General features: G+C 33.7%; 11 protein-coding genes and 1 pseudogene across 20 annotated transcripts; 6 read left to right on the top strand and 6 right to left on the bottom strand.

The window, feature by feature from the left end:
* The first annotated feature begins 1,264 nt into the window (after positions 1-1,264).
* On the top strand, positions 1,265-5,971 carry LOC129306329 (transcription factor GTE8-like). The gene is made up of 10 exons (XM_054946862.1): positions 1,265-3,250; positions 3,363-3,411; positions 3,568-3,699; positions 4,116-4,180; positions 4,314-4,386; positions 4,745-4,825; positions 4,904-5,013; positions 5,116-5,182; positions 5,285-5,415; positions 5,507-5,971. Exons 1-10 carry the CDS (start codon positions 2,006-2,008, stop codon positions 5,777-5,779), a joined length of 2,226 nt encoding a protein of 741 aa, XP_054802837.1. The 5' UTR covers positions 1,265-2,005; the 3' UTR covers positions 5,780-5,971.
* Positions 5,972-8,032: 2,061 nt separating this feature from the next.
* On the bottom strand, positions 8,033-10,959 carry LOC129306158 (glyceraldehyde-3-phosphate dehydrogenase, cytosolic). The gene is made up of 10 exons (XM_054946563.1): positions 10,778-10,959; positions 10,539-10,639; positions 10,166-10,281; positions 9,892-9,991; positions 9,423-9,569; positions 9,256-9,316; positions 9,071-9,168; positions 8,772-8,914; positions 8,467-8,640; positions 8,033-8,378 (listed from the first exon to the last, which is right to left on the bottom strand). Exons 1-10 carry the CDS (start codon positions 10,806-10,808, stop codon positions 8,336-8,338), a joined length of 1,014 nt encoding a protein of 337 aa, XP_054802538.1. The 5' UTR covers positions 10,809-10,959; the 3' UTR covers positions 8,033-8,335.
* A 4,590-nt stretch (positions 10,960-15,549) lies between these two features.
* LOC129306595 (probable carboxylesterase 11) lies at positions 15,550-19,349 on the bottom strand. The gene is made up of 2 exons (XM_054947271.1): positions 18,135-19,349; positions 15,550-16,433 (listed from the first exon to the last, which is right to left on the bottom strand). Exons 1-2 carry the CDS (start codon positions 19,004-19,006, stop codon positions 15,896-15,898), a joined length of 1,410 nt encoding a protein of 469 aa, XP_054803246.1. The 5' UTR covers positions 19,007-19,349; the 3' UTR covers positions 15,550-15,895.
* Positions 19,350-57,412: 38,063 nt separating this feature from the next.
* Positions 57,413-65,899, bottom strand: LOC129306327 (AUGMIN subunit 6-like). 4 transcript variants are annotated; one of them, XM_054946857.1, is made up of 13 exons: positions 65,464-65,899; positions 65,254-65,310; positions 65,014-65,108; positions 64,445-64,595; positions 64,025-64,150; positions 63,736-63,892; positions 62,809-62,869; positions 62,456-62,723; positions 61,477-61,602; positions 60,702-60,890; positions 58,600-58,876; positions 58,041-58,511; positions 57,413-57,652 (listed from the first exon to the last, which is right to left on the bottom strand). In XM_054946857.1, exons 1-13 carry the CDS (start codon positions 65,677-65,679, stop codon positions 57,600-57,602), a joined length of 2,247 nt encoding a protein of 748 aa, XP_054802832.1. In that variant the 5' UTR covers positions 65,680-65,899; the 3' UTR covers positions 57,413-57,599. The 4 variants fall into 4 exon arrangements, with proteins under 4 accessions (XP_054802832.1, XP_054802834.1, XP_054802833.1 ...); XM_054946859.1 differs by having other exon boundaries at positions 58,630-58,876; positions 65,464-65,898; XM_054946858.1 differs by having other exon boundaries at positions 60,732-60,890; positions 65,464-65,898.
* Positions 65,900-66,202: 303 nt separating this feature from the next.
* Positions 66,203-70,299, top strand: LOC129306328 (U4/U6 small nuclear ribonucleoprotein Prp31 homolog). The gene is made up of 8 exons (XM_054946861.1): positions 66,203-66,426; positions 66,584-66,649; positions 66,728-66,865; positions 67,165-68,057; positions 68,183-68,253; positions 68,394-68,496; positions 68,694-68,769; positions 69,970-70,299. Exons 1-8 carry the CDS (start codon positions 66,424-66,426, stop codon positions 70,075-70,077), a joined length of 1,458 nt encoding a protein of 485 aa, XP_054802836.1. The 5' UTR covers positions 66,203-66,423; the 3' UTR covers positions 70,078-70,299.
* Positions 70,300-73,051: 2,752 nt separating this feature from the next.
* LOC129305694 (glucose-6-phosphate 1-dehydrogenase, cytoplasmic isoform-like) lies at positions 73,052-80,146 on the top strand (annotated as a pseudogene).
* A 12,569-nt stretch (positions 80,147-92,715) lies between these two features.
* LOC129305762 (uncharacterized) lies at positions 92,716-105,434 on the top strand. 6 transcript variants are annotated; one of them, XM_054945820.1, is made up of 20 exons: positions 92,716-93,017; positions 93,468-93,904; positions 94,597-94,845; positions 95,549-95,736; positions 95,818-95,989; positions 96,497-96,634; positions 96,714-96,900; positions 97,305-97,450; positions 98,014-98,190; positions 98,356-98,466; positions 98,566-98,685; positions 99,122-99,278; positions 99,930-100,093; positions 100,285-100,371; positions 101,212-101,540; positions 102,949-103,030; positions 103,299-103,438; positions 103,768-104,038; positions 104,371-104,423; positions 104,683-104,822. In XM_054945820.1, exons 2-19 carry the CDS (start codon positions 93,614-93,616, stop codon positions 104,419-104,421), a joined length of 3,060 nt encoding a protein of 1,019 aa, XP_054801795.1. In that variant the 5' UTR covers positions 92,716-93,017; positions 93,468-93,613; the 3' UTR covers positions 104,422-104,423; positions 104,683-104,822. The 6 variants fall into 6 exon arrangements, with proteins under 6 accessions (XP_054801795.1, XP_054801791.1, XP_054801793.1 ...); XM_054945816.1 differs by lacking the exon at positions 104,371-104,423 and adding an exon at positions 93,121-93,175 and having other exon boundaries at positions 92,726-93,017; positions 104,683-105,434; XM_054945818.1 differs by lacking the exon at positions 104,371-104,423 and adding an exon at positions 93,121-93,410 and having other exon boundaries at positions 92,726-93,017; positions 93,521-93,904; positions 104,683-105,434.
* Positions 105,435-107,329: 1,895 nt separating this feature from the next.
* LOC129306555 (protein WVD2-like 7) lies at positions 107,330-110,425 on the top strand. Of its 2 annotated transcripts, none has more exons than XM_054947220.1 (9): positions 107,330-107,794; positions 108,074-108,571; positions 108,670-109,035; positions 109,116-109,174; positions 109,299-109,373; positions 109,465-109,540; positions 109,659-109,721; positions 109,791-109,898; positions 110,014-110,425. In XM_054947220.1, the coding sequence occupies exons 1-9, from the start codon at positions 107,726-107,728 to the stop codon at positions 110,191-110,193; spliced, it is 1,494 nt and encodes a 497-aa protein (XP_054803195.1). In that variant the 5' UTR covers positions 107,330-107,725; the 3' UTR covers positions 110,194-110,425. The 2 variants fall into 2 exon arrangements, with proteins under 2 accessions (XP_054803195.1, XP_054803194.1); XM_054947219.1 differs by having other exon boundaries at positions 107,333-107,794; positions 108,667-109,035; positions 110,014-110,424.
* A 107-nt stretch (positions 110,426-110,532) lies between these two features.
* On the bottom strand, positions 110,533-113,831 carry LOC129306556 (cystinosin homolog). The gene is made up of 8 exons (XM_054947221.1): positions 113,396-113,831; positions 113,139-113,271; positions 112,838-112,927; positions 112,628-112,752; positions 111,324-111,366; positions 111,080-111,197; positions 110,958-111,007; positions 110,533-110,884 (listed from the first exon to the last, which is right to left on the bottom strand). The coding sequence occupies exons 1-8, from the start codon at positions 113,512-113,514 to the stop codon at positions 110,750-110,752; spliced, it is 813 nt and encodes a 270-aa protein (XP_054803196.1). The 5' UTR covers positions 113,515-113,831; the 3' UTR covers positions 110,533-110,749.
* A 14,713-nt stretch (positions 113,832-128,544) lies between these two features.
* LOC129305963 (uncharacterized) lies at positions 128,545-129,558 on the bottom strand. The gene has a single exon (XM_054946204.1). It carries the CDS (start codon positions 129,511-129,513, stop codon positions 128,896-128,898), a length of 618 nt encoding a protein of 205 aa, XP_054802179.1. The 5' UTR covers positions 129,514-129,558; the 3' UTR covers positions 128,545-128,895.
* Positions 129,559-130,341: 783 nt separating this feature from the next.
* On the bottom strand, positions 130,342-133,561 carry LOC129305962 (cystinosin homolog). Its single transcript, XM_054946203.1, has 8 exons — positions 133,197-133,561; positions 132,972-133,104; positions 132,010-132,099; positions 131,804-131,928; positions 131,572-131,614; positions 131,357-131,474; positions 131,206-131,255; positions 130,342-131,102 (listed from the first exon to the last, which is right to left on the bottom strand). The coding sequence occupies exons 1-8, from the start codon at positions 133,313-133,315 to the stop codon at positions 130,944-130,946; spliced, it is 837 nt and encodes a 278-aa protein (XP_054802178.1). The 5' UTR covers positions 133,316-133,561; the 3' UTR covers positions 130,342-130,943.
* An 8,969-nt stretch (positions 133,562-142,530) lies between these two features.
* LOC129305553 (uncharacterized) lies at positions 142,531-143,145 on the top strand. The gene has a single exon (XM_054945553.1). It carries the CDS (start codon positions 142,531-142,533, stop codon positions 143,143-143,145), a length of 615 nt encoding a protein of 204 aa, XP_054801528.1.
* Positions 143,146-144,179: the final 1,034 nt, after the last annotated feature.

Raw genomic sequence — 144,179 nt, 5'->3', positions numbered from 1 at the left:
TTATAAAAAAATGCATTAAATATAAATTACATTATAGCCACTAATTTTTTTTTCCTAACCTTAGTTGAATTCTTATTTCAGCTATAAATTTTTTAATCTAAACACAGTTTTCATGGCTTTATTTAAATAGGCTTCAGTTTGTAATAAAAATTTAAGGCTTAAACTTAAACCTAAGTTTGATGAACCCCTTTTAAGGGCTTTCAAAAATTTAACAAATGAGTTTTAAAGAGTTCTCACTATAGTTTAAACTTACTTAAATGATCAACCAGATGTAATGATTTAATTAGAAGCATATAAATAAACATATAATAATATAAATTAAATGTATTTAATATACACATAAAATAAAAAAATATACTCTCTCCATTAAAAAATATAAAGTTTTTTTAAAGAGTTGAATATTAAAAAATGTAAAGTATTTTTAATCTTTAAAGATGTAATTATTGTTTTTTTAAAGTACTCCTATTATAAATTATTTTATATTTGTGATAAGATATTTAATAAAATAAATATAAAAATATAAAGTTAATTTAAAAATAAATAATTACTTTATTAAATATAAAATTTAATTAAAAATATTTTATATTTTTAAATGAAAATAGTGTAAATAAAATAAATGCCTAATAAATAAAAAGTTTTGAAAAAATAGATATGATCTATTTAACCAAACAAGCTCCGGCTGAAGGGACTAACCCAAACAATGTAGGCCTTAGCCTGATAGTAGCATGACCTGTTTCAACTCCTAACGCTGTCAACATTCAATTCAAAGAGCACAATGCGACACCTGTTTTGTGAATCTTTGTTTGGTTCCAGGCTTATTACCACCTTCCCATTCCCAAGAATGCCCTCTCATTTTAGGTCATGTTTGGTACATTAAAATTAAATTTAAGAGAAATGGAATTGAAATTGAAATCATGCTTTCAATTGTTTGATATGCATGAATTCAATTTCTTATGAATTTCAATTCTATTAAAATACCTAAAATTCAATTCCATCTCTATCATGATGAAATTGTCATAATTTCATGGAATTGTCATAAGTGTCTCACATACACACTCCATCATGATGACTAAGTTTTTTATTTTTCTTATAAGGGCATTTTGGTCTTTACTTATTTTAAATACATATATTTATTAATATTATATTTAAATTTCATCTTCATACCAAACATACATTTATAACTCAATTTTATTTTAATTTTAATTTTAATTCTGATTTTAATTTTATAAAAAACTCTTTCACCATACGAGCCTTCCTTGTTAAACATTTCTGCCCTCTGCACACTCCTTGTCCCGCGATCCCTTTTCTGGTCAGACAACTCTCCCCTCTTTGCAATCCCCGCCGCACCGCCCACCTCTCCCTCCTCTCCGCCATCCGCCTCTCCCTTCATCTCCTCTGTCACCCTCTCCCATCATTCCGCCTTCTTCGAACTCACCGGCGGCGGCCTTCTCCTTCATCGAACTCGCCTGTGGCTCCCTTCATCTTCGAACTCACCGGCGACGATCTTCTTCTTCTTCTTCGAACTCACCGGCGGCGGCCTTCTTCTTTGAAATCACCAACGTCGGCTTTCTTCTTCTTCGAATTCACTAGCGACAGCCCTCTTCTTCGAACTCACCAGCAGCGTCATCCTTCTCCATTCTAACTCACCATTCGAACTTACCTTTTCTTCTCTTTTGCCATTTCCAGATCAATTGTCCATCTTTTCATTGTTCCATTTTCAGATCTGATCATGTTGTTGTGTGATTTTTTTGGTTGATGTTGCTGTCTGAATATTCACGGTTGATTTGTGTATGGTTGCCGGCTAACAAACAGGATGGATTAGAAGTTTTTTTGGTTTTTGGGCGATCAAGGCTAAAAGAGTCCTTTGATAATCTATGCGGTATTGATTATCAGAACATACCCAATAGGCCCTTGCTAATTAATATTGCACTGCACTGCATTGCATTACATTGCCATATAGGTCAGGAATTGAACCAAAGGGGTTACAGTTGTTAGATCTCTAAATATGATGATGGCTAAGAGTAATAGGTTCTCTGGAGGTTATTATGGCAATGCAGTCGAGACGGCTGGTGAATCAGAGGGGTCTGGTAGCTCAGGACCAATAGATACTGAGATAACGGTTTCAGAGAATTCTAGTGTCCCCGCGAGGAGATGTATTAGTCTAAATTCAAGTCACTGTGACAATTTTGGTGTTCCCATGCAAGTTCTTCGGTTGTCAGATATTTCACCCCTTGAAAGAAAGGATTTGGTGCTGAGGTTGAGATCAGAGCTTGAACAGATTCGGCTACTTCAGAAGAAAGTTGAATTTCAAAGAACAAATGGTGTGACGTTGTCATCATCCAGTGATATTCTTAGCTGTAGTAATGGACACAATAGGTCTCAATTAGAGAAGTCCAGAAAATCATTGGTCCCTAGTTCTACATCGGGGAAAAAATTGAATCCAACAAGTCAGAAACCTTGTGGATTGAACCGGGGTTCTTCTGGGAAGTTTGAGCCTGCTCCACAGACACAGACCTGTTCACCAATAGCTGCAAATACCTTGTTGATGAAACAGTGTGAGGCACTTTTAAAGCGATTGATGAACCACCAATATGGTTGGGTTTTCAACTCACCTGTTGATGTGGTGAAGTTGAATCTTCCAGATTATTTCACTATTATCAAGCATCCTATGGATTTAGGAACAATAAAAAGCAAGATAGCTTCAGGTGCATGCTCAGGTCCTTTGGAATTTTGTGAGGATGTAAAGCTTACATTTTCAAATGCAATGACCTACAATCCACCTGGTAACGATGTCCATGTCATGGCTGCTACCCTGAATAAATATTTTGAAGTGAGGTGGAAAGCGATTGAGAAGAAAATTCCAAAAACCAATGCTCATCCAGTGCCAGCAAAATCTTGCGCCCGTGAAGATGTGGAAGCAGCTAGACCAGTGCCTCCTTCAAAAAAGAGGAAAATCGCAACAATTCCCCATTGCACTGAAGTTATACCTCCTGCTAAGCAAGTTATGACCGATGAGGAGAAGCACAATCTCGGCATGGAATTGGAGTCTTTGTTGGGAGAACTGCCTGGGCATATTGTTGACTTCTTAAAAGAACACAGTTCAAATGGTAGAGAATGTGGAGAGGACGAGATTGAGATTGATATTGATGATCTCAGTGATGATGCACTCTCCAGTCTACGGAAGCTTTTGGATGAATATTTGCAAGTGAAGCAGAAGAGCAATGAAAAGTCTGAACTGTGTGAAATGGAGGTATTATCCTGCAGTTCCTGTTTCCTTCTCTTCCATAGTTAAGCTAGTTTAATATTTCTTTTGAGCTTACTTTATTCTTCCTCTGACCTCTTCTCATTTATATATGTTGTAGTTGTTGAATGATTCTGGACCAAGCAACTTATCATTGCAACCGTTTAAAGGTTATACTCAGTGAGTGGGTGCGTGTGTGTGCATGTGTGGGTGTACTTTATTTGATACAACAACAACAACAACAAGCTTTTATCCCACTAGGTGGGATCGGCTACATGGAAGGTGTACTTTATTTGATATTTTATCTAAATATGTTCCGACCTTAGGTGATGACCTTGGTGATGAAGATGTGGACATTGGTGTAAATGAACCCCCTGTCACAAGTTGTCCTCCTTTGGAAATTGAGAAGGATGCAACTTACAGAATTAATAAATGTTCGGGCGCAGGAAGCTCCAGTGGTATGTGAGTTTTGGACACTTCTATACCTTTTGACTTTGAATGTAGGGATATTATGTTATACATCTGGGAACTGATGTGGGACAAAGATCCTATTTTAATCTATATGGGGTTTCAACCTACCGGCACCTCTTTTTGATTGGGAATTGATCAAATCCTGTATATCAGTATCTGCTAACTTCATGTTGAATTCTTATAAAAATAATGAATTTGTGCTGAGATTCTGATGCATGATAATATCATGAGGATGGCATGAGTTTGTTGTTTCTGATTCTTAACCAAGATTTTTTAAGGATGGGGTTATAATACTTTTCTTTAAGGACTGGGTCAATTGTCTAAATTTTCATTTGTAACATTTAAATATGAAGCTTTTGTGCGGTTGTGAGTCCCAATATCTAATGTGTGCATTTAAATGCAGATTCTAGAGGCTCTTCTGACTCTGAATCTAAGGATGCTGAAGCAGGTCCAGTAATAACGTCAAAGGTATTTGTTGGATTCTTAAGATATTTTGTTATCTCTTGTCATTGCATTTGAAAAGAACCGTCTTTTAATTGCTGATGCTGTTTTCTGTTGGACTTTACCTGAACTCCAATTATCCATCTTGGTTTTTCTTTAGGTAGCAGAAAGTTTGGGTCATGGAGCTCAGTTGGATGAAAAGACTTGGGTCATGAATACTCTAGAAAAGAATCGTGAGTAATGATTCGCTGTTCTGCTTGTCTGTCATCTCGTGATTGATTTCTTTATGCTAGTTACAGTGATTATGATCTGCCATTTAATATGGAGTATGTATGACTTGTATACATGCAAAAGTTATACCCAGGTTCCCTTCCATTGTCTACTTGTGGTTGTATTCTTTACTCTCCTCACGGCTTCTTGCTATTATTGTTAGTCTAGCAGGCTTCTGTTGATGTTAATCTTGATCATCCGTATTTGTAATTTCAAATTAGCTTCTTGTTTTTTTTTTGGATGCTGTTCTTTAAGTGTTCACTTTAAAATCTCTCTGTTGTCACTATAAGTGACTTGGATTCTTGCCTTGACGTCATGCAGAACCTGTTGTTGGGTTGGACCAAGTTGATGATAATATTGGGCAGAAGCCAAATTCTTTTGACTCAGACCAGTGTCGAGATGGTAAGAGGCTAGGAGTAGAAATTATACGAGATATATGTTGTCCGTTAACATTGGATACCTACTAAGGGGTTGTTGTAGGGGATAGTGTTCCAAGACAGGTTTCTCCCGACAAACTCTATAGGGCTGCATTATTGAAGAATCGGTTTGCTGATACTATCTTGAAAGCTCGAGAGAAGACACTAACTCAGGTTTATAAAAAATTTGAGCCTGGAATGTGCTCTGCTTGTAAATCTGTTTTCCGCTCATTTCTTCAATCTCATGTGATACCCTTTTGACGTGGCTGAGATCAGGGTCAGATGGGAGATCTTGAGAAATTGAATAGGGAGAGGGAAAAACTGGAGATGGAGCGAAGGAAAGGTGATTTGACGACATTACTATTTGCTGTTTATAAAGTGTGCTTTGCCATAGTGGCTGTTAAACCTCTTTTATTACATCCGCTATATATTACTTTGTGATCAGAAAAAGCAAGGCTACAGGCAGAAGCAAAGGCTGCTGAAGATGCTCGAAAGCGGGCAGAAGCAGAAGCTGCTGCAGAAGCTCGACGAAAGAGGGAGCTTGAGAGAGAAGCTGCGCGGCAAGCTTTGATAGAGGTAAATGAGGAGAATATATGTTTGACCATGTTTGTTCATTAGCCTGTTTTGCTACGGATTTTATTGGAGCTTGTTCTGGAACTTTATGCAGGTTGAAAAGTCTGTTGAAGTTGATGAGAGTTCTCGGGTTCTGGAAGACTTGGAAATGCTTAGAGCTGCTCCTGCTGAACAGCAACCAAGCTCTGTGGATGAGACGAGTCCTGATCACTCACAAGATGGCTTGGGTAGCTTCAAGTTTGGGAGCAGTAATCCCTTGGAACAACTAGGATTGTACATGAAAGTGGACGATGAAGAGGAATTTGCAGAGCCACCCTCTACTCCTCCACAGACCGTAAACGATGTAGAAGAGGGAGAAATTGACTAAGCGTTGCTCATTTTGTGATCCTGATTGAATTGTGGAGCATAGTACTAAGTTAATAATCACATCGATTCCGACGAAATTCTTTGATTCTTTCAGTTCCCATAATGTAGTAATCCATCACGAAAGGGTCCGACTGAGCACAGTTTCTAACTTTCTTGTGAGCTCGGACGCAGTATTATTACCTTAGTTTTGCCTTGTCTTGGCATCTGCATTGATTTTTTTTTTTTTGAAAAAAAACTGAATATCATTCAAAAACTGAAAAAAGAAAACATTACAGGGAAAAACAAAATAAAAGCCCAAATAAGCAATCAATCATCATCCTCTGCCTAGTCTAATGAAAGGTAGGGAATGATCAAAGATACAAAAAAGGTTCTCCAGCAAATTCTCTTCTTTAGCAAGGTTGTGGGCATGGGTAATGACATTAAAAAAAAAAAAAGAAATGGATCAATTCTTAAGAAGTAAATTACAGGTAGTTTGAACAATTTTATGGTAGGAGCGATCTTCATGATGTCCTCTTGTCAAAAGATTTATAGCTTTAACACTATCTGTGTACACCTCAATGCTAGTAAATCTTTTAAACCAACAAAGTTGTGAGCCTTCATATATACCCAGCAATTTATGGTCAATGGGTAGGTACCAAGTTTCCAACAAAAACCCACTATCCACCCCCAACTGTCATTAGTTATGCAACCTCCACAAGTGGCTATTTCCTTGAGTCTAGATAATCCATCTACCACTAGTCTAACAGCCCCTTGTGAAGGCTTAGCATCTGCATTGATTTAAAAAAAGCCGAGCATCACGCTTTTCAGATGCCAGCTGGGATGCATCAATATAGTGTTTCATTATACAGGTACGAGTGATAGTTCTTTATCTATACAAGTGTTGAATAGCTTGCATTTGCCCATCGTTGTTGACAAAGACTAGGCAACACGTTTCTTAGGAACAAACTGAAACGTTATTACAAAATTAAAAGCAATAAGACCACAATTAAAAGGTGACGTCCTTTTGCAAGTGAACTTTAGTAACTACTTAATAACTGGTTGTTCCCAATATTGGCCAGTAAAATTGCCACACATGAACATTAATTTATCTTGTTTTTTCAATTAAAAATGTCATGCATTATGTCTAAAAAAACATCACTAATGGGTGAGCCACGCAGTGATTGATTCACTGAAACCACAATTTATTTTAGTTTCTACGTGTGTCATTATTTATTGGGGCTGCATTCTTTTTATAATTTCAAGTCTCCCCCACTCTCTCTGCCCCTCTTCGGTTTTATGTTTGTCCAACGGACAAGCCCACTTCTAGTTGTGATGTTGATTGCGCGAGTTTCAGCATATGGAAAAACAGCTTCATTCTTTATCAAAAAAAAAAAAAAAAACAGCTTCGTTTATTGTATATTCATCTTCCGTGAGACACTACCAAAGGGGGAACCGAGAGAAGAGAATTTTTCAATCTGGTGGCCACATAACTTTCTTCTACCCTAAAGGCGACGCATGTATATGAAAAAAATTGTTCCCTTCTCAGTTTTTTATTTTTTGGGTCTTTTTTTTTTTTCTAAAGAATTAATTATTCGCTGGTTATCTCACTGTAAACTGTGGGGCAATGACATCAAATTCAAATATCAAATGGGGCTCATATCATACGATAGTGCCTGTTTGGGGAAAAAAATATATTAGAAGGCTAACCATGGTTTTGAAGTTCAAAGCATATTTTGCCAGCAGTTATCAAACTACAATTTTCAAAACCATAGCTGAAACCGAACAAAACATTTTGTTTTCCCCACACTATGTTTAAGCCCAAAACAGTAGTTAGAAAAGAAGTAACGTTTACTTGCTTTTGGCCAACCTCAACCAAATCATAGTTTTAACAATACTGCAAAACAAAATATGCTCAAAATCTTTATCGAATTGTGTTTTATCAAATGGGTTTGCCTTTGAAATTTGACTTTTCTCGGACAATATTCTTTCCATCAAAACTGGTCAGAGATGAGAGCGGACTTATGACTACAAATTGATCTTTATACCCTTCTTTGTACAAGTGATCTTTATACCTTCCATTTAGGACGAATGGCCGAGTTAAAGGCTTGGAGCAATATGCTGACTTGATTAAATTACTTTAAGGTAGCTTGGATGTCTTTTTGAGAGCTGTTTTAATGGACAACAGCTAGTAAAGCAACATGCAACTTTCTAAGAAAATATTAGTTTATTTTGTGCAGAAATATATCATTATGAATAAGAGTACTGCTTCATAATATTGATAATAAAGAGATCACAAGGATTTAATTGATCACAAGGACTCTTCCATAAGAATAACCAAAAAATTATCTCACAAGACTTTATGTCCATAAAGAAAGCGGCAATGGGGCCATTAACAATTTTCCTAGTCGAGAAGCAATCTGGAGAAAAATAAGTTATCTGAAGCACTTTATCCAGAAAGACCGCATTATTATGAAAGAATAGAAGAAAAAAACAAAACTAGTTTTATAAAGCCGGAGGTGCAGCAAGTTGAATGCTGATCCAAAAGATGAGATTTGAGCCAAACTCAATGCAGATTACCTTAGACAGAAGCCATGTGTCGAATCAAGTCAACCACACGTGAGCTGCCACAAAAATAAAAACCAGACGTTCATAAGGAATTGAAAGAAGTGTACACCATTTTAGAAAGAAAGGTTTGGAAGTCCACGTTACCTGTAACCCCATTCATTGTCATACCAAGAGACAAGCTTCACAAAATTGTTACTCAAAGAAATTCCAGCCTTTGCGTCAAAAATGCTTGATCTGCAGTCACCTACGAAATCTGTGGACACCACATCATCCTCTGTGTAACCAAGGATTCCCTTCATGCTTCCCTCAGATGCCTCCCTGCAAGGAATTTGTAGAAACTGGAAGATGAGAACTTGCCCTTCACAATAGCGAAATCATAACTTCATCTAGATTAACAATAAAGAGCATCACTTTATATCTTTGTCTCAAGAAGAAAAACCTATTCTTACTTGACAGCAGCTTTAACCTCATCATAACTGGCCCCCTTTTCAAGTCTAACAGTGAGGTCAACCACCGAAACATCAACAGTTGGAACGCGGAAAGCCATTCCTGTCAACTTTCCGTTCAGTGAGGGCAGTACCTTACCCACAGCCTGAAAGGGGCAACATTCATAAGATTTGAATTCAAAATTAGGTTAGACATGGCTGTCTGAGCCAAGGACAACTATGGCTGAAGGGAGAAACCTATACTTAAAATTTAATGAATATAGGGAGGGGATACACATTGATCCATATGGCAAGACAAATACCTTAGCAGCTCCTGTGCTGCTAGGAATGATGTTGAAGGAAGCAGCTCTGCCTCCTCTCCAGTCCTTCATTGATGGTCCATCAACGGTCTTTTGGGTGGCTGTGAGACAAAGAAAGACAAGTTAATGGACAACTAAATCCTTTTCAACTTAGAGAAATTAGTAATATATAACCCTTGGATACTTGCCAGTGATAGAATGGACAGTGGTCATAAGACCTTCGACAATTCCAAATTTGTCATGAATAACCTGACAACATTTCAAGGATATAATGTCAACTATTGAAGCATATCTTTTTCAAAGCATTAAAAGAATTAGTCTTCCACAGTTTTAAAAAAATCAAGTTTCCAACTACCTTTGCGAGTGGAGCAAGACAGTTGGTTGTGCAGCTAGCATTGGAGACAATATTAATGTCTGACTTGTATTCTTTCTCATTGACGCCAACAACGAACATTGGAGCATCCTTGCTGGGGGCTGAAATAATTACCTTCTTTGCACCACCCTAAGCATCAAAACAGTATGATCAGTCACACAAATAAGAGGATAGGTCAAAGATGAGGATAGACAGACCAAGTTAGGGAGAAAGGATTATTTCAGCGGAAGAAGAGGTTTCAAGACATCAAATATAAAAAATGAAAGATGATCAGCAAGAGTCTTCCAACATATTTTTTATAGGCAAGCATGCCTCTGTTGTTATTCCATTCAATTATTTTAAAACTTTCCAGAACAGAAGAATTTTAAGGGGAAATCCAACAATTTAAGATAGTGGCAATCAGTGTAATAAACAATTCGATACACCAGATGAGTGCTTAATATTGACAGACCTTCAGGTGAGCAGCTGCCTTGTCTTTATCAGTGAAAACACCAGTGGATTCTACAACATAATCAGCTCCTGCCTCACCCCATGGAATTTCCTCTGGGTTCCTGATCAGATAAATCATGGGTATATCAGCATATATAAATATATAATCAACAAGAAACGACACTATTTATAAACCATGAATAATATGATTCATGGTTGGCCTAATATCTTTTTAGGCATGAAACACGTCCCATCCAATTACCAAGTATAGGGAATCAGGCATTAGAGAACCATACTTTGTACCAAAAACAGCAACCGGCTTGTCACCAAAGAGAAGGGTCTTTGAGTCCTTAACCTTAATGTCATGGTGCTTCCATTGGCCATGAACACTATCGTACTTGAACATGTAGGTCTGCAGGCAAAACTCCAACGTTATATACGCAAATGCAAGACTCGGTAACATGTGGCTCAGACTCATTTGAAACAACTTAATGCAGACAGGCGGAAATGATCAAGGCAGTTAAAAATATGATGACATAATCCTATACCCTTTTTCATTAACACCTTTGGCAACGAAGTATTATGATCAACATTGGAAGAAATCAATCCACCCAGAATGTCCCACATTTGTGATCATAAAACACTCGAAGGTTAAATAGCGAAGCTTACCATGTAATCAATCGAAATGAAAGGATCGTTGACGGCGACGAGATCAATGTCATCTCTCTGCAAAGCCACTCTGGCGACCAGACGGCCAATCCTTCCAAATCCTTCACAATCATAAAATCGAACAAAGACAAAATCCACACAGTCAATATCAGAAGATCATCAACAAATTAAACAAATTTTAACTTTTCAACAGAAATAAAACAGTAGAAATGATCAGCATTTCTCTATAATGTATATACCATTGATCCCAATCTTGATCTTGGCACCCATAACTCTGTTTAGAGAAACCTGAAACGAAAGAAGAGACTCGGAGGGTAACGAAGTCGAAAGGCGAACGTGAGAAATGGAGTGAGGAGTGGACTAGGGAGCGATGAATGTGGCAGTGAGCGAAGCAGTTCAAGGTTGATGACTGTATATATACTGCATGCATCCGAAGATTTCGAGTGAAAGGTTCAAAACAAATCGCAATAATAAGCACCAATCCTTCACCACATTACTTGCTTTTATTTCTCTGGAATAGGTAAACATTAGACTTCTTAGAAAATAAAAATAGAAACCTATTCCTTTTTCTGGTCAATTATTCGAAATAATTGTTATTTTTTTCCAATAAAACACATAAATTGTACACCTTTCATTTTTTTAAAATTTTTTTAACACGCCATGAAACAATGGTTTTAACCAAGACTTATTGATAGCTATTTACACCCACTGTGTTCTTACGGCTACTAATTATATGTCTTTTTTAAAGTGGAAGTTTGAATCTTCTACCACTATCTAAATGCGACTCATTCTTATATTTGAGTCAGCCATAGAATATTTTTATTAATAATTTTTTAATTATTAATCAAAATATGCAAGTACGATATTTTAATAAAGCATGATTTTAATAGTTTGATTAATTTTTAAAATAATTTAAAATTTTTTATTACGAAGATGTCAAAAAAACAAACTCACAAGAAATTAGCGCAATACTTCACATTTTCATACCGTTCAGCTTTTTTTTTTAATTCGTACGATACGAGTGTCCTAAGACCAACTTGTCCTTCACAAAGTTGTTTGGGTTTGATGAGATTGGGGAGGTGAGAATAACAAGACAAAGAGAGAAAAGTACCAGGAGAGATATTCCACTTGAATGCTGGCTCGTAAGGAAAAATAAGAGGGAAAGAAAATGAGAGAGGGTAAAAAAAAAAAAAACAAGAAGAAAGTATAGAGATATAATATTTTCTCGTGCTTGGCTAAGGAAGGAAAAATAAAAAAGAAATTGTTAATTTTACATGAAAATAATAACCTTATTATTTAAAAAAATATTTATATATAATAAAATTTAATATTTTAACATATTATATATATAATAATTTCTATTATGTATTATTGATTGAATAAAAGCATAATCACAAATTATTTTATCTAATACTGATCCAAAATTATTTTATCAAATTTATAATTTTATTTATTAAATTATTAAATATATATAATAATCTTAAAATTTTGAAACTATAACCAAATATAAAGAACTTAACTGAAAATTTAGAATTAGCATTTTTTTAATTAATTTAAAAATTAAATATACTGCTTCTTTAACAAAAGTCCATGATCAAAATGTAATTACACTATAAATATAAAATTTAAAAATTGGTGGATAAATTTGGTAGCAGAAATTTCTCTCCAAAATCTCTTTATATTTGAAATAAAAATGTGGTCTTACATAATATTTTTTTTCCTCACTTTTATCTCCCCTCTGCTTTTCTCTCCATAAGTATATAATCAAGTAGAAAAAAATATTATTTTTCCTCCACTTTTTTCTCTCCCTCACTTTCAAATGCTTTAAAAGAAAACTACACTTCCTGGTCCCAAAAAAAATAAAAGAAAGAAAACGATGCTTCTTGGTCCAAAAATAGAAAGAAAGAAAGAAAGAAAAGAAAATAATGTTTCCAGTTCATTCACTTATATACGCGAAGCCACAGGCCACAGCAGCCAAGGCATTTTGAGCAAAAAAAACCCCCCGGGGGGGGGGGTGTCAAACATTTTGTTTCCTAACAATTTTTTTATTTTGGGATTAGGAAAGGCTAAAGCTGCCTAGCCACGGTACTGACCCTGTTTTGGTCCTGTAAAATAAGATTAATATAACATTTAGGAATGTCATGAAGAAGCTTCAAGTGGTTTGGTCCCTCATGGGCCAGCTTGGCAAGAAAATCTGCACACATGTTACCCTCATGATGAATGTGTTGCAATTCCAAATTCTGGCGTTCACACACAAGTTGTTGAAGTTCCACAATATCGTTATAAAACGAATGATTCCTGGCTATTCCTTGATATATTAAACCTATAGCCTCCATTGAGTCTAAAGTTACATATACTTTCCCTGCATGAACAAGATTGTAGACCTCAATCCCATATTTGATTGCCTTGGCTTCAACAATTGTTGTTGGCATGTGCCCCAATTTGCATGTGAAACCTATAATCCTCTTTCCTTTTGAGTCCCTGAATAATCCTCCATAGGCTACACTATTATTTTGATTTAAAGATGCATCCACATCAAAAGCGCAATGTGCCATCAGTTGGAGCGACCCAAATGAAATCTTATGCCTCTGTTTTGAGTATTGTCCAATAAGTTGAGGTGCTGCACACCTCTTTCTTCCATCAGCTTCGACGTACATGCGCTAATAATGTTCTCAGCATTGTGTTGAGTTCCTTTAATAATGGTTCCAGAAATCTTCGTCCAGTGCCAAGTTTGAAAGATTCGGCCTCCTAAATTTTGGCTTGTGTTCCATTGAAACCATTCCTGCAAGCTGCATGGGAAAAGTCTGTTAAGAAAAACATTATTAATAATTTTCTCCCATGTTTCTTTCACTCTTTTACAATCTCTCAAAATGTGTATGACACTCTCATCACACCCATACTCAAAACGGCAAAAAGCATCTTGAGTAATTCCTCTCTTTGCTCTAATAAGGTTGCTTAGGAGATGCTCATGCAGGACCTGCCAAAGGAAGTATTTGATTTTCTCCAGTAAAGGCCACTCCCATAAACGAGACCAAATCTAGGATAAACCATTAGATGTACCACTTTCAAGGAAAGAGCAAGCAAATTTGACCAAGAACCCTCCATCACTAGCTAGTCTCCACTAGAAACTATCATTCTCCTGACTAGTTGGAGGAGGGAAGGCCAAAATTTTCTCAACAATAGCAGTAGGAAAATAATTTTGGAGAGCACAAATATCCTGCCCGCTTGAGCTAGAATAAAAATCACAAAACCTTAGCACGAGCATCAAAAAGGGATAGATCTATTGGAAACATACTCAATTAAGGGTCTTTCTAGGGGTTTGCTTGAAAAAAAGGGTCTTTCTAGGGGAGCTCAATGATCCCACCAAAAGCTAGTGGTTCTATCATTGTTAACTTTCATGCTCACCCCTTGGAGAAAATTGTCCTAAACTTTAACAACGCTGTTCCAAGTATGAGAGATAGACCTCTTTTTAACAACTATCAGAGTGACACCTTGCACCACATCTATATTTAGACCTCAAGCATTTGAACCAAAGGGCATTAGAGTAGTTAAGAAGAACCCAACACAATTTCATTAGAAAAAGCCTGATTTTGGGTTTGCAAGTTCTTTATATCTAAACCCCCTGTCTTTTTGCATTCTCTAATGGTATTCCAAGAAATAAGATGCATTTTCTTTTGATCCTCCCAATGTCTAGAAAAAATTGCAACTGTATTTATCTATTTCCTTTAAGATACCTATAGGAATATGCATAGTTTGCATAAAATAAGAGAGGGGTGTATGAAAGACTTTATATGCACTAATCTACCAGCCAAATTCAAAAAGGAGCTTTTGCAAGAAGAGGCCCTTGACTGAACCTTCTGAATAATAGGCAAGAACATACCTTCAGTGACTTTTTTTGTGAAGCAAAGGAACTCTTAAATATTTGTCCAAGTTCAGGGTGAGTCCCACTCTAAGGTGTTGATTGATATAAGAAGAAAGCTGACAACTGACTTTTTTAGAGCAAAATAGCTTGGTTTTTCCTAAATTCATTTTATGTCCTGAGACCATATAGAAATCTGACATAACTTTCTTGATCAAAGTAGATTGCTCCGAAGATGCCTCAAAGAACAAAACAAGGTCATCTGTAAAAAAATAAGTGTGAGATAAGAGGTCCAAAGGCAGAGATTTTTAGAGGTTTTCATATCTTTTTCCTACAAAGTTCTTGAATCATCATACCCAATCTTTCCATGCAAAGGACAAAAATATATGGGTTTAAAGAATTTTCTTATTTTATTCCTTTTGAAGGTTGGAACTCTATAGACTCTTTCCCATTTCAAAGAACCTTCATAGAAGCTCTAGTTATGCAGGTCCTTATTTCTTAAAAGGATCTCTGGACAAAAATATATGAGCTTAAAGGGTCTCCTTATTTTCTTAAATTATATGCAAGGAAAGCCATCTTGGCCCAAAAACAAAAGGTAAATGAAGAGACTTTCAGGGACCAAAATTTGTTAGTGTTATCTTTCATTATTAATTCTCTTCAGTATTATAAATCTCCTTTAGTTGTTTGTTTAATAATAGCTGGAAAAGAAAGAAATCTCCTTTAGTCCTTAATATAATATATATCTTTAAAATTATTTTAAATAGTATGCAATTTTTTTAATTCTACCCTTTTTTCCTATTAAGAAACATAATAAACTATTGCTTAATAATTCAAACCATAAAAAATAAACAAGCATAAAATGGAAAAAATATGTTAATTACTCTAACTTTACCTTATATTAGAAATTAAAAAAAATTTTCAGGAAAAAAGGATAAAAAAACTTTTAAAGTTTGTCTCATCATAAAGATCGGAAAGGGTATAATTTAATATCGTCAATTAAAAAAAAAAAAAAAAACAAAAGTCCAAATGCGAGATAAACTTAATTTTGATTTTAGAGAAGAAATTTCATTACCACCGCGAGCTGCAGCCTGCAAGGCATCATGTATTGGAGAGTTGAAATCCAGATTATAGGAATGCCAAAACACACGCAAGTTGAGAGCAGTTCATTCAATTGGTATCTTTTCATGAGAGAGAGTGTATCGCAATACATGCAGCAAACAAAAGGATCTCAACATTACAAGAACGTCCAACGGTGCTGTTGTGATATGAGATGAATGCATCTCCCAGGCTCAACTAATCCTACTTTTAGACAACTCTATATCTTACAAAAAGAACTGACAAGTGGAGCAAACTTGGCTTTTATCAAGCATGAGAAGAGAAAAAAAAAATGAAGGAATACGACGCCACCACCAATCACTGTTAGTGGTAGAATGCGCCATCTGGAGTTAATTTCATAAGTAAAATATTTTCCACGTACTCTAGAACTGTTATCTCCACCTCAATACGAGAATTCATGACCTCGATGAGAAATATATTTCTTGACCCAAATGGAGATGTCCTCAGCACAGACCTGGGCCTGAGGGCTTTTCATGAGTATGTCAAGCGTTGCAAATTCATGTACTGCATCCTTGTACTCCAGAACAGGAGCGTCAACATTTACCTTCCGGAGCTCCTCTGAGTAAGCAATGGCACGATCCCTCATCCAATCAAGTTCTGCCACCACAGTCAATGTTGGAGGCATCAGCTTTAACGGAGGCCCTCGGCCTGGGACTAGAGGATTAGCGGCTGGATGATCCAGGTTAAAATCTTTCTCGGGTAGAAATAGTTTCCATGCAAGCATACACATAGCCTTATCATAAAAGTAAGAGTTTGCCAACTTTATTTCCGAATGAGTGGGAACACTCCCAACAAAGAATGGATACATCAAGACCTGTGCCACCACCTTGACGGGGTCCATAAGCCTGCCTGCCTCCACAGCTTTTCGAGCTACATAGTCAGCAATATTTGCACCACAACTCACGCCAAGAAGGACACACCTGTTTCAAATTTTTGAGGAAAAATAAATAAGGTCAGACAGTGAACCAGCACAATACATAACTCCACAATGACTAGCATACAAAAGGAGCTAAAGGAAGCATGACACAGAAAACAAAGGTGACACACAATAGTTTACCACAAAAATGTTGGCGTGCAACATAAGCTGTCAGCATAGTTTCTGTACTTTCAAATTTCAAACAAGGCCCCTTTTTGAGAGGCATAGCATAACACTATATAAACAACGCTGCCCGAAGTGGGAACAGAAAAAGTCTCCGCCAAATCATAGATGATACTATAATCAATCAAAAACAATTATCTTTCAGTCGGGAAAAAATCATCCTCTAAACTTCACTCAGATCACTTTAACGCAAACTACGCGCTCTTTTAAGGAGTAATTCACCATTTGAAAAGCATTAGTGTCCAGCAAATTGTAAGTACTTAGTCAAAGAGATTACCTAGAAAACACAGGAAAGAAAACACAAGCTAATAAAATAAACAAATGGAAATAAAAAGGGGAAACTCTCAAATTTCTACTGACAACTTATAGAGAAACCATCATCATACAACAAACAAGAATGTCAGTCATAAAGGAGAAAAAGATTCAGAGACTAGTAAAGCAGAAGTTTTTCCCTTCATTAAAAACCCTTCAATTTTCTTATTAAATAGTAGAGGATGGCCTGAGTTAGTTGTTGAGTAGTCCCCATTGGAAGAATATCTTGCAACCCGTAATCACTTCACCATCACTTTCTCAAACCCTCTCACTTTGTTATATTATCTTTCTATTTTGTTAACTAAAACCTTAAGGGCTAGGTGAAAAACACATTCAAAAAGTCAATGAACTAATATAACGACCCGAGGAAACAAGGCAGTAGAAAGAAAATGCGACGCAAACAATAATAGAAACATCAATGCTCAGTTTAGCAACAATGATTTCCATAACTCCAGGTCTACATATAGTGATGCAAAATTGTTATTGCTATTCAACTAAGATTATAGGGAGCTTGGAGAAAGAGCAACAATAAACAAGTAAGAAATTCAATTCAATACAGACTGATAGGTTTATCAAGAGAAGAGAGGACTCCATAAAATTTGACTGCATTTTGAGTCCTTAGTTTCAAAATAAGCAATATCAAATTTCTCTTGATAACATCTGAGAATCCCAAATCAATCACATGAACCAGATATACATGTTTGCCACGGGAAAAAGTACCAATACGTGAGCTTCTGGCAGTGCTAGCATTGACAACAACTAGAAAAGAATTAAGCACACAGGATCATATAAGCCTACTGATAACTCCCCCTATTTACTTGACCACATTTGTAAGTCAGTCGATTCATTGTAAATTTGTAGTTGACATCAAACCAGAACTCCCCTTTTAACTTTTTTTGTCCTTTAAATTCAACTGACGACTAACACTAGTCCACCACTTTTGAGTGCAAAATCTCCAACACGGTTAGTTACCTCCTCCCCAATTCTGAGATCCCTTGATCAAGTAAGCAGTAAAACTATGAAGGAAGGGAATCTTTGATCATCAGTCCAACCTATATTTTAAAGTGACAGAGTATGCCAAAATAGAAAATTAAAGCACCCAGTACTAATAAAGCAACACTTATCACAACCTGTGATGCTTAATTAAATTAGTCTAGCATGATAGACTGGAACAAATTTCTTAGAATAACCAAGGGATAAAAAGTGTAACCTTGAGGGATCAGCATGAGCCGCCAACCATGGCTCTACCACTGAAGCTCCAAACGAGTCAACAATATGCCTGTGAGCATCTGGTTTCTTAAACTCAGTCCCACTTCCCCTCTGTAACCCGAGCGACTTACTACATTCAGCTAAGTTCGCCTGTTTTGTCAACCAGTTCAGCACCTTCAATCCATCATCAAAAGCTGCTGGATATCGACTTTCAGGCGCGAGCCTGTAACCAACAGCAAGAACAATCACATCGCAAAGTTTGGCAATTCGCCGACAGAAAAAGTCGTTGGCAACAGAATCGTTGCTCCCACTAACCCAACCACCACCGTGAAATTGCAACATTACCGGCAATTTACGGCGGTTATCTAACTCGGGCGAGTAACCTCTATACACTGCGCCGGTTGTCATTAAATTCAACCCTTCTACGTCATTGCTCCCTCCATAACCATTCCTTCTGGGCTCTTCTCTGCTTGGCGTACCAGAAGGACCAAAACTATAACGCCGAGCAGGCAAACCGTTTGCAAGGCGATTCGCCGAATCGACCTGTGCAGATCCAGATTCGAGATCAAGTCTTTTATTCCTAGGTTTAGGCTTAGCCTTGAGAGAAATTTTAGCATCGGGTTCGGGTGGGGTAAGTGCAGAATCGGGGAGGAAGATTCTGATTGAAAGAGATGTAGAAGTGTCGATATGAATGTCCTTGGTGGCAATACCATCGGCGAAGGAAGGATTAGCCGCAGTAGCAGATTCCTCGGGGCGGGACGTGATTCCAAATGGATTGGCTTCTTCCAATGGCGTTTGAATCCGACTCTGCAAACGGTGCTTCAAGAGAATCTTGAAGAATACGCTATAGAGCTTCACAGCTACGCTTGGCATTTCTCCTCCTCCTCCTCCTCCCTCCCTCCCTCCAGGACTCGTTCCACTAAGAACCCCCTTCTCTCTCTCAAATTGTGCTGGCAGAAAGGAGAAATGCAGATTCAAATTACAATAAGTTCATACCTAAAACAGCGATCTTTACGCATAAGGATAGATTAAATCACACGAGTTTAGGGTTTTATATTCCAGAATTGCTTGAATCTAATGCTTCAATCCAATAACGTGATATGGTGAAAGACTAGAGAGAGAGAGAGAGAGAGAGAGAGAGAGACAAAGAAAGACAGGGAAAGCTTTGGTGCGTGATGGACAAACATGCAACTTTACGCTGGATTTTTCTTTCCTCAATTATGTGTTGTTATCATTATCGTCTGCTTCTTATTTATTTTGGCATTTATCATCTTCGGTGGTTTCCCTTTCTTTTTCTATTTTCTTACTCTAGGGGTTGCGTTGTAGCCTGTCGTAGATCTCTTGTGGGGCGAAGATACGGTAGGGGCGTCCCCAGGGGGCTAGAAATTTGAAATTATACTTTATATTTTGTACGTTTGCAGGGGCCTTGTGTTGTGACTTACGTTGTGGCAACCGTAGCCAAATAAAAAAGAAACCCTGCCAATTCGTATAAGAAAAATCGTTTACGTCGTTTTTTAGCAAAAATATTTGCTCTAGAGTGAAAAACTCCACCTCCTTTTCAGCTTTTGAGAGAGAAGGTTCATCTTTTGCTTCTTCTGCCTTGCATTTCTTCTGTTGATTTTCATGAATCTCAATCAAAGTTTTGGTCCAAATTTCATCTTCTCTGCGTTTTCCTAAGAGGAAATCATGAGTCCTCCTGCTTTCAAAGAAGAAATTGATTTGTTCAACAAGAATATTTCCAAGCTTGATGATGAAATGATAGACAAAGGCTCAGAAAACCATCAACTATCAACAATGCAAATTCAACAATGTAGCTTAAACCAACTTGATAAATCAAACAATCAACAACAAGAACAACCAATGGACGTTCAATTAGATGAAGGCCTAGAAAATCATGTTCAACAAGACAAATCAACAGCATTGATTCAAGGAGTCAAAATACACATCTCTTATAAAGAATTATTGATAGGCTATAATGGTTGCTATGGAATCCATTCAGGAAGAGAAATTAAGCATATAAATGAATCTCTTGCTAAAGAATTAGAGCAAGAGTTGACACCATCTGAAAGAACAATGAAATTAATGGATCAATACCCTGCTCTATAGATCTCCAATGAAGAATGGAAGAAAATATGTATGCCTTGGATGGATACTATAGTTATCAACACGTTGAGACTACAACTCAATCCTAGATAGCTCAAACCTAGGTTAGTAAAAATATGACAACTTAAAGATTTTGAATTGATTGATTTGGTTAATAGCTACTATATAGTTAGAACTAAAGACCACTTTGCTTATGACAAAATATTCAATGGTGACCCCTGGACAATATTTGATCATTGCATTTTAGTTCAAAGGTGGTCTCCTAGTTTCAATCCTAACTCAAACATATTAGGCAAAATTGCTCTATGGGTTAGATTAACAAATTTCCCTATTCAATGCTATGATAAAGAAATCCTTTAGAGGATAGGCAACTACATGGGCAAAACACTAAAGGTGGGCTCGAACTCTTTATCAAAAGCAAACTTTACAGACAAGAATGGCAAAACTAAATGAGGAAAATTTGCGAGAATAAGTGTGGAAGTGGATCTACAAATGAAACTTGTTCCTAGAATCCTAATAAGAGATGAACTTTAAAATGTGAAGTATGAGAGCCTAAATTTAATTTGCTTCGATTATAGGTGCTATGGGCATAACAAAAGCAATTGTCCCTAAAATCTAAAGAATCAAACCCAGAGCAAGTAAAAAAGAATGATGGTAACATTTCAAACACGAATCATGATCGTAATCTAGTAGCTTTAAAGAACCACGAGAGAGAAAAGGGGAATCAGATTCAAAATACAGGTGGTCCGTTGGACGTTAATGGAAACTTACTAGAAGAGGAGTTTAGAGACTTCATGAGATTTAGATGAGATGCAAGACGCTTTAGAAGCGCACGAAATCTAAGAAATCAAGTTGATAGTTGATCAACATGTCACGATCAAGGACTTAAGCCTACATCTGGGACACTATTCAACATACTCGCAAATCTTGAGCAAGAAACTGACATATGAGGGAGAGATGATGCAAGAATAAGCAACAGTCGACCTGAACAATTGGCATTTATGAAAAAATAAAGGAAGAAGGAAGTAGCAGGTATGAAAAGATTTAGACCGACTGGCTAGGAGGTTAAGGCCATGGCTGAATGTACTAAGGGAAAGGAAAAACTGAATGGAGCTAAAAAGGACACAAAAGCACGTGTTTTGGGCCTAGCTTTTCATGGAATAGGCCAAATGTTGTTAACCTTGAAAAATTTGCCCAAACCAAGATTCAGCCCAAAAACGTGACTACTAGATCCACTAAAAGAATACAAAATGTTGTGAAAGGAAATAAAAGATATTAGATGAGTGCAGAAAGGCCCAATACCGAGAATATTACAAAGAGCAACTCTGATAAAGAAATGAAAAATAGAGTGACAATGACCAATTTTATTCCCTTGATTTAATTATTTGGAGAAATGCTCAGCCTGGAATATTTGATCAAAATTCTCCAACCCCTTTTAACCATCAACTTGACTAGAGAGAACCTCATGATCCCATAGATAGTTAAACCATTATACTCGAAACCCAGTTAAATGAAGCTATTGCTATGGAGCCAAACAACTAATTTCCAAGATTGGATAATGTAGATAACATCATTCTTGAAAACTATGGGGATGACATTTTGGATGATGACCTCTTGGATGAGGATTACCTAAATCACACTCAAAATGAAGACTTGGAAGATGAGGAATTTAGTGATGATGAAATCAAAGACACAGATGTCTAGTTTTTATCCAGGTTTACCTAATCCTTTTATTTATTTTATGGATATTATTTGTTGAAATTGTAGGGGCACTTGTGCTAAAAGTTTTCTTAAGCACATTAAAGAAATAACTGCAACTTATAATACACAAATTCTTATCCTTTTAGAAACTAGAGCTAGTGGCATTAGAGCTTATAATATTGTTAAAAAACTGAGCTTTTCTGATTGGATTCATATTGAAGCAACAAGTTATGCTGGAGGTATTTGGCTTTTATGGAATAATGATATTATTAATATTGATTATGTTTATTTTAATGTCCAACTTCTCTATTGCAGGGTCAATATTACTGCTACTAATAACTATTATTTGCTTTCTTAACCGCAATCTTCTTTGGGATTCTATTAATTCTATTGCTCAGAATAATACTGAACCTTAGCTCATAGTTAGGGATTTTAATTCTTATCTTTTCTGTGAAGACAAATTTGGTAGTGACAACTTTAATTGGAAAACCATGAAACAATTCAGACAATGTATAAGTTCTTCCAATCTTCTTGAATTAAATTTTTATGGTGATAGATTTACTTGGGAAAAAGGTAAAATAAAAGAACGTCTAGACTAGACCTTCTGTGATACTAGTTGGAGACTCAGATTCCACTAGGTTGACTCCTTTCATCTTCTCAAATATGGTTCTGACCATCTCCCAATCATAATCCATCTTATAAGGAAGGACTATCAAGAGCAGAAGAATATTCCTTTTAGATGTCATGCTACTTAGACTCTTAAAGATTCTTTTTACCCTTTGGTCAAAAATTCTTGGAGTACTAATGATTGGAATGAAGGAGTTTGTATTTACCACATCCGCTCCCCTTTGGAACAAGAGAAAAATTGGTAATATATCCTCTAAAAAGAAAAGGATTTTACGTTGCTTGGAAGGAATTGATAGGAATAGAAACTAAAGAGATAATTACTTTCTTAAGAACTTGAAAAAAAATCTCTATGGGAAGATTACAATCAAGTCTTTTTGCAAGAAGAGCTTATTTGGTTTCAAAAATCTAGATGTAAGTGGCTAAAATAGGGAGATCAAAACACCAAATTCTTCTATGCTACATCTATTATTAGAAGGAAAAGGAACCGGATTCTTTCACTAAAAGCTAAAGATGATTTCTAGGTTCAAGATCAAAATAAATTGAAAAATATGGCTGTTACCTACTTTGACAATCTTTATAAGGATAACCTCAATGTTAAACCCAAGCTTATTTCTGATAAAAGTTTTCCTACTTTCTCTTACATTCAGCTTTAATCTCTACACAGAGAGGTGATTGATGAGGAAATAAAAAAATGTTACTTTTGAGATTAGGGCATTTAATGCACTAGGTCTTGATGGTATCAATACTGGCTTCATTCATACTTACTGGGATGACTTGAATCATAGTATTATCCAGCTTGTCAAAAAAGTATTCAAGGAACCCGAAACTATTAAGATGGTCAATGACACTTTCCTCACTCTTATCCATAAGAATGGTCATCCCATCTCCATGAAAGACTTTCATCCTATTTTCCTTTGTAATGTGAGCTACAAAATCACCACCAAAATCCTCTCTAATCATCTTCATGCTTGTATGAATCATCTAATCAGTGAAAAACAATGCAGTTTTATACAAGGGCGTCAAAGTAGCGACAATATCATTATCGCCCAAGAAGTCATCCATACCATGAGAAACAAAATGGGTAAAAAAAGATTCATGGAACTTAAGATTGATCTTGAAAAGGCCCTTGATAGATTGTCTTGAAACTTTACTGATGATACTCTTAAATCCATTGGTATAAATAGACACTTCAGGAATTTGATCCAAGCTGCCATTTTAACTACTTACATGCGAGTCCTCTGGAATGGTAAACCTACTAAAGAGTTTAAACCTTCCTGTGGCATCCGACCAGAGGATCCTCTTTCTCCTTATCTCTTTATCCTTTATTTTAAATGTTTAAGCCACTGCATTAACAGTAGTATTGAAAAAAATGAGTGGAGACTAATTAGATTAACAACTAATGGTCCCTTTATTTCTCACTTTTTTTTGTGCTAATAATCTTTTACTTTTTGTAGAGTGTTCCCTTATGCAAGCTATTATCATCCAACAATGCCTTTCTAAATTTTGCAACGCCTTAGGACAGAAAATAAACATTGAAAAATTGAAGCTCTTTTGTTCAAAAAATGTCAATATTAATATAGCTACACAAATTAGTGGTGAACTAGGGATTCCTCTCACTGAAAATCTTAGAAAATATCTTGAAATCCCTATTATACATGAAAAGGTGTCCAAAGTCACTTTTGCCCCTCTTCTTGATAAGACAAACTCTTGCTTGGCTAACTAGAGGAGTAGATATCTGAACATGGTAGAGAATATGTTCTTATCAAATTTGTCCTTTCAGCTCTTCCTAGCTACATTATGCAAACTATGCTCTAACATGATAACATTTTGTTAGAATTGGAGAAAATCTCTAGAAACTTTCTTTGAGATTCGATTGATAGAAATAAAAAATCTTATCTTCTATCTTGGGAAAGAATTATTATGGATAAGAAAGACGGGAGACTTGGCCTTAAGAAACTGAAGAATTAAAACGTTGCTTTCATTATGAAGCTTTGATGGGGCCTCATCAACAAGTCTAATTATCTCTAGGTTTTAATTTTACGTGACAAATATAAATATGATAACCCTAAAATTTTGATGGTTATTAAACCAGACAATTGCTCTTATACTTAGAGTAGCATTTGCAAAGTTTGAGATAAATTCATGCTCCATGTAGGTTGGAAAGTTGGTAAAGGAAATCAAATATCTTTTTGGTATGATAAATGGTCTTCACTTCCTGACCCTCTTGTTAAGCATGCTTTCCTTAATGTCGATTCTATTCTTCATACTAGGGCCTATGATTTTTGCAAAAATACAAGAGGATGGAATTTCAATCTTTAAATTCATTATCTCTATTTTGATGTGATCAAGCGTATCTTTATTATGCAACCTCCTAATCAACAGGGTAAGCAAGATGTCCTTTTTTGGAAACCTTCCTCAGATGGTAATTTCTCCATCAAATTTGCTTATACGACTATGGAGTCACACAAGGAACAACATCACTCTGATTTATGAACTAAGATTTAGAAATGGTCTAGATATGAAAAAATAAAATACTTTCTTTGGAAGGCTAGCTTAAACCATATCCAACTTAATCTCATGCATACAATTAGGAATACTACCCAGCAATGTACCTGTCATTTTGGTTATAACTCTCCTGACTCTTCAATCCATATTCTTCGTGACTATGAAGAAGCTAAAGAAGTTTGGAAAAATTAGTTAACGTACTAAGTTTAACACCTTCTCTCTTAATATATAGGATTGGATTATTTAGAATGCAAGGGTTGAAGTAAGAAGCTTAAAAACAAGAAGAATGCCTTGGAAGAGACTTTTTACAAAAGCTTGTTGGAATATTTAGAAAAATAGATGTAAAAAGTTATACTTAGAAGAAGACACCAGGGACAGTGACATTGCCTTTTTTAGTATCCAACAAATAAATAATGACTTAAAGCTCCTGACCAAAACCCTTTGCTTGAATAGAAAAGATATTGCTAGTGAGGTTAAATGGAGCCCACTGGATCACAAATGGGTTAGACTCGACACTAACAGCTTAATCAAATCAATAGAGTTGCAGCTTGTGGAGGCATCGTCAAAGATGACAAAGGAAGTTGGATTAAAGGATTTTTCAAATACCTTGGATATCAACTTAGCACTTCAGCTGAACTTATGAGAAACCTTGAAGGTCTTAATCTCATTAGAATATGAAATTAACTAAAGTCAATGTCTACACTAACTCAATGGAAGCATTGTCACTTATTAATAGCATATGCTCTAGAAGTCACCCCTTATCAGGCATTATCAAGAAAATCAAAGAGCTCACTATGAGAGACTGGATTGTTACCTTTGACCACATTTATAGAGAAGCAAATAGATGTGCTAACCTTTTAGCCCACCGATCGATACACGACACTTTTAATGTTACAATTTTTGATGTTCCCCTAATAGACTGTACTAACCTCATAGTTTTAGATATAACTAGAATATAGTCCCTTTGTATAGCTTTGTCGTGGTCTTATAATAAAAAAAAAGAAAACCTTGTTGTTGGCATTAAAAAAACCCTTCCCTAATTGGAGATCTTGAAAAATATTTTAAGATTTCAAATATTCTATGATAGAGTATTCAAACTTACTTTTGCCCCTCCCTAGATAAAATGAACTTGTATCTATTCAATTGGAAGAGACATTATCTTAACATTATTGGGAAAGTCATTCTTGTAAGATTTGCTCTTTCATTAATTTCTATTTATGTAATGCAGACTATGTTGTTACTTAACAATGTTCTAGTTGAATTGGAAACTTGCTCTTGCAATTTCCTCTGAGACTGGATTGATAGAACTAAAAAACCATATCTCATATCTTTGGATTATTTTACTAAGGATAAAAGTAATGGAGGTCTTGGCTTTAGAAAGCTAAAAAGTCAAAATAAGGCCTACATTATAAAACTTTGCTGGGGTATTATTACCAAGTTGAACTACCTTTAGGTTTGAGTATTGTGTGATAGATATAAATGCAATATACCAGCCATTCCTATGGTTTATAAAATCAACTCTTGTTCTTACACATAGACTAGTATTTATAAAGTTTGGGATCAGTTTATATCTCATGTGGATTATAAGTTAAAAAGGGGGATAAAATATCCTTCTGGCATGAAAAATGGTCCCCCCTTCCTAAACCTCTTATGAAGTATGCCTTTTATAAAGCTAATTTTATTCTTCATGTTAGAGTTTCATATTTCTACTTTGCTGCTAGTGGTTGGAAAGTAGCTCAAACAAAGATATCTTCATTAAGACATTATCAACTTTATCACTCTTGTCTAACTTCCTAATCACCTTGCAAATGATGATGTTCTTTATTAGAGGCTTTCTACGAATGGTAACTTCACAATTAAATCTTATAAGGCTATTGAGAATTATTGAGGCAACACCAACTCTAAAATTTGGTCTACGATTTGGAAATGGCCTATTTATGAGAAAAATTAAATTCTTCCTTTAGAAAGTAGCTTGAGATCGCTTATAATCTAAGTTTAGCCACTCTAATGATACCAACCTTTACCACATGATATGCCCTTTTGGTTGTAACACTTTAGACTTATCTATCTATATTTTGAGAGACTATAAGAAATCTAGAGAGGTTTGAATGAAATTAATGAAATAAATTAAACTTAATACCTTCTTTTCTCTTTCATTATAGGAATGGATACTTTAGAATGTAAAGAATGATACAGGAAGTTCAAGTGCAAGAAAAACCTATTAGCAAATACTCTTCACCTATGTATGCTAGAACATCTATTCTGAAGAAAGTATCACTAATAAAGATATTACTTTTACAAGCATCCAAGATATTCTTAGTTATCTTAACCTTCAATCAAGACTCAACCATTTATCTCCTCAAAATGATATATCAAAAGCAAAATGGTGCCCCTTAAAGCAAGGTGGGTTAGACTTGACATTGACAGATTCGTAAATAACTATGGTGTAGCTGCATGCAGTAGACTCATCCATGATGAAAAAGGTAATTGGATTAGAGGCTTCTTTAAATACCTTAAGTATCATCCTAACATAGCCACTGAACTCATATGTATTCTTGAAGGTCTTAACATTTGCTGGAATGAAAAGTTCAACAAAGTCAACATCTACTCTGGCTCTATTAAAATACTCATGCTCATTTGTAATGAGTTCTCTATTGATCACTCGCTCAATAAAACTATCAAGAAAATTAGAGAAATTGCTATGAGAAACTAGACTGTCACTTTCAAGTATGTTTTTAGAGAGGTAAATAATTGAAGTGTGTAATGAATTTCATCATTAACCTACTCTAAACTCTACTAATTACACAACCCTTATAAATAAGGATTGATTGTGGCTAAGGTGAATGAAATCCAAGTTCTTAAAACTATTTATTTTTATTTAATTTTTTTAAAGTATGGGATTTTAAAACTATTTAAAAATAAATCAAAAACCAATAACCCTAGAGAACGCGTAAGATTAGAGTAGAAGATATTATGAAAACAGAAGATACAAGTTGAATATTAGAAAACAAGACAATAAGGGTAAAACAAGCATTTCTAAAATTTTAGGTTCATTAGCCATAACCTAAATTACCTTCCCTACTGTTAACCCTAAAAGAAGCCATCCATCACCCCCAACAAGATGTTTTATGGCAGCCAACCATTAATCACATATCCATCATGGTTAAGCACATATTTGTTGTGGTCGATGATATATAAACCATTTTCACTGTAGCCAATAGCTTTATCCACCATAGTACATCTTTGTGTATAGCACAGTAAAAATAACCCTTAGTTTAAACTTTCAAAACACCTAATTAATAGCTCAAACCTTTAATTAAGGTGGTCTAGGCACTCATATGTAGATAATTAAGAACTTTAACTAGTAGTTCCTGTTACAATTCAATCTGGTACTAACTTAAGGTTAACATGCTTGTCATACTCATAACTTATTAGTAAGTGTCTTCCTTATAAAACAAGCCACTAGTCATCACAGCCATAAACAACGTAAGTCACAATCATTCTGTGCAAGCTTAATTATTCAATAAGCCAATTCATTTGACAATCATAATTTAATCACACAATTGCCTGATTGGTTCATATTACAAAAAAAAATTATACTAATGTTATAATAAGGGTTGTCCAAGTTAACATTTAGACTCATACAAATGCAATAAACCTACTTACAAGTGCAAACCCTTAATGTTACCATTAGTAGATATTCTAATGCACGGACAGGAATAATTAAAAATTTTACTTTGGAAGCTACACATCTATAGTCTCTACTACTTCCCCTTTAGTCGTGTACTTAGCGTTGCCTGAAAAAAGAGATAACATATGAGAGCGAGATTATACCATCTTAGTAACTAAGGAACATAAATTCAAGTACATAAAGTATGGCAAATAAATCACATAAGGCAAGAAATCACTATTAACATACTTTCAATGTTCAACATGTGTCATATATTTATTCATCTTTTATCACAAGGCATAAATGCAATTATAATAATTATGAATGATCATATGCATTCCATCCTTATTTTTCTCCTTATATTTTTTGACTAATTCATAGGCTATTTATTGATATAAGACTAACCCATGTGACTAGGATAGGCCTACTCTCTAATTGTAAGGGGTTACTCGGTCGATCGAGGTACCCGCTTCCTACTCTTGGACAATAGATTCTCCTTTCTCAAATTAACAGGGTGTCATAGTTGCCTAACTCATATTGTCCCTCATAAGAACAAATGATAGTGAGCATTGTGCCTAACTAATGTTATACCCGGAAGTTAATGACAATATTTATAACATGTAATAATAATAATGAAAACCACTATGTGCAAACTTAGTAGAGGATACACCATGTGGATTTTTAATAATATCCCCTTACAATCTCTTGGGTAAACTCCTACCCAACCATGCTCATGCAAGCTCAATAACCTATATGCACATACATACTCATATCCATATCACATTGATTTAAGAATGCATGAACTTGTATGCATTACTCATTGTATTATTATCATACCTACTTTAGCTCACAATTTCATTATCGCATAAAGGATATATACTTAATTCAAGCTCATCAAATTCATACTCACATAATCAGTTGATATGTAATATCTTGAAAAATTTAATCCTTAATTAGTTGAGTAAATGAATTTAATTAAGTAAATTAGTGTGGTGTGTGGTTATAGGGGCTAATGGGTGTTATAGGTTATGATTTTAGCCCTAGGATTGAGTTCAGGGTGAGGTCGAGTCACCCGGGCATGAAAAAGTGAGAAAAATAAAGAGAAATGACTTTATGCTTCATGTTGTGGTGTGTGCACAAGATGTCACGGTGCACAGTGCCATTTGAATAAGAAAACCCTTCTCTGTACCATATGCCACAATGCATGATATATGCACCGAGTCATATGGTCACAAATCTGCAGAAATATAGTACTTTAGAGCTTTCAAACACTAAAGGTAAGTTCCTTAAGCTTGAACCTCTCTTTCTCTTTCATGTTTCTTGATGTTGGGAGTTAGGGTTTGGTTAAGAAAGATGATTTTCAATCCATAAAGGCTATAAGTCCGAACCCATTAATTTAAATAGAGTTAATAAGAGTTGTTTAAGCTATTTAAACCTAGCATTAATGGCTTTATGTGTTTTTGATAGTTGGGAGCCATAAATGCACAAAAATCCTCTATAAATAAGGTTGATTGAGTATGCGGCTCCATTAATGGTTGTTTAGGAGTTCATTGAGATTAATGGAAGTTATAGGAAGCTCATAAACCCTATGAGCACTTTTATTATTGGGGATTAAATTTTAAGAGTGTTGAAGTGTTGAATTAGATGTTGGAAATTATCCTAAAAGAGGATATTAACCATTATGTCATGATTCATTATAGACTTATTACCTATTAGCACCATTGAAGCTTCGAGAAAGCTTGAGAGTGAGTAATTGAGAGGTAAACCTTTGACCTCTTAAAGGTTTGAGGTAATCAGAGGAATTCTTTCTTGTAGTTTTTTATGTTGATTAATTTATTGACTTTAATATTATAATTGAGATTTGTGAAATTATTGAAATGCAAGTGTAGTAATAAGTATTTGAAAAATCAATAATATTGTGCATAAGGAGTTCAATGATTATGTATGAATGGGATTCAATAATTGTGTATCATGAAGAGTTCAATAATTATTTGCTATGTATAGTTTAACAAAATTGTGTTTATGGAGTTCAATAATATGCTTGTGTGAGATTTTATAGAATAACATTGTGGAGTTCAATGATATGACACTTGTAACATCTTAGATTTTAATTTTAGGAATTTCCACTACTTATAAGGGTATTTTAGTCAAATTAAGTGAATTTTAGGTTAATGATATTTTGGGAGACTAATGTATCTAATAGATCATTAAACAGCCTTAAAAAAGGATTAGATTGGAGTTTGAGTGGGTCGTAGCATAAAGAAAGGCCAAAAGTGAGTTTGGGGATCTTTGTGCCATGGGCCACGGTGGGCGTCCAATGCGTCACAACACACATACAAAATTTTTGTTGATCAACTTATGAAATTAGATGAAAAATGAGAAGTAGGAAAAAGAGAACGTGGAGAGACAATGGTAGGTGACTGATGGGTGCTAGAGCTTGACCTTGGGAATACTTTGGAAGCATTTGGAGCAAGATTTAGCTTTGGGTAAGCTTCCTCCACTTCTCTTTCTCCTTATATTCAAACTTTTAGATAATTTAGGGATTTTGAAGCTTTAATTTCATATTTTCTTAGATAATGGCTGAACCTATTGCCTTAGTTAAGGTTTTGGAGAGTTAAATCAAGCATCTAAACCTACATTTATGGATTTCATAAAGATTTAGAGTTGTTGGTTAAGGTTTGGATGAACCTAGGTAGAAATTGAATGATTAAGAGCAATGTGGATAATGTAATAGTGTTATTTATGTGTTGGATGTTAAATAAGGTTAATATAATATGTTGGAAGGATTATTGGGGCTAAATTGAGGTTTTGAGCATAATGGGTACCCCTAGTTATACTATTAAATGGGGCGATTATTAAGGGTTTAATTATATAGATTAACCTTTGATCAAGCATTGTGGTTCTAGTAGACATATGTGGAGTCGTTGGTTGACCATGACAACCCTTTTAGTGATAAAAGAATTGAAGTAATCAAATTGTCTAATCTCCCTTTCTGTGTGTTTGGATGGTAGTGTGCTAGATTTAAAAGTAATGTTTTGGTTTGATACTAGCATAGTAATAATATGAAATTAAGGTTTTGAAGTTATATGAAGTGGAATGAAAAGTTATTTTAAAGTTTTAGTATTTGAAAAGCTAAATGCTATTTTATGTATAATTACTTGCGAAATTCTATGGTTTAAGTGGAAATAAGAAATTATGATAAATGATATGCTATGAATATGTGTTAGATGTATTAAGCATGTTTGGCATGATTATTGTGAAAGGGTGGGAGCTCACCTTAATGTGTTTTTGGGATATCGTTTGGAAATTCATATGGTATGCTGGCACCGTGGAGGCCTCGGTGCTCAGTGTTATAGTGTTTTGAAGTCCTAATACTATAAGTGATAGATTAGGCATCGACAAACTTAATATTTATAGATAGGAGGAATCTATAGTTCATAGTAGGTGAAAGCGCTTTTAGTTGGGGCTGCCTCCTACTAATGGTGAGTTTGGGCCAATACAATCACATAGATTTAGTCCTATTGAATTGTTAGTCCACAGATTCAGTCAGAAGATATAAGGAGGGTATAAGGTGGTGTGTTGATCATACATATCATACCATAACCATATGTGAGGATTTATGAGACATGTTATATGATTTACTATGCTACTTCACATACGCGCAAACTGTTTTTACACATGAGTAGTTGATTAGACTATTTAGTTATTAAGTCCTTGACTTATCCTGTGATTAGATTTTATAAGTGAAGGTTTCAATAAGGGTAAGGTAAAGGAAGGTGTAACTGAGCATTAAAGGGACTAGCTCTCAGTTGTATAGTCCTTTTACTTATTTTGGTTTGTAACAAATGGTTGAATGCAAATACCAACTTAAGATATATAAATATATATAGTTTTGTAATACACTTGCATGAATTCTGATGTGAACTGTAGGTATCTCGACTTAGATTTGTTGTATTTATGTTGTAATGGTTGTGAGAGGTTAAAATATTAGTGCAAGTGTTAGTTTTATAACGATTTTTATGTTAGCTTGGCTATTGGATTGCTTATGAGAAATTGTTATCCTTAGTGAAATATATGTTAAAAATGAGGTTTTGGTGGCCAATTCTTGTTTGGACTATTGTGGTTGTGATTTAAATGCTTGAATATATTGTTTATGGTCTATTTAAGTTGATTCAAGTGGTTTTGAGGTTATTGGCACTTAGTTTTGGGGTTTGGGCACCTTGGTTGTGATTTTTGAAAGAAAAGGAGCCATTTTAGGTTTAGGTGTCTAAATCTCCTTTGACTCAGTGTTTGGGTATGGGACCAGTGCCAATAGTTAGGTGGCCTTAAGAGCTACGTGTAAATGGTTGAATTGGACGTCAGACGGTGAAATGGTGCGCTCCAAAAGTTAGCACGTAAAACTGTCATGACAGTAATGTAGAATTGTTATGATAGTAATTTGCTGTCATGACAGGGCATGCGCATCACGACGCATTGTCTATCGCACTATGGCGCAAGGCACAGAAAGGGGGAGTTTCACTCTGTGCAGTTCGCTATAGCGGATAATGCACTACGCCATGGTGTATTGTGCCTATATAGTTAAGAATATTTATTGCTTATTATTTTTGTGGCATGATAAATTTCCTATGCTTCTATTATCTTATTTAATTGATTTTAAACTATGGTCTGAGCTCAAACAATCTTTTAAAAAGGGGTTTTTCTCAGGATCTCATTTTTGTTAAATATTCTTTAAATCCTTGTGTTATAATGATCATTCACCTTGGGATTAGACTAATCTCGATTATCATACCAGCATTTCATGTTTTGTGTTCTGTGTGTTTAGTAATGTCAGGGGCGACATTACAACACTTATGGAGTGTAATGATGCTTTGTGTGTGGAGTTCTATGAATAATTATAAATGAAGTTCTATGAATGTATCTAGAGAGGAGTTCAATGATGAGTATATTATGTGATGAACTTGTAATATGTGAGTACTATAAGAAAGTGCATCTTTATGTATTGCATGATCATGAGAGGAAGGAGTTCACCTAAGAAAAGGAATAGAGAATTAAAATCCATATGGTAAGGCTACCATTAAAGCTTGATAGTTTGCCTAAAATTATTATTCATATTGTCTCACTTATTTAATAAGGGTTTGTCTTATTAGTTCAACGAGGGATTTGAACCTAACTGACTTTTACTTGTTCAACGAGGAAGTTAGCTTAGGGAGAATGACACCTCAATCGTGACCCACTAGTGAGTTAGGTAACCTTGATCGGGTAGTGTAATATTCTCACTCCACTAAATATAATTAACCAATATAGCTCCTAGTAATCAGAGACTTAACTAAAAAAGATAATTACCAAGGTTTAATTCAAAAACAAGGGATCCCAAGTTTTTTAAATAAAAATGAGTTTAAATCAATCAAAATCCTTTATATCAGAGTAAAAATAAGTTACAGAAGTATGGGATACCTCAGAGGAGTGAAAGAATTCGAAAACAGTTGAAAAATGAATCATGTATTGTATAATAAGGAAATGTGCCATGGCTAGTGCATACTGCACCGCGGCGTGTTGCTCTCTGTGCCACATATAATATCCTCCTCCTTGTAATCCCATAATTAAACCCAAATCCCAACAATTAGGACATGAGACATTATTAATCATCAAAATACAAAATTCACAATGGTTAATAAAATAGGGACCCTAAGTTTATATAACTAAAATCCTTTCAAGTCTTATAACGAGACAAATCAAAGTTTGCAAATACGCGGAAGCAAGGAATCATTGCATAAATGAGTCACTTAATGTAAGAATTTGAAATAAAAAAAATTCTAAAAAATTTTAAGGCATGCACCGTTGCATGTTCACCTCTGTGACACACGCCGTGACTTATGACACTATGCGCCGTAGTGCAATTGCATGAATTTTGATAGTGAAATCTGTTGTCATTTTTTACAGCATTAGGGATAACTTTCGACAAGCCCCAAATCTCCATCCAATGGTCGAAAGGCATGAACTATGTGTTTACAGAAAGCTCTTTCCAAACTCTAACTAATGGCATTAGTTTCAGACTCAGATTCTTTTTAAAACAAAAATTGAACACCCTTTTCAAAACTCACATTTTTACAGCAAATTTTACAATTTTAAGTGCCCAAACCAAATACTAAAGTCCAATAGCTACCAACACCAATATGACCAAACACAACTCATCAAAACCAACTCGTGCAATGCACCATAACACAAGAAATATTTTCAGATTAAATTTCCACTACTCAACCCCTTAAACTCAAAAACATAGGAAGGGAGAGTTTACCATAATTTTTATCAAGATTTCTTAGATCATCACATAATATTCTCTACCCTTACTTGCATTAGTATTTTAGCCTTATTATCATAACATATAATAATAAACTCTCTCCCTAGGGCCCAAAATACCATTACAATTTACATTTCACTCAATGCAAGTAAGTAACAAAAAGGAAAATCCTAGTTGGCAATTGAAATTGTCATACACATAAGTTACCCAAAATAAGGAGGCCTATTACAAATGGATCACGATCCTAAGCCTTGGGGTGTTTTCCTCTGTCTACACCTCTTAAGCTATTTCCTATAATATTGAAGATAACGGAATGAGTATAATTACTCAGTAACCAAAGTCCGACTAGCCCATACTAATACATATCAGTTAGTTTAAATGTAAGTGGTAGCTAATATTAATACTTTAACCCATGTGAGACAATTGAAGTTAGATATTCACAAATTAGCTCACATAATAGCATCTACTTGGAAAACAATGCTCTTAACACTTTCTATATAAATAAAGTTGATCACGCAAATCATTGACAAGCATAATGGCAGAAATTAATACTCAACTCAAAATGTCATTAATATGGACTCAATGTAGACAACAAGTACTTTTACTTACTATATGAATGATCACACCTCCCTTATATCCTCTTTATTCCTTTAATATGAAACCGTAAACTATAACTCAATGGGATAGTCTATATTCCTTAACTTCCCTAGCCTAAACACTTGTGAGGGGATTACCCAGTCAAGGTATACCCAACTAACTTATGGATCACAGTTTTTCTCATTTCTCACACCATGGGGTGTCATACACCCTAGACTAGCTTCCTCATTAAATAAGTAGATAGCTAATTAGGTTTAAGTCCCTCATTAAACCAGTGAGATAGTTCTTCATTGAACAAGTGAGACAATATGGATAAAATCAATCTAGACAAACTATCACATGGATAGAGCCTTACCATATGAATTTTATCATGTATTTCATTTCTTAGGCGAACTCCCACCTCTCAAGATCATGCCATGCACATTCATGCCATAACTCACACATATACAGTTCATAGAACTTCACATATAAATTTTTATTGAACTTCTCAATCACATTTCATGAAACTTCAAAACAAATAAGTCGTTGAACTCCAACTTCACAATCATTGTACTTCACACTTTTAAAATCATCAAACTCCACTATTATAAAACATCATTGAACTTCTCTTACACAAAGATTCATATTACTTCTCAATTGACAAAATCATTGAACTCCCAATAAATAATAATATGAAAATACACCACTATTATTCTCAAGGAAATTCCACACAACAAAGCATAAACCTCACAAATTGAATTTAGTAGATTTCCTAATAAATCAAGCCACATTTGCATTTCTTTTTATTTTATACATTTCAATGATAAATCATAAATCAATAAACTAATAAATACACACAAGTATAAGATAGAATTCTCCCGATTACCTTAAATCTTTGAGAAGTCAAAGGTTTCAGCCCTTAACTATTCACTCTCGAAGCTTCCAAGAAGCTTGAATGGTGCCAATGGTAGTTACACTACAAGCATTTACCATGCAAAACATCAATATTCATTTTTGAGCTACTTTCCATTAGCATTTCATCATTTCTTAATACTCAAAATTTATTCTAGAGTCATGTAGAAGTACCTATGAGGCTTCTTAGCTTCCTTTAACTTTCATTAATAATATTGAACTCTTAAATGGGCATTAATGAAGGCACATTATTTCCAACCACCACATTTATAGGAATTTCAAACATTTAATGTCTTACAACTACCAATTATCATAAAATCATAAATATCAAGTTTACTTAGCTCAATCTACTCTTATTAACTCTATTTAAGTCAATAAGTTCATACTCATAACTTCTATGGATCGAAAATCACCATTAACAATCAAAACCTAACCTTTACCATCAAGAAAATGGAAGAAGAAAGGAAGATTTAAGTAAGAAAGCTTACCTTTAGTGTTTATGAGCTCTAATGACATGATCTAGGTATCTACAGAAAGCTCTCTACATGAACTAGCTAATGGCATGGGTTTCACTTTTAAAACAAGTCACAATGGGAAGTTAGACATCCAAACCCATTTTAATCACTTTTCACAATTTTAACACAAAATGGGTGTCTAAAACCCAACATGTGCCAAAAGCCTTCCCCAAGACTCAGATTATGTCCATTGGACTCCAAAATACTAGTACAACACGTCACACCCACAGTATAACAGAAATTCACTCCTTAACCCCTTTTTACTAAAATAGAGAGGGAGGCAATTTGGCATTCCATTACACTCAATTCAATCAAAACATGTTCAAATATCTAATTCTACACTTGCACTAATATTTTAGCCTTATTAACATATATATATATATATATCAACATACACAAAGACTCAGGGCCTAAAATATAAATCTAACATTTCCAACAACAAAATAGTGCAAGTGTGATGGCATGCATCTTAGAATTGACATTTATATACTATTACATAAAATAAATCTAAGCTAGAGGCATATAGAAAGGAATATGCTAATTCCTAGCCTTTTTAGCCTTCTCCCTCTCAGCACCAGAGTTAGAGCTCAAAAAATGTTAAATGAAAGAGGTAAATCTAGTCACTCAATAATTAAGGTTAAACCTACCCTATGTAGCTATATATTGATTATAAACCAAGTGCATGCATAAGGAACCATGTATGTAAAACATGCTCACACATATCATAATTTGTCATTTATCATTTAATAACTTCTTTAACTCACATATACTAGGTGTATTGTCACCATATTCTCATATCTATGACCTTGACCCATTATTCAAGGGATTTGCCACCACTTAACACGTGTGACACGTCATATGTTTACTTAGGCAATGATTAACTAACTTTATATCCTCCTTATTTTCTCAAACTGAAATCGTGGGCTACTAAATAAGGCTCTGTTTGTGTGACTGGACTACCCAAGCTCACCAATCATGAGGTGTGACTCAACAAAGATCACAGGACTCACCCTCGGACTATGGCTTCTTCCCCTTCTTGAATCCCTAGGGTGTCTACCTTAGGCTATTCTTCTCATTGAACCAATAGACATAGTTAGGTTCTAGTCCCTCGACAAACTATAAAATAGTCTCTTACCAAACTGTAGGACGAGGCTATACCCCCGTGTACCAGAGGGCAACCTAAATATCATATGAATTTTTCTCTACTCCTAATCTCTAGGTGAACTCCTATCACTGATCATGCCATAATCAATTACTCACTTGTTTTTACTTTTTCATTTTCATTTACTCATTATTACAACAATCATGTTGGGCTCATAACCATGCGCTACCTAAGTATATATTCTCATCATTTTCTCAAAATCTATTTCTCATTAACATACATCTATCTCACATAATCATCACATTCATTTTTCTATAGACATATGCATGTTCATATTTAAAAACATCTTAATTACGCATTTGCATTTCAAGCCACAATAATCTTATGCATATTTAATTTTTCAAATACTCATCGAAACTAACACATGCTTTTCACATTAAAAATCAACCTATGCATGCCACATTCATAATAGAAATCAATTTATAATTTATTAACATATAACTATCCAAAGTAGAGTTTTCTCCAATTACCTCAAACCTTTGAGAGGTCAAAGGTTCACCCCTCAATCTACTAGCTTTCAAGTTTAAATTTCTAATCTAATAGGTGACCAAGAGCTAAAAAATATAATAAACCAAGTTGAATTTCATCAACATTACCATCTCAAACATTAAACCCTTAATCTCCATTTCTAAATTGCCCAGCATTTACTCCACAAGAATTCAAGCCTATTACTTGGGTTTATTAATTACCTTTAGTCTCCAATAACATTAATGAACCATTAGATTCTCATTAATAGCATCACAATTTTCCAACCACCCATAATAAATGAGATTTTTAGATATTAATGGTGCCCAACAATCTAAGACATCAAAAATTCATTATACTAGGTTTAGATACTCTAATATACTCTTATTAACTCCATTTGAATCAATAAATTTAGACCCATAACTCACATGGACCGAAAATCTACTTCTACTATCAAATCTTAACTATAAACTCATAAATGTGGAAGAAATAGGGAGTGATTAAGGAGTATGGTACTTACTTTGGGTATTTGTAGCCTTTAAAATACTCCCAATATCATCTACTAGTAAACCCTAGGAGAGCTTAGTGCATCCTCTTCATTCTCTTCTCTCTCTTTTTTTTGGGTTCGTGTCTAATAAATTGCAAAAAATGACCATGTGCCACAGCGGAAGCACAATGCGACATGGTGTCTGGCACAAAAGGTCCTCCTTACATCTGAAGTATTTGTGTGCCATGACGGATGATCTCCACGCCACAGCATGTGGCACAGCAACATCACTCTTCATTTTTCTTTAACTTTTGATGCTTTGGTGGCCAGACTTGATATCAAGCCCATAATTAGGGCTAAAATGCAATCAAATATGATTATTAGACCTTCTTAGCTACACACCACTTTAACTTACTTAATTACCCTAATTAGATTTAATTAATCAGGAGACTAAAACTTGGGATGTTAGAGGTAGCCCCTTATATGTGAATGGCTAAGGTAGTCTTATATTATAGACAATCCCAATGCATAATAGCTCATGATTTCAAGTTAGAAGTATAAGGAAGATATAAGAGAGGTGTGATCATGCATATAGTGGCCCTAGTGATGAAAACCATGAGATTTATCTTATATCCCTGTAAAATAGTGTTATCTAGTTATCATCACATGCTTATATGCTTTGATGAATGAAAAATGTGAATTATGTTTTTGAACATGCAAAATGAATTAAGAATGATATTTTTACCACTTGTATTTAAATTGATTAACATGCATTAGTATAAGTTAGACGGATCTTTGTTACTAAGTGGTTGTACTTACCCCATTATCTTCAATATTATAGGAGCTAACTCATCAAGATAAGACCGAGGAGAAAGATCTTAGGCTTAGGACATTATTCTGATTTGTAGGCCTAAATTATTTTTGAATTTATGTGTATAATATACTATGATATTGCCAACTAGGATAAACTATGTTTACTTACTTGTACTATGTGTTTTATTAATGTTAAAGTTGTGTATTTTGGGCCCTAGGAAGAATTTATGTGTGAATTGTGAAATCTATAACAGGGCTAAAATACTATTGCAAGTAAGGGTTAGGTGTGACATGATTGATGATGATAAATTGATGGATTGTGTGATCAGAGCTCCACCTTCTATTTTTAAAATTAAGGGATTGGGTGTAACATCCTGATTTTTATATAATAAATAAATTGTAGAATTTAAGTTTTGAGGAAAAAAATGATAATAATAGGAATTTATATTATTTGAGGTTATTTAAAAATGATATTATTGTTAGGTATTTAATTATAAATTTAAAAATTTAAATTTAAAACCACATAAGCAATATTTAGTTAAGATATAATACATAAATAATTTTTTTATGTGTGTTAAAAAAAAGAGAGAAGGTGGAAGGAACAAAAAAAGGGGGTAGAAGGTTGTTGTTTCTAAGTCCCACATTGGTTAGATGAGGGAAGAGAAGAGGTGCCTTCATGTATAAAAAGGAGGGGGTGTGTGCATTAGGAAGCATGAGAGGTTAAGATGCAATTTAGAGGAAATTGCAACTTTTGGCCCAAGAGTTTGAATAATTAAATTTAAACCTATAGTTTTTTTAAATATAATTATGGGACCCAAAGTCTCATTTTTATATTATTTTTCTCTCTTCTTGCTCGGCGTCTTCTCGCAAGGGGGGATTATTTTCTTTTTCTTCAGGTATGTTCTAACTTTCCTGTTTAGATTAGCATTTAAAAATTTATTTAATTACAAAATTAATTTTATAGTTATTTTCTAAATAATATTAACTTTCTAGTGATATGATTATTTTGTAGGATAGAGTAAATATTTTGATTAGAATTTTTCTATAAGATAGTTAATCTGATGATATGATAGATTAAAAATATAGGTTAAAACTCTTAGGGATATAATAAATATTATAGAATATTTTTTTGAGGTTGAAACTCATGTTTAAGAATTTTTGAGTTAAAATCTAGATCTATATGGTTGAATTTATGTGGAATCTGAGATGTAGGAATAAACCTCTGATTATTAAATATTTATTTAAGTATGAATAGGTATTTTTGAGATTATAGAAAGGTGATTTAAGGCTTCAGGATAATTCTAAAATTTTTAATTTATTTTTGGACGAATTTTTAGAATATAGAAGGATGAAATTGTGATACTAGAAGTAATTTGAGGCTTAAAAATAGTTTATTAGGGTACGAGAATTTTAGAAAAGAATTTGGAAAGTTAAATGAGGTATAAATCTTAAATTAGTGTTAATATGGATTATAGATCTAAGACTTTCTAACTCTTTAAATTAGAGTTATGTATTTTAATGTAAAATTAATATATAGTATTATGAAATAACTATGTAGATTGTGTTGACAAAGATAGTGGTGAAAGAGGAGTTGTGAAGGGGAACTTGTTATTCAAGACACAAGGTAACCATTATTAATGTGTTGTGATGGGTGTGTTTGTGAATGGTTATGTGTTATTTTATTGTTTGAAAAAAGTATGAATTAATGAAAATAAATACTGTATATATATACTTGTTTGAAATTATTGCCAAGTGAGTCAAAAATTTATTTTTGTTTATCATGATGAGATATTATTGTTCGGATATATTCCTGTTTGGATATTTGAATGATGCATGACTTGTCAGGGTATTTTAATATATGGTGTTAATGGGAATTTCTGTTCGGTTAATTATTACCATGTGGTAAACCCTCATTGAACCTAATGGGTGGCGTGTCGCTTGGTCCAACTCACCTTTGGTCGGGTGATTTGGCATCCGAGTATGGCAAAAGGAGGATATAAGGTGCAGTCATGCAAATTAAATACTTATTCAGTTTGTTTGAAAGTATTGTTCGGTTAAATGTTTTGTGTGCCCACTTAACAATCACATGATTAGTTACATCCGCATGCATCATTATATATTAATTTTTGGTTACTGGGACCTTTAAGTCTCATTCCCCGTGGTTAATATTTTTACAGGAGCGAGTCCGGCCGAGAAAGCACCAGAGGTGTAACTATGGTGTATGAGACACCATCTTTTACGTTGCCTCTTATTTTAGATTATACAATGTATCTTGTGCCAACTTAGGACATATCTTTTTTGTGAAGCATGTAAACTCTAATCCTTTTTATTAAAAGTATTTATATGACTAAGAGGATTATGTCTGTCCTTCTTAATTTATTATTTGATTTGAATATCATGACATGAGGATTATGTCTATCTCTCATGATTTTAATTGTCCTTTTGGATATTTTAAGACTTGTGTTATGTTTTGGATGTATCATGATAAGAAAATTTTCTACCATGATAATGGTTTTAATAATTTGTGAAAAATCGGTTTGTAAATTTGAGGGTGTTACATTGGGCATTAAAAATGTGTTGTATTTGTTATTTGTGAGTTATTGTGTATTACACAGGTCTATTTTAGTCTTTTAAATGTGGTCTAGGGTGTGAATTTGGCTTTTGGCACTTGAAATGTGAATTGGCACCCATGTTGTGTAATATGATTGAAAAGGAGTGATTTTTGAAATGGGTGTTTAAATTTTGATAACAAATGTTATGATTGTAAAATTAGTTCCATTAGTTAGAGCTAAAAGAAAACTCTCTATAGATACCTAGATCACCTCAATCGAACGTTGGACGAAAAAATACGATATGTCAAAAGTTCGCCCTGGTTGCTATCAAATGACAGTAAGATTTGCTATCAAAATCATGCAACGTGCCTCAACGCATGGTGCCTGAGCCCTGGTGCATCACATAGAAGCATACAAGCCATAGTGCATGTATGATAAGCTACGGTGTATGCTTTTCTACTGCACTAAGTTATTGTTTTCAACTTTTATGCAAATGTGTTGATTCTTTTTTTGATCTCATGCTTTTGCATACTAATTAAACTTTGATTTATACTTGTAAGTGTCAACACCATATTTTATCCAGGCATGTTTTAAATTTAACAAAATCAAAATGAATTCAATTAAAAAAATATAAAAATACAAAAATAAAATTTAATCCTTTTTAGGATTATATTTTCAAAACAAAAAAATAATTAAGAGGGTTTAATTTTATTTTAACCTAGATAATCTTTTATTGCTTAGGATCTTATTTCTTTTAGTTCATTAAAAATAACCAAAAAATATAAAAATAAAAAATAAAATTTAATCCTTTTTAGGATTATATTTTAATAAAAAAAATCTTGTTTAAATCTTTTAAAATCTCTCTTCAAATTATCCCAACTATTCAAGATATTAGGAGGAAGAAAAGACAGAGATGCTCACTGTAGAAAAAAAAAAAGAAAAGTAGAGCAGAAATACAGTGTGCATGCAAGTAAAAGGAAAGAAAGCAACGTGCACACAAGAGGAAGATCCTGAGCTTCAGTGATAAAAAGCAAAAAAAAAATAGCACAAATAAAAGACACAAGAGAGAGACTGAGAGTGAGGGAGGACTGGAGACGGAGAGAAAAACAAAACACCGAGGAAGGAGAGTAAAAAGACGGAGAAAAAAGAGAGATAGAAAACAGAGGGGGAGAGTGAGAGAGGCATACAAAAGAAAAAGAAAAAAAATAGAGCACCGAGACATTACTGCAAATGCAAAAAACTAGATGGAGAAGAAAAGAAACTGGAGCACAAGAAATAAAGCATTGAGACGAGGAAAACTAGAGGAAGGAGAGACTAAGGATGGACCAAAAAAAAGAGAAAAAATAAAGTATGAAGCACAAACGGATCCGAAACTAAGAAAAGAAGAAAGAGAGAGAGGAATTTCTGGGGGAGAATGAGACAGAGAAGGAGTGTTGTATCTAGCAAGAAGATTCTTCTAAAACTTGAAAAACAAAGGAAGATAAATTGGCAGAAAGCACTGCACCGGACACCATCATCTTTATCTCACCCTAAAAGCTTGGAAAGCTATACGGGACTGCTGCATCTCTCATCTTGCTGCTTCTCTTTCACTTTATGCTTCTTCCTCTTATGCCTATGGCTTTTACTTCAATCTTTTTCCTTATTCTTCTTTAGTCTGTTATTCTTTTTGTGCCTTTTTGAATGATGAGATGAATCATGCTCACTGTTAGATAAACTTTCACTTCTGGAGCAATCGTACATGGAAGATGAATAATATGAATCAGAAGAGCAGTGGTGCCTATGATGTCACTTGGAGTGGGATTTACTCTTCTTTTGAATCTTTAGGGCTTCTTTATCTCGGTCTCGATGACTTGAGTACGCTCTTTCTTGTTTAAAATTTTGTACTTCTTTTAAAATTCTATATGCCTGCTTCATTCATTCAAATGATCATATTATTTTGGAAAAGTTAAGAGTATGCATATGTCTAATATGGAATTATTGTTTATTCATAAATAATTTTGAGACATCAACTTCATTTTAATTTTTATGGGAAATAAATTAGGTAATTAATGGTGGTGATGATATGCGGATCTTGTTAATTTTAATTATTGGATGCTATTACTACTACTCTCATCATTTTCTTTTGAAAGTCATATATGAGCATTAAACCAATTTAAAAAATTTTGAGGAACATATCTTCAAGTCAAAAGAGGAGTGAAGTGTCAAAATAGTTTTTTTCTCTATTCCTTCGAATGCTAAACTCATATTATGCACCGACTACAAATGCAAATATCTTGATTACCTATTTGTCGTGTAAGATTTTAAGAATCTCTATAGGCATTTAGAATGATTTCATACCGTGTAAATTAAGAAAGTTTCGTAGGTATGAAGATTAATCTTGTAGGTATTTATATGGGTTTCAAAGGCCCATTATTGAAATTAATTCTCTCTTTATGCTAAATATTCAAGTCTCATGTGAGATTTCAATAATCTTTGTAGAGATTTAAATTAATCACATCATCGTGTGGGATAATAAGTCCTCCCAGATATAGTGATTTTTAATTTTTATAATAAATAAATAATTTTTTATAAATAATCATATAATACATAATTTAGAAAATTAATTAACCAAATTAATGTATTTAAATTGTAATCATATTTATCAATTATATCTTTTAGTCATGTGAGATTTTTGAATCTCCGTAGACTTCTAAGATAATTATATTATCGTATGAGTCAATAAGACTCTGCAGATATAATGATTAAGTTTTTAAAATATACATATAAATTATATATTAAATTAATTAAATTAAAGATGTATTTAAACTTAATTTCTTTATCGTGTGAGATTTCAGAATCTTTCTAAATATTTAGGATAATCATATTACCGTATAAGCTAATAAGGCTTTACAGGTATGATGATTAAAATTCTTTAAAAACATATATATACATACTTAAACAAATAATTACTAACACTTAAAAATATAAATAAATTATTAAATTCTTTTGTTGTGTGAGATTTCAGAATCTTTGCAGATATTTAGAACAACTGCATTACCGTATGAACCGATAAGACTCTGCAGGTATAGCAGTTAAAATTCTCAATCATAAAACATAAAAGAAAAATAATTTTAAACTCCTTTCTTTCTTTATTCCAAAAATTCAAAAATTGAAAAAATAATTAAAATTAAATTACTTTTTGTAATTTAAAACACACATATCAAAATTTTAAAAATTATTTTATTTGTAAAATGGTGAATTATTTTCAATTAATTTCTCTTCAAAAAAATATTTTCACCAACAACTTTTAAGCCCGAACTATGTGAACTTTGATCCCCATCATAAGGTACGTAGGCCTCAGAGTCAGATTCTAAATCAAGTCCTCCCTCATAAATAAATAAACATTTCTTACTTAATTCTTATTATTTTTAAAACACATGAATATAAAAGGGATAATTAAAATAATTATAAAATCATATTAAAAGAGCACAACAAACTTCAGGTAATCGTTCTGACGAACGGGTGTTGTGGGGTGTCTAACACCTTTCCTACATTCAACCAACTCCCGAACCTATCTCTTATTTTTACAGACCATCCTTATCTTCCCATTAATCGGTTTCCCGAGATTTACCTCAAAATCTCAGTGGCGACTCCTTGTTCTAGCCGGTTCCCACCCCAAAGGCCGGAACTTCTACTCGCACACCGTCCGTGTCGCATTTTTCCCAGTGCGATAGTAAGGATGATTTGTTAAGCTAGAAATATTTGAAAAACATAGGATTCCAATTTGTATAATTTGACAAAAATTGGTAATTACCTCAATTTTTGGAGATTAGGGTGGATTAGTAAGGGTAACCTTATTTGTCTAATTTGAAGATTTTACATGATACATATTCTTATCAATAGTCATCTCAATATTAAGGAATAAGTTTCACAACTCAAGTAACAACTTTTAAACAACATTAATGTACCTACTCATACAACATGCTCATGTTATTTAATGACATGTCTTAAATGTAAATTTGATTAACTTATCTCATAATCAAGTGAATACTATTAAGTTAAGATTACATAATCAATATTTACTCTCATGTCATAATCATATATTCATGTTTATCTAAATATCAAGCATTCAATTAAGCACAAATTACAACTAAATCACAAAACTCTACTCATCATTGTTAATTCTTATCATAGCCACAAAATTCTGAATCATTAATACCACCATGCTTGCATATTCATATAACCAAACAATTACTCCCTCTAGACTAACATAAGTTATAGTTAACTAATTCATGATTTATGAATAATATTAGTTGAAACCTTAAAATTTTAAAAGTGTTCACATCCTTTTATTTATACCCTCATTAAATACCCTAAAAGCCTTGATAATTAGTAATTAAAATTTCAAAGCATGAATTTTTCAATAAGGGTAACAATGAAGTAGGGGTCTAATTGGAAAAACAAATATAACAATTATCCAATGCTTATGTTTTGGATCAAGTAAGAGTTTTAGAAGATGTCTTATATAGTGACCTAGAAGAAGTAACAAACAACTTATAATTACAGACAACAATTATATATTAGAATTTAACTTTCGATTACCTCTACCCTTGGGTTACCACCCCAAGAATACACTTTGAATTCCAAGAAATTTTCCAACAAGCACAACAAGCCCTAAGACGTCAATCTATAATTAATGATTAATAGGCAACATTAATAACTAATTATCATTAATTAACCTTAATTACAGTTAAAGCTTTAAATCTTTATTAAACATGATTAAGTAAAAACAAATCCAAAACTCAATTTCATTAACTTATTTAATTTCCATTAAGTTTAATACACACTGTTAGCTAATCTTATTAGCTTAAACTTAGTTATTTAGCATTAGGGTTAACTTTAAACCCTTCATTAATGGCATTTAAAGTTGCTAACAACTAAAGTCTAAGAGTATATGTGTTTTGTAATATCTCCCTTACTAAGTACAATTAACATTCTAAATCTATGGTAATCAAGGGATCAACCCAAGCAAGATTATCAAGTTTGTAATTTAAGAAAATGAGATCCTAAGTTTTCATAATTTAAAATACTTTAGAAACCATTTATTTACTTCTAATCAGAGTAAAATAATGTTATAAAAGTATGAGATACCTCAGAGGAGTGAAAGGAGTTGAAAACAATTAAAAAATCTCAATGTTTTGAAAACAGAGCAGTGTGCCATGGCTTGCCACTCTCTATGCCACATGCCGTGGCATGTTGCACGTTTATGACAATAGTTTTATTGTCCTTTAATAGCAGATCCAGGAAACTTTTTGCATGCCCTATTTCTCCATCCAACATTCGAATGAGATGATTTAGATGTCAACAAAAAGCTCTTTTCATAAACTAGTTAATAGTATAGGTTTTACTTTCAAATTAAGTCACACTAGGAAGTTCGATACTCAAATATATTTTTGTAACTTTTCACAACTTTTACAACTAAAGGGTGTCCAAAACCCCATACACATGCCATTTACCATACTTAACACCCAGACCATGCTCATTGGATTTATGGCTAATAGTACAACACACTATAGCACATATACACCATAATATTACATTTTTACCCCTCAACCCCTTTTTACTAAAAATAAAAAGGGAAGGTTTTAGCATTGCATTTCATTAAAAATCATCCATATCCTCTTAAAACAACCCTACTATACTTATACTATTAGTTTAGCCCTATCAACATATATAATTTATCATAAACAATATCTCAGGGCCTAAAATACCTTCCAAACATCATAAACAACCATATAGGGCAAGTGTGAAATAAAAATGCATCCTAATTGGCAATATTTAAAGTATTACACAAAATAAATGAATTAAAGAGGCATTACAATAGGAATGCTTAGATTCCTAAACCCCTGGAGCCTTTTTCCCTTTCTACAACAAAGTTAGAGCCTTTAAAATGTTAAAATGAAGGGGCAAGTCTAGTCACTCAGTAATTAAGGTACACATACCTTATACAGTTATATATCAATTGAATAGACATACATACATAAAGTTGATTTTCTCAAAATATATGTTATATTACCTGTAACACAAATAATCATTTCTCAATTTAACTTATCTTCACCATTCTCATCTTGAATCACATGGAACATTACCAAAAGACACACAAACATGTGATAATGGCCCAATTTATCATCACAACTTGCCACAAATTTAACAACCATGTGACACATCAGATAAACACATATGCATGATCAAACCATTTTTATATCCTCATTTCCTCCAACTGAAACCATGGGCTATAATCATCAAATAGGGCTTCGTTCGCGTGACTAGACTACCTAAGCTTGCCAATTGTGAGGTGTGACTTGGCTAAAGATCATAAGACTCACTCTCGGACTATAGATTTCCCCACTTTGGAATTTTTAAGGTGTTATATACCCTAAGCTAATCTCTTTGATAAATTGGTAAATATAACTAGGTTCTAGTCTTTCGATAAACTATGGGATAAAGTTATACCCTTATGCACCAAAAGGCTGTCGAAAATACCATATGGATTTTAAACTACTCCTCTCTTTGGGTGAACTCTCGCCAATTGATCATGCCATATACGATGTTCACTTACTTTACAATTTTATTTATTCATTATTAGCACATTAGGCTCATGATAATACACTACCCAAATTAGCATCCATAATGTTCTCACAAAGGTTCTTCACCTTATTAAAACATCAATTTCTTCATCAATAAAACAACCATCACAACACATATATCACATTTCTCATCTTAAAATATATATACCTTTCATAGTTTTGAAAATCATTTTAACTTCAATTTCACATTTTAAGTCAAAATAAAACATTATGCATATTCACAATTCAAACAATTATCAAAGTCAATGACATGTTTTCACATTCAAAAGTCCAATCATACATACTAATATGCACATTTCACAATTAACATTCAATTAACACACAATTACCCAAAGTGAAATTCCTCTTGTTATCTCAAATTTTTGATAGGTCAAAGGTTTTCCTCTCAAAATATGTTTCCAAGCTTGATTTCCAAGCCAAATATGGTGCCTGAATGCTTAAATTTATAATTAATAAATTCTAAACTTATCAACATTGCTAAGAACACATTTATACTCTCATATTTTTCACTTCTAAAATTTCCAACATCCTTATTTCTAACCTTTGTGCTCACCATTTGAGTTTATTAACTCTCTTTATTATTATACAGCTTCATTAAGTACTCACATTGCCATTAATACCTCAGCCACCTTCACAAATTCAAATTAAAAGTCCTTTTTCGGACATTAATTAAGCTCAATAACCAAAAATGTCAAAACTCATAATCTCTAGGTTTAAATACTCTAAAAAACTCCCATTAAATTCATTTAAGTTAATGGGTTTGGACCCATAACCTATATGAATTGAAAATTATCTCCCATTATCAAACCCTAATAAAAAAACTTTATAAAAATGAAAGAGAAAGGAAGATTAGGGTGTAAGACACTTACCTTAGGTGTTTTCTAACACCAAAATACTCTCAAACCACCAATGTGGCAAACCCTAACAAAGGATTATAGCTTTCTCTTTATTTCTTCCTTATTTCTCCTTCTGATTTTCTATTTATTCACGAGGCTGTTTATAAAAAAATTTAGTCATGCGCCGCAGCATATGGCAGAAAGAGGCCCTTCCTTCTTCATTATCTTTTTATGCTGTGGCGAACATGTTGCATGCTGCGGTATGTGACACAAAGACACTTCCTTTATGTTTTCTTCTTCTTTTAATGCCCAAATGGCCCGACTTTACTTCAGATCCATAATTAGGGCTGAAATCATAATTGATTATGCCTATTAGATCTCTCTGTCCACACACCATATTAATTCACTCAATATTATAATTTAACTTGATTAATTTCTTAGTTATCTAAGGATTAAAATTTAGGATGTTACACGTTTAATAGCATCTATAGACTCTATCAAAGTCTTAAAGATGGCTAGAACTTGGCCTTACATTCAGGTATTAGTTTTTGGACCCCAAAGGTAGTAGCCAACATATAAATGGAGGTAGGAGAAAAGTAGATAAGACGTACCCAAATCTGCTCCACCATGAAACACTAGCAGAGCTCTATCTCAAATGCTCAAGTTCTTACTAAAAACCCTCCCTTTCTATCTAAATGAGCTGTAGAATTGAGATTTAAATTTTCATCATGTCTGTCGGAGAAAAATGTACCATCCGCCAAAATAGGCAGCACCCCTTAAGATAAAAAATTTAAGTCGAACACGACCTAATAGTATAATACCCCTAAGTTCTTACCCTTCGATTTAATTAGGCTAATAATATTTTAAGAGAGTTTAAGGTTATTTAAGTACATTAGAAAATGATTTTATAATCAATTAGGGCTTGAAAGAAGATAATAATGATCTTCCTTCATAATTAAAGATTTTCAAAGCACAAATAATAATATTTTTGAGTAATTATTTTTGCATTAGAAAGTAGACATCTTAAGCTTTTTATAAAGTTATAATTCATAATTTTTAAAGATGTGTGGAATTAATTATGAATTTATGAATTTATGAATTTATGGGTTAGTGAAATTATACTATTGGCTGTGGCGAACATCACATTTTCATATTTAGATGTTCTGTCATGAACTAGAATGTGATAATTGAGTTTTTGAGAGGTTTGGAGTGATTTTTGAAGAGCTCTTTTAAGGTCTTGGAGCTCCCAACACTAAGGTACAAATTCTAACTCATGATCACTCAAAGTAATACTTTTAATCCATCTCCTGCCCTCTAATCTTCTCTTTAAGTTAGCTTATGTAATGGGTAATATAGGGTGTTTGTTTTTGGGGGTAGTCCAACCTTTGGGTTCAAATTATTTGGGCTATTTAAGGTTAAATAAGTATTGTTTAGGTAGTTTGATGATGATTTTGGTAATGGGATGTTAAAATTCAAAAATCCTAGATTTGAGGGGAGGTTTTTATGATTATTTGAGGATGTAGAAACTAGATAAATGATATATAAGTGTATTGATGATTATAGGGATTAATTTTAAGCAAATGGAGTTTAAAATGGGATTGTTTATTATTAATATCACTAATTAAGATCTTAGGCCTTAATCATAATTAGGAGCTAATTAATGATGATTAGTCATTAATGATGCATGATTATGATAAATTATAGATTGACTATTATTAGAGCTCTTGTGCTTGATTGGAGAATCTGGTGGTGACTCAAGTGTATTCTTGGTTTGGCAAACCAAGAATTCAGGTAACTGGGAGTTAAATTCTAATAGATAATTAATTATTGTTTGATATTATAAGTTGTGTGTTAATTGCTTGCTAAGACGAAAATGCAAGCATGTTGATATTGATGATTGAGAATTATATGGCAATGATAAGTATGAATAATGATGCATTAAGTGTATGATTGAGTTGTAACTTGGACTTAATTGAATACTTGGTGTTATGATAAGCATGGATATATGATTATGGAAGGAGATTAAATGTTGATTATATGCTCTTGACTTGATAGCATATACTTGATTGTGAGATAAGTTAATCAAGTTTACATTTAAGATATATCATTTAATAATATGAGTATTTTGCATGAGTACAATAATGTGATTTGAAAGGTTGGTATTTGAATTGTGAAACTTGTTCCTTGTGTGGATATTGCTATTGATGAGAATATGTGTCACATGATTATATGATCATAAAGTTGTGTGTTTGAACTGGGTATGATGATACATGTGGTAAGTAATGCATGCAAGTTCATGAATCATGATATTATTGAGTCATCAAGATATAGATATGAGTATGCCTATTCATATATCTATTGAACTTGCATTATCACGATAGGTAGGAGTTCACCTAAAAGTAGTTGAGGGTGTAATTGGAAAAATCCATGTAGTATGGATTCCATTAAATTTGCACACAATGGATGGCATAACTAATTATTAAACGTGCTTAGCATTGCTAATAACCTGTAGGTATGGCATGTGTTAGGCACGATGTTAACTATCACCAATTCATACAAGGTCGATGTATGTCAAGCAATTATGACACCTCAAAATTTGAATATAGGGAATCCATGGTTCTAGAGTGGTGACCGAATACCTGGGCCAAGTAACCCTTCACAATTGGAGAGTGGGCCTAATCTGGTCACACGGGTTAGTCCTATATGATTTGATAGCTCATAGATTCAGTTAGAAGATATAAGGAGAAAAATAAAGATGATTTCATATGATCATGTATGTTTGTTTTCATTAAGTTGAATGTCATGTGATTAATAATAAGTAGTATTATGATATATGTTGACTATCGATGGATTGGAAGACGTGAAATTGTACCTTAAATACTTGTATTTGTCACACTTTTATGCACTTGAATTTTTGTGCCTTGGTTTCTGAGATTGTATAATCTCACTCCCATTTATTAATATCAAGGACTAGAGATGCTTAACTATATAAGTAAAGTCTCTTGCTATTTAGTTTATGTAATTGAATATTTACTATTGCTAACATTAGGAATTTGTACAAGTTTTGATCATGTTTCAATTGTATAAGCCTATGTTTTGATCTTATGTCTTGGGAAAGACTATCCATGCAAATGTATTAACATGGTTGATGAACATTACTTCTTGTCATAATTTGATGTATTAATTTTAAAGTAGGTTATGCATGCATTTAAATTACTTATATTTATTTGGAAATGGTGTTCCTACTATTAATGTTACTGTATTGATATTGCGGAATTCATCGTGGTGAACAACAGGTCAGAATATGGTGAATATGTATGTTTGTGTTGGTTGCGGCAAGGAAGTCTGTGGGCTACAGTGAAAAGGTCTCTATGCCATAAGTCGCGGTATATGTGTCAACATAGGGTTGGCCGCTGCAAAAGTAATATCCACCACAACGAGTGTGTCAATATTTAGTTAGCCATGGCAAACTAGTACAATTTTTTGAAAATAGAAAATGTTTGGGGATTTTTTTTTTAACAAAACCATGGTTTAAGCTTTTGAAATCTATTATTTTGCTTATCCAAACAGGCACTATAATTTTAAAGTTCTTCAGCTAAGCTTTATTATCTTGATAATATTACATCAATGTGTTTTTTTTTTTTTTTTGTAGAAGACCATGGAAGCTCAATTAAAAAAAAGTTTATATTGTTGATGAAAATCAGGGCCTTTTTAAGTTAGCCAGAGCATTTTAATACATAGTATTTTTTATATAAATAAAAAATTATAATCTTCAAGTGAAAGTTTAATTTTTTTTGAAGAAAATAAAACTTTTAAATTTTAAAATCCTTAATTTTCTTCTAAAGTTTCCAATTTTTTTTAAAGGAAATGAAGTTTATAATTGTCAATTTCCCTATAAAAAGGACAAAGCAAGAGTGAGGCCACTTTGAGTACGAATTTTAAGAGTTGGCGGGACGCAATAGTTGTCTTGCATAGTACCCTTATACCCTAATCTTTCGAACCGACATTGTATTTTAAATTTTCGTCCAAGAAAAAAAAAAGACGCTGTATTTTAAAATTATTAATTAAAACTATGTTAGATGTTATTATAAAAATTAAAATTTATAATAAAATAGCTAATTTTTTTATCTTATGAAAATATATTATATAATTATTAAATTTACATATAATATGATATTGATAATAATACTAAATATGTATATTTATATAATTAAAAATATACAACGTAGAAGAGAAAATAAATTCTATTGTATTTATAAGTTTCTTATTAAAAAAGATCAACTTTACACAGTAAATAAACAAAAGTCAAAGTAAATTCTTACAAGGGAAAATTGCTTGTAAATCCTTCATGGAACTAAAATTATGCTTGAGAACTAAAGGGTTATAATGCAAGCAGATAATCATGAAATTCCAAACCTATTTACTTGCACCTTGATCCTTTCGTCCTTTAATATATTTTTGACTTCAAGGAGAGACTCATTAGTAATTTTCCCTTCTTACAAATTGTTGAATTATGTTTCTCAAAGCCAATCCTTTTTTTTTTTTTGTTAGAATTCTCAAAGCCAATCTTTACTTGTAGTCTACCGCATGTTTTTAACATAAACTATCAATGATGTATTACTCTCAAGAATTAAGAGACTTTGAAGATTTGTTCTTTTCTAATATTATGTCATGTTAAAACTTTCAAGTCACTTCAATTAATATAGTAGATGCTTTATACAAGATTTGAATCCATATTACTAAAAATAACAATTTAAGAATCATTTTTATTTCTCAACTATACACGAAAGGTCATTAAGGACCTTAAAACTTAATTTGATATTAATTTTGTCTCTCAACTTACAAATTTGTTGCCTTCGTTCCACGAGGTTAACTCTCCCAATTCTATCATTATGTGAGTTTTATATTTAAATTTTTTAATATTTTTAATAGGTCTTACCATTTTTTATTTTTTATAATATAAAAATACCCCTCTCTCTCCTCCATCTCTGCCTACTCTTTCCCCCCCTTCACTCCCTCTCTCTCCCCATCAGTCTCTTCGAGCTCTCTTCCATACTCTCGACCTCATTTCTCTCATCTTCAATCAAAATTCAACCTCCGATCACCTTGTTCCTCACAAACTCACCACTATCAATAGCTTCATTGTGGAGTGAGGTCCCAAATACAAAGCCTACACTAAACTAAGAGAAGCTAAACTGCGAGGAAATATGTAAGAGACTTCCAAGATGGAAGAATCGAAATGAGCAACCTACCAAGACTAAATTATTGTGGGTGATGGCATCACTCTTACTCCTTCTCCTTGTCCTCCACTTCCCACTTTCTCTCTCCTCCATGTGAAGGACCCTACATGCATGCGATGTTGTTGAGCTCATGTCCTTTTTGAAGAAGTAAAGCGTCTCTGTTCTCCCTCATTTTTTTCTTTGAAACAAAGATATCAATATAACAATGCAACCCTTTTGTTTGTTCTCTATCTTCAACTATTAAATATACACATATGTTTCCTTGCAAGTAGTAATGGAGATCATGAGGTGTGTGGATGTATACATACTCTATTGAGCATATCCTAGCTTGAGATTTTTTTATGAAACAACTTGAAATTTTGTTTTATCGAGATAGAGAGGTGTTTAAAACTCTCAAAAACTTCTTAACTAATATAATTGATACGCATGGCCCCTTTTATATATATATATATATATTAAAACAAGCAAGTCATGTTATTTATTAGTTATATAAACATACATTGCTAGGTTAATCAAACTTTGTATGCAATTACATACTTAGCTTGTTTGGATGTAACTTTAAAATGGTCATTGAATCATTTTTAGAGTTGAGAATTCTTGGAGACCGTGGAGCTAACTTGAGTAGTATAAACAGTGCACCAACAAAGAGTGTACCATTGAAATTGACTTCATGGTTTGATGGAGGGCTAAGGTGCAAGGGAGTCGAGCTTGAATGTCAAGCATGCTCAACGTGGCAAAGAGGGGATGAAGGAGAGAGAAAGTAGGGAGGAGAGAGAGGGTGAAACTAGATTTAGCAATTGTTGGAGATTGTTGTTGAAGAAAGACTACATAGCATAGCACTTAAGTTCCTCGAATGTGTTAACTATAACACATTTTGCTTTCTTGATCCTGCTTGCATGGTTGAAGAAAAATGTCACCCACTCCTGGTCCAGTATAACATTCAAGAAAACACAAGCAAGGACATAGCTCTCAAAACTCAGGATAGCAAACTTAGAGCCTAAATCCTTGAAGTTAAACATAGTCATATCAACATTCCTAAGCATGGCACGTCTATCATGGTGGTGCAAAACATGTCAATCATGAACCCAACAAGCCAAGGTGAGTCTGGGCTTGAGGTGAGTTTTGACACAACATCTCTAACGTTGAGCTTTTGGCTTTCAATGAGAGAGTACAAGATGAAAGATAGATCAAGAGAGTAAGAGTTAATAAGGTTAAGGACAACGAGATGTGGAGGAAGGATAGTGAAGTGAGGACAATTTAGTAAGGAAGATGAGGTGAAGGAGTGGGTGTAGGTGTCAATAATTTGGTCAAACAATTATTTGATAAAGAGGATGATGATGGAAAGGTGTTCATGGTGGTTGACTTAAAGCTTAGCGAACTCAACTATGGACATAAGGTGACTCAAGCTAAGACAAGGCACAGAAACTAGTGGTGAAAATAGAGATCTTGGTCGAATTAGGGGGGAGTGAGAGAGTTTTATAATAAAAACATTGGTGGGACCCACCATGCAATATTTTATATTAATATAAAAAATTTAAATGTGAGCCCTATTAACCAAAAAAGATGGACAGAAAAAACAATAAGGTGATGGAACAAACACTCTTTGAAATTGAGATATAAATGATCCATAATTAAGTTTAAAATATCCAATGACTTTTCACATATAATCAAGGAGCAAAAATGATCACTAACTCTAAAAATAACTTAAGCTCATTTTAATCATATTCAGAATTTGATTTATTATGTTATATGATCTTCTCTAATAAATAATAACACATATTGGATATACAAGTGCTATTCTTTGTTGTTTACTATTTAATTTTAACGCCCCACAATTTTCTACTCACATATAAAACCATGCCATGTATTGTATATATAAGATACTGTGGTGGAAATAATGGTGTAATAAATTGTAATGAGCGTTAGAATTTGCTTAATGTGCTTCTCCTACCCAACCCAGTCAATAGCCCCAAACATAAAAAGGTGAGGCATTATATGAATAGCTTAACTACATACTTCCTCTATTAAAAAATATAAGACATTTTTTAAAGAGTTGAATGTTTAAAAATGTAAGGCATTTTTAATCTTTCGAGGTGTAATCATTACCTTTTTTTTCAAAAATGCCCCAATTGATAATGACTTTATATTTATTGTAGAGTGTTTAATAGGAGGTAAATATGAAAAGATAAAGTTAATTGAAAAGTAGATAACTTTATTGAGAGGTAAAATTCGGTTAAAAATACCTTACATTTTTTAACGAAAAGAGTATACATTTCAAACATTTTCAGGCGGCCCACTGAATCCCACCAAAGGCATGAATAGTAACCTACCACTACAGTCACGTATTGATGCAATCTCCTCATTCAGAGTCACCCAAACTACAAAGAATCAGTGCCCCACATCCTGGCTGTTTCAGTCTCCGAGAGGGGAGCTGCACAGAAGAAGCAAAATATTAACATGTTGATACTAATAATTATGCTCTACGTATTGATACTAACAAGGACACTAAAACACAACAGAAAATTTAACGTCTAAATGCAAGTGCCATGCCTGATGTGGCAGACAAAGTATGACACAAATTTTGTAGCATCAATGCTTCATAGATTATTTAAAACATGGAAAGATACTTCTTTCGCAGACAGAAAATATTGAGGGGAGAATGGTAGTGAAACTGCCAAATGCATCTCAAATCCAATGAGCATTGGATAAAGTCTTCATCCTAATTTTTTTTTTTTTTTATAACAGCTATACCGGAATTTTCCTCCTACATTAAAATATACCGAGATAGCCACCGAAACAGTGAGCTTAACTTGACATACCTAGCAAGTCCTCAAATGAATCTGCTAAAAGCGATGATTCCGTTAGCAGAGGTGGTGAGAAGACTTGACCCTGAGCATCCTCTAAGTCATAGGCTGACCATTGTGCATCAGAAGATGCATTTGAGCCGGTATATGAGAGAATCCCATTTACATTGTCATAATCAGAAGGTCTATCCAAATCGTTAAACATATCTGAAAATTCATCTGACTTGCTCTTCTCAAGATAATTAGAAGCATGACTTTCAAGCAGAGAATCGTCCATTTCAGATGCAAATGACATTTTACTTCTCGATGAAACTGTCCTTTCTGCATCTAAATGAGAAAGTTCAGTTTCTGAAAGACAAGCAAAGAAGTGCCCAGAACTTCCATCAGAATGACTGTCTCGTGAAGATACTGAATTGCATGCCCGCAATAGCAGTGCAGTTTCTCTCACTGACCTCTTCAAATTCTGGACATAGGAAATATCACTACCTGCAAAAACATAAATAAGATTAATGCCATTTCCAGACAGCTTGTCTCCAATGCAGTGAAAAAAAAAATCCCTACAGAAACTTCAAACCTTCAATATAATGAAAAACGTCAGGCAAACCTTCTGGTAAACTCTCTACTTGAGCACTTGAAGGAGGAACCAAGGATTTCCTATCAATAAGATTCTCAGTTTGACTGACTTGAGGAACTGTACCCTGCCGCCTCAACAAGCTTCCAGCTTTCCCAGAAGAAGGGATCAAGCTTATTAATTGAGGAAGCTTTAAAGTGGGAGGACTAGCACACACCTTGTCAATCTGAACATTGGATATTCTCGAAGTCACCTCATCAACATCATCAATGCCATAGTCCTGAATAACCCAAAAATCTTGTTAAAAATAGAAAGGGAAAATTAATCTTTTAGTCCTTCAACTTTTAACTCACTTGTAACTCAGTCCTTCAATTATGACTCGCTGCGGCTCAGTCCCTCAACTATAACTTGCTGCAACTCAGTCCCTCAACTTTTGATTTACCTATAACTCAGTCCTCATTTTTTAATTTTTTTTTTAAAATTATCAAATAAGAGGAATAAAAAAATGCTCATATATTATTTTAAAATACCCTCTTCTTATTAATTAATGTGATATATAAGTTAACATGAAAAAAAAATTAACAAAGGTTAAGGGACTAATTTATAAGTGATTCAAAAATTGAAGGATTGAGTCATAGGCGAGTTATAATTAAGGGACTGAGTCACAGCGAGTCATAGTTGAGGGACTGAATTACAAGTAATTTAAAAGTTGGAGGACTAAAAGATTAATTTTTCCAAATAGAAAATAGAAAAATCAGACTCATATTACGAAGGTACTGAAAAAAAAAAATGCAGGATTCCATATATCTTGGCAAGATATCACGGACCTCTGTCAGTTACAGAAAATTACATGGCTGTTTTGTGATTCTTTAGGTATCTACTTGAACTCCCACATTACTCAAAAGGGGTTTCATGATTAATGACTCGGAGGTCTCAAGATTTTTCCAAACATATAGAAGGTTGACTGAATTATTAGGTATGTAGAAAGATGTGCATATAGGTTGTCAAATGTGATGTTCGCCAATACAACAAATACAAAGGCATTGAGCCCATCTGGTCTCTTATAGCCCTCACTCATATCTACCTCAGCATGTACGTTAAAATATCAGAATGGATTTTATTACTGGTTTTTCCAAATCTCACAGATATGATACTATCATATTGGTGATGGTTATGAAGCTCATTTGTATGCATCTACCACACCCTTTTTAAGCCAAAGATGTAGGCATGTACCTGAAAGTTTTTATTAGAGAAGTATTTCTGTGGATTGCCTAAGTCCATAGAGTAAGTTTTGGACTGAATATTGGTTCAATACCACTTTAGATTGATCAACGGGCATGAGTCCTTTTAAAGCTCAATATAGCAAAGACCCCCCTACTCTTTTCAAGATTGAGGATGATCATTTTGGGGGTGAGGAAGTTAACGAGAAACTCAACAAGAAATATGATAATGGCAGGACTGAAAGTGAATTTAGAGGAAGCACAGGCACAAATGAAGAATCAAGCAGGTATGAACGAAGGGATGGAAGTTAGTGATATGGTATTTCAGAAGTCGAAGCCTCACTAATTCAAGTCCCATTAAAATTTCTCAGAAACATGGAGCAGATATTATATGTCAGAACTACCCCTTGAAGTTCAGATTCATCCCAATTTTCATGTCTCCCAACTTATAAAATCCCTGCACCCATCGTTTATAATGCAGGACCTCCCCAATTTTCTGACAAAGATATGGTACTCCAAGTAATTTTGAGGCTATTAGACGAACCAGCCTCTCCATTGGCACAAGGAGGAGGAAAACAGATCCTTAGACTTGGTGTGGAGAGACTATCCTCTCAGAGCAAGACCCCATAATCTTATTCTTCTTTTTTCCCTTTCTTTTCTCCGGTAATTCACCTCTGCTACCATACGCAATTATACTGAACCAGAGTTTTACCATATAATTGCATTACCATTTTATTGGATGTCTTAGAAGGGACAGATATAATCATATTTGCAAGAGTAACTTGTTCTGTTTCATTTCTAAAGCTTAGATCAATAGCCAAAATTAAAGCAAAGGTTTGCAAAACTTCACCAGTTCACCCATATCCAAGGACCAAGTGAGATTACCGTCAAGGAAAATAAATCATGAATAATTACCATCCTCCCAATATTCTGTGCTTTAATAGGTGATGTTGACCGGCCATGAAATCTGTTCATTGGAGGTAGATTGGCTGCGATGTTGTTCACCTTATTTGTACACTCTGATATGGAGTTTTGTATTGCTGGAGTAACTTCCTTGAGTTGGTTAATAAGCACCTGGACAAGAAAAGTGCAAGAATTTGAAAATATCCAGAGAGAGAAATCTCCTAAGCATATCGCATGAGATTCTCAATCCCTCCTCCCAAAAATGAGAAGGACCAATATGGAATCAAACTATAACATATCAAAATAGAAGGCTAGAATCAGAAGTTAATTGATGAAGGGCGTGCAACTTCTCCATAGCAATACAAATATCTTGCATTCTACATTGCCCGTCCAGTAATATTTGCTCAGTAGCAGAAGGCAGACCTTGCAAATTCACTTTTCTACACTGGACTTCCCGCCAAGACAAATACATCATAAAACTAAACCTTGAACATCAATTAAAAAGCAATTTGAAAGGTTAAAATAAATAGTAGTGTCCAACTGTTTGCTCCTTGAAAGAATACACAGTCCACCAAAAGTGGACGAAGAATGGGAAAAATAGAGACAATCATACAGATACAATCCCTTGTCCAGGTTCTAAAAAAAAATATCAAAACAGTGTAATTCCTCTACTCCCATAAACGACTCCTTTGCTAATAAAGAATCCTTAACCTCGGTAAAGGGGCTGGTGAAAAACTGAAAATGCTTGAATGCAAACCTGAAAGCTAGCCAAATGTTGCTGATGTTCAGCAAGAGTTGCAGCTAACGACTCTGCATGGTCATTTGAGCCACGTTCTAGTGTACTTTGCAGTATATCAGGACCCTCTCCATCATTTGCTTTTGCCTACAGATCATAGCAACGTTATTAATTTCTATAAGGAATCAACAAGGCTAGAAAGTGTCATGTTACCAAGGAGGTGTTTGGTATACTAAGGAGGCATTATAGGATGAAACCATTTTGGTTGTTATCTTACACTATCAAAAACTCAATAGGATCTCACATCACCTTTTAGCCTTGTTAACTTTTATGAAATACCACATCTACCTTTGCTACAGCAATTCTCAACTGTCAGATCATACATAAGAATTTTGAATATCATGGCATCATATAGCTCAGTAGCTGACAGTACTTTCCTCTAACCGAAATTTATACCCACACAGCAACACAAAAATTCTGGGGAAAAAAAAACTACCCAGATACAAATATTACATTCAACAGCCAATATTAACCAAAGAAAACCATGAGTTCAGTATATCCACAGTATTTCCATTAACACTAACAGCAATAAACTGACAAAAGGAAGGAAAAAGAAAATGAATATGTTATAATAGAGCTGATAGCATTCAAGAGGTTAGCACTCTCCCAAAGTCCTCTTCCCCAAAATTCTTCAAACCCCTTTAGCCACAAAGCTGCCCACAACTAGATCTATTAGCACTTGTTTCACACTCCTGCAGATCACCACCTCTCACCTGCACTACCAAGGTAGTTATTGACTGGAATTGCTCATTCAATCCTTCCCAGCCACCTTACCCATTTTTAGATGTTCTGGAGCACATATAACTACAATTGAAAGGACCTTACAGTCAAACAATTTGAAACTCCAATCCCACAAATAAAAAACGGAAATGAGCAATAAACGCCCCATCTCAAGGGCAAAACCTGGCATCATCTAAATAACAGTGTAGAGGGAGTCTACCAAATGAAGTGATTGTTTATGAATAAGTTGCAAAGCATGTGTCCAGCGCCATATAACCTCTGCTACATCAACTTCTTGATGAAATTTACCAATTTTATCAGCCAGTCTTGTCGATGTCTCTTTGCTAAGATATGATCCATCACTCTCCTCACTGTCATCAATATGCACAGTAGGAAAATCGCCGGGCTGACCATATATTACATTCATAATAGGAGCATCAGAGCTCTGGCCCATTGCTGCAAGCAAAGAGGAGCCAGAGATTCGATACCTGAGATGTATTCATCACATAGTCAGTCAGTAAAGTCAGGTTGACATATATTAAAAAGACAAGGCAGGCTAAATTACTACATTACCTATGTTCACGATGAGCTATCAAGTCCTCAAGAGGACCAGATGCAAGAACTTCATGTTGATCTGAACATTTACATAACTAGAAGTCGGAATTATCCTTAGCTAGTCTCAATTTCTTAATTGAAATAAAGAAAAATAAAAATAGTTGCTCACTGTGAACTGAATGTACGCATTTTGTGTGCATAGATTCTTCTTGCTTGGGACCATGCTATTATATATTGGCAAGATCATGCACATAATGTTTTTCTCTTCTGGTGTACAGACCTTGCAATTTTATATGATATAAAAAAACAGAGACCAAAGGAGAAGTATGAGGTTTTTGTTTCTGATTTGGTAGCAGTATTTCTGGATTTATGATTTACGTATACAAATAATAAATGGCTTGGGAGGGTTTTTGTTTCTTGATGAAGCTGTATGAAATCATCTTAAATTTATATATGCTTGGTCAAAACACTAGTTTGATATTATTGGGTCTTCTGCTTGTAGCAGTTTTTAAAATTTTTAGTTAACTTTTTTTTTTTTGGGGTTACCAATGGATAAAATGGAAGGAACTGATAAAGCTAATTTATCCAATTATGGTACAGAATTTACTGATTTCTTCATTCTATCTTTCTCATCGTTTTTTAATGGTTTGAACTTCAATTGTTTGTTTTCTCTATCAATATATTATTTGACTTCTTTTAATGCATGCAAAATCATTTACGTGTTGAATATCATGTTTCATAAAATTTTGTAATTAAATTCCACATTCAAACATTTTTAACAATGAATTTTACAATTCAAGAGAATTGACGTGCTTTCCCACGAGTTCAAATTCCATGAATTTTTGAAACATCTCATGAAAAAATGTGTTAAATATGAGGGCACTAGACTGATATGAACAGTTAGAATAATGCTAAAAACAAGGTAATAATGACCTTTGTACTTACTTCTATGAGCTAATAAAGACTCCCATAGGTGAGTTGCCTTTGAAACTAAATGGGAATTTTGACTGGAGGTGGATACAAGTTCTTCCCATAGTTCTCCTTCTAACTTCACTTTATTCCTCAAGTCATGTAGTTTCTCCAGCTCTAGTTGCAAATAAGCCTGAATCCAGGTTTTACATTGCCATTGTATAAAAGATAAATACATAGAAACATACTCCCAGACAGAAGAGATAAACTCATAGATGGTGCTACAAAGCCTTATTCTTTAAGGAGATTTCCATGATTACCATACCTCTTCAGCACATAGGGCACGAAATTCAGCAGTCATTTCATGAGCCAAATTTGACCACACTGCCTGCTGTTGTACGGCCATTTCTGCATTTTTGAGAAACTTCCTTCTTTCAAGGGCTATTCTTGCCTGTTTCAAGACAAGCCACCCACTCAAGTAACAATCAGGCAAAAGGATAACAAAGATGAATAGCTTCTATTGTAACATTCATGGTATAAGTGAACTCCCTGGATATTTTTGTACTGCTATCATGGATACAAGACTTCAAGATGTTCACATGAAAGAAATAAATGTCTCCAAGGAGAGATCATAAATGCTCAAACTCACTTCCACATAAACAAGCCAAGATTTTTCTAATAACAATTACAATGCCACATATATCAAAACATCTGTTGGAGAAATTTGATGGGTTATCAATTATACCTTTGTCACAGGAAGTAGCGTAGCTGCATGTGAAAACGCTACATCAGTCAATGGTGCAGGCAGCGGGTTAGATGCAACATCAGCTGCAAATGTTTGTTTATGAACCTCCTGCAAAGCATGCAATGAAAGTTGCCATAGAAGTTCAACAAACCTGCACCACATCGTAAAACCAAATAACTTCAAAAACTAATTCTAGTTGAAATTGAATTGTCCAAGCAATGTGCTTCAATTCGCCTCATGGCATCCTAGCAATTAATAAAGAGGTATTTTACTAGTTCTGTGCCACTTGCTTGATGCAGAAGTTATTTACAATAACTCTCTTCAAGTTCCAGAAACAGAAATTATCCATTAATTTCATTCCACACTACACAATCTCTTCACTAACTATAAAAGCACTTTGATTCTTGTTATCATAAAGTGGAAAGGCGAACATGTGAGGCACTTTATCTCGTGTTTTATTTAATGATTAGGATCATGAGTCGTGAAAGCTAAAGGCTCCAATCAATTGGACCTGTTGTAATGAATGATGAGTTAATTCAAATTTTAACAAATAACTACCCGCCACTAACCTAGGTCCACAACACGTAGCAAGTGAAGAAACCCTTGAATTGCTCCGCGGGAGTGCACCCTGAGACTCGAACTCACTAATAATCCCTTGAACAACCTGGTAAAGTTATCACAGCACTATCTAAAAGCTTTTCAAATTTTAACTTGTTAAGTAAATCTATATATCTGAATTAAACGCAAATCCAGAACCATAATTCGAAAAATAAAAATTTAGCACTAATTTTTAGCCAATTATTTTATACCTTACGAAAATCACGTGATTGCGCCGAATCAAAAATTGGCCAAACCTTATCGAAATCCTGAAAGATCGAACAAGTCATCCAGTGGAACAGAAATAGATCGTGCTTAAAAGTAGGATTCGTCCATCAAATTGTGCGAACTGCCATAGGGATATTGGATACTTTGCTAGCGTGAAATTGGCAGAATTGTAAATGATAAAATAGAGGGATTACTCTGGCGGATAGAATAGGGCCTCTAAGGGAGGAAAGAATGAAGTAGAGGAGCTGTTCACCCAATTTGGGGTTGGAATGGCGGAAGAGCCCAACTCGAGGGATGCCACCGGAGCATCCGATTCCGATTATTGCCGGATCAAGACCTAACAACAAACAGTTAGAGTACATTGCACTCTCCAGCTCCATCTCTCTCTCCCTCTCTCTGTCCATCATCATAACCAAACTCCAAACCCCTTCTCCGTGTGTGTTAGATAGTGATAATGAATTTCTTTCTTTTCCTTCTTCCTCCTCCTTGTCTGTTGCTTCCTTCTTCTCTCTGATCCTGGGATATTACTTTTTGTATTTTTGTTCATTCCTCCGTAACCTTGGAATGTCTGAGACGCAGGTCCCCATGCTAGTTTCTTATCACAAAATGGATCAGAAATTTGAGAAGGGAGGGGCAGGTTCTTGATTTTGAATCTGGCAAAAATAATAATAATAATTTTGATTTTGATTTTTCTTAATACAACGGCGACCCCTTTGGCTATGGGCTTGTGCTTGTTTTTTTCTTCACTTCGGTCAAAATTTTCATTGGTTTTTAGACCATCAAGTGAAGATACCATGCCTGACGGACCGCTTTTTTGAATGGGCTGGGCCGGGCGTCCTCTACAGGTTTTTCTAAGTAAATGCTACAGAAATACTTAAAAAAAAAAAAAATCCGATCTATTTCACAGGGGGTAAAAACCTTTTTCTCTCCTCCCTTCCAACCAAACATAGCCTAAGAGAAAGTGAAAAAGCACCAATCGGGAAAAGGAAAAGAAAGAACTGGAACTTAAGCCCGGGGAAACCTTGGTGTAAAAGTCTCCATCCCCATCGAAATCTCTAACCTATAATTTGCTCTCAGTATACTAACCCTAGGCCATTAAGGCTCCAACCAGCGTATCATCTTTATTGCTATCTTCGTCCTCTTGCACCTCATAAATGGTAAGCTTTTGATTGTTGTTGCAGGGAGGTATTTTTGTGGAAATATGTTCTGTTACATCCCTGCTTGTTTTATTATCAAAGCGTCTACGTTATCTCACAATAGATATTTTATATTTTGGATTTTTTTTTTTTGTTTTTGGTGCTCGATTGTTTGTAGGCGACGCTTGCTGATTCTTTCCTCGCGGACCTCGACGAACTATCCGACAATGAGGCTGAAATTCCCGTGAGTATAATTTATGTATGTTTACATCAAATTTGAGGAATTAGGCAAGTGATAGCTGTCGTTGCGCCTTCCTATTAGGAGGATAACGATGTTGATACCGCGGATATGGAGGAAGATATTGATGGAGATATGGCTGACATTGAAAATCTTAATTACGATGACTTGGATAGTGTTTCAAAACTGCAGAAAACTCAGAGATACATTGATGTTATGCAGGTTAGTCAGTTGTGGGCTGCTTATCTCTCTGTTATTATAGCATAAACTTTTCAGTCTCCGTGTTTGTTGCAATTGAAATTTTAGCCCTTATATTGCTGCTGCAAAAGTGGAACCTGTTTGTTGTTGTTATATATAGAATCTATACGAGGAGTCTGTCTGTTTCTTATTTCTCATCAGCTCGCTTCTTTAACATCAATTGCTTAGTGTTATTCTCCCAGAAAATTAAATCTCTACTCTCATTGATGTTGGAGATAAAATAATTAGAGAGTATTCCTTTTATTTTTTTTTTTAAATGGCAGAAAGTGGAAGAAGCACTTCAAAAGGGTTCAGATGTCTCAAGTCATGGGATAGACTTAGAAGACGATCCTGAATACCAACTAATTGTGGAATGCAATGCATTATCAGTTGATATTGAGAATGAAATTGTTATCATCCATAATTTTATCCGTGACAAATATCGCTTGAAATTTCCTGAGCTTGAATCACTTGTGCATCACCCAATTGATTATGCACGTGTTGTTAAGAAGATTGGAAATGAAACAGATCTGACTCTTGTTGATCTAGAAGGGCTCTTGCCCTCTGCTATTATCATGGTTGTATCAGTTACAGCATCAACTACTAGTGGCAAGCCACTTCCAGAAGAAGTCCTTAATAAGACAGTTGATGCCTGTGATCGAGCTCTTACTCTTGATGCAGCAAAGAAAAAGGTTCTTGATTTTGTTGAGAGTAGAATGGGGTACATTGCACCTAATCTTTCTGCTATTGTTGGAAGTGCTGTTGCAGCTAAACTCATGGGCACAGCAGGTGGTTTAGTAGCTTTGGCAAAGATGCCTGCTTGTAATGTCCAGCTTCTTGGTGCCAAGAAAAAGAATCTTGCTGGTTTCTCCACTGCAACATCTCAATTTCGTGTAGGTTACATTGAGCAAACAGAAATCTTTCAAACTACTCCTCCTCCTCTGAGGATGCGTGCTTGCCGACTGTTGGCTGCAAAGTCTACACTTGCAGCACGGGTAGATTCAACACGGGGTGATCCATCTGGGAACACAGGGAGGGCCTTTAAGGAAGAGATCCATAAGAAGATTGAGAAGTGGCAAGAGCCTCCACCTGCAAAGCAACCTAAACCTCTTCCAGTACCTGATTCAGAACCTAAAAAAAAGAGGGGTGGTCGTCGGCTGAGGAAGATGAAGGAAAGGTCAGTCTCAGCCTCACCTTTATTTGCCAATGCCTTTTTTCTTTTGTAATTGTGGGTCCAGGGCTTTTTATTCTTCTCCGCCCTTTGGTTTCTTTTCCATGGTTGACCTTTTAATTCTTTTTCAGGTATGCAGTTACAGACATGAGGAAGTTAGCGAATAGGATGTTGTTTGGCATCCCTGAAGAGAGCTCTTTGGGTAAATTTTACCACAATTTACTTACGTTGATCTAATTTATTTTCACAATGATGTCAAGGACATAATTTTTTCAAAATTGTGTTGTAATTTTGTTACCTTTCTGCCTTCTTTCCTTATTTTCATTTGCTATTGCATTATAGGGGATGGTCTTGGAGAAGGTTATGGAATGCTTGGTCAGGCTGGCAGTGGCAAGCTTCGTGTGTCAGTTGGTCAAAGCAAGCTTGCAGCAAAAGTTGCTAAGAAGTAAGTCCTTGGTCAGGCTTTTGGTTTAATTTATTTTTATTATGTGTAAGTATTTGATTATGCTGCAATTATGGCGATAGCTTTTTCTTTTGGCCGTTGAATTGTAGCAAGAGTTGGACCACTGTTTTTGTCTCAATTGTACTATTATCCTGTCCAACAGCAATAACAAAACTGATGCACTATCTCACTTTTGTCAGATTCAAGGAAAAGAATTATGGTAGCAGTGGTGCCACATCTGGTTTGACATCAAGTCTAGCATTTACACCTGTGCAGGTTACTATCACTATGCCATCTCATCTGATAAGTGTGTCAGCCTGTCAAGTGTAGCTCAGCTATTGCTCTAGCTTTTATTAAATGGCTTCTTCTTGTTTTTTGCGCTGTCCTAGAACCACTGTCTTCATGGGTTAGCTTATTTGGTGTCTTTGGTGAATTCATTGTGTGCCCTCTTAAATTGGAGCAGTTTCTTCTGCTTAGCATCAATGGCTTTGGTAGAACTATAGATTAAAATGCTTTATGGGATGCTATCTATGCTTGTGCCTTTCTGTCTTTTCTTTGAGCAAAATGCTTGTTTTTCAAGAATTATTCCTGGCCATTACTAAAACAGGGCAAGATAATTTTTGTCATTTCTTTGGGTTTCTAACCTTTTTAACATAGTCTGAGGGATCGGTCACCTTTGTTGTATTGACGTGTTGGGTTTTGTAATGTCTATATTCTGTCCCTTGCTTGGGAGGATATTTTCCTCCATTTCTGTGATATTATATTTACAAATATTTCTTTTTTAGTAATGGAAATTATCTTTACCAATATTTTCCCATTTCTGTTATCTTACTCTATCTCTGCTCCCTAAGAAAAAATTGAACTTTATTCATGCTGCAAGACTTCTATCATGAATGTAGGAGAGATGCTTGAATGATCATATCTTTATATCGTTTGCTGGTCTGGGGTGCTTAATTGGCTGCTTTCATCGTTTTTCAAAAGCAAGCTTTCATTGTTGGCCATAAAAAAAAAAAAAAAAAAATAGCTGCTTTCAAAAGAAAGTTTTCTGTACCCTTTCCTTTATCGTTTTCTAATGCATGTTTGTGTATTTTACGTTGCATCCCGCAGGAATTATATGGAATAGCACTTGGGAAAACTCTCTAATCATCAATATCAATATAAAATATAAAATTTATGGCGTAATTTACAAGTTATGAATAATGCAACTTTTCTTGGACATTTTGCAAATGCTTTGGCCCACTGTGTTAGAAAGAAGAGTAAGTCTTGAGTTATTATCTCTTTCGTGCATCGCACAGAAAAAAAAAGATGTCTCATTTGATAATGTATAGTGGGTCACTTCTGCTTAGATTGTTCCTGTGTTGAAATTATGTGTTCAAGCTTACTTAGCATTTCCCCTGGGGGCTACATGGGTGGCTTTTTATCCGTATACATGCATGTCTCCCATGGATGACCCAACTAGTTTTCCTTCTTGTGCAGGGGATCGAGCTGACAAATCCACAGGCTCATGCACACCAACTTGGTAGCGGAACTCAAAGCACTTACTTTTCTGAAACAGGAACATTTTCAAAGATCAAGAGGACTTGAAACTGAACTCAAGCATATGTATGTTGATGAGACGCCGGGCTTTTAAACTGTTGGTTGTAGACATTTGAGGAAATTGTTGACGCTGCAGGATGTCGCTTGGATGGGCTTTATATTGTATTTAAAGCATAACTATATTTTGACTATAGGGGATGTTGGTTTCCCCCTTAGCCTAATGTAACCCATCTTGTATACGATATCAAAATGATGAATTCCCTCCCGAAACTCTGGATTCGTTAGCGTTTCTACGTGGTCAAATGTCATGATGATTTTGGCCCAAAAAAATGTCGTGGTGATAAGGGGTTGCGTTCAATTTTTCCTTGCATAGCCGTTTGGGATTGGCAAGGGGAGCTTATGTTTTGCATACAGCAAATGAATGACATACAGTGAGAAGGGTAGAAAAAAAGAGCGATATCCATATTTGTTCTATGTCGTCTTAAGCCGATTCTAATACAGCTACTAATTTAGATCTCATAAACATGGGTATTCCCATGTTACTAAATTGTTCTCTCTCTCTCTCTCTCTCGGGTGACGTGTTCCTATGATGTTTATTTGCCTCTATTAATCTTAACCAAACGCAAGTAAAATCCAATCACAGTCTCCCCAGTTGCTAGGATTTTCGCAGGGAAGAACATCTGCAGATCAATGTTTGGGTCTCTCTCTCTCTCTCTCTCTCTCAGCTTCTAAGAATGTTCAAAGAGTGAATTGCCCTTTCATTTTAGGACTGTGTCCATATCACATGTTGCTTCTTCTATTTACTTTCTGTCAAAGTCCTGAGTGTTGGTGACAACATCATCTTCCAGAGAAGCTTTACTGATCTTGACCATCTTTCCTTGCGAGGAGGAGGCTTGTCCACCACAAAGCTCGTATCGCGACAGTGCAATTTGCGGCACCAATATACATTTTATGGGTCTGCGTACTCTCCCCCCCCCCCCCCCCCCCCGGGTTTTTGGTGAATGAGGGCGTAGCCCATACTTATTTATTAATAAGAACTTCCCTTGGGTAAACAACACCGACAACATCACTGTACAGCAAAATTTTCATATGAGCGGGAGGCGTAACAAGCCTAACAAAATCATAGCCAAAATTAAAGCTGTAGCTGGTTAACTAATCTGCACATTTATTTCCTTCTCTCTAAACGTGTTGAAACTACAATTTCTTGAACTAGATACATTCAGCCAGAAATAAATCAACAAGCAGTCTGCTATCATCATATTCTTCTTCCCATGCCCTTTTAAGAATACTTATAACAGCCTGAGAATCACCTTCAATTATCAGATTCTCAACTCCAACTTCTTTAGCCAATCTTACCCCACATAAAGCACCCCATTACTCAACATTAAATGCAGAACATTCACCTAATTTCTTCACAAAAGCCCCAGCCCAAACACTATTTTTATCTCTTGACACGCCACCACATCCAGCCATTCTAGAATCCCCTTGCAGCACCATCAAAATTTAATTTGCACCACCCAAGGTCAAGAGGTTCTCATTTAACATCAATACCCATTTCACTTGAAGCATCAACTTAGAACATGGCTTCAGATTTACAAGTTCCCACACACTCTCTAATAACGCTGCTTATATCCCCTGCCAAACTGAATCCATCTTCAAACAAACATCAGATTTACAAATTTTTATTAGCAGGATTCACATTTCCCCTCAAATTCACGGAAAAAACTATAACTTAATCCATTTCTTAAGTGAGGAAATTATATAATTTGCTAAATATTTCTTTTATATTACATTATCTGACTAAAAAATATAAAATGACATTCTTATTTTTTATTTCATACCAAACGGAAACCAAAAAATTATACGCTATCAAAAATTGTTCTTACCCTTTTTTTATTTCAATTTCGTATTTTTATTTTTTTCATTCCATTATGGCGGATCTTTTCAGCCATTCATACGAACCTAAAGCTTTGCGATCTGTCCTATCCTACCACGGGAAGAGAGGGGTCTCTCTATATTTTTTTCTCTATTTTTTCAATCCTTATCATTTAAATTATTTTATTAAATTATTTTTTAAATGATAAAATTAATGAATAGTGAGAATGGGAAAATGAAAAAAAATGAAAGAAAAAAAAGTGAAGGGACCCCAAATCTCCGATCAAGCGTGCTGACAAGATAAAGCAACCAATCGTGAAAAGTACCATTTTTGGGCAGGGAAGCATTTGCAAATAACGGTCCCGTACGTTACTCATGTCATAGATACGATAAATTACAAGTACAAATTTATAGTCGGGAGTTGGGACATCAGATAAGTACGTACATACATATAGAGTTTCTTTTATTTCATTTATAAGATATCTTTTAAAAAGTTTATTCAATTTTATTTATAAATTAAGATGTAATTTTTTAAATTATATTTAAAAAATATTTTTAAAATTACTCTTTATAAAAAAAATATGATCACTTTTTAAATTTTTTATATAGGAGAACATTTAAAATTTTATACGCTTTTACTCCTTATAATTTTTTTTTTGATATTGATGATGTTAATAGAAATGATTTATAAAAAAAACTGAAAGAGTACATAAACATATATACATATATACATAATGTTTATTACTTTATTAGTCATCATCAATAATATATTAATACAAACCAATCTGATTAATACAAAATATAAATTGTATAACTAACTTCACTGTTTATTAAAAAATTGTAAAAAGGGTTTCAAAAAAGGAAAAATGACAATTAAATATCAAAATATTAAATTAATGACAATTAAAATCTCACAAATTTTTTTAAAAAAATAAATTAAAAATATCAATTTAAATAATTATAAATTTAAAAAATTTAATTGTAAATAAGTATTTGTATTGTTTATATTAATATTTAAAACTCATTTTTTAAAAAAAAATTGATAATTTAATTGTGATTAATTTAACCATTAGTAGCTGACTGTCATATTTCCTTTCATATAAGGGATACTATATGCTCAAAACTGTATCAAACAATCGGTGTGTCTTCGACACGTGATCTGCATGTTGATGCCTTATCCTCTTCCAGCAAAGAATGGAAGAGGTGAGGTGATGGGGGAGAAGGAAAAACAAAAAATCTGTATATAAATATATAGTTATATACTTACAAATTCCAGCCTCGAGTTTCGTGTTGTCTATCGGGGTAATAACAGAGACTAGGGAAAGCGACATACATTCGTTAGCGTTCTCTAATCCACAGTATCGACAACGTGCTTGGGCGTTTGACAATCAATATGCCTTTGGACAGAATTAGTGAAGCAGGCGACCATGTTCAGATAATGAAATGGATATCCAACCTCTGAAACCTCGGGTGCCTCGTCGCATTTTGCACCAAGCTGGTACTTTTACCTCTACCTTAATCTGCATCCTTGAGAGACTTCTTTTGCTTCTCTTCAATATCTTTCTTCTCTCTGTGTTCTGTGAATCATAATGCTTATATGGAGTGCTGTTTTAATTTAACGTAGCGTCTCTTGGCTTGCGAGGGTAGATTTATTTATACTTAATGTGTCTTGCAATTAAAAAAGTTATATCCACGCAAGTATCTTCTATTTGTACAGCTGGAAATGAGTCCCCCCCCCCCCCGGGAACTGTCCTGTTGCAAACTTGGGAATTATTTACAATATTCTGCAGTGAAGTAGCAGTTTATCTCTCTAAGAAAATAAGTTAAAACACTTATTGGGTTGATTGTATATCATGGCCACGTTTCTTTTTCCACAAATTTTCCTTGACTCATATCAGAAAGTAATATATTACTCTAGGAACTTATCATTAGGCAGCCGGTGAATTATGCTGATTATCTGTCATAGAGAACTAAATGTCATCCCTGCTGCTGGTTGGCACTCTTCATGATCTAATTTAATTTCTGTCCAGTAATAAAGCAGGATATATTTACTTGCTTCTCACATGATTTGATGCAGATAAAAGCTACTGTGGATCATACCAATATATTGCAAGGCAATTTTAGCCTTCTAACTCTGCTATAACATGGGATCAAGTAAACGGCACTTTGAAAAAGGATCTAGCCTTCAAAGTGTTTCCCTGTCGGGAGAGGTAGAAGATGTTCCTGAAACTAGGTGTCTCGCCATTGTTGTGGTTGGTGCTTCCGGTGACCTTGCTAAGAAGAAGACTTTTCCTGCTCTGTTCCACCTATATCAGCAGGTTTGGTGTCCTTCATTTTAGGTTCATTGACCTACACAAATGATTAGTTTGTGGTATAAAACTGAGGTAAAACACAAAGAAGGATGTAATATAGATGATCATACTACTGATGGATTAAAGGAAAAACATTAATGGAAAATATCTCAAGGTTTTGTGACTCCGATCAGACTCTAGTTGAAACTGTCATCACTATTCAGAATGTTTGCTTGCTTGTTATCTAACATTAAGTGTTTACTTCTAACTCTGTCTATTAAAGATTAAAAAAAAAAAGTATCTATTCCTAAATTATTTTCTTTTCATGAAGGATGACTGAATATTTTTCACTAACCTTCTGCTTCTCTTCAAGAAACCAGTGTAAATTCTTCTGAATTTTGCTGGATCTTTTCGCAGGGATTTTTACCATCAAATGAAGTTCATATTTATGGTTATGCCAGAACAAACATCTCTGATGATGACTTGAGAAACCGCTTGCGTGGGTGAGATCATTTATTTTAAAATCTACACTGTTCCTCTGCATTTCCAAAACAAGTAAAAATATTTCTATCAAAATCAGTGACTTTCTCATGTTTGAAAACTATTATAATGTTAATTACTTGCAAATAGAAGTCATTTGCACTATTATTTGTATCTTTGAAATTGGCTAATGTACTAAGCGATGTATAAGCTGTAAATATTTACTGTGCCTTGGGAAGTTTGTTTAATGATCTTTTTTTGGGGTCTTGTATTTGATTGCCGAGTCTTTCACTAAGTTGCTTTACAATACGCTTCATCCTATCTTACTAGTTTTCATGTATTTTTTATCCTTTGGGATGCAGCTATCTTGTTCATGACAAAGATGCTTCTCCTGAGCAGCTGGATGATTTATCAAAGTTTTTGCAGCTGGTTAGAACTATCTTCTTTCTTGCACTATTTTTAAATTTTATGTAAAGTTTCTCGCTAAAAATACTCTGCCTGTTCAACTGTTTACTATTTTTCTCCCTTTTTTCTTCCCTTCAGATCAAATATGTCAGTGGCTCTTATGATTCTGAGGATGGCTTTTGCTTGTTAGATAAAGAGATTTCAAAGCATGAATCTTCAAAAAACAGTGCAGAGGATTCATCTCGGAGGCTTTTCTATCTTGCACTTCCTCCTTCAGTATATCCATCTGTTTGCAAGATGATCAAGACTTGTTGCATAAACAAATGTGAGATTTTTTACAATCTCAAGTTTTGATATGTGATTTTTACATTTGCAAATGATTTTGAAAAGATCACCAGGTAGGGACATAAAGGAAACTTTGTTGTTCTAGGTTAACAACTGTTGGGGTACTGCTCAGTCAGACAACTGTCTATGCAGCATTTCATATCTTCTTGGCACCTTTTAATTAAAATGCAGATAGATTACTTGTCTGCTCTCTCAGATTTTTTTTTTTTTGTTTTAAAATGGCACAGAACTTAAAATGAAGTTACTTTCATGTACCATATGGCTTCTTCTAGTTGCTGGAAACTTAAAGCATGTTACTTTGGTTTTGGCTTTGCTGCCTGTTTCCACAATCTCTGCTCTTCAAGCAACGCAACTTTTTCTGATACGAGCATGTCAGCTTTTCCTAGTTTCTATTTCATTCTAATCATAAGTCCAAGCATCTGACATTTTTCTCATTGTTGGCTGTGTCTGCTTCTTTTTCTTAGCTGGTCGATGGACACGTGTAATTGTTGAGAAGCCTTTTGGTAAGGATCTAGAATCTGCAGAGCAACTCAGTGCCCAGATTGGAGAGTTGTTTGATGAACCCCAGATTTACCGTATTGATCACTACTTAGGAAAGGAACTAGTGCAAAATATGGTAATAAATAATTATATACTAGCTGACTTGTTTGTTTCATGAACTCTGCCTAATTCCTCCTCATTTGACTTGTATTGCAAGTTAGTACTTAGATTCGCAAATCGCTTTTTCTTACCTCTCTGGAACCGTGACAACGTTGACAATGTACAGGTGAGAATCCTTGCTTTAAAGTTACAAAATTGGGTTAATTTGACAAAATCCTCTCTGAAATTAAGGCTTATATAAAACTCGGTACATCTCCTTTGGAAACCGCCCTCGGGGAGGGGGGCTGAAAATCTTAACTCTTGGCTTGATTTACTGCCAATGTTCCTTGTGAGAGCACGTGCCATTGAGTTTTTCTCATACCTTTGTCTCATAGCTTGTTGCCCAATTAACCTACCCCATCGTCAAGCATTAATATGTCACCTTTTAAAACTTTGAATATTTAACTTTGGTACTGTGGCAGATAGTTTTCAGGGAGAACTTTGGAACTGAAGGTCGTGGTGGTTATTTTGACCAGTATGGGTACGTGTGTTTAAATTACTTCTACTTATCTTTTCTAGCAAGATGTCAAATAACTAGTCTTATCAACAAGTTTCTGTTTTCCAGTTTTACTTTTGTTTCTGTATAGTGAAAGTTACAATTTGTATTGCTAAGTGTAATTTGCCTTCTGTTATTGACTTTATTTGTTATCATTGTCTCCTATTTTGATTGGGAAACAATAATTCATGAATTTACCATTCCTATTTGGCAGAATTATTCGAGATATTATTTAAAACCATCTGTTGCAGGTGAGTCGTTCATTTTAAACTAAAATAGATTTCCATTTTGTGACAATATTATCACTACTTTGTATTTTCCAGCAGATACACCTCTTCATTAAACAATAGTATTTCGTAGATTTACTCCTCCCATTGGTGATGAAAACTGTTCTTGGGCTTCCACGTGACAGCTTTAGCTTTTGGGTTGGTTTGGTCCCTGATTGGTCCCTGACTGGTCCCTGACATGGTAACAAGCCTCTCTGATCAAGTGGTCTGAGCCTGTTTCTTGCCACCTCCTCTTTAAAATATCTATCTGTTTGTGCTTATCCATACTTCAAGCCCAAAGACCTTTCATCTCAAGGGGTATTTTGGTGATAATTCTTGGGCTCCCAATAACAACTTTAGTTTTTGAGTTGATTGGGCTCCTAACTTCTCTGAAGAAGTAATTTTAGTACGGATACAAGTGATGCTTTGATCTGTTTGTGAGTTTTGATGGAAAAGGAATGGACTTTGGTCTTTAATAAACTTTATCAGCAAATTTTCTCAACTTTGTTGCATTAAGCATTTGTCAACCAAATAATACCCGTTAGATAACCGTGCAATAACTTGGTAGTTTCATGTCAGAAATTGTCAACCTGGTTTATCATTTTCTGCCAATTCAGGTTCTTTGCTTAATAGCTATGGAAAGGCCTATTTCTCTCAAGCCTGAACACATTCGGGATGAGAAAGCTAAGGTGTGTCTCTTTTCATTCCATTTACATGGAAGCTCTTTTACTGTTTGCTGTAATTGCGTTCTGAACTCTTCTTGTTCTTTGCATTTTTTATTCATATTCTGAAAACTATTAGTTTATTTATGAAGCAATCAGCATCACTTCCAAGCTCTTGTTCTCCTTTTGATTTTGATCATGCTTACTTGCAAGTTGCAATTACAGCAAAATTATATAACTCTGCAAATGCACGCCTGCAATTTTTCCTTTCTTAGGTTTTGATAACTTCAAACATGTGATTCCTGGTCTTTTAGTTCGATTAAAGTTGACCTCCTGCGAGGTTCTACCCATTTTCTGTTTGCCATGTAAAATGCAGGTTCTTGAATCAGTGCTTCCTATTAGGGATGATGATGTTGTTCTAGGACAATATGAAGGCTATAGGGATGATCCAACTGTACCTGACCATTCAAACACTCCAACGTTTGCAACTGTTATTCTGCGCATACACAATGAAAGATGGGAAGGTATGAAAATCATTCTGGGCTTTGTTTCCCCAACAGATAATTTACATTGTAGGCCTAATTTCTGAACATCTGTGGGAATGGTATTATAATTCTTATTCATTCTTTAGTTTATTTTCTATTACATGTCAGTGATGCCATATTTATTGCGGTGCATTTGATTCTTTAAATCACAGTTGAATAATTGATGAATTTTTCCGCTGAACTTATCTTTCCCTTCAGGAGTTCCCTTCATAATAAAAGCTGGGAAGGCCCTGAATTCAAGAAAGGTAGACATAAGAGTTCAGTTCAAGGATGTTCCTGGTGATATTTTCAAGTGTATGGAACCGTATCTTTAGATGTGAATCCTCTCTAATATGCTTTTGCCATACTTCTTTAGTTGTCTGCACTCTGAATCAATCATGAGCATGAAGGTAGAATTATGTAGTGCATGCAAGTTGTCACTTTGGAAGCTGTGACATTTTTGTGATATGACTAGAAATATGAGAGATTGTGTTTGGTTTTTGTGTATTATCATCATAGCATAAATTATTCCTTCTTCACCTATTTAACATGAATAGAAAATTTCTCTTTCAACCATGTACTGTTTGGGACACAGAATATTAGGTGTGAAAAAGAAAAGGGAAATGAAGAATGATACTCTTATTTCTGAGTAATTAATAAAAAAATAATAGTCACTGTTGTTCAGTAATGATAACAAGAACATAATAGAAGTCATGACTTTTTCTATTTTTTGCATCAATCCTTTATCCTTCTTTCTTTCTGTGCATTAATCCATATATGAAGGCCTCCACAAACAGACGTTGTATCCCCTGCCTTGCAGTGCAGTGCAGTGCAGTGCAGGGGATCCATGTATTTGCTGATGATGATGATGATAGAAGTTTGAATAGCAAAAGGCATCTCTTGCTGCTTGTTTTGCCTGCACGTCATTTGGATCCACAGTCCAACAAATTAGATTGATATAAGCATTTCCTGTTGTGGCTGTATCTACATTAACCTTACTATGTATCTATACTTGCATAGGTAAAGATCAGGGGAGAAATGAGTTGGTTATACGCCTGCAACCTTCAGAAGCTATTTACATGAAGTTTACGGTATGTGATTTATTCTGATAACCGATCGTGCTACTGTTTTGACCTGATTGCTTCTTACAGTTCCTTGTATCCATCATCTGGACTCGCAACTAGTAAATATAATAAACTAATTCGTCAAAATAAACCAAACAATGAAATAATATTTTTTAAAATGCAAATTATCTGGGTAAACAAGCCTTTGAAGGGCTATGTGGTAAATCATTAAGTTCTGGACATAAAAATGCTGAAACAAATTCCCATGAAATTGGTACAAGTGAACTTACTAGTGAAGTGTCTCGTGAAGGTCAAGAAACCTGGATTGGAGATGTCAACAGAGCAAAGTGAACTAGACTTGTCATACAGGCAACGCTATCAAGGAGTGGTCATCCCAGAGGCTTATGAGCGTCTGCTTCTCGACACGTAAGATCTTTTTCCCAATTCATGTCACTTGTTTCCTCATTGTAGCAAGGATTAGAGAAGTATTTGATTGCAATATTGCATCCCATACATAGCAATAAGTTGTTCACAAGATATAGACATGGGTTGAACCATAACAGGGGATTGGAATGTTTTTTACAGAATTAGAGGCGATCAGCAACATTTCGTTCGAAGAGATGAGTTAAGGGTGAGTTCATCACATGCTTGACACACTATTATAACAGGATACGAATCACCAACCTTGAAGGTTGCAGTTTTGTGCTTGAACAGGCATCTTGGAAAATCTTCACTCCACTTCTGCATAGAATTGATGAGGGAGAGTTGAAGCCAGTTCCTTACAAGCCAGGAAGCAGAGGTCCCGCCGAAGCAGACGAGTTGCTGAATAAAGCTGGTTATGTTCGCACACAGGGTTATCTATGGATTCCTCCTTCCTTATAGAGTGCTCAATTATTTGCTTACCCTGCCTGAAGCTTTTGAATTACTTTTGCACAATAAGCTTTGAATTTCGTTAATAAAAATAGCATATTTTTTATATTTTTAAGGCATGACCAAAAAAGAAAAGGAACTTATAATGCCTGTAGTGGTTCGATGATTGTTCATGTGTTTGAGGCAAATGATATTTCACATATTTGTTTGCATTGACTGTTATCTATGTGATTGACATTCATATAAGCTAGTTTTAAGATATATGTGATACAATGGGAGGTGAGGCATAAATATGAGACTAAGAATTTGAATAGCTAGATTGTGAGGGTTGAGGATCATAGATCAATGTTTCTTACTAGCTTGATAATTGAACAAAAGATTATTTCTGTATTTCTTTTGCTGCTTGTCTTGTTTCTTGGAGTAGCAAAAAGCATGGAAACAATAGGCTCCATGATATTGAAAACCAGACCGGACCGGCCAAGTCAACCCGGAAACCGGTGACCCGGTCCCTTGTCCGGTCTGAGTTTACTCTTAACCCAATGAGGGAGTGAACCGGTGTAACCTGGTCAACCCGGGTTCAACCCGATATAACCCGGTGGGTTGACTGGGTTAACCAGGTTATTATTTTTTCAGATTTTTACCCCCAAAACGACGTCGTTTTTTTTTTCATTTTTAATTTTTTAGAGCTCTGAGTTCGGAAATAAGATAATAAAAAAAAGTGAAATTGAAGTTAAAAAATGAAAAATTAGAGGCAGAGCATGCTAAGTCCAAAACTATAGTATTTTATTATTGTTAGACTTTTGAGTGGTTGGATTTGGTTGAATGTTTTTATAATTAATGTCTTTTTATTTAAATTGTATTATTTTAATCATGACCGGTTTGCCACCAGTTCAACCCTTGGTTTAACCCCGATTGAACTACTAACCCGTGACCCAGTCCCATGACCGATTTAATGACCGGTCCGGTTTTATGTACTTTGATAGGCTCACAATAGCTGAAGAGGACTCCTAATATAGGCAACCATGCTAATAACTCAAAACTGCTGGATTGTATCTGCTGCCAAATTAGTGTTGGAAGTGACAGATTATATGAGTTTAGTATATATTTCTTGGTACGATTAATACATGCAAGAACCTACTAAATTTCCAAGATGTGAAGTGCGCTACTCATAGTAGCATTGTACTAATTTAGTTTTTTTTTTTTTTTACCCCTTTCAAAACATGGTTACTTTACTGAGTCAGATTCAAGTATTGTTGAGTTTAATTAAAAATAACTTTTCCATAAACGTTTTCTATATTCACACAAACTCAAATCTGAAACTGTGCTTAAACTGCCATAATCTTCGCACTAAAATTAATGCCAGTTGATGTAGTATTGTAATAATCAAGGTTGCCTGCTAGTTAGAGTATAAATAATGAGCTGGAAAAAGTTACTGAGAATTGAGGGTCATGCATATTAGATAATTATCATCAAGTCATGCTTTCATGAAATGGTTTATTATATTAAAAGCGTAGACCAAGGGGAATGAATGAAAATCAACAGGACAAGAATGAAGATACAACCAGCAAATATAAAAAGGAAGGGTAGTTTCGTAAATTCTTAGGGAAGGCTCGTTTTATTATTGTAGTTTCCTCCCTGATTGGACGTGGCACTTCGACATTTCTTGGCGACTCTCCCTTCACCTTTGTGCTTCTACGGACATAGATAGGCCGTAGGCGTTGGCGTTCCTCTGGGAAATCGAAGTCAATAATCTCACTGATTCAAATCTGTCTCATCTCAAAATCTTACCCAGGTGGCCAGGTACACTTACTTCCAGTGCGATTCATAGTTTATGTTTCTAAATTCTAATTCATGTCAGCACAGTCAAACTTCTTACTGATTATCATGTTCTTTTTGGTTTCTCTTGTAATTTGCTGATATATATATCAACATTGAAAAAGGCACACAGTAAGGTAAATAGTTGCTTGATAGAACAGTAATCACGACACGATCGGGGAAAAGGGGGGAAAACCTCCATTATGGTGACTGTTGAGTGAATGAGATCTATCTATAGAATTAATTTGTATAGAATTTGAGGATCTAACTAACGCAACATCATGGTCATCAATCATCATAACAAGTAACAGCAACACAGGTAAATTCAGGTTTGGTTAACAGTACAGCATAATATGGGCCGCATGGCTTTGCAGAGATTTGTTTTCTTTCTTCTATCTTGGAGGGCTTCTTCTCTCTTTCATGAGTCAATCCTTATTCGAATGGTGAAGTCCTCGTATTTCCCTCCTCTTCCTAGCCATTTATGTCTGGATGACTGGAAAGGGAGTCAACATATGGCGTGGCAGGTGCCTACAAGAATAAGCTTTGGTTCTCGCAATAAACCCAGTTTTCTTTTCAAAATATTTCTTTCGGTCAAGTTATTTCTAGCATGATCGGAACCAATGAAAACTTGAATTTTATTAATTTTGTCCTGAGATTTAGTAAGTTTCCACCGCAATTCTTAATGAGAACAAATAATAAAATAATTTTAATTTTTTAGCATTTAATAAGAGCATAAAAGTAAAGACAAAATATAAAAAATAGTAGAATGCTTTATAAATAGAATTAAAATTAATCTTCTTTTTTCATCTTATAAATAAAATTAAAAGAGTGATATAACTATTAAATTTTTTTCAAGATACCACAAATACCAAGAGTATTAATTAAGGGGACTGGGCGATATGAAATCATGCTTGGAATATGAAATTCTTTTAATAGACCTTATATTATTTTATTGATCTCTTTAAGGCATGATTATAGGCAGTGATGTGCTTGGATTAATGAATATTTGGATTTAAATTAATTTTTTCATTTGAATATATAAAAATTTATGAATTTGAATTTGAAATCAAATTATGATTCCTTTTATAGTTTCAAATTCTCCATATACTTTAATCATTTGAAAATTCTAATCATTTTAAACATTTTATTTTCTTTGTGTTTTTGCTATTAATACATCTATAATTCTCTTATATTTTTCTCATCTCTTGTCAATTAAAAAAAAAATTCATCATTCCATTTTTTGAATTTTTGTTTTGAATTTTAATTTATTTTTCTTATTCATTTGAAATTTTTTAAACTATCTAAATAAAGAATTTTAAATATATGAATTTTAAATATAAGATTTCTAAAATACAAATCCATTGCCTCAATGTAGATATCTCTTTTAGCACTTATTCAAACTTTGGCTCATTAAATTGTAAGGGGTTAGCTATTTTAACTAGGTCAAACCTCTATTAGTAAATTATTTGTTCACTTCACTTTGATAGACGAAATTTGTTGTATTTTCTAGTTTAATGGGATTTAGGGAGAACTAGATTTCCTCCTCTACGTTGCACGAATTTTACATTACTCAATTGTGTAAATGATATAAGCCATCTATAATTATAATATGAGAATGATATAAGCCATCTATAATTATAATATGAGCAACAACTTTGACAATGTAAAATTCTTTCTATCCATTGATAATATTTAAATTGAATCTTATATTCTTCAACGTTAAACTATTCGTTGATTTTTAACATGTTTTTTACAAATTAAATAGTCGAGAAATTACACTTTGTTATCAATCTATGCTTGTTGTTATAACGAATTTATATATTAAATTCATGTTTCTCGAAGTTGTTCTACCTCCGATAATTTTAAAACATATTTGTTGTACTAAATGAAAAGCTTGTATTTAAAATACATTTTCTTGTTATAATGTAAACATTTTTGTTATAATGTAAACATTAATGCAATTGTTAATGCTTTTTTGTGATAATATGAACTTTTTTTTTGTGTGACATATATTAGAAAGTATTTATTATATCATTCTATTATATTTAGATGTTATTTTTTTTAGGTTTTTTTTTTTGGAATGTGTGGATAATTATAATTTAAACAATATTATATTTATTATTCATTGATCATTTGATAATGTTTGCTGCAAGGGAAACCAGATAAGATGTATTCTTGTGTATGAAGTTGCATATGGCACTTACAAAGCATACTCATCCAAATCTGATAAAATCAAAGTTATTCTTCTATAATTCTGTATGGTTTTGGACATAGAAGGTAAGCATGATATTTTATTTTATTCAAGCATGTATAGTATAGTCAGCTGGACGTGCTTATTTGAACCTAATTTTGATTCTTCATATATTGTAGTTTTTCTGTGCTAATTGTATTTAATCTCAATTGTGAAGGTAAGAAGCATGTTAGGAGTTTTTTTTTTTTTTAAATACAAGGACATGAAAAAACCATGTAAAAGAAGAATAAAAGCAGGTCATGTTAGATTCTTTAAGAGATCTACATCTTGAAGGCGAATGATTGTAAATAATAAGATCAAGATTATCTCGAGATGCAGGGTGAGGGAGCATGTCTGCACATTTGTTTGCTTCTCTGAACGTGTGGTTGAAGGTAATGATCCAATCTTTCATAACAAGAGTTCTGACTTTGATAATTCTAGAGAGAGGATGGTTATCAGGGAAATTATGTTGGATAAGCGAAAGTGCTTCCACAAAATCAGAGCAAACATTGATTTTGTCAAAATGGGCATTCCAACAAAGCTGAGGTCCTTCTAAAATGCATAATAGTTTTGCTGTTGTGCTTAGATGATAACCGAGGTATTTGGAAAAAACCTTGATCCAATTCCCTTTATCATCTCATATGATTCCACCACAAAATCAGAGCAAACATTGATTTTGTCAAAATGGGCATTCCAACAAAGCTGAGGTCCTTCTAAAATGCATAATAGTTTTGCTGTTGTGCTTGGATGATAACCGAGGTATTTGAAAAAAACCTTGATCCAATTCCCTTTATCGTCTCATATGATTCCACCACAAGTAGCAGCTCCGATGGAGTTGACGGCCCCATCAATGTCAAGACGGATCCAGCCTGTTTCTAAAGGTGTCCAACGTGCCTCTAGCCTTTTGCAATTGTGACTTAGGAGGTTAACTTTAGATTGAAGCCTCATGTCATTGGTGATTTGTTGGGTACTGGAGAAAGCAATGTTGACGTTCTGAGAGATTTCTTCGAAATAGATTTTTTTGCAACGCGTCTTCCGGATGTTCCACCAAACTTGAGCAAAAAGTCTCTACCAAGGGATCTTTCTTGTATTTAGATTTCCTGCCTTAACCTTTGCGTTCTAGCTTATCCAATCTTGCACAAAAAGGAAAAAGAAAGTATTAAGTTTTGAGAGTTTCACCAGTTTAATCCCAACGTTACGAGCTTATATGCAGTCTCGTAGAATATGAATTGAGGAATCAAGAGAATTGCATCCAAAAAAGCAAGATCTTTAAAGAGGAGTACTCCCTTCGGTGTAGGTAGAATTGAGCTGTAGCCTGTCTTAAGTAGCCTTCCAAAGAAAGTACTTGATTTATTCATAAGTAGGCCATTTCCCAATCATAGCCCAAATATCGGTGTTATTATGATCCTTTTGAGAGGACATGGCCTTGTAGGCCGATTTGACGGTGAAGTTGCTATTAGAGAATGGTTTCTAAATAATGACATCATCCTCCCTATCAAGATTAGATGGTCTCACTAGCGTAATGAGTCTTATCACCTCAGGAGGGAAGTGACGATTCAGAAGACTAAAATTTCATCCCCTAGCAGAATTACAAAGATCAGAAACCTGAGCATGAAAAATGGGCTCCGCACTACGGTAAGCATAAAAAACAAGAGGTTCTGGAAGAGGGAACCACTTACTATACCAGAAGGAGGTATGATCTCCCTTATCAATTTTCTAGCCAACATGTGCCATAAATTTATTCCAGACTTTGCAAATACTATTCTAAGTGAAAGAGGAGGAGCTAGGTTTGTAAACCATGGGAATAGTGGGACTTATACATTTATATTTATCACAAAAAATCTTGACCCAAAGCCGATTTGGTTGAGTGATAAGACTCCAGCAAAGTTTCATAATGAAGGCAATGTTTTGGCTCCTAAGATTTCTGATGCCAAGCCCCCTATTAGATTTTTCCATAGTAATATAATCTCAAGAAATTAAGTGAGGTTTTTTGTGCCCATCAGAGGAGTCCCAGAGGAAGTTTCTAGAATTTTTCCCCAATTCCATAAGAACATTGTTAGGTAACAACATGGTTTGCATGGCATAGCTAGGAATTGCCGAAAGAACAAAATTAATAAGTACAGTTTTTCCAGCAAAGTTAAGAAATCAACTTTTCTAATTGGAAAGGTAAGAGCAGGCTTTGTCAAGTAAAGAAGCAAACTTAGAAGCCCTTTCATGGATTAAGGGAATTCCTAGATATTTGCCAAGAATACCCGTGAGGGGAATTTCTAATTCTGTATTGATCTGAGAAGCCCTATTAAAATTGATGTTCCTATAACAAAAGAGCTTAGATTTTCTAATGTTAACTTTTTGGCCAGAAGCATTGTAGAAATTTGAGAGGCATTATTGAATAATCATAGCTTAGTTAATAGATGCCTTTGCAAAAAGTAACAAGTCATTAGCGAAAAATAAATGAGAAATAAGAAGTCCATTAGTTGTTAGTCTAATTGGCTTCCACTCATTTTAATCAATGGAACTAATCATACAATGACTAAGACGTTCAATGCACAGAACAAATAAATAAGGAGATAAAGGATCTCCCTATCTTATGCCGTAAGAGGGAACGAATTCCTCAATAAGTTCACCATTATAAAGGACCCTTATAGGAGAAGTAGAAATGGCAGCTCTAATCAATTTTCTGAGGTGAGTATTCAAACCAATGGAATCAAGAGTGTCGTCAATAAAATTTCAAAAGAGTCTATCGAAAGCTTTCTCAAGATTTACTTTAAGAGCCATGAAACCTTTCTTTTTGTTCCTAATCCTCATGGAGTGAATGATTTTCTGAGCGATTATGATATTATCACTACTTTGTCAACCTTAGATAAAGCTACATTGAGAATTCCCAATAAGATTGTTCATACATTGATGAAAACAATTAGAGAGAATTTTAGTTATGATTTTGTAGATGATATTACAGAGAGATATAAGCCTTTGATCCAATCTTCCCTAGAGATAGTGAATTTGTTCACCTCTTTGGCACAGAAGATGATGTTGTCCACACAAATGGTTCTTGCACTTCAGAATGGAACTTTTGATCTAACACATTTAGATTTGAAATTATTATCCCAAGTAATTGTTGCTCTTTAGGGTTTTTTTAGGCTAAACTACATTCAGGAAATTTTCTGTGTAAGTTATATTGACAATAGAGACCTTGGATATAAGTCGGCATTATGAATTAGAATTTTGAGACCATCCCTATACCTAACTTTCAACAAAATTGCATACACCATATGAGAAAACTGACTTTAGTAAATAAACCCCAACTCTTGACAACGATTGTCTTTGACTCTTGTTTATTGTCATTCCAAATGAAAGAACTACTGGGTATTGTCGTCAATGCATAAGGAAAGGTAGACTTTCTCCTAAGGGATTTTAAGCCATACGATGAATATAAACATCCTCACCATATCTTGAACCATTTAAGTGCTAGCCCCCTCATAAAATGGTCTCCCAATAATATTATTTGCAATCTTATTCCATTGCAAAGACCATTAGCCTGGTTAATATTCTACACAAGCATTATTGGAACCCAACTTTAGAATCAATTTATGTGGAGCCATATTAGAATAGTCAATTGTATTGAGAAACTCAGTGTTATAGATGTCATCAAAACAATTTGAATGTTGGTCATCCTTGCAAATCGTGTTTGAACGCATGTGGAGCCATATTTATTTTTGAAATGCCGTCATTTGGTCCTTCAAATGTTCCATCCTCTATGCTAAGAAGCCAACTATTTCCAAATGTATGAAGGAGGGAGTTGAGCCTCGAGAATGTATGGAGCGAATTTTTCCTATAATCTAAAATGAATCATAAAGGAACCACAAATGAGGAGATTTAATCATAAAATGTGAGAAGCTTATTGGTTGAATGAGAGAGAATGTGTTGAGCATAAATGTTGAATACGAGAAATATGGAGAATCAATTTACAAAGCATGTTGGAAGCAGACATTGAATTCTCATGCAATGGCAGAGATATCATTACATTCATGGAAAACTGTTTATCGATAAATGAAATTTTCAAAATAGTTTATTGGGGGATGAGTATTGGTTCAAATGTTATTTTCTTAGAAATAATTTAAAAATTATTAACTAACATTGTCATTATTAATAGAGAATATATTTTTTAAATTAATATTGTACGTTAATAGTTTTTTTAGCTGTTAGTCAACATAATGTGGTTTTCTTTAAATAACCGATTTACTTTCAGATATCAGTTCTCATTTATCAGCCATAAGTTATTGGTATAATGTCAGAAATAATTACTTTTTTGTAACTAATACATCAATTATAACCATTTTAATTTTACAATTTCGCAATACTTAACTCATACCATTACACGAAATGATTTATCTTTTTTTTTTAGTAAAAATTAGAATAGCCGACCGACCACCATTAAAAACCATTTAGAAATACTATCTCACTTAAGGAACCAAGTAAATTGTATCCTAATTCTATTTTAATAACATTATGTTACAATTAAGCTTTAAGTAATAATTTAAGAAATCAAACATATTAAGTTTAAGAAACTTAAGAAATTAAGAATTAAGGAATAATTAATTGGAAGCCATTTAACAAATAGGTTGATATACGCATGACAGATCAATTTGAAATAATTGGAATAATCTATTTCTATGATTTTAACAGGTGATATGATTGTAAATATTATTGGTATACCATTTTTATTACTATTAATTTAAGAACTTGGGAGGTAAACATTTAACTACATTTTGTTTGCTATCGCCATTTGATGTGAAATCAAAAACTATACATTAATCACTGTTTTGCTAGTTTACTATTGTGAGATTATCACCATGATAAGAAATAAGTACGATTACATGTAAGATGGGTGCAAGATATGGAATGAAACCGCTTTGATAAATTAATACCGAATAAGGAAGGCAAATACAACTTCTGCAAATGTGATGAACCTAAAATTTACATAAACGATGTCTGAAATATAACTTTTGGAAAATGTATGACTGCATGTGTTGCAACATTGCAATCAATGAAAAGAAGGTAATCAAAAAACAGAAATTTTAAACATTTATTAATCACTAATCCCTGATGTAGAGGGATGATCTGGATTAATAAGTTCATGTTTTCCCTTAAACTTCCTCTGAAATACTGCACAACTTTAGAATTAGCATTGAAATGAACTCTTGTTGCATTGAAATGATTTTTTATGACGCTGTCATCTACATAAGGAAGGAAGGAGATGTTCAGCAAAGTAAAATGATATTTTTGCTCTAATTTTACAGATGAAACAAAAAATGCAGAAGAAAAAGACCTACCACCCTTCTTGATCATCCTAGCCCATTCGATTGTAATCACCAAGTCTTTCTTAAAATTTTGAAGAAGGTAGCCATTGTAAGCATTCCAAGCTGGACCATCCTCAAGTTCACAATTAAGATGGTTGCCCCTACATATGGGATGACTCTTTAAAACCATACAAAGGGAACATAAACGAAATGTACAGAAGGGTTTAATTTTTTAACAGTCTAGAAAACAATATGTCAAAGAAAAGGAACAAAACACACGTACCATGTATCACTGATAATGAAAGAGAATTTCCAATCAATCCAGCAATCAGATACATCTCTTTAAAGGTATCCAACTCCAAAAATGATACCAGAAATATCTGAAATGGAAGGACAAGAAGAATAAGAAGAATAAGTCAAAAAACATGTAAAGAAAAAAAAACATAGGGTGACGAAAATTTAACATTGAAGTAAAAGACATTTTTCTCTCCTCTCCGAATCAGTTAGGAGACAAATGGATAATATCTTAAGTGGGGGCAAGGGGACTAATGTTGGTGACTTTTAAAAGGCAGTGTCAAGCTTAATGACAACGAAAAGTTTGGATGAAACGGGATTGGTATCCCAAACGACTGTGAAATGGTGAATGTCATATGAAAAATCCTCTAGAAGAATAGGCCAAATCCTATGAATAGGATTGAGCTGATTGCTTACCACCAAGATCCGAGTATCCTTATGGGAAAGATTAATGGATGAAAAATATGATTAAACAAAAAAGTTTAATACATGCACAAAAAACATAACAAAAGAGATCATAGACTATACTGTTTAGGGTCTTTGCAATCTGGAAGAAGCCCATGTCATCTTCCCAGAATAAATGGACCAATCAGACACGTATGCTAGCGTGTGAGACACCCTCTTGAAGATCCTTTAAAGGAGTAAATAAATCTAGGTCTATTGGACATTTTCTGAAAAAAAAAACATTAAAAAAATGGTTAAAATGGTTGTATGTTGAAACAGTGACAGTTAAAGGACTTTATATAGAAATAAGATAAACAAATAATGGAGGAACCTGCATAGCGGTTGAAAATGAGAGTAGTTAGACAATCCACCAGATAAGGTGTTATGATAAAGAACTCAACAAAAAACTATAGTATGAGAGAAAAAGATGAAATAGACTAAGAGAGAGACCAAACAGCGATAAAATGAAAAGATACATTTTAACAAAAAGAGAAAGATACAGAGAAAAATACTTTGAAGAGCGGAGGAAACTGAGAATGTAGAATGATGAAGATGGAAAAGGCATAGGGAACCAAAAGAGGCAACAAATATAATACCCATTTAATTGGAAATTTGAAAGGGCACAAATGAGTGTAACATCGAAACAGATGAAAAGGAATGGGGAGGGAAGAAATTATGCAAGATAAATGCATTTACAATGAATTGACCAATGGGAGATAGGTATGAAAAAGAGAACGAAGTAGTTAGACCAATGAGAATGAAAAAAAATTTGACCAACCAAATTTGTAGAATGTAGTTAATTGATTGATTTATGATGGCATTAAAGGCCCTCGAATTCAAAAATTTAGCACCTAAAGCCAACATATTTTGAATTTATTTTGCTGGCTCAAAAGCCTTACATGAAAATATATTTTTTGGTAAAAAGAATCATTTGCCCCTTGTTTGAAAAGATAACATTATACACAAGACATCGTGTTATTAATGTATTGACTTTGCCATATTATATATAAACATTTTGTTGTTTATATACCTAGGAAACTTGTGCATTGTTATTTAATCAAACTACATAAACTATGTATAATGAACAAATATTGTGTTGTTAATGTATGGATCTTGTCATGTTATATATAGACATTTGGTTGTTCATACACTTAGAAAACTTGTACAGTATTGTTCAATTAAACAGCACAAATTATGCATAATAAACAAATATTATGTTATTAATGTATGGACCTTGTCATGCTATATATTGACATTTTATTGTTCATACACTTAAAAAACTTATATATTATTGTTCAATTAAATTACATAGACCATATATAAAGAACAAATATTGTGTTCTTTATGTACAGACCTTGTCATGTTATATATGGACATTTTTTTATTCATTCATTTAGAAAACTTGTACATTATTGTTTAAATAAACCATATGAATTATGTATAATGAACAGACATTGTATTATTAATGTATGGACATTATGTTATTAATACATGGATACTGTCATGTTATACATGGATATTCTTTTGTTTGTATAGCTGGGGGTCTTGTACATTATTTTGTTCAACTAAACCATACAAATTATGTATAATGAATGAATATTATATTGTTAATATATGAATCTTGTCATATTGTATAATTATGTTGTGCATATGCCTATGAAACTTATACATTTTAAATGAGAGTAAATAAGTCTTTTCACAAAAAAACATATTTTCATCTAATGCTTCTGGGGTTACAAAATAAATTTAGAATCTATTGGAGAAACCCAATTCAACAGGCAAACGCAGGGTATCCTGGCAGTTGATCCAGGTTCTTGTTTTGTAACTTATATTTTTATCTGATAATTAAACGTAATCAAGGTTTTCATATTGGCAATCTATTTAAAAAAAAAAACAAATGATACTGGTTTATATAAAATTGAAATTATCCTTTACTATTCACCTGCTATTCTTTTTTATTAATTAATAAGTAATGTGGCCTTAATATGGAATTAAATCATTTCTTACTGTTTTTTGGCCATCTTTTTTCTTTTTCCAATAAGACTGGCAATCTATTTCTTGCTTATTTATTCAATTAATACTTTTTCAGATCGTATAAAGTTTTTTTAAAATTTAAATATTATCATATGATGTAAAAAAGTTTTAGTTTATTCATTTTTTTTGGCTAATAAATTATTGGATAGGTTTCGTCAAAGTTTTCCAAATAAATGAAGCACTAAAAACAATTCAAATTTCTCGTTAAAAACAAAAAACAACGTCTCAAATTCTTACCAAGGAGGGGGAAAAAGCAAACACAAATTAGCTGATCCCCACGCGGGAGGGCCTAACCAATAATTTTCACGAATACAGCCCAAAGGGCCTGAGCAGGACGAGACGGTCATGTGGGCGTCTTTATTGCCCTGCCTCCAAGTTCCAACATCAGCATGCCCCCTTGTACATCCAAATTTCAGATACATTTAGTTTAAAATATTGAACAAGACATAATTATTAAGATGAATTCAAATAAAAATATTAAAGTTTACTTATATTTAAAGACAGGAAAATATGTATTAATTAATTTATTGATGATTAATTACAGATGAGGATTTAGCTCTTGCCTGAAGGCTTCTTCCCCTCATCCTGAACAGGATTCTGTATTTATTTATCCCTAATCAAGCATTTTGATTTCTGCAGGAACTTTTAACCGCCGTAACTTCGTCACATGAATTAATAATGATCTCCAATCATCAACTTCTACGCTGATTGATTTCGGACAAAATTTAAGCTTAACCTCCATTTCTCACTTCTCAGTCTGTCACATGACGAGGCATGGTCTTTCAGCTTCGAACATCCGCCGCTGAGAAAGTGGAGCATCAACAAAAAGCTTAGCATTCTTCTACACCAAATAAGAAAAGTTTAGCTTCCTTCACCTCTCTCTCTCTCTCTCTCACCGTGGTTCATGCTTCTTCTCTTGTCCTCATCATCGTGTTCTTCCCGCCGCTTTCGTTTTTGGTGAGCGCTTGTATTTTCTTTGCCTACTCTCTCGATTCAGCTTCTTATCAGTCTGCGGTGTCGATGGCGCCGCTGCCTGACTGAGACCTTTCGCGTGTTTCAGATCCGAACGCTGATTTGTTTGCTTTCAGTTTAGTGTTTCGGTTGACCGAAAACAGGTCTAGTGTTTATGGCTCTGCATTCTCTTCAAATTACTTCTGATCTGTTTTCCTAGCCGGTTCGATCGAATCAGCATGTGTGCGAGATTTGGATCCTGAGTTGTCCTGGTTTTAGAAACAGACGTTTCCAATGTCGTTTGTCGTTATTTACGAAGTTTCCTTGTGTTCGCGAAAGCGGGAGCTTGTTTTAAATTTTAATAATCTCTGTGACTGCTCACCTGCTGACTGATTCTAGGTTTGGCTTGACTCTTTTTACACTTCTGTTTTTTGTTGCATGTGCCTCCTCTCTCAGAGCTTGCTGGTGTTGAACTCAAAATTGAGTTTGCTAAGTTTGGTTTCTTGAAGGGAGGAAATCTGGGGATACGTGGACTTAGGATCAAACTAAGCTAGATGTGGGATTGTGTGCCAAAGTTCTTGAAGTAGAAGTATCATTCAACAATGCCTGGTTTCAAAGCAAAAGTCAGAGTTGCAGTTCTTATCATTATCGTGATAGGGATTTGTCTTGCGGCTCTATACGGTGTCTTAAAACCCATTTCAAATGGATGTATCATGACCTACATGTATCCGACTTACATTCCTATCTCTTCATCTAAAAGCATTGCGCCAGTGAAATATGGATTATATTTATATCATGAGGGTTGGAAAAAGATAGATTTTAAGGAGCATCTCAAGAAGCTTAGTGGTGTACCGGTGCTTTTCATCCCAGGCAATGGTGGTAGCTACAAACAGGCAAGGTCCTCTTTCTTATTGTTTGAGTGTAGTTGAAATTCGTTAAACAGTTTACAGTTATTCGTTCAGTTGTTAGTGAAACTATTCCGACATGTCAAGGAAAAATAGCAATACTTGGTGTTCATGGTGGTAATGTACTGATGCTAGTTGAAAAGCAGGAAATTATTGGCTAATTTGCTTATATCTAATGATCTAGAGATGCATTAAGAAATTTGAGGTCAGAAGATTTTAACTCTTGAGATTATTTTGGTTAAATTCAAAGAGGCTTATTGCCTTCAGTTGATTCTGTTGTAAAATGGTAAAATGTAGGCTAAAATCTGCACTGGTAGCCAATTGTTCAATCCTGAAGATTGCCTTAATAAGTTCATTGTTTTGAGTTGGCTGATACTCATTTTTGAAGAGTTAGAGTTAACGAAACATCTGCTACCAAGTGAAAGAGGGTTCTTTGTGGCAAAAAAGACACATAACAAAAGGGGGGTGGGGGAAGAACGGGTAAAGTCTGAAATAATATAAAATCTTGATATAAATCCATGAGAATCCAACCTTAATAGTATCAATCTCCGATTTAGTTGTATCTATTGTTGTTCATATTTTTGTTAACATTTTACCCTTGTTGTTAATACTGTTGGGGTAGTATCGTTGTTCAAATTTATGCTCATCAGCATTTTCTTCTGCTTTTGTCTGCACAATAGGTACGGTCTTTGGCAGCAGAATCTGATAGGGCATATCAGAATGGTCCCCTTGAGCGTTCATTTTACCAAGAAGCTTCCCTAAGCTCTGAAGAAGTAGGAGCACACATGAACTTCTCTGAATTTCACATGCCCAATCAGTATACTAGCAGGCTAGACTGGTTTGCTGTGGACCTTGAAGGTGAACATTCTGCAATGGATGGGGGGATCCTTGAAGAACATGCTGAATATGTTGTTTATGCCATTCACAAGGTATCACTTGTCATTTTCATATGTATTACATCCTAAGGGGAAGCTGATAAATTGTGGATAAATATGCTGAGGCTGCCGAAAATTTGATTTGTGGTATATAGCTGATGATTTATTTGTGTTTTGAGCATTCTTTCCTTATCTTGCAAATAGCTTGATAGGCTAGTGCTACCAATCTCTGCAAATGGCTTGTCGATTATTTGATTTGCAGTTTGTAGGTGCCTTTTTTCCCTGCTATTCAGCTTGTTTTCTTTTTGATTTAATTAGACTGCTGAGACTACTGGCATAAATCTCCCCTGAGAACAAATATTTGGCTTACTTATAATTGAACGGCAATTTATTGAAATTAGAGGAGTTATGTTCCTTTTGGAGTGTGGTTCAATCCTGATTACACAATTGTTCCTTTTGACCTATCGATGCCTCTGTGATATTTAACTTAATACATTCATGTAATTTTTAGGCAACTTATCTGCTTTGAGGAATTTATCCGCAGGCTGTTTTGATCCTTTGAACAACAGTCTTCTGTTTCAAAGCTGATCAGATTAAACTTTATGTGCTTGTTCTTTACTGTCATTTGTTTCCTCCGTTAGTTCTACCCCTGGGCTTGTGAGGCTATTAAGCTTTACTATTCTTCAATCCAATACATCAGGCTGGTATTTAGGCATCATTTCTTCAATCCAACAGTTGTCTCATGCCTTACTTGCAGATATTGGATCAATATAAAGTGTCTTATGATGCTCGAACAAGACGCACTGCTGCTTCTGGGAGCTTACCAAAAAGTGTGATATTAGTTGGTCACTCCATGGGAGGTTTTGTTGCTAGAGCTGCTGTTATCCATCCTCATCTCAGGAAATCAGCAGTTGAAACTATTCTTACCCTCTCAACACCACATCAGTAAGTTTTATTACTGTTATGATTTTGGTTATTCTTATTGTATACTATACTTAAATGATGGAATGTATCTATTTCATTCAGATCACCTCCTTTGGCATTGCAGCCTTCCTTGGGTTATTACTTTCAACGTGTAAATCAGGAATGGAGAGAGGGATATAAGGTTCAGACTACTAACTCTGGGCGTTATGTGTCTGATCCTGTGCTCTCTCGTGTTGTTGTGGTATCTATCTCTGGTGCATATAATGATTACCAGGTACAGATAATGTTTTATTCATCATGAATGCCAGTTTTTGCTGTGATGTTTAAGAGAGAAGGATGCCTCGTGTGTCTGCACTTCACAAGACTATCACACCTTTCATTTCAATTTCACCCTAGTTCAACTTGAGAGCTGACTTGATTTGCATAAACAGTACTTTGTGGTCTTGGTTGAGAGGAAATCTCAACTGGAGTGCGTTTCTTGAGTTAATGCAGGTCTTCTAATTTTTGAAAATGGGATCTCATATAATTTAAATAGATAATCACACTTCTTAGTAGAGGCATGTGTTCTCTACCTAAGCTTGGTTTTGCTTTGGAAATTGGCCTTTCAGAATCAAGCTATGGAAGTTTAGGCTAAATATTGCACGATCTATGGGAATCAGAGTCGAATCATTTCTGTGTTATTTGTTTGAGTGCTTTTTATGTTATTTTTTCAATTTTTATATAACTGCTTGACGTAAACCTTGATTTAGTGGTGTATTTTTATGTTTTTTCCTCTCTACAGGTGCGGTCAAAATTAACATCACTTGATAATATCGTGCCCCCAACTCATGGATTCATGGTCAGTAGTACATCTATGAGGAATGTGTGGTTATCAATGGAGCACCAGGCTATTTTATGGTGTAATCAACTTGTTATTCAAGTAAGTGGTTTTGCCTTATGCAATAGCAGTGACTCAAAATTCTCTTAGAACTCGCTTTGATTATCTTATTCTTCTCTAGGTGTCACACACTCTTCTTAGTTTGATAGACTCCAAAACGGGCCATCCTTTTCCAGATGCTCAAAAAAGGCTTGCAATTTTTTCAAGAATGTTGCGTAGCGGAATCTCACATAATTTCAACCGGATGATGGAATTGCCTTCTAAGCATTCAATAAGTACTCCTGTCCTCAGTACAATGGATTCCACTGGTATTAATCTGTAATTTTTGTCATTTTCCTTTTTGGATTGTGATGATTATCTTGGCTGAATAGTTTATCTGTGAGGTTTCTGGAATGCATAATCACTGATGTAAAAGTAAAGAAGTTAGCTTGACATTACTCCTGTGCCTTTTCTGATGTAACAGTGTAGCTGAGAATATAATTCTTGCAAATATTTACCGTATTTATTTTCTTAGTTGTTCAATGAATTGTGAATTATAAATGTTCTATAATATTAGATTATTTCCAAAATCTATTGCATGCTCACTGCGTGGTTGATTTCTGTTACAGTTTTGTTAAATTTCATAAATCTCAATATTTGACATAGATCTTTCATTTGACTTAAAAGCTACTACCTTGGTGCAAAATTTTATGTTATAGGTGTGTTGTTGCAGGATCTCATGTGCACGGTTCAGCTACATGTCCTCCCAATATTCAATGGAGTGATGATAGCCTTGAGAGAGACCTATACATTCAGACAAATGTGGTGACTGTCTTAGCAATGGATGGTCGAAGGCGGTGGTTGGACATACAAAAATTGGTATTTTTCACATAATTATCTTTTTTCTAATATCTAAAATTTTATAGAACGATATATTTTGCCTGATATTACCTAGAAATCATGTGGGAAAGCAAAATGTATCAAGTTACCAAATTTCTTCCTGTTATTTTTTGCTTTCCTAAACAATTTCAGGAACTTTTATTCTTAGCGGTAATTCTAAAGCAAGTGAATCTACTGAAAGAAGCCTGTTTTCTTAAATCTTTTACTGTTCTCTGAAATTGATAATCAAAACAATAACTGATCAGCCCTCCAACTTTCTGATCACTTTAGTGTATCTTTAGTTAGTCGTGTAAATGAAACTGTTCAAACTTTTAAGATGTTTGTGTGGCCACTTTAGCTTTTATAAATTTGTGAGTTAGAGATTATTTGTTGGATTGTGTATGGTAGATACAGAATTTAATTACGGTCAACTTCACTATTGGATTGTTATTAAACAGTTATGCCATTAGAGTTCCTTGTTCAATAAGCTCCTGAAGTTTCTGGTTGTTTTTTATATTAGAAATAAAAATGATGTAATTCATTTCTTCACTTTGGATGTGTAGGGGTCAAATGGAAGAAGTCATTTTGTGTTTGTGACCAACCTTGAGCCTTGTTCTGGAATTAGACTTTATCTGTGGCCAGAAAAGGACAAATCTACGTCAACTTTGCCTCCAAGTGGAAGGGTTGTGGAAGTAACATCAAAGATGATGCGCATTCCCTCAGGTCCAGCACCACGGCAGGTATGTAGTGCTCTTTTCCCAGACGGGAATGTCTTCTCATTTGGATAAATTGATAGTACTTAGTTTGATAGATCACCTTATCTTGCATTCAGAAACAAGCTGAGGTAGCAATTTAATTTATTTGGTACAGTTACTTATAATGTTGAACATACTGTATTGCTGCAGATGGAACCTGGAAGTCAGACCGAGCAACCTCCACCATCTTCTGTGTTTTGGTTGGGACCTGAAGATATGCGTGGGTTTAGATTCCTTACAATATCGGTTGCCCCTCGTCCGGTATGCTTATAATTCCAAAATTGGACTATTTCTTGCATGGTTCGTGTTGTAGAACTTCAGCCTCAAATTCGTGCATATATGTTGACAATGTTTGCTCAGACCATTTCAGGCAGACCACCACCTGCAGCATCTATGGCTGTTGGGCAGTTCTTTAACCCAGAAGAAGGGAAGCTAGAGATATCTCCGTGGTTGATGCTTCAATCTACCTATTCTCAAAAGGTTGTTATTTCATGAAGCATTGACTGGCTTCTATACTTCAGGCAATTTTTTTTTTTAACACTCATATTAGTATTCATTTATGTCCCTGAGTTTTTATAATTGCAAGGCTCAGTTTTGTTATGTAAGCAATTGTTCCAACAATTAAGTTGGAGGGAAATTAACTCTACCGAGTTAAATCTTGATGAAGCCTCTAGTTCCTTATCACATGCAGCTTAACTCAGGAAACAATTTCACTAAGCGGTCACTAACCATTTTAAGGTATTCAACCAAAAATAAATAAAGCTGAAAATTTAATTAGAAATGAATTAATAATCATAATCATGCTTTTTTACCATGTTAAAGTCCGTTCAGAAACCCAATTTTAAACTATTGAAAATGGACCCAACAATATTCATTTCAATAGCTTCAGAGCTTACAATGTGCACATGTTTTGCAGGAGATGATGTTGGAGGAAGCTCATCCTCTTGCTGTCCGACTATCATTTTCCACCAGCTTGGGTCTTCTTCCTGTTACTCTGTCTTTGAAAACTGCCAGCTGTGGAATAGATAACTCTGGACTTCCAGAAGAGGAAGCTGGAGACCTTGAAAGTAGTAGTAAGGAATCTAACCTACCTAAACAACTAGGACAGTTGTTGAGTGTTTTGTTTTCCATTTTTTATCTGGTTATTTTTTAGACCATGCTGTATAATCATTGATATATTCATTTTTGACATTGATCTTTCCCAGGCCCAGTCATGTTTTCTGTTATATTTGACCTGAGCCCTAGCATATTTTCCCTTAGCAAATGAACTACCAAAGTAATTCAAAATATGTTCGGTTCCTGGCTTGTAAGCACGACCTTGCAGCTTTGTGCATGATCTTTTAATCTTAAGAATTCGTCTCATCCTCACATACTGTGAGGGGTGCTAATAATTTATAATGTTCCATAGTCTTGCCACATTAGTCAGGAGAATCAAATGTCATCATGCACTGCCAACATACTGTGGAAGGGGAGAATTAAAGGAGGAAAGGAATAAGAGAAGTTTGAAATTGGATTGGGCACTGATCTTAGCCTCCCTTTAATTACATATCCTGGGCTTACAAAATGTTACCAAATGTTGTAATCCATAGTTGACATTTGAGAAGTGGGATTTTTTTAATTATTTCATCTGCATTTAATGCTATTGTGATTGAGTGTTGCTCGTGAGGTTTTACTGCAGTGTTTATTTTACGATCAGCTGAGATAACTCTTGCTGAATGTTTCAGGGCTCTGCAAACTCCGTTGTTTTCCACCTGTTGCACTTGCTTATGATGACACATGTGGTCTTCATATATATCCAAATTTGGATGCTGAGACAATTTTGGTTGATTCTTCACCAGCAGATTGGGGTTCAACTAGGCACTCTGAGAGAACAATTGTTCTTTTGCTGGTAAAATTTCCTAATTCATGAAGTGGCGGGACAATTTTTTCCTTCCAGTTATGAGCAGAAAAGAAAATTAAAGAAGTTATTGTTCATGTTTTGCAATTCATGAAGGGATATGCTACCAAATTTTTTATTAGTATTACACCAGCAATTATGATAATAAATTTCTAATGCTTTTTTCCTCCATTATTCTGCAGGTTGATCCGCATTGTTCTTATAAAAGTAGCATTGCTATTTCCGTCAGTGCTGCTGCCAGCAGGTTTATGCTGTTATATAATCCAGAGGTCAGATTTCTACACGCCTGGTGTTGATGTTTTCATCAATTCAGACTTCCAGCATTGGTGCTGCTCCAAACAAGTTTTCTCGTTCCATTGGCAATTCTTTTGTTTGTTTGTGAATCTAGCTCTTGAATTCAGTAAATTTTGATTTTTGAATATTTGCATCAGTATATTGTTTGTTCATCAATGTGGTGCCACTGCCAATATACTTGATATTGCTTGTTTCATTCTATCATAATATCTCTCTTCCCTTCCATGTTCTGGTGCTAATTAACGTAAACAATCACTGCATATATACAACAACAAGAAGCCTTATCCCACAGTCAATATATACACACATACAATCAATATATATATGTATATATGTAAACATAAATTTGAATAGAGACTGAAGGAAAATTTACTCTTGGTTTTGGACGCTCTTTAAAGTTTCCATGAGCCATAGGCTCAGTTGATATCTTGAAAAACAGCTTTGCTCTTTGAATCAATGAATAAATTCAAGATCCATCTGTGGCTTATTATGTTTTCTTATTGCGGAAGTTTTGACTACTTAATTGATTTTGATTACACAAAGAAGTTGATATATGTTGATGTTTATTTGGCTTTTGTTTCATTTGAATTTTGTCCATTATTTTTTGTGTCAAATTTTTGTCTAACCCATTTATCACACGGATGAATTCTAGTTCTCTTAAATTTTTTTTTTTTAAATTATGTGTGCCACTTCTTTTTTCTTAATTGAATTACGTGCTATCTTCTAAAATGTACATCCCATGTGAACTGGATGTGTTTATCTAGTTTTTGTTAAATAGAAACATTAATAATCATGCTTATGTGATGTTCATGCAGATGGTTGGTTTCTCCATTGCCATCATTTTCTTTGCTCTAATGCGGCAGGCATATGCATGGGATCTTGATCTGCGGATACCCTCAATGCTCTCAACTATGGAATCCAATTTGACAGTGCTCTCACATTTATTCTTTCTAGCCATTCTACCCATTTTCTTTTCCTTGTTCCTCTCCTTCATGATGTCTCAGCCAATTCCTCCCCTTGCTAGCTTCATCAGCATCTCTGTGATTTGTTATATTTTTGCAAACGGGCTTATAGCTATTCTGATTTTGGTATCTCACTTGCTATTCTTTGTGGCTGCTGTTTCACACATTTTTGTCAAGACAAGGTTAGTATGCTGATTGTTACCACCCTTAAGGTTCACCAGTTTCTGTGATGATGTCATTATTGTAAATGTTTTTTTTGGATATTTTTTGTTTCAAATTAGTGAACATGTCTTGTTTTACTATTCCTAATCATTTGTGCTCAACAAGTATCTTGGAATTGTAAATTTTGGGTTAGACTCATCAAATTGGATGCTTCCAAATTTTATTACTTCAACTTTCATCATTCTACACCTGAGCATTTGTATCACCTTGTTCAACATGCTTAAACCATCTCCAGATGATGCACTCTTGTCTCCCCACTCTTCAAAGTTTCTTTAGCAAATCAGCAAAATGCAATGATTAGAACAAACTTACTAGTGAACCAAAAGTAGATTTTAAATAAGTTATATTGTTGTAATATAAGTATCAATGGGCTTTAGGAGTTAGTATTATGCACACCATTTATAGGCCTCCTTAGACCCTGCTTTTCTGAGTGAATTAGTTTCTTTTCTTTCCCTATATCATTGACGATCTTTACTTCTTATCCTATAGTGTTATTAATATTAAATAAAATGTTTAAATCAGCCAAGGCCATGAAAATGCAGGCATAGCAATGTATTGAAATATTTATAGAAAAAATTGTAACTAATGAAGCAGTGAAATTCCACAGCATACAAATTAGAGTCTTTGGTGAATTCTAATGAATCTATGAGGACTATGATCAAAGGCTTTCAGTGTTTCTACTTGAGAAAGATGCTATATTGTTTTTTTTAATTATTTCATACATATATAACTCACACATGCCATGGCAAAGGGTAGAACCCTCAACCTTATGGTTAATAAGGTGATATGGTGCCATCAAGGCACCTAGGCCATTGGCAAGATCTAGATTAGTTTCAATGAGGCTCTTATACCATAGGATATTGTTGAGCAATGGTCCAAGAATGAGTTTCATACTAATGTTAATATCTAGCAGTGTCCCCCCCCCCCCTTTATTTTTAGATGTTATTTTCACATTTAACTGATGAAATTCCTTTTGTGCTATCTCAGAATTGAAAGTAGATTGCGAGTTGCATACTTTCTGCTCTGGCATAGGGACATTAAGGGCATTGTTTGGATGTATAGAGATTTGTAGTTGTGTCATATTGCTTGAATTCACTCGTGTCAGATGTTATGCATTTGAGTACTTAGTAGGTGGTTGCTCTTTGGTTTAAAGCAGCCATGCATGTACTTCTGCTCTATGGATTTTGCGCACAATTTTTTTCCTTCTAATATCATGGATATTGACGTTAAATCAATGGCTACCCAGCTTACTGGAATATTTTTCCTATGAATTTCTAGACCTATTCTTGTGTCGTATGCACAGTAGTTAAGTTTCCTAAACATTGTGCTTCACTTTGGATTATAAACAGCATGGTTAATATTTTGCAGGTGGCAAATTTGGGAACAAACTTCTTGCTCTATATATCTCCAGTGGTTTTTTAATCTTTCCTCCATCATCTCTTCTTTCAAGGTAAAGAATGATACATATAATTAATGGCCAAAATACGTCCCATAAGGGGTTAGATTTCTTATCAGCAGTGGAGTAGGTAATTTCTGGACGTCGTTTTTGGTTTGCCACTCTTTAGTGAACAAGATGGGAAGAAGAGGCTTAGTGCTTGTACTATTAGTATTTTTTATAACATCCTTCCTGCCCCACCCTTTGTTTCATTTTTGCACTCTAACAGTCCAACTTTAGCACGTTGGTCATAGCATCTTTATCTGATAACCTCATTGAACAGTTGGTTAGGGTTCTGAGAGCCAATCCAGTGCTTGTTACAACACTTGCTGCAATTATACTGGCATGCTTGGTTCATCCAGCCCTGGGTCTAATTATACTTCTGTTTTCTCATGCTGTCTGCTGTCACAGTGCTTTATGCAGGTATCTCAGTTTAATTGAAAGTAAGGGGTTTCTTTTGAAGTTTTACACTTGTGATCTTTCAAACTTTACTCAATACTGCAGTGTTGAATTAAGTCTGCCTAAGATGTTGAGGAATTTAAAGTGATAATTAGAATAATATCCTTTTCTGTGTAGTCTAATTGTACTTCATTTAATAGAGAGCTTTCCTGATTAGTGTTTAGATATAGTGGGAACCAGATCTTTTATTGTAAACAAAGGTGTTCTCCCCACCCTTTTAGTGATGTACAATACTTCATCTAGCCTATATATATGACCTTGTGATCCTTAAGTTTACTGTGTTTTTGTAACAGTTTCCTGACAGCTTCGTGCCGCAGCCATGCACAAAAAGAGAGTTATGATTGTAAAATTGAAGACTACAATGGACCTGAGCAACTTAAGTTTAAACTCGATGCTAGTTTTAACCGGACATTCCATTCAGAAGATGATTGCTCCAGCAGTCCAGACTCATCAAAAAGTTTTGGGGACACACAGTTGGATCTATTCCATCATCGCCATGGTTTGTTGATATTGCATTTTGTTGCCGCAACAATGTTTGCCCCATCTCTTGCAGCTTGGTTGCAGGTATACATTTCTATACATGTTTCCTTGTCTTGCTGATATTTTTTGAGCATGTATTTTATGTTATACCATCAAATAATTTTCTTCATCTGCAAGAAATTTGTTTCTGTTATAACTCAAAATTATTGAATGTTGAGAAAAAAAATACAACTAAAATATAGTTTGTTCTTAAATAATGGGTTTGATTATTAAGAAGCTAATATGTTCCTGTTTCTATTCTCGTTGGGACACAAACAATCTTGTACAATCGTGGTTTATGAAGATGAAGTTGCGAAACCAGTTATTGATGCTGAACTTAAAAGTTAAATCTATCTTTGTTCTATATCTTCATGCAGGAAGCCATTTTGTGTATTCATCCTATAAATTCTGAGAGCTTGGAATTCTAGTTGTATGTAAAAATCAGAGATGTATTTAATTTTAGATGGGTAAAATGACAAATAAGGACCTCATAAGAGTATTAATGTCAAGTTAAGATCTCTTCATAACTAAAATTCGCGAATTCAGTACTTCTTCTTTCATGCAATACTGAAATTTTTAAAAAATGTTGATTTGGCAATAATCTTCTTATGAGGTCTTTGCTTGTCATTCTCCCTCGTAAATATTCAGGTTTGTCTAACCCTCATACTGTGCATTTTATTTTGTGACAGAGGCTAGGAATGGGTGAGAGCTTCCCTCGGCTCTTGGATTCTATTCTTTGCATTGGCGTTATCCTCCATGGCATATGCAACTCAAAGCCCGAGTTCAATTGCTCCTCCTTATCCTTAACCGGATTACCCATCCGCAAAGTGAGACTATATTTTATCTATCTCGTGGCTGGGTACTGGTCCTATTTTTCTGGTCTGGCGTTGGCTCCTTATCGAGCGATTTATGCCATGGCGGCTGTGGGAGGCATTACCTTTGCTTTACAAGTGTTTCAAAGAAGTCACAGAGACAAGAAAGAGACTGCTTATGACAGCCGAAAGCATTCGCATAGGCACTGAAAACTCTTGCTTCAGGCAACGTTTTGATATAATCACAGGACATAGCAGGCCACTTCGTGTTTGTCTGTGCAAGATGGTGAGTGAAATTTGCCATGGTGACGAGAACCACCTGGGTTTTTGCTGTTCGATATGTTTGTGTTCCGAAGGAATATTGGTAACTTTTCCAGGCCTAGGCTAAGCGTATTCCTGGGTAATGGGGTTTTTGGTTGTTGTATCATTGTAATCGGATATTCATTAACATCATTGTCTGCAATTTTGCCTGTTTCTGAGAAAAGTTTGTTGCCACAGTTAGAATTTATGACGTAGGCATTCTATTTTTTTTTTTTTTTGATGTATTTATTAGTTCCTCATCCTCAAGTCCTATTTATAAGGGATATTTAAAGTTTTTTAATATTATATAATATCTTTACATTTTTTTATCCTTGGATGCTTTTAGGATAAATGTAATTTTTTATTCCTGTATTTCACTCATGTTTTGTTTTTGGTCCTTATTTTTTTTTTCAGTGTTTTAAGTTCTTATACTTTTGATTTTTTATTGTTTTGAGTTCTTCTAAGGTTTTTATACTTTATTCATAAAGGGATCAAAAATAATGAAAAATAAAAGTTTAGGAATTTAAAACATCCAAAAAATTATAGGGATCAACAAAATGCATATTAATCAAAAGTTATGTTTACCTAATATTTTTAATTATTAATATCCTAAGTTTTGAATAGAGGTTTTAATAAAGATATGGATGAAAACTTTGAATAATTTTTTTTTGACAGATTTGACAATGTAATTTTGAATACTTTTTTTTTCTGGCTTTAACAGCATAACACTTTTTTAAAACTGAATGATATTTTCAGTCCTTTAATTTTATATAAAATTTTAATTTAATTCTTTAATTTTATAAAGTATTTTTGTAATCTTTTAATCCTAATGTTGCTATTTTTAAATGATTATTTCATGTATCAATCAATGTTATTTAAAAAAAATAAATTTATTATGTGAGAATATTTTATTATTATTTAAAAGTTTAATATAAAAATTTATTAGAATAAAACTAGTAGTGTCAGAATTAAAGAATTAAAAAAATATAAAGTTAAAAGATTAAAATAAAATGATGTATAAAATTAAAGAACTAAATGCATACTTTAATTTTTTTTTAAATATGCATGAAAATGTTCAAAACAATATGTGCGTGCACAAATCTCTCTGTTTTTTGTTTTCTTTTTCAAATTTTGTAGTTGCAGTCTTGCAGACAAAACCATGGGAGTGAATTATCGTGGAGGTGTTTAGGTTTATAGATCTTTCTTATCGTCTCCGTATTTATTGTATAGCATCCACGTTTATTCTGGCACCCCAATGAATTAATGATTTACTTTATTTTGGCTGCAAATTAATTATTTACTTGATTGGGCGGTGATGATTCCATACTCCTCTTTCCGTGAATAAAATATATTTTTTTTTAAAAAAGTTGTTTTGATATATTAAATATTTTGCGAAATTTTAATGGCAATTAATATCGTATTATCTAAAATACTTTTAGAAATATGTCCACATTACTTGTGGTCCATTAGAAAGTAACAAACAATGCGTGATTGGATATAAGTTCGAATCATAATTATCTAACTACTTAAAATGAAAGGACTAAATGCAAGTGAGATTTTTGTGTCCGTTGGTTCTAACCATGGATGGAATTGATGTCCTTGACGACTCCAAACTTCTCCGTGTGGGCCACAAGACAGTAGTGAACTCCAGTTGCTGTAACTGTTGGCAGTGTTAACTGTTAACTGTTAAAGTGGTCCCGACAACATGATGAAGGGTCAATCAAGATGTGTTTGAGTTCTCTCGGTAACACAATCTCTATTTTGATTGTAACTGCACAAGAAAGGCCCAAAAACTTGAAGAGAAACAGAGATCAGAGAAGGGACTTCTGGTTGATCCTTATCATACAGTAAACCAGAAGAAGTAAAAAAATGTCCATTTCATCAGTTGATAAAAAATTTAAAGTACAATCCTCCCTCAGACACGCAACTAATTTGAACATTGTTTCCCATTTGGACACTCAAAATTGCAGTATTAGGTTTTTGTCTTTATTTTCTTCCGTGTTCCCTTTTTCTTTGTAGGTCAAGAATCCACAAGTGTAGCTCATGTCACACTCTCAAAATACCAAACAAAGCATCCTCGTAATTTTGCCTTTGTCGATGCTTCAACTACTGGTTGTTCAGCCTGTTACATCTTTACCTTCTACAACTTCGAGTCTTCAACAACCTCTTCTTTCTATTCTTGTACTTTATTAATGTCTCTCTTAACACATTTTATGGTATTATGACCACCTTCTAGCTTCTAACGTGCATTACGCAGAGAATCTCTTAGCTTTCTAGATTTAGCAGCACAACTTGATTTTGAATTAAAACTATCCGCCAATGGACGTTAAAGATTGAGTGAGGTTGGTTTTTTCAAAGCGTGGGACCTAGACAAAGGAGAAAAAGATTTAGAGGCTCCTCCAAACATGGCTGGTGGACCCCACTTTCGGAATAAATGAAGATTTCTCTATAATGCTCCTTTTCAAATCACAAAGTTGGGGTGTGCTTCACAGGCCCCCACAGCCTTTTTCATTTTGAATTTCAAATTTGAATCGGACACATATGCGAAGAACGGCCACAGTGAAATATTATTAACGATCCCAACAGTAAACTTTGGATCTTTCGTGGTTTTCGACGAAACATGGGAGACACAGCTTGTCTCATGCAGCCATTCTGCTATGCCTCTGGCATCTCCAATGAAACCAACCAGGTCAGTTCGTCAAGATACACAATTATTTACTGCAATCACCCCTGTCGGAATTCTTAAATATCCCAAATGTATATGTTATAATTAATATATATATATATAAAGTCAATGCTCGTTTTTTGCCTTGATAAGTTGAATTGTCTGCAGTTTTCTAGCATATAGGTGATTAAGTTTGAATACTGGATTTTTTTTTTTTTTGGTTGGTTGAATTAATCAAAAATTAGGCTTTGTATCCCGCATGAAGGTTCACTTTGAAAACTTCATGAAACTTGTGCGTTACAGAGCAATCCAATTCATTCGCTTGGACAGTCAATCTCGTTCGGCAGGTTCATGTCGGAGTCACTGTCGTGGGAGAAATGGTCTTCTTTCTCTCACAATCGTTACGTCGAAGAGGCAGAGAGGTATTCAAGACCTGGATCAGTTGCACAGAAGAAAGCTTTTTTTGAAGCTCATTACAAAAAACTTGCTGCTCAGAGAGCAGCTGCTTTGCTTGATCAACAAGCAAACAGTGCTGCTTCAAACAATGACAATTCACAGACGACTACTCCAAACGTTAAACTTGTCGTCGATGAAAAAACAGGCTTCAAGATTCTAAACTCACAGCCAGACACTCTTGGCTCAAATAGAGACCCAAGTGTGAGTGAAACCGAAAACCAACCTTCAGTTGGTAAGTCAGAGAAGGTTGAATTGCAAAGCCAGCTTCAAAATGTTGCTTGCAAGAGAGGAGTGAGAGAAAAACTTAGCGAAACACCTCCAGTAACGGCACCAGAATTATTGAAGGTAGTCTGGAGTATTTATGTATTGGCATGAACATGAATTCCTTTTTTGTTTTGATTCTTTGAGGTGGTGGCACTGACCTTATGGAAGTTGTGCAGCAGAGTTCCGAATCTAACAAGGAAAATTTGGCATCGATGAGGCAGAAGAAACCACCCGTTTCTTCCTCCAAGTTGCTAAAAGCCTCTGAACCTTTTAAGTTCACCTCCTCACCTGTGAAATCTGAGGTTTCTGTTTGTTCCAAGGAGGACAATTTTGCCATCCCAAGTAGCAAGAAGCCTGCATTAGGATCCCCTGAGAAGAAGAGATCACCTACTAAGTCTCTTCACGTGTCAAATTTTACACCCATCAGAGAACTCAATAGGTTAACTGCATCAGTCATGAAGAAATTTGAAAATGCAAGAGTTGGTGCTGCTTCTTCCAAAGTCTCAAAGGACAGCAACTTGACTCCTTTAAGAACCCCAATTATGGTATCTCAGCTTCCTTGCTATGTCCTTTTAAGTTTCAATTGCTTTCCATGATTCTAAGATTATTGTTTTACCAATTACAGGCTTCTAAAAATGAGGGTCAAAAGCACTCCTCAATGACCCCTTTAACAGAGAATAAAAGGTGACTTATTTAAAGAAATTGTTCATCAGATGATGAAACTGTTCACTTGCTCCCCCTCCCCCCCTCTTTTTGGCTAAGGCGATCATTTATTGATGTAGCTTTATATATTTCTGAAAATTCATAGGACCAAAACACCTCTTGATTTATCAGCATCAGGCAGCAAAAGATCAGGCACCAAATGGCACCTGCTCTCAGCGGAGTAAGTCAGATTCTCCCATGAAAATGCTTCCTTCCTTACTGGCTTTATATTCTCATAACTGTGTTTCACATGCCTCAATAAATCATCACAGGAAAAATATGAGATCCCCTGTTATATCATCTCCATTTAGCTTGAGGACGGAAGAAAGAGCTTCAAGAAGAAAGAAGGCAATACTCTTATTATTTTGTGCTTCAATTAAAGCTGCCTCAATTACATGCCCTATTTAATGTCTGTTTGCTAAGGATCATGTGATTCATTGTGTGTTGAACTTGTGGTCAATTTCAGAAATTGGAAGAAAAGTTCAACGCCAGTGAGTCACAAAAAGTGCAGCTGCACACAAAGCTCAAGGTGAGTTGACACATCGGAAACAAGTACAAAGTGTGATAGTAGTGTTGTAACGTTCAATCCTTAATGCAGGAGAAAGCAAATATAGAGATCAGGAAGTTACGACAAAGCTTCTGCTTCAGAGCGCGGCCTCTACCTGATTTTTATCAGGAAATAAAAGAACCGAAGGAGGAAAAGAAGGTAACTTTCCATTAACTGTTCACTGGCATAAGTAACGATGAGTTTACTTTTGCTTCATGAAGGTTTATTTGAGAGCTTAGTCTTACCTACCCACATTGACGATCTGTTCTTGCAGGGCATACTGACACATATTGTTGAATCACCCAATCAAGGAAGAAAAGCCATTCAAACCACTTTAGCAAAACACAATGCCGTCAACGGTGGAACCCCAACTCATCCACAGGCTTCAAATTCCACAACGAAAATGAGGACACATCGCCAAATATTTCAGCATGCGAAACAAAACGACAGATGATACAAAATGACTTTGCTGAGAGGTCAGCTTAAAAAACTTGTACTTGTAAATGAAGCTTATTGAAATCAACGCTCTTCATGCTATTCTCCCTTCTTTGGTCAGGCTTGAATTATCCCCAGGACATTGTAATTTGAAAATTGATTCCTCTGCTTTAGTTTTTTTTTTTTAACTTTTTTTGGGGCCCTGGCGCTCGCCTTTGTCATCCCCTCCATATATTCGAAGGCCTTCTAAATTTTTAATTTTATAAAGTTGTTTGGCCACTCTATATTTAATTATTTATATTTATAAAAAACACTGCAACGAATCATAGAGATGATTCTAGAAAATGTACAACATTCATTATAGGAGGAATCGTAGGGATGATGCTTGAATGAAAATATACAGCATTCACAAGAGGAAGAATCATAGGATCATTCTTGAAAATAATAGAATAGAAGAGGAGACCAAGCTGGATGGTTCTCCTGGTGCATGGAAAGTTAAAAACAAAACACCTATTTGATGACACAATCAGTTATGAAGTAAATCAATGCTTCATGCATTCTCTATAACTGCTGGTTCATCGGAGTACCGCACAAAGATGCTCTTCGATTTCATCCTCAGGTTTCACAGAAGCCACAGATTTAAAAGCTTTCTTGGCAGGATATAACACGAAACGTTGACATATGAAAATTAAGTCAAAGAATACGCATACCTGCAATCGTCAATTTTAATCAAAACACAATCTAGATGAATTTACCTAAACAGAGCTTGATACTTCTCCATACCAGAGAGAGAGTCATTTTTCCTGCATTCCCATAGAAGCTGGCCCAAGAACCTGTTTACATCATGTCAATGTAAAGAGTTACCCCAAACCCTCAATTGATTGTCAATAGAGGAGATCACAGACCTTGATCTATGGACTGCACAACCATCTGTCCGTAGTTTAATATGGCTCCAGAAAAATCAAGCATAATGGTACCAATGCTGAAACCATCCGTACTCTTTCTCTTAAAATTCATGATTGCCTATAATTCATTCCTAACACAATTTATTAACACGAGATGGATAGATGGATAAAAGAAACAAAAGCAAATTACATTAAATTCTTCATGGAAGGAAATGAAACAAAAAAACAAGAAATAAATTCTAACCTGTGGAAGATATTTTACGGCTGTCATGCATACTTGGATTGTGCTGCAGCATCATCAAATTTAGGAGAAAGTTAGAAAGGACCTACAGTGAAAACAAGTCAGTGTAGAAGAATGTTCATTATTCCTGTTGTTGGCGTTGCTTTTGTTTTGGACATATCTCAAGGGCTTAGGTATTCATGATGTTAAAAAAAAAATGATTTCTTAACTTAATATTATAAAAAAAAATAATGCATAATTGTTTATTCATAATTTCAAAGAATGTCATGCTTGATTCCAACATTAGTTTAGAGGAATAAATTTTAGATGAAGGCAATTAATTTTTATTTTTATTTGTTAATAAATGGAAATCAATTTTATTTTCTTTTTCTTTTTAATTTTTTAGCAGTTTCTTTTTTAACGATGCTTTAAAATTCTTTTAACTAAGAGGTAGTTTCGGCCAGAATGATGTCAAATACCCCGGGTAATGATGGGTGGAGAACGAGAAGATCTCAAAAATAAAATAAAATAAAACAAACCGTTTGAGTCTGACCTTCGCTTATTAAATAATTATCTTTTGAGGAAATTCCGATCTCCATGCTAATGTAACTTTTGGTGCATCCTCTCTACATTCTTTCACAAACAACATTTTACAACATGAAAAAGGAATCCACTGATTATGACACAATGGTGAGAGGAGGTAGAAAGGATGTATCAAAATTTGCATTAGACATTCAGAATCCATGCTTTCACTAAAGCATCTTACGAGTGGCTAAACAAAAAATAAACAGATATCCAAACATCAAAGAAGAGCATGCCAATTCTCCCATATCTCCTAGGTCACAATCCTTCTTTACCACAGAACCCACCTAATCTTTAGCCAGTGATGTGCAGACTTCTATAAATATAAACAACAAACTAAGAGTGCGTTGCCAAAAATGAGCAAGACATCAGCTAAACAGTTCTTTTAAATAATAAACAAAACGAGACAAAAGAGAAAAAAAAAAAATCCAATGTGAAGCGGGTAATTAAAAGACCAGAATAGGGAAGCGAAAGAACAGAAACTTTGACACGATGGGCCAATAGCATGTCAACAAAAAATCAATTATTATGATCTGATCAAGAAAGGATAGAAGAGTTATAGCTATATGCAGTTCCCTAAAGCACAAATAGAGGGTTTAAAACTTAGTTAGGTCCCATGTAGATTGGCAACAAATTATTTAAGGATTAACAACAGTGAATCAAGTGTGTAAAAATGGAAAATGAAGTCCAATCTTTCCGCATAAAAACACACAGATGCAAATAACAATAAAGCAGAATCAACATACTTGAAGAGGGAGACGAGCCAAAGCCAGGAGTGTGTAGGCAAAGCTATGAAGAAACAAACTGCAGCAGTAAGCCATACTACAGAGACAATTCCGATGGCAAGTCTGGAGATTTTCTGAGTTCCACGCTATATGGACAAGTCACTACGTTCAGGGGCAATTCAGAATTTAACCAATAAAACAGAAACTACAACAGTGAATTTCATTACTTACTTCATAGATCACAATTTGAAACAAGATAATTACGACGATTAGCACAGCATGGGCTGAGAAAGCAACATCATTTACCGCCACAGGTATCATCTAAAATCATGAGACATAAAATATAAAATATCATCGTCAGTTGAATCCTCTGTATCAAACAGGGTCTAAAAATAAGCCATGATACTTGTTATAAATTTTATTCATATATTAATGATTATTAGGAGCTCTACTTTTCCCTCTGACACAGCGTTACACTATCACTCAGTGTGGATTCTTTATACAAGTACTTGGATCAAAGTATAGAAAGGACCTCTCCATAACCATATTCCTCAAAATATTGCTTCTGAATAACGGAACTGAAGTACATAGAAGCGTTGTAGATGAGATAGGAAGAGTGCTTCGTCAGATTGAACAAGGCAAAATCAAAGTTGAGCCCTACAACACTGAGAAAACCCAAGAGAATTATATATAGGCATACAGCCAAGGCTGTTGAGAAAAGAATCAAACGTGAAACCATGTCGTGGAGAAAATACAAGTGCGAAGAAGAAGAGAAATTTTTGTGGGCACCTTCTCCTTCGAAGATTCAAGATGACTTGAGGGTAGAAGGCGACAGACCAGCAGAAGAAAGAGGACCAACCCAGAACTTGGTACGTGACTTGGAGTGGACCTGAATTCCAAGAAGCCATGGCTGCTATCTGGCGCTGCTGGTCTTTGGCTGCTTATTGATACTGAGCTGTTGGGCAACCCCAATGGTGAAATACAAGAGCCCTGCGCGAATGCCAATCAACGTGATTTAACTTGCAGCTTGTCACCCATCAGTCAGTAGAGAGGGTGAACAATAGGGGAGGGAGGACACAAGTGCACCATTCTGCAATTAATGCAGTTTCACGACGAAGATTCAACTGTTGTGCCGGCGACCTAGTCCGCTTTAGATAGTGTTAACCCCTCCAGATATTCTCCCAAAAGTCATCCATATCTAACTTCAATTTGCTAGCTGATTCATTTCCGTGCGGTGCGAGAGATGAGTATGAAAATTTAAAAAAAAAAAAAATTGTTTTGGTGTATCATTTCGTGATGAGTATCCCTATATAAATTAAATTTAAATTTTTATTTTATATATAATATAATTAATATTATTTTATTTAAAATTTGTTATTTGATGTAAATTTTATTTTGAAAAAAATCACCGATTGTATATTTTTTTTACATTTTATATAAATTAAATTTGTAATTTTATTTCAGGTTTCATAACTATCCTTTTTATTACAAATTTTTTAAAAAAATATAATTTTTATTTCTATAATTTTATCAAATTTTGTTTTTACTCTCTGTAACTTTTTTTTTTTTTTAGTGTTTTCAGCCTTTACAGTTATAAAAAACATTGAAAAACTAAAATTATAGAAATCTAAAGAACAAACATTACCTAATGTTATTAAAATTATAGATATTAAAAATATTAGAAAAATTATAAAAATTAAAAAGAAAACTCGATTGTTTTCTTGACTTTTTATATATCACCTAATTTTTTATTATAAGTTTTAAATTTATTTTTTGATAATGCATCTAATTTATCGATAGTTGTGGCTTCTGTACTATTTTTTCTTTACAGAAATCAATTGTGAGTGGAGTTGTGTGGGCAATTGGCGTTTGTCATTAGTGAACTAGTCACTTCATCGATTCGATTGATCAAACAAATCAGTTATTCTATTACTCGATTTTAGTCCAATCAACCTGATCGGTTAAATGGGTTCACCTAAATTAATTTCCTTCTTCCCTTTTAACTTTTTTTTTTTTTATCGTTGCTCTTCAAAATTTTAAACTTTAAAGCAAATCTAAATCCCTTAATAAATATTTTTAATGTTGTTATATTTTATTGTTGTTAAAAACTCATAATTAATAATTGTATAAGATGTGTATAAGATTTTATCGATTAATTTTTCTTTTTTATTGAATTGGGGATTTTTTATTTAAACATTATATATTAGATAACGTTTAAATTGATGAATTTAAAATTGAATTTTAGATTTTAAATTTCATATTTTAAATTTTACATTTAAAATTTATATATTTAAAATTATTTATTTGAGTAATTTAAAAAGTTTAGATAACGAAGAGAGATAAGTTATCAAAAAAAATAAAAATTAAAAGTAAAAATTTTATTTTTATTTTTAATTAATAAGAGATAAGAAATGTGAAAATACATGAGAATTATGGAAATACTAATAATAAAAATTCACAAAAAAATAAAATATTTGAAGTAATTAAAATTTTAAATTATTAAAACATAAAAAGAATTGAAATTATTAAAGAATTATAATTTAAAATTAAATAATAAATTTGGTTTAAATTTAAATTCAAATTTTTAATAATTCAAACATAAATCTAAAGTTTTTCAGAAACGAACATTAATACTTTTGCATTGTTAAATTACATTATACTATTTTAATTATCATCGATCTAATCTCAAGTTAATCCCTGGATCACTAATCCTTAAAAGCTTAACCTGTCAGTTCAGTTTTCAAAAGCTTGCTCTAATCAATCCATCCAAAAGAGCTGACAATGACAACGCTGAGGCAGCTTGTTTGCGTATAATTAAAGGTGATAGTTCCCCCCATACATATCAAATTGATTCCTCCTTTTATGGAATTTCCTCGTTTGCAGAAGTCCACTTAACTATTTTTTTTATATTATTTATTTACACATTTAAAATTAATTCTCAAAAAATTATATAAATATTTTTAATTTATCAAAATTAATTTTTAAAAATTTATCTAAACATTCTAATAATTAATTTTTTAATTGAAATATAAAAATACACCCTAAAATGGTGAATTTTGATCTCCCACGGAAGGCTGAGCGTTGGAATGATGTACACAAACATCAATAATTCTGACTCCCATCCCATTTGCTCATCATCCAATCCCAAGCAGAGTCCATTAGCCACGAGATTCAGGTGCTCATTCATCAACGCTGTTTCCAACTACGGACTGTAGGGTTCCATTCAAAAGGCTTGGCTAGTTCCCTACTCCCTTGATTTGCACGCTGCCTTATCTAAGTTTTTTAAAAATAAAAAATAAAAACACTGATTGGTTTAATATCACTTTATTTATTAGATTAAGGGGAAAAAGACACAAATTGCTTCTTCACTGCTTGCACTGGAGTTGAGCTAAGCTGAGCCGGAGTATAGGCTCCGACTCTCTCTCTCTCTCTCTCTCTCTCTCTCTCTCTCTCTCTCTCTCTCTCTCTCTCTCTCTCTCTCTCTCTTGTGGAAAAATTTGGTGTTAAGAATGAAAGATAATTTTAATATTTCAAAATATAATTAATGTATTTATTTAAAAAATGTGCTTAATATTTAAGTAAAATAATTTATTAAATAAAATTAAATAACATAGAAAGATTGTATTAATTTAAACTTTTGAAAACATTTTACGTGAAATTCAATAAAAAATGATTTACATCTTATGAAGTAATATTTAGTTTGTTAATTAATATTTACTCCTCATTTATAGGTGTGTGATAGTTTTCATTTATATTACTTCCTTCATCATAGTTTGCATTTATATTACCTTATTCGTCCTAAATTATAAAAAAAATTAAGATAAAATTATGAATACTAATAAAACTCAATAATGATACTTTGCAAATTTTCCTTTTAAAAAAATACAAAATTTTAAAAAAATAGCCTTTATTTAAGATAACTTTAAATATACTTACTTAATTATTACACGAGAATCATTTTAATTTTCTCTCTATTTGAAAAGCAATATTAAAAACATATCATTATTAAAATTTTATTTTTATAAAAAATTGTATTAAATTTTTGAATAAAGAAATGCCTTCAAAATTATTTTATGATTTGGAAAGGGGATTATATATAGGTTTTTTTTTTCAGCCAACCATAGGTTATTTATTTTATCAAGTATATTGGAAGAACATGTACCTTAAATTTTCCATGATTATAAAAAATGCTATAATATATTTTAGGAGAATAACATCCAAGTCCAAAAAAAAAAAATAATGACAGATTGACTTACAGTATTTTTTTTTTAAAAAAAAGAGTTGTAAAAATTGATTTAAATAATTATAAATTTATAAATTTCAATTGTAAATAAATATTGCAGCTTGAAAATATTAAGACATTCATAAAAGGAGGAATCATAGGATCATTCAAAAAAATAATAGAATATAAGAGGAAACCAATTACTAGACATTGTTCTTCTGGCGCATCGAATGTAAAAAACATCCATTTGACGACACAATCTGTCTTCACTGCATTTTTTGTCACTGTTGGTTCTTAGTACCGAACAAAGATGCTCTTTGATTTCATTCTCAGGTTTCCCAGAAGCCACAGACTTGAAAGCTTTCTTGGCAGGATACAGCACGAAGCGTTGACATATGAAAACTAGGTCAAAGAATACACATCCCCGCAATCCTCAATTTTATTTAAAACAGAATTTAGATGAGTTTGCCTAAACCTAAACAAAATTTCACTGCAAATGAGAACAAAATTTAGACTTTGCCATACCAGAGAAAGCATCGTTTATCCTTTGTTCCCATACAAGTTGACCCAAGAACCTGGAAATAATGCAACATTGATTTTACAGCATGTTAATATAAAGAGTAAAGTGTGACCCTTAACTCTCAGATGCTTATCAGTAGAAGAGATCACGGACCTTGATTTATATATGGACTGCACAACCGTATGGCTCCGCAAAAATGAAGAAAAATGTTTTCAATGCCGAACCCATCGGTCATTATTGCCTATATATATATATATATATATATTTGTTCATAATACAATTCATTAACATGAGATGGATATAGAGAGATGGATAAAATAAATGCGTGCGACTTACAATACATTCTTCATGGAAGAGAAATGAAACAACTAAACAAGAAATAAACGGTAACCTGTGGAACATATTTTATGGCTGTCATGCATACTTGGATTGTGCTGCAGCATGATCAATCTTAAGAGAAAATTAGAAAGAACCTAATTACCATTGTAAGAGAATAATTAATATTTATTATTCCTGTTGTCGGTGCATACTACAACTATATAAGTCATGCATTGTAGCTTTTTTTTTTTTTGGCATATCAAAAGAGTTAGGTATTCGTAATGTAATAAAAAAATTTTGATTTCTTAATATTTTAAAAAAATAGTGCACAATTGTTTTGATTCATAATTTTAAAATGTCACCGCGTGATTCGAACATTAATTTTTAGAGGAATAAGTTTTAGATAAAGGTATTTATTTTTTATTTGTTAATAAATGGAAACCAATCTTTTTCTTTTATCTTTTATTTTTTTAATAATTTCTTTATTAACAATGTGTTAAACCTAGCTCAACCCAACACTAGGTCATCTTGAGAGCTAGACCATGGGCACATTCTTCTAATTGTTAGTTTCAATAACGATGTTTGTGAAGAATGGAGGATGAGAAAGCTTGAAGAAAAGCAACTAACGTTTTGAGTTTGACCTTTGCTTATCGAATAATAATCTTTTCTACAATATTCTAAAATGATCCCCTCATAAGAAAATTAAAGGGGAAATTATATATAGGCTGTGTGAAGCAAATTATTTAAAAATAAGTCTCATAAAATTAAGAAACTACGATAACTTTATTAAAATCTAGCTGTAATTTAAAATTAGGATGTAAAGATAATACTATTTTACTTATAATACATGATCATTTTAATTATTTAATATATAAAATTATAGTTATAAAAAATTAAAGTGATGTGAACAATTAATATTAAACTTTGTTAATAACACATGATTATAGTTGTAAAATATTAAAATGATATTTGTAAACTATTGATGATCAGATAATTGTAAATAATTAGTGTTAAACTTTATTAGTAATACATGATTATTTAATTATTATATATGTTATGTTATAATTGTAAAATGTTGAAATGATAATTATAAATTATTAATGAGGTAATTATATATAATTCATATTAAATTTATAACACGTAATTAATTTAATTATTAAAAATTTGAAGTTACAGTTATAATAAGTTTAAGTTATAATTATAACAATTTAATTGGTGATTCTAATTGAAGTTGTAGTTGTAACAATTTAATTGCGGTGATTCTTATTTACATGATTAAATTGTTATAAAAAAATTTTGATGTGCGACGAGGATTCAATTGTATATTCTGCACGTGAAATGGCCCCACGCCTCATCTAATCTGTGTATTTTAGTTTTAACACCCAAGTGATTAACTGTTGAGTTGGGGGGCGATTGGCGTTTTTCTAATAATGATAATAAGACAGACTTGGCATCACTCTAACCAATCCATTCAATCAAGGGTTGACAACACAAGAAAGCTCGTTCACGTATGATTAGAATGAGTGGTATTGTGGTAATTTCTGAATTGTTGTATTAAAATCCCTTATCATTCCAATATCACGGAAGGATATTATAATTCACAAGCCTTATCATCACAACTGTGCTGGATATTGTAACTTACTGGGCTTCAGCCACTGTCTATATTTTATTCCAAGCCTGCTTGCCTGCTATTCCAAGCCTGCTTGCCTGCATTGGAGCCAAGTTGTGTGGCAAGGCATGGGGTCAGTTTGTGAAACACTTACGCACATACTAAAAATTAAGTCCTATTAGCTATTAGTTCATTAAAATATTTAGTTTAAGAAAAATTATGTATAAGTCATGTGAAGCAAATTTATTTACAAATAAGTCTTATAAAATTTAGAAACTATAGCCAAGTCCCTCAAAACTTAAGTGTTAATTTGAATTTGAAATGTGAAGACAATAATGGCCTTATTAAACATACATTACATCAATCAAGTAATTTGTAACCACTTCATCAATAACTTACAACTATTACTTTAACTTTTTATAATTATAACTTCAACTATATAATAATTAAATTAATCATGCATTGTAAATTTAATACTAATTTTACACAACTACCTCATCAATAATTTATAATTATCACTTTAATATTTTACGACCATAACTTCACAAATTTAATAGTTAAACTAATCATGTGTTACTAACAAAATTTAACAGTAATTGTTTATGGGTGCGTTTGGGTAATCAAGGTTTGGCATTTGAAATTCACTTTTCAACTTTTGAGATGTTAAATGTTATATGGGTAATTTTTAAGTGAGCAAAATAATTTTTAAAATGTGAGTTGAGATGGGGTTGAAATGTGAATTTGTCAACTCTACTTTTTAGTGAATTTGAAATTGCAAATAGGAGTTGGGAGGAATTATGAGGGAAATAATTTTGTACCTACTTTTATAAATGATCATCATATCCTTATTATTTCATTCCCACAAAACTGAAGTCAATTCACTCCTCTCCTCCTCGGATTCTCTTAATGTGTGGAACGCAACCTCCTATCCTCTAAGCTTGCTGTCACTATTCCTTTGACCCACCATCTCTCCCAACTTACAGTCATTGCTCCCTCGTTCAGGGACCATAGATCATAGTTCACTTTCTCGGTTTCTTCCTTTTGTGAGATGCTCTTCTTCTCTCATCTCTTTGTTCTTGTGCTCTTTGTTCTAGCTCAACATATCTAAGATAACGCTTATAGGTGACCTTTATTTTGTCATGGATCAAGGTGCTGCTTGTATTGTGAAGATATTTTGAAGCTCAGAGAAGCAAAAATCACTTCATACATATGAGTTCAGCTTATCTGTCAGTTCATCGAGCTTGCGAACCAGGTATATCTTCGTGCTTCTTTTGCTCTCATTTTTTGTGCCTTTTTCCTTGCCTTCTTCATTCTGCTATGCTCATTTACCAATAGCTTCCTTCTTTTTTTAATTTTCAATAGACCACTTTGCTCTCCTTTGCTTTTTTTATTTGAACATTGTGTTTGATATCTAGTTGTCTTAAGAATTAGATTTTGTTCTAAATTTGAAGTGAATGCGTTTCAATTTTTGCTTCTGAACCTTTTTGTCCACTATTCTACAAAATATCATTTACAAGATATAGAAACGCCAGTCTTTGCTCATGAGGAGAACAATGAAATTTCATGTCCCATTGTAACGAGCACAAGTCCAAAGGGAAAGCACATCTCAAAAGACTAACCTTGTAGAAGTGCCCTTCAAACCTATAATCCCAATGGCTCTCACTTCACAACACTTCACTCAACCACTATCGATCAAAACCCTTCAGGGAAGCCCTTTTCAAGACCATAAGTCTAAAGAGAGTGATACCACTACCCAACAGACTAGTCTATTGGTCTGTAGGGTGAAAGAGCCCTTCACACTTATAAATTTTGCACCACTTATAAGGCGCTCCGATATGAGATTCATGACACCCATGTTTCAACTACTTATTTGCCTTTATAGAAATGGTGGCACTTGCTGAGTCTGAGGGCTATAAGGCTTTAGAGCTTTAAAGGATGAATAAATGTAATTCAAGAATAGGTGTTTATGCATTCGACATATTACTATTAGAGATTTTGATTAGGAAGAAACATGGAAAGAGTAGGAGAGGAAGTGAGTATGTAGATTTGCCTTTTATGGTAAAAGTGGCAATTTTGGAGGAGACAATAATGGAAGTGTTTGATGTGAAAATATTGAAAGGGATTAGAAACATATTAGTCTTATTTTAAATAACTTTAATTATTGGCTTTGTTTCTTTTGTGAAAAAATAGGTGGTTGCTTTATTGTGAAGAAAAGAGACCGATAATTAAGAGGTTGTACATGTTACTCTTCCTTATTTTGCATTGTACCTATTTCAAAGACTTGTGAGGTTTTTCCTTTCTATGCTTACTTTAAACGACTTGGCTTTTCCTACCTCTAAACACAATAAAAAAAGAATAATCTAACCTAACAAACCTCTTTCAAATGATATTGGTTCTTCCAAAATTTCTATGTATTAACATATTTATGTTCAAACTAGAAGGAATCGTAGGATAAACTTATGGTGGCCATGTTTTGTGTATGATCTATTTTGTTTGAAAGGCATAAATGCTTTGGTTTTTCCTTGTGCTTTTATATATATTTTTGTTCTCTCTGTATATGACAATTCTTCTATTTTTAATTGCCTTATTTTGGACTTTATATATTGTTGTGATTGATCTTAATTGTTGTCACTATTTTTCTTGTTTTGCTTTTTACATATTAATAATATGATGTTTTAGTAGTTATGAGAAAAGAAAAGGCACTTTGGGCTACATAAGAGTAATAAGTTTTTATCAAGTTAGCTTTACAACAAGATAGGAGAAATAAGCATAAAGGGTTAACCCTATCAAAGGATGGGTAGGAAGCTCTAATGCAACAATTCAATGTTTTAAACTTAAAAAAATTTGACAACAAACAATTGAAAAATAAGTGGAATAACTTAAGGAAAGATTGGAATATATGGGATAAATTGTTGAACAAAGAGACAGGAATAGGTTGGGATAGGGACAAGAACACTATATCAGCACTAGATGAGTGGTGGGACCAAAAGATAAAGATATAAAATTTTAAATGTTATGTTATATGTTTGATATTTTCTACTTTAAATACACTGTAATAAGTTCTTGTAAATGTGTAGGAAAGCACCATAGATCAATTCTTGCTTGCCTTCTCTATGTTGTAATCCTAGCTAGTGCTATTTATGTTGTTAACTTTGTTTTTAAACTATTAAGTTATTAAAATTTTGTTTTATCTGTTTTTATTTTAAGTTATGAACAATGGTATAATAGTTGTTAAATTATATTATGCAATTTTTATGAATCAAAGTACATGATCTTGCTTAATACCATTACTTTTACAAGAGGAAGGAGATAAGGTTAAGGCTATTATTGCAATAGTAGCTAGTTACTCAATAACATATTTATTTGAAGAGCCTTGTAGAACCAACTTGCAATCAACTCATGCATGGGTGCAAGAAATTTTGCAAGGGCATTCTCAACATTGTCATGACATGTTTTGCACTAAAAAAGAATGTTTTTCTTCAATTTTATAATAAACAGATGCAACATGATCTATGTCGTCTAATTAGAAAAATAGGGGTTCAAGAAATAGTCGGTATGTTTCTAAATATTGTTGGACATGAGGTGGTAAATAAGATGGCACAAGAATAGTTCTAACATTCAGCATAGACTATTCACAAGCATTTTAAAAATGTATTGCGTGCTTGTAAGAAGCTAACAAAGGAATATGTGACCAAAAGATCACACTTTTCAAGATGTATATTGAAAAATTTTAGGTATCCCGTGATATTGGTCATTCTTCGAAGATGTTATAAGAGCAATTGATGGAATATATGTCCTCATGCATGGTTAATATTAAAGAGCAAGGGAAATATATTGAAAAAAAATGTATTCCAACACAAAATATAAAGGTCGTATGTGATTGGGATATGTGCTTCACTTATATCATGGCTAGATAGGAAGGATCTACCCATGATGCTCGTATATTTGAATATGCACTCACAACGTAGAACATGAATTTTCTATATCTATCCTAAGGTATATTTCATATTTATCCAACTTAAAATATTTTGTTTCAATATTTAATTAATTCTTACAATTTCTAAGTTTTTTATGGGTAGGTAAAGATTATTCAGTGGATACTGGCTATTCAATATCATGTGGATATTTAGGTCCTTATAGATCTTATAGGTATGACCTCCCAGATTTTAGGTGTTCATCTAGATTTTCAAACAATTAATGAGGTGTTTAATTATTATCATTCAAGTTTAAGGACCATAATTGAAAAGACTTTTGGGGTTTAAAAAAAAACATATTTGCAATTTTCAACACATGCCTAGTTATCCATTTATGAGACAAATTCTTATAGTTGGTGCAATAAAGACTATACAGAATTTTATTAGAAGAAAACTTATAATTGGTTCTAACTTTAGGCATTTTGAGGATGAAAATATGATTAACACTCATGATGATAATAACGAGCATGTATTTTCATTATCAATTCCTAGTGTAATTTCAAGAGTAACTTCTGATAGAGAGATGAATATGGTTCGTGATTCTATTAGAGATCAGATTATACACTATAGATTGGACCTTTAATTATATAAATGTTCAATATTAATGAATGTTAAACTGTTTATTACATAATTTTTTCCAATATTAAACTATATATTTTTATTCTTATTATTAATGAATGTTAAATTGTTTATTATGTAACTATAGATCGAACCGTTAATTATGTAACTATTCAATATTAATAAATGTTAAACTATTTATCACATAATTTTTTTCAATATTAAAATATATATTTTTTATTTTTATTATTTAACATCTTAAATTTTATGTTATTTTAATTTTTTTCACATTTTTAAAAATATTTCTAATATGTTATATTTTTATAACAAAAATTATCATTTATCATTAAGCAATATCATTTTATGCTATTGCATATTCAAAAGTACATAAGTCACATTATTATGCCATATTTATTACACAGCTTTTCTTGCTATTTTAGACTAAAAATCATGTCATGTTTACCTAAATTACACACTTTTTATATTGATTGTGAAAAATCACCTAAGTTTAAGATTCTGTGTATTAGGGATATTTTGATCATAAAATTAAACTTTTAAAAAAGTGTTTGAAAAAATTATTCAAGATGCATTTTTAGTCTAGAAGAACAATAGTCTAATTAAATTTTTCAAATTCATTTTATATTAAAAGTAATTAATTTTAAAAGTTGACTATTTTAGAAAGTCAAAGTTTCAAGTTGATTTATTATCTTGCATGTGGGTTAGGTCATTTTGGTGCACGTGTGGGTTTACATTTTTTTATGTTGAATGGAACGCCCCTAACTTCTTTCGTGATATCAAAATTAATTTTTATTATTTGATTTATATTGTGTCATATATTTAGGAATTAATTTTAATTAAAAATATAAATTGTTATCTATATGTTTTGAACTTTGATCTTGTTTTATCATATTTGTTTGTGTAGCGTAATATACCTTGGATTTGGCACATGAGAACTATTGGATTGGAATGTTAGATGAGTCAAGAGGCAAAACATTTTAATTTTGGGGTGAAAGTACAAGCCTTGTATGGTTTTATATACTTTGTACCATACTTTGATTCTACTCTTTCTCTCTCTCAATTTTCATTATCTTTAGCTTTATTTAATTCAATTTTCAAACCATTTTCATCTAAATTTTCATCCATTTTACCCTAGTAAAGAATAAAATTACCCTGGCTCATTTTTCACCTATTTAATTAATACTAGAATTAGGCCCATTCATCCTAGATTTGATCAAAATACCTTAATTTCATGTTCAGCATTCATTCTTCCATTCAACATCATTTTTGGTAGCCACCCTTCTCCATTATCTCTCCATTGTTCTTAATGTTTTTTATGTTCTTCATCTCCCTCTTACCCTCTCTCCTCCATAACTCAAGATTTAACTATCAAAATCCTAATTCAACTCCACTATTCTTCTTCTTCCACCTCATAGTTCAAACCTTAGTGTTTTGTTTCTTACTTTGACTTCAAAATCTTCAAGATTTTCATGAGTATGATTTAGTCATGGCAGAAGGATTGTGTTCAAGTGAATTCCAAGATAACTAGAGGCTAAGTCTACAAGAAGTGCTAGAAGGGAAGGATGCTGGAGGAGTTTTTAAGTATCTTAAGAAAGATTGAAGGGTCACATCACTCTCCATTAAACCTAGGTTAATGTAATCTTATTCTTAAAATTAGAAACATTATTATATCTTATTTTTATTGATCAAAATTGGTATTTAACTTGATGGTTTATTATTTTGCCACTTGATTCTCCTTTATATAGTTGCTAAATTTTTTTTGATACATCATAATTCATATAAATATATGTTTTATGTGTGTTGAATGTGTTTTACATTGATTATGTGTAAATATGTTTAGTTAGTGTTTGATAAAATGTCTTGTGTGTAAAATTAAGCATTAGACTTACTATAAGCTAAGCTATACATAAGGGAAACCTAAGCAGAATTTTGATTACTTTGTACTTAATTAAGGAATTGATTAGGGACTTGTACAAAATTGTACAAGGACTTAGTTAGGAAAGCATACTTATATAAAATTGTGTAAGGGATTTAATTCAGCTAAGAGAGTGAAAATTAACTTAAACTTAATTAAAAAGAATAGACAAGAAATTTAGTATCCCATAACTCCTAGGACTCCACTTTAAAAAGGTTTAATCACTCACATTTTCATTTCATTAGTTAATCAGGTCTTTAGTTAAATCTGCCCTTTTAGTTTAATTAGTTAAAATCAATCAAATTTTAATTAGTTTAGCTCACTAGTTTAGCTTTAATTGACCTAAGTTAGCCTCCTTAGTGAAGAATGATCTAAGTTGCCACTAGTAATATATTAATGTTTTTGGCTATTTTGAAGTGTAAGTGACTTATTGCTCCAACATTTCAAAGACACAAATCATCATTAATCCAAACAACTTTTCTAACTTTTACTAAATTAATTTTTATCAAATAGACTTTTTAGTAAATGGACTTTTGACAAATTGAAAACCAAACACACACTACAACTACTTCATTTGTAATTTATAACTATTATTTTAATTTTTGATAATTGTAATTTTACACATTTAATAATTAAAATGATCATGCATTACAAGTAATGATAGTATTATCTTTACACTTTTATTTCAAATCACACTCAAATCCCAACAAACTTGCCTATAGTTTTTAAATTTTACAAAACTTATTTATAAATAAGTTTGGTTCATGAGTAATTTTTCCTTTAGTTTATTAATTAATACTTGCTCTTCTATGCATTTATATTATTGTATATAGTTTTTATTTTATTTTATCAAGTTGTTTGGAAGAACAGCTTGCATTAGGCTACCCTCAGATTCAACAATAGAGATCGCATCCGAGTTCCAATTACTTTAGAGGATGCAAAGATTATGAGGGTGTTTGGTTAAGGGGAGGGATTTTGCCCCCCTCTCCTTGTTTGGCTTCAAAAATTGGAGGGAAAATTTTTCCTCCCCTCACCCCCCTCTAAATTGGGAGGATTGGGAGGGAAGGTATAAAATTTGTCACACCTTGACCAATATGTCCTCTATCAGAAGTTTAAAAGATGCAGATACACTTTTCTAATATCTCAACACTAATAAAATGAGAGTAAAATTATCCATATATAATTATTTTTTCTCTCCTCTCCTCTTGAACTAAATAAAATAATATCAAACCCCTCCTCTCTTCTTCAACCAAACACACTCCATATAATTGCCAATTTCATGCTTTTAAAATGAGGGTCAAGAGCTTCTTCAATAACCCCATTAATAGAGAATAAAAGGTGCCTTGTCTAAACAAATTGTGTTAATTATACAATGAACCTGGTGGCTTAACTTTTCCTCTCCTTTTCTATTGCTCAGGTGATTATGCAGCCATGTAGCTACATAAATTTCTGAAAATTCATAGGACCAAAGTACTTAATGATTTGTCAGCTTCAGGTAGCCAAAGATCAAGCACCCAATGGCACCTGCTCTCACTGGAGTAAGTTAGATTTTGCCATCAAAACGCTTCCTTTCTTTCTGGTTTAAAATTCTCATAATTGCATTACACATGCCATTAGTGGTGGAGCCACGTTGAACTCAGAGGGGGCAGATGCACCCCTTAGTTGGAGTCAGTTCAATATGTGTGATGAGGGAGAGAGAAACTTGAAAGTCTTTAAATGTTGAAAGTCATGCCACATAGGAAAGAAATATGGAATTGTGCACCTTGCGTGGTTTTTCTGCTGCACTGTGTTTGACAAAAAAGTTACTTGACTTGCAATAATCACCTTTCTATTCATTTCACTAAATACTTTTTATTTTATATTAAAAACGCAAATATTTCTTTTTATAATTAGATTGTGTAAGATTTAAGCTTTTATAACTTCTATTATTTTAATATTTTGCACACCATTATTATTTGACAGTCACCTATTCTTAATTATTTAAATATATTTAATTTAAATAACTAGGTTTTTTTATATATACTATATATATAGATGTGTGTTCCAACTTACAACCTAATAAAATTTAAACATAAATTATAAATTTACTAACTTAAATATGCCATTATTTATTTTTATTTTACATATATCAAATAAAAAACTTCATAACAATTTTTTTAAATTGTTTATTTTTTTATTTCTCATATTCAATGTTTTTAAAAACATGAAATAACAACTGTAAGATATAAAATTAAATTTTAATTATTAAATTTTATTTTTAAATATTTTTAAATTATATTGCACCCTTAAGCTAGACCTTGGCTCCGCCACTGCATGCCATCATAAATTATCAAAGAAAAAAAAAACAGAGACACCCTGTTTTATCATCTCCGCTCAGCTTGAGGACGGAAGAAAGTAGACAAGAATCAAAGGAGGATTCTTCTTAAACTGTCTTGGTCATGACAATTCGAAGCCTTTTATTTAAGAGCCGAGTCCTATCCGGCAGCATTGATGATCTGTTCTTGCATGGCACGGTGATGTTGAATTCCCCAAACAGGGGAGAAAAGGCATTCAAACCCCTTTGCTCCTCAGAAAGGTTTGGAGGAGAACAATGGCGTCAGTGGTGGAACCCCAGCTCATCCACACACACACCCACACACAAACTTTATACGCTTAAATTTACTGTCTTTCATCTATATATATTTTTATTAATTATTAATCTCAATTTTCTTTGATGTTTTTATATATTTAAATTCATTTATATTTAAACAACCTAACAATAAAAACATAGTGCGAGAGCGTTGGGGGATAACTTAATTACATCATTCTATGAAATGAAATTATATATATTTATATCTACGTTCACAGGGGTTTGAAAATAAAACAGATTGCCAAAAAAAAAAAAAACAAGAAGAAGAAAATACAGATTTGTGATGACCTTAGTAACAATGATGATTACGTGAGGTAATCATTTTGGCCAAAGAACAATTTCAGCTTGTTTCATCTTAATCTTGTCCACCGAAAGAAAATGCCAAGTGGATAAGCACAACACGACACATCAGCAACAGCACTGACCTTCCACTAATCATCGGAAATATTTGAATTGAGCAATTCAAGTCCGAACTTAAACCCCTTAACCGCATCACAATCTCAGCAATTTAACACTTAATTATCAATCACGAATACGATTCCACGAAATACCAATCCCCATCTTCTTCGACCTGCAATCCCATCTCAGAAATGAAAGCCTCATCATATTCATTACTCACCCAATCGCCCTCGCAAAAACCATTTTCGTCGTCATCACACCGATTCTCAGCATTGTAACCACTTCGAAATAGGTCAGCAAAACAATAGGAACCCTTCGGACTCACAGAACAACCACCGACCTCCTCCTCATCACCTTCGTCTTCGGAGTTGTCAACTGAGAGATGATCCAACATCCGGGTCACGGATAGGCCGGGAGGAGTGAAACCTGGTCGGGCATCAACAACCCGCCAGGAGGCGAGGCGAGCGTTGCGGCCGACGTCGGAGGATTTGAGCTTGTGGGTGCCTTTGGCCTTGTGCCTGGACTTGGAGGATGGGAGGATGTGGCAGGCATTGCAGCCGGGGACAGCACACTTGCCGGTGAACTTGGAGTGGTTGGTGGGTTTAGAGGGAACCTTGGCGAAGAGGCCGGCGGTGGGAGGTGAATCGAAGCGGTTCAGGTATCGGGTCTTGGGTCGGGGGTTGAGGGATGGGGGTAGAATCTGGTAAGACCTGACCATTCCATGTTGGCGACCCTCCCTCTTCATGACGGTGGCTGTAGCCGGGGCTTCAGAAAATTGACGTGAGAAGGAGGGATTGTGAGTGGCTTAAATAGCCGTAGGTACAGCAATGGAAACTTGGGAAGCAAGGTGCTTATTATTATTATTATTATTATTATTTTGAGCAAAGCAAGGTGCCTAATTTAATTTATCGTAAGATCGGTCTTCGTTCATAGTACGTGCCCCCCAAGAAAAGTATTAGCATACTCCTAAATTGTTATTTGTAGGTCCGGGGAAAAAACAATTTTAATTCTATTTTTACAATGCTTAATTATATTTTATATTTATTTATACCTTTTAATTCTTATTAAACACTAAAATTTTTTATTAAAAATATATATTTTTTATCTTTATTAAGATAGAAGTAAAAACTTATTAAATTGTACAATATAATTAATAAAATCTAAAGTTTTTTTAATTTTAATAAAATATGTTAAAAATAACTTATAAATAGGATTATAAGGAGTACTTTGCAAAAATAAGACATAATAATTCTATTGTTCTTTCTTTTTTTTTCATTTGGTCCATGGTTCATAGACAATTTATTTCTCTAGCTCTATTTATAAGATTTTATTTATTAATTCTTAATAGAATTTTTTTGGGGCAAAATTTAATGACCTTTTTATCAGATATTTAATGAATATTTACTTATTACCCATTTTCAAAGACACCTTCTTATCTTGGTATAATTAGGCTTTATCATTATTTCTATCTTCTTTTATGAGATAGTCATGACCAAACATATGACTTATGTATACAGACTTAGATAAGAAGTTTTAGAATTTATAATTTATGAATTTTAGCCAAAACAAAAACTTAAAAACGAGTATTAATCAATAAAGATAGAGTCTTCATTTAATACATGAATGATAAAGACATTGATCATGTCTCTCTCTCTGATTTTTTTATTTTTTTTAATGAAGGCAAATATTATTAAAAATAAGACTCTTACAAACAAACCATAAAAAGGCCATTAAGGGAAACCGACATTGATCATGTCATTGTCTTAGAAGAAGCATTACACTTAGAGAGAATAAACCAAAATTGGCCCAAAAAAAAAAAAAAACAGAGAGAATAAACAAATGGATGGGGACAGGGCAGAGGCAGGGACCAAATTTATACTCCCCATGGAATTGTGTGCATGCCAGGACCTCCTTCAATCACTGCCACCTTCACTTTACAAACCTCATAGTATTTGACATTGTTTGTTTCATTGGCCAGCAAAAAGGAACCCAAAAAAAAAAAAAAATATATATATATATATATATATATAAAAACTTAACAGGGAACAAATATGTCCACAGGCCACAACGTTCATTCTTAAGAGGAGACCAAAATGTATGGTTCTCTCCTTCGGTGTGGAATTTAAAAACTCATCCAAGGAAGGCCTATACGATCATTATCAAGTAAATCACGCTTTACACGTTCTCTGTCGCTGCTGGATCACCATAACATTGCACAAGATGCTCTTTGATTTCATCTTCGGGTTCCACAGAAGCCACTGATTTAAAAGTTTTCTTGGCAGGATAAAACACGTAATGTTGACATATGAAAAATATGTCAAAGGATACACTCACCTGCAATTCTCAAATTTATTCAAAACCCAATCCATATTAGTTTATCTAAACCCAACCAAAATTTCACAGTCAATGAGTTTCAGAGTTTGAGATTTTTCTATACCAAAGACAGCATCAGTTTTCCTACATTCCCATAGAAGTTGACCCAAGAACCTGAAAAATTAATGAAAAATATTAATTTACAACATGTTAATCTAATGGTTTACCCTAAAATCTAAACCCTTAGTGGCTTATCAACAGAGGAAATCACACACCTTGATCAATGGACTGCACAACCATCTGTCCATAGTTTGATATGCCTCCAGAAAAATCAAGCAGAATGTTGCCGATGCTGAAGCCGTCAGTACTTTTTCTCATGAAGTTCATGGTTGCCTATATTCATTCACAACAAAATTTGTTAAACACCAAATGAATAGATGATAAAAAAACGAAAAGGGACATGAAACAAGAAGACAAGAAATAAACTAACCTGAGGAACATATTTTATGATTGTCATACATATTTGAATTGTGCTGCAACATCATTAATTTTAAAACAGAATTAGAACGGACCTAATTAACGTCGGTGCATCATCGACATGGAACAGTGAAGAAAAAGTCAACATAGGAATGTTGATCAATGATGCTTGTTAGCCTCACACTACAAGCGTGTAATAAAAGCACATAGATGCAAATAATTAACAAGAAGCGGAATCAACATACTTGAAGAGGGAGACGAGCCAAAGCCAGGAGTGTGCCGGCAAAGCTATGAAGGAGCAAATTGCAGCACTAAGCCATACCGCAGAGACAATTCCAATGGCAAGTTTGGAGATTTTCTGAGTTCCACGCTATAGGAACAAGTCATGACGTTCAGGGCAATTCAGAATTTAACGAATAAAACGAAAACAATAGTAAGTCTCGTTACTTACTTCATAGATCACAATTTGAAACAAGGTAAGTGCGGTGAGTACCACAGCATGGGCAGAGAAAGCAACATCATTTGCCGCCACAGGTATCATCTAAAATCAAAAGACATAAACATAAAATATCATCGTGACGTCAAATCCTTTGCATCTATACGAGGTTTCATCAACCTGAAGGTAGCTACATTCCAGTGCAAACAAAAGTAGCACCAACCTCAACATCACCACTCAAAATCCAAAGACAATGCTAAACTGACCTCCGACCTACTTTGATCATTGTCCCAGAAACAAGGCTAGGTATTCCTGTTTTGAATTTATAAACTCTAAAAAGACCAGCTACCAACGCTTAACATTCCATTAAAATTAGACTTAAAAAGTAATTCCATTTACAAAACCTCAGTAGAATTTGCTCCGAACAGGAATAAAAAGGAGAATGATATTTAAGTCCTAAAAAATTAAATTAATGAAAACTAGATCCCACCAAATTTTAAAAAATGATTAAAAAAATAAGATAAAGGTAATTATAAACTTAGAAATTTCAATTACATATAAAATTTGAAATGTAACTTCCATATTGTAACTTAATTCCTATTTGTAATTTCTTCAATTAATATTTATAATTTTTTTAAAAAAATAATTAAAACGTAAGTATCCTTAATTAATTTTTTTCGACACTTGCTGCGGGATAGAAAACCAGCGCTCTGGCCCAAAACAAAAAACGCAAGTGCCGAGGAAACAGGATACAAAAATTAACTTGATTTATTCTAAAATGTTCAGCTATTGACTCCGCGCCTCAGTGGTTTACTACGGTGCCTCTTAAACTGCAAGACGCGAGTTCGAAGACTGGCTTGGGTATCAAAAAAAAAAAAAGTTATGTTGATTATGTTGTCGACAATCAGGAGTCCGCACCATCATTCAGTGTGGATTCTCTCTATTCAGGAACTTGGATCAAAGTAGATAGAACCCACCTCTCCAGAACCGTATTCCTCAAAATACTGCTTCTGAACAGCAGAACTGAAGTACACACAGGCGTTGTAGATGAGATAGGAAGAGTGCTTCGTCAGATTCAACAAGGCGAAATCAAAGTTGAGCCCCACAACACTGAGACAACCCAAACCCAAGAGAGAGTTATACATAACCGGGGCTGTTGAGAAAAGAATTACCAAAACTGAAACCATGTTGTGCAGAATTACCTTTTCCTGCGAAAATTCAGGATGACTTGAGGGTAGAAACTGATCGACCAACAGGCGAAAGCGAACCAACCCAGGAATTGGTATGCGACTTCCAGCGGACCTGAATTCCAGGAAGCCATGTCCGGCGCTGCTCTTTCCCCCTCCTCGCCGGAGAAGAAGCGGAAGAATGTCTCAGGTATAAATCTCCGTCGACCCAGCTCAGGACTTGGTGCTCACGTGCACGGCTTGCTCTCCTATTTATGTATGTGTTGAATGCCTTGCTTGGCAGTTGGCACTGACAAAGAAAAACAAGGGCCTTCGGCAAACTCCACTAAACGCCTATCAGTCGGAGTCACCAAAGAAAGAAGACGATGACCCCATTTTAATGAGCCACGCAACGGCAGATTTGCGTTTGGGTGATTAAAGTTTAGCATTTAAAATATATTTTTCAACTTTTAAAACAATAAATGTTATTTAAATAATTTTTAAATGAATAAAATAATCTGTTAAATGTGAGTTGTGATGGAGTTAAAATGTAAATTTGTTAGCGCTACTTGTTGGTGTACTTGAAATTATAAATGAGAGTTGAGTTATATTTTTTTCATTTTAAATTATAAAATATTTTTAAATAAAATATCACATATCAATAAAATTTATTAAATATATTTTATAACCTTATTCTTTTAAGATAAAAATATAAATTTTTAAAAATATCCTTTATTTAATACTCTATTAATAAAAAAATATTGAAAAGAGAGATTATATGTAAAAAATAATATTAAAAAATTATCATTAGAGAAACTTTATTTTTATTAAAGTATCTTAATCTTGAAATGCTAAATCTTTTTAAAAAATGTCTTATAATTTGAGAAGAATGAAGTACCTATTTTCATAAGTAACCATGATAAGGATGTGTTTTAATTTTTTTAATATTAGACTATATATTTTTTATTTTTATTATTTAACATATTAATCTTATGTTATTTTAATTTTTTCACATCTTTAAACATTTTTAATATATTATATTTATATAACAAAAATTATTAATTATTATAAATTAATGTTATTTTTAATTATTATAAATTTAAAAGTATATATTAATAATTTAAATAAATTTTAGTTTACAAACTAACTTTTAAAAAAATTTATATCAATAAAAATTTTATTATAACAGTTAACTTTTATTGAATTGATTGTTATTAAATAAATTTTTGATAAATTAAAAATTAATTACATATTCAATTATTTTAATCTTCACCTACTCCCATCTCATGCCTAATAAAAAACGTGCCTGATTTTGATAAAAAAAGCCGCCTCATTGTCCCAAAAAAGAAAAAGTTTGGCGCATCCCAAATTCCCAATCATTCTCCAATTTTAATTTGAGGAAGTAGATTGGTGCTCTGTATCTAAACAGGATCCTTTATTTGTGAAAATGCGTGAGGGGGTTAAGTTGCGTGGCGGGCGATTGGCGTTTTCTCTAATGCAGACTTGAAATTGCTTCCATCAATATCCATTAAAAAAAACAAAAGAATTGATGACACTAGCCACTTCAGCTTGTTGACGGCGTTTTATTGACCACTCAGGCGAAAAGGCGGGGCGGCTAGATGAAAAGAAAATGACCCGCTAGCAGCGCCACGTTTTGGACTTTGGTTTTGGATATTTGAAGTGAGGAAGTCGTGCGCAAAGTAAACTGCTGCGGGCAAACTATTGTCCAAATTCATATAATCAGACAAATCGACAGTCCAAATTCAACTCCCCTCGTTCGTAATGTGATCGCACAGGACAAAGGAGAAGGCGTGCGATGATGACTCCACAGTTCCTGGATTATTAATTTTTATTGCATTGGATTTGGATGAGTACTGAATTCATTCTCATACCAGTGTTTGATGCCAGTGTTTGGTAGTGTGAAATTGGGATCTCAAAAGTGGAAGTGGAAGTGGAAGTGGAAATGATCCAAAAAAAATAGTCTACTTCAATCTCACTTATGTAGACAATCTAGTTCTATTAAAATTGGTAAAACTCACTTTCACTTTTATATCTATGAAATTCATTTCTTCACTTAATTTCTTCATAAAAAAATAACCTACTTTCATGTGCATGTCAAATATTCCATCCCGTCGCATGACATAGAAGCAATTGTGATCCAAGATGTGGGAAATATTGTAATGCAATATTTAAATCGTTTTTTTCAATTTTTCCCTTTTAAAATAAGATATTTAAAGTCTAGACATTAGTTATATTATTATTTAATATTACATGTAAAAATAAAAATATATCTTATTTATTAATAATATTAAAAAAATTAAATTTTTTAAAATGTAAAATTAAAAATATCGTATAATAAAAATAAAAAAATATATTTTAAAATTTTATTTTCACCTTACTTTCTTTTAAAAATGAATCCTCTAAAATTTTGCCCTTGTCAGTGTCCCTGAGCGGTAGAAAATTCAAGCCTTTCAACCCAAATCTAACGTCTTATGTCTTGTCACATCACCTTATTTTAAAACAATTTAATTGAAAAAAAAATTCACACTTTAGATATATTTTTCATGATAATGATTCATATTGATTTTTTTTTCGTTTTTTATTTTTAAAACTCGATTTAAAAAATTATTTAGCAAATTTTTTTAAACCAATTTTTTATTAAACAAATCATGCCAATTTGAATGAGTTCAACTGTAGATTCCTGTAAACCTATTTTATAAATTAATCCCTACAAGCTTACTTTACTTAAATTTACAGGGATCAATCTGTAAGGTAGGCTTACAAGGATTTATAGTCTGATTTACTCAAACTCTCATGTAACCTATTTAACAAAAATCTGTTTTTAAAATATCAGCGAGATAATTTTTGTAGATCACGTTTTCAACATTAAAAAACTCAGTATGAATCATTATCATTAAAAAGAATCTAAAGTGGTGAAATAAAGCGTGACAAATTATTTTAGTATGGGATGACGTGGCAAATTATAAGATACTGAATTTGGATTGAAGGGCTTGGATTTTTCTACGTCTGAAGGGCGCTGAGAAAGGTGGAATCTGAAAGGATCCAAGCCCCTTTCTCTTCCTTTCTTTCACTCTCTTCTTCCTTCACTTTCATAAAAAAACTCTTGATTGCCACCAAACCAGGCATAAAGTGTGTTGCTTTAAAATGGCCGCCGGGTACCAACAATTTTTCTCAATACATCTATTTGATTTTACTGAAAATTCCAATTTTTTTTTCTAAAATGTCTGACCATTTTCATCTGTTTATAGGTTAAGTTGTTTCTATGAAATATATATGTTGAAACCAAGTCTTTTCCAAAAATCTATTGTTTTAGGCTTACATAGTTCTATAGCACTTTCTAAAAACAAAACAAAACAAAGTAAAAGACATTTTTGCTTTTTGCGTGCGGGCAAACTGGCAAGGCTGCCGTCTTGCTCATTCATCAGTAGAGACGATTCCGCACGTGCTGCATGTGGGGAAGAGATCGGGTTTCATTTGAGTTGAATTTATTCAGACGGGTCCCAAAAAGCTCAAACTTTCAAAGACAAAAAACCTCACATAGCTAAATCGAATAGCCAGATTGTAATTCTTTTTCTCCTTAATTTTTTAAAATAAATTCAATTTTCATTTTAAATTTAATTATTTTTATTATTATAAAAATATAAAATATACTTTTAAAATAAAAAAAATGTAGAATACTCAAATTTTTTATAATAATTAAAAAAATTGTGGGTCTTAAATTTTAAAAATCAATATTAAAATATATTTTAAATATTATTTAATTTATTTTATGCATGAAAAATTATAAAATATTAAGTTTTAAAATTTTTAAAATAAAATATTTATCATAGTATTTTCAAATATAAAATAAGCTAGAAATCAAAGAAATATTTAACCTTCAATATATTTTTTTAAAAATTAAACTTTTTTTCGGATACTCAAGCTAAGTCTAAACTCAATTGGACTTGGCTTGAAGTTTTTCAAGAAAATAAAAAATGTACAATTTTTTCAAAAATAATCCCAACTATTTTTGAGTTTATCTTAAATTACTAGCTATACTAGTTAGGATAGCCTCAACCTTGACCCCAACATTGGCATGCACAAATTTGTGCATGTGTGTGTGTGTTGATAATTAAGTTACTTTTTCAGTCTTTTTAAGTAGTCATTTCTAACTAATTTACTAAAAAAAATTGTCCTGAAGGTACTTTCCCAATCTTTTTTATATGTCACTTTTAACTAATTCATCAAAACAAAGAAGAGTTAGAATAATAAAATTATTTTAAAAATAAATCACATTTTAATTTTATCCCTATATTGAAAGATATAATTTGTGGGAGAGTTTTCTTAGAAATTGAAACATTTCACTTCTTTTTGGTATTTACTTGGGGATATTTTTGATATTGTACATCAAATGTTATGAAAAAGAAGAGAAAGTTATTGATACAAAGGATCAAGAAAACCCTCTAAAATCTGACTTATTAAAGGGAATGGAGGGAGTAAATCACTTTCCAGTTTTGCCCATAAATTTAAAATAAGAGTGATTTAATATGTGAAAAAAAGTTTTCTTGGGAACTTCCTTTTAGAATTCGATAGAGGGTAATTTTGAAATTGTACACCAAATGTTATAAAAGATAAGGTAAAGTGACTTGTATAAAGGAACAATATAACCTTTTAGAATGTAACTAATAAAAGGATGGAAAAGAGTTTATTAATTATCTAATTCAATATTTTTTTAGATATTATAATCTATATATTTAATTTATATAGATTTTATAAAATTTCTAATATATAATTTTTGGGCAAAACTTATATACTTAAGGTTAGGTCCTTGATATACTTTCTTTCAATAAATTGAAACCACTTCGATGATTTGTCCAGCTCACCAATTAACTCTCCTTAATAGACTTTTACACTGTTAGCATTTAAAAAAGGAAAGAAAATAAGTAAATTAAATTTAATTATTGTCCCAATCAATCCTTGTTCCAATTATTCGTCTCTCCGCCGCTCTCTCGCTGTCTTCTTTTTTCATTCATCGTGCTTGTCTATAGTTTGGTTAACTTAAAGAGGCTGATAGAGATTGAGAGAATTGCCTTCATTAGAATACAGATTAATTAAGTTAATCAAGGATAAGTGAGTAATTTTAAAAGAATATTTAGAGATAAATAATTTTAGTTAAGAAATTATTATTAGATTTAATTTATCATAAATCCAAATTCTAAATTATGATTTTTAAAAAAATAGAAATAGTAATGATAATATTATAAAAAAAAAGAAGAAGGAAAAGGAATATAGAATAAATTGAAAATTGAAGAGGGGAAAGAGAAGTAATTTTTACTTTGAGTGTTGAGGTGTAAATAATGCAAAAAAATAAAGAGGCGGATGAATTATATTCACAGGTGTGCATTGAAGAGAACAAAGGAGAGAAAGTAGGATGTAAAATTATTACATGGGACCCACACTTTTTTTTATTCAAAACAACATAGTCACCCTTCTGATCTCATTTTCTCTTCCCTTTCCTCATTTCTCTTCGCGCACGACAGAGAGAACGGATACAGAGCGAGTGCATGTCGTCGATGGGAGCTGATTTAGAAGGTGATGCTTCATAATAGGATATTTCAGATGAGATTTTAAGTATTCTAAGACTAGGTAAGTGTTCTAAATATTTTCTTGGTCATTTTTTTCCCTGATACTGCAGATTTTGAGATTTTAAAAAATCTAGGGTTTGAAAGAGGGATGAATTTTTGATGAGAAAATCTGGTTGTTGAGGTTGTTAGTAGTGTAATAAATATTTTAGAGTATTATTTTATTGATAGAATTGAAATTTGAGGCATTTGAGTTTATCCCTAGATCCCTATAGGTAGATTTTTGGTTAAATCTAAAAATATAAATTGATTTGTTGATATTTAGATAATTATTTGAGATTAGAAATAAATTATTATGGCTATAGAATAATGATTTTAGGCTTGAAATTAAGTTTGCAATTTCTGGATATTTTTATGTGTGAATTTTTGGAATAAAAAGAGAAATTTTGATATTAGAAAATTATTTGAATGAAATTATTGTGAAGAAGACTATTGAACAAATAGATAGGTTCAAATACATGAAATTAAATTTTAGAATTCAAGAGACTAAGACTAAATTCTTAAAAAAATATATATAAAAATAAAATAAATATAAAATAAAATAAAATAAATACTTAGGTGTTAGAGTATGAGTGAAAATTGTGTTAATAATATTATTGACACATTAGGATATGATCAATTGTAGATTAATTTTCTTTTGACACCATTCAAGCTTTGGAAAGCTTTGAAAGTGTTGTAACTTGAGGGGTAACCTTTGACCTCTCAAAAGTTGAGGTAACCGGGGGGAAATCTATTTTATGCATTTGTATGTTAATTAATTAATTATATTAGTGAAACAAAAGAATATATATATATATATATATCTAAATTTGAAATAGTTGTTTGTAATGCATGTGACTTTGTTGAGACTGTATGACTTGTGAGTAATGAGATTGATGGTTGATGATTATGTGTACACTCTTGGTTATAAGTTGTGGATTATGCACAGTGATGAAAGTTGATGAGCATGTGGGATAATTTTTGAAATATATGTGTGAGTTTTTGAAATACATTTTCTCATGAGTATGATCATATGACGGGAGTTCGCCTTAGTGAAGGAGTTAGCGATTACACAAAATTCATATAGTACTTGGTTATTAACTAATAATCCTAGGGGTTATAGCCGCTACGTACCTTGTAAGGTACTGTAGTATTATTCCTATTAAGGGACTTGACCCTACTGGCCTACCTGGAGTTTTGGGTAGATCTAGTTTTGGGTATGACACCCCATAATGTGTGATTTGAGGGAAACCGTGTTCATAAGTGAGTAAGGTAACCCTGGCCCGGTAGCCCCTCATGATATGATTATGGCTTTGGGTAGTCTCACCACATGGACGATCTCTTCCGGTTGTTGGCCCACGGATTTCATGTCAGAGGAAATAAGGGGGGATATAAGGAAGAGATTGATCATGCATATTGTTATTATCATGCCATTTGAGTAATTGATGGCTATGTTGAGAATGTGATTATAATTGTAGAAATGATAATATGTATTAATTTTGTAAATAATGTATATATAGCCATTTGTGCAAAGTTTGTACTTGACTTTATTCTTGAGATTATTCACATGAGTTAGATGTTAATGTGATTAACATGTTATTAATGTGATTGTTTACATAGTCACTTTGATAAACTTATTAGCCACTTGTATTCATGATTAATTACCATACATTTGTACAATTTAGATATACCTTGGTTACTGAGTGGTTGTACTCATCCCTCTCTTTTAACATATTACAAGAGCTAACCCATCTGAGAAGAACAGAGGAAAGGAGCATTAGGCCAAGTGATAAGAATCACTTCTGTAGGCCTCTCTCCTTTTATGTTGATATGTGTATTTAGTTTATGATATTGTCAATTAGGATAATATATTCTTAATCCACTTGCACTATGGGTTTTGTGTAGGATGGAAAGGTATTTTGGGCTCTTGAGAATGTGTTTTGATGCTTGTATTATATTAATGGGCCAAAATATTTGTGTAAGTAAAAATAGTTATTATCATGCTTCCATATAAGTTTAATTGAATGATATGAGTTCTTAAAATATTTTAAAAACTTGGGATCCCTTTATATTAAATAGTTTTTAAAAAAATACATATTAAGAATTCATTGAGGTTAATCTCGTATTGGATAATCCATTTAGGTTAGTCCTTGATTAACTATGATTAGTATGATGATTAAGTCCTAATTTAGGACGCCCTTTACAAATTGGTATCAGGTTCTTGAGTTTTGAGAACTGGACTGTGGTTTGTGTTTGACTTGTTATATGACTGTGTACTATGTTGTACTTGCATTTGCATATAAAATTGGCAATTATCATTATACACATATTCTTTTTCTCTGTGAGCTAGCACTAACTGTTTTTCATTTGTGGTATTACTTCCATCCTTAGGAGGGAAAAATATGGTACTAACCAGGGACACTGCCGCTAATAATTTGGCAATTCCACAAAGACTAGAGGATCAGGTGGTGGTGGAAGATGAAACAACACCGGTTCAAGTCCAACAAGGACAGGTGGTGCTAGAGTTACTAAACCCGACTGAGCAAGTTCAAGTCTTGACTCAAGCAGGACCTTCTACACAAGCTCCAGTTCAAGCTATTCCTACGATTGGTAATAACAACGATGTAGCCCTCCTTACTTCAATATTGATGGACATCCAGAAGAGGATGGATGTTTATAACCAAGTTATATTAGGGAAGGCTGCTGAGGGAAATAGCAAAGTCATTGTGAACGCTACTGGTAACCCTGAGGAGAAGCAAGGGGAAGTGAATTTGGAAGTCAACAATCAATAAGAAGAAGAGTCCTTTAAGGATTTTGAACAAAGTGATCAAAGTAACTCTGTGAGGTAGAGGAAAAGGGAAAATAAAGGCAAAGAGAAAGTGAAAGAGGTTACCATTGACCATGCATTCAAGAGGTTTGCAAGATTGAGCCCGCCATCATTAGAGGGTTCTATGGTAGACCGAGCTGGCGAGAAATGGATTGATGAATTAGAGTCCATTTTCTTTGTGATGACTTGCACTACTGAACAAACGGGTCCGATTGGCTACTTTCAAGCTTAAAGATGCGGCAAAACAATGGTGGGAAAGTATTAAGCCTATTGATGGATCTGAATTGACTTGGGAGCAATTTAAGAAAAGGTTCTTTGCCCACTACTTCCTGCCAACTGTAAGGGCAGCAAAAGAAGCTGAGTTCCATAACTTAAGACAAGGCAATATGGATGTTGAAGAGTTCATAGCCAAATTTAATGAGCTCTCTAAATATTCCTTATACTTGAAGAGTAATGCTGATAAAGAATGGAAGTGTGAACAATTCCTAGACAAGAAAAGACCTGAGTATAGCAGGAAACTGGCAGCTCATGATATTGATTCATTTGAAGTCATGTGTAACAAGTTCAGGGCTGTTACTAGAAGAAGCCAGATGAATGACGGTAACCGGCGAGATGGCCAAGGCCGATATTCCTCTTTTATGGGCCCCACTGGGGTGTGAGCAAGAAATCAACTTATAGCTCGGGATTCTCTAAAGGTTACAGTGGAGGTGGAGGAAGCAGTAAGAAGAATTTCTCTAAGGGATCACAATCTAGAGGATCCCAAACTAAGAGCTTCCATTTCAAGAGCTTTGGAGACCGGAGCCAAGCTTCAAGGCAAGACTCAACTCCATCTGTCATGGGACCACCAGTAGTACGACCATATTTTGATAAATGTAGAAGATTCCATGTCGAAGACTGTTGGGCATGCTATAAATGTAACAAGATGGGTCATATCGACCATAATTGCCTAGAGGCTGTGACTGATGGGAGATCTGTTATTCCTGCTCGTGTCTTCGCGATGTCTAAAGAGGAAGCAGAAGCTTCTCCAAAATTGATCAAATGTATGATTGTCCTTAATGACAAACAAGTAGAAGCATTATTTGATTCAGGTGCTACGCATTCTTTCATTGCACTAGATTGTATGACTAGACTTAAAATGTTTGTGTATGAAATGGATGTTGTTATAAATGTTTCTACGCCGACTGGGGCCTCTGCTAAGACCAGTCGTGTGTGCTCTAATGTCAAATTAAAGTTTGGTGATAGAGTTACAATTATTGACTTAATTTGTTTGCCTTTGTTAGGCATTGATGTGATTGTGGGAATGGACTGGCTGTCGGCTAATGGAGCGACTTTAGACTGTAACAAGAAGACAGTCCTATTGCCAGTAGATACTACCATTTCTACAGTCCCTGAAATGACTGTGCGTACCATTATGGTAGACATAAAAATGCCTAAGTTCTTGTCTGCTATGGAAGTTAAGAAATCAGATCAAGAAGGATGCCAAATGTTCATGGTGTTCTGTTCAGTGCAAGGAGACAAAGAACAAAAGATTGATTAGATAAAAGTAGTGAAAGAATTTCCCGAGGTTTTTGCAGAAGATGTGAATGGTTTGCCACCAGAGAGAGAAGTTGAATTCTCAATTAATTTAGTTCCAGGTACCGAGCCAATTTCAAAGGCTCTGTATCGAATGGCCCCTGCAGAATTATAAGAGTTAAAGAAGCAACTAGAAGACTTGTTAGCTAAGGGCTTCATAAGACCGAGTGTATCACTATGAGGATCACCAGTTCTCTTTGTGAAAAAGAAAGATGGGAGTATGCAATTGTGTATCAACTACCGCCAGCTTAATAAGGTGACAATAAAAAACAAATATCCGTTGCCACAGATTGATGATCTCTTAGATCAGTTAGCTGGAGCGGTGGTATTCTCAAAGATTGACTTGAGGTCTGGGTATCATCAGTTGAGGGTAAAGGTAGAGGATGTACCTAAGACGGCTTTTAGAACAAGGTATGGGCACTATGAATTCCTAATTATGCCATTTGGGCTAACAAATGCACCAGCGATATTCATGGATTATATGAATAGAATCTTCAGGCCGTACCTAGATAAGTTTGTTGTTATCTTTATTGATGATATTCTGATCTACTCGAAGAGTGAAATAGAGCATGAAGAGCATTTGAGATTAGTGCTACAGATTCTGAAAGGGAGACAACTTTATGCCAAGATGAGTAAACGTGAGTTTTGGCTTAATGAAGTGAAGTTTCTAGGGCATGTTGTTTCTGAGGAAGGTATTGCAGTTAATCCTCACAAGGTTGATGCGGTGTTGAAATGGGAACGACCAACCTCAGTATCAGAAATCAGAAGTTTCTTGGGGTTGGCCGGCTATTATAGGAGGTTTATTGAAGGGTTTTCTCAAATAGCATCAGCGTTGACTAAATTGACCAGGAAAGATAAACCTTTTTTGTGGACCAAAGAGTGTGAAGAGGCTTTTATCACCTTGAGGAAGAAGTTGACGACTACACCAGTCTTAACTATCCCTGATCCTAAGCAATCATTTGATGTTTATACAGATGCATCGCTTAAGGGTCTTGGATG

The sequence above is a fragment of the Prosopis cineraria genome, unplaced genomic scaffold (genome assembly GCF_029017545.1).
Source record: "Prosopis cineraria cultivar Desert tree isolate PC_DT_omini unplaced genomic scaffold, ASM2901754v1 PC3, whole genome shotgun sequence".
Classification (NCBI taxonomy): Eukaryota; Viridiplantae; Streptophyta; class Magnoliopsida; order Fabales; family Fabaceae; genus Prosopis; species Prosopis cineraria.
Note: the sequence above shows the minus strand (reverse complement) of the source record. Positions and strands in the feature narration are given on the sequence as shown.

Excerpts from the sequence above, each read along its gene's own strand:
- LOC129306329 (XM_054946862.1), top strand. The coding sequence starts at position 2,006 with ATGATGATGGCTAAGAGTAATAGGTTCTCTGGAGGTTATTATGGCAAT. Across the intron at positions 4,387-4,744 it reads GAATACTCTAGAAAAGAATC|AACCTGTTGTTGGGTTGGAC; the intron begins GTGAGTAATGAT and ends GACGTCATGCAG. Across the intron at positions 5,416-5,506 it reads CGCGGCAAGCTTTGATAGAG|GTTGAAAAGTCTGTTGAAGT; the intron begins GTAAATGAGGAG and ends AACTTTATGCAG.
- LOC129306158 (XM_054946563.1), bottom strand. The coding sequence starts at position 10,808 with ATGGGTGCCAAGATCAAGATTGGGATCAATG. Across the intron at positions 10,282-10,538 it reads TCATTTCGATTGATTACATG|ACCTACATGTTCAAGTACGA; the intron begins GTAAGCTTCGCT and ends TTTTGCCTGCAG. Across the intron at positions 9,169-9,255 it reads CACTGTCCATTCTATCACTG|CCACCCAAAAGACCGTTGAT; the intron begins GCAAGTATCCAA and ends TTTGTCTCACAG.
- LOC129306595 (XM_054947271.1), bottom strand. The coding sequence starts at position 19,006 with ATGCCAAGCGTAGCTGTGAAGCTCTATAGCGTATTCTTCAAGATTCTC. Across the intron at positions 16,434-18,134 it reads GCTCATGCTGATCCCTCAAG|GTGTGTCCTTCTTGGCGTGA; the intron begins GTTACACTTTTT and ends AATTTGAAACAG.
- LOC129306327 (XM_054946857.1), bottom strand. The coding sequence starts at position 65,679 with ATGATGATGGACAGAGAGAGGGAGAGAGAGATGGAGCTGGAGAGTGCA. Across the intron at positions 60,891-61,476 it reads AACATTTGGCTAGCTTTCAG|GTGCTTATTAACCAACTCAA; the intron begins GTTTGCATTCAA and ends TTTCTTGTCCAG. Across the intron at positions 58,512-58,599 it reads CGTTTTTCATTATATTGAAG|GTAGTGATATTTCCTATGTC; the intron begins GTTTGAAGTTTC and ends ATGTTTTTGCAG.
- LOC129306328 (XM_054946861.1), top strand. Across the intron at positions 66,866-67,164 it reads GATACATTGATGTTATGCAG|AAAGTGGAAGAAGCACTTCA; the intron begins GTTAGTCAGTTG and ends TTTAAATGGCAG. Across the intron at positions 68,058-68,182 it reads CTGAGGAAGATGAAGGAAAG|GTATGCAGTTACAGACATGA; the intron begins GTCAGTCTCAGC and ends ATTCTTTTTCAG.
- LOC129305762 (XM_054945819.1), top strand. The coding sequence starts at position 93,614 with ATGCCTGGTTTCAAAGCAAAAGTCAGAGTTGCAGTTCTTATCATTATC. Across the intron at positions 95,737-95,817 it reads ACCCTCTCAACACCACATCA|ATCACCTCCTTTGGCATTGC; the intron begins GTAAGTTTTATT and ends TATTTCATTCAG. Across the intron at positions 95,990-96,496 it reads GTGCATATAATGATTACCAG|GTGCGGTCAAAATTAACATC; the intron begins GTACAGATAATG and ends TCCTCTCTACAG.
- LOC129306555 (XM_054947219.1), top strand. The coding sequence starts at position 107,726 with ATGGGAGACACAGCTTGTCTCATGCAGCCATTCTGCTATGCCTCTGGC. Across the intron at positions 109,374-109,464 it reads TGGCACCTGCTCTCAGCGGA|GAAAAATATGAGATCCCCTG; the intron begins GTAAGTCAGATT and ends AAATCATCACAG. Across the intron at positions 109,899-110,013 it reads AACCGAAGGAGGAAAAGAAG|GGCATACTGACACATATTGT; the intron begins GTAACTTTCCAT and ends CTGTTCTTGCAG.
- LOC129306556 (XM_054947221.1), bottom strand. The coding sequence starts at position 113,514 with ATGGCTTCTTGGAATTCAGGTCCACTCCAAGTCACGTACCAAGTTCTG. Across the intron at positions 113,272-113,395 it reads TTGAATCTTCGAAGGAGAAG|TGTTGTAGGGCTCAACTTTG; the intron begins GTGCCCACAAAA and ends GGGTTTTCTCAG. Across the intron at positions 110,885-110,957 it reads GAAAAATGACTCTCTCTCTG|GTATGCGTATTCTTTGACTT; the intron begins GTATGGAGAAGT and ends TGACGATTGCAG.
- LOC129305963 (XM_054946204.1), bottom strand. The coding sequence starts at position 129,513 with ATGAAGAGGGAGGGTCGCCAACATGGAATGGTCAGGTCTTACCAGATT.
- LOC129305962 (XM_054946203.1), bottom strand. The coding sequence starts at position 133,315 with ATGGCTTCCTGGAATTCAGGTCCGCTGGAAGTCGCATACCAATTCCTG. Across the intron at positions 131,615-131,803 it reads TGGCTCGTCTCCCTCTTCAA|CACAATTCAAATATGTATGA; the intron begins GTATGTTGATTC and ends ATGATGTTGCAG. Across the intron at positions 131,256-131,356 it reads TGTGCAGTCCATTGATCAAG|GTTCTTGGGTCAACTTCTAT; the intron begins GTGTGTGATTTC and ends TTAATTTTTCAG.
- LOC129305553 (XM_054945553.1), top strand. The coding sequence starts at position 142,531 with ATGGGTCATATCGACCATAATTGCCTAGAGGCTGTGACTGATGGGAGA.